Here is a 110,310-nt window from a genome sequence, read left to right on the forward strand (position 1 = left end):
TTTTCGACTTTGTTCTCTAAAAAAAAAAAAGGGTGTCGGGAGGAGGCCTCTTGGTTTTCTCCGTCCCCGTGAGGCAGTGGGCAAAAGAAATTGATTAATTCTGAGAAATCATATTAAGGGTTAATTCTGTTTAAAGGTGCTCAAATACTATTTTAAATTCTCAGTCCTGCAAGTGAAGGAATGACAGCTGGATTTAATTACTTAGAAAGTTTTTGCCAAGCTAAAGGTTAGAAAGGTTAGAGACAGGAATTTCTTTCACCCCTTGTGATTGATGGATTGCTAATGCAAACACATATGTATCCTATTATGAACAAGGTATATTGCAGGCAATTTAAAAGGATTAGGCTGAAATGCTGTTTAGTTAGATTCTAAATAATTCTAGATATAAATGAGTTAGATTTTAGAAGTTCTTAATATGTAGATATGGCTTATAAGGAATACTGATTCTGCTTATTTTAGAATATGTTTTTCTGTGTAGTTAATATGTAGAATACCTTTTTAAATCTAATGTTTGTTCAACTCTTTGCCTTACGTTCTGAGTAGGACCATCTGGTTTGACTTATGTACAGTTCTGGCTGGTTTAATGTATGGAGCTGATAGGTGAAAAGAGGTCAGGACTAGTCAACTCTCTTCTCCTTGATTAATTATAGGTAAATGTAGGAATGGATCTTGAAAGAAATAACAAACTATAGCTGTATGCTATTAAGTAAGACTGGCCCTTGACCCCTTTAATGAATGCCAGAGTTTAGTTAGCAGTTAGTACTAGGAATATGAGAAATTAATCATAATAACATGCAGGAGTTCTGGAGCCCAAATGTCTGGTGTGAGGGGCCCAGGTCATAGGTCAGTTTAGGATGTCTGGAACCTATGTAACTGATATTTTTATAGAGCTGATTGGCTGAGGCAAGGTAACCAATCTATTCTTTACCATCTGGAGAGTAAGGGGGGCTAGGCTAGGAGGGGGATAGCACTGTATTTAAGTGGGAGTAGAAGCAGCTTACGTCAGAAAGAGAGCAGAAGGAACAGACAGAAGAAGAAGGAGCTCAGAAGAGAAGAGAAGAGAGCTGAAGAGGACAGACAGAAGCCATAACATCCAGAGAGCTGACACAGAGAGCTGAGAGAGAGACAAAGAGAGCTGAGAAGAGAAGAAGAGACTTAATGCTGATGTCCTGCTTTGTTTGCTGGCAAATAAAGAAGATTTTTCTCTCATTTTGATGTGTGCTGTCTGACTCCTGAAGTACCACAGATTCTGCTAACAATAGGGGTAATTCATGCATCCATTCCTGCAACAATTCTTGGTGGCAGCGGTGGGATCCTGAATCCTGCATTAATCCCAGCACCCAACTGACTGGAGAACATTCGCCGGGTATGTATTCTGTATTCTGTATTGTAATCCTAGCTAGGAAACTGTAAACCAGCCCCTCAAAAATTGAGGGAAGGGGAGTCTGATCAACTCTCAGCGAAGGCCTTAGTAGCTTTTAGTCTAGTGGAGATTAGAAGCGAAACCGCTTGAGCTTATCTGTATCTGAGAAATTTGAAATTGTTGGGTGGGATTTTCTGTATGGAATGTGCGATGCGTGAATGTTAAATGAGTGCGGACTTCTTATAACTGCGTTTCCAATTAACGCGAGTTCAATTGGCCAGTGACCGAAGGAAGCGATTGTTGTCTGTCTTACCTTGTGTCTCGAGAGTGTGGACCCCTTACTGCACTCTCAAAAAAAAAACTCCCTCCCTTTTGTGTGTTGTAACTGTAAGCATTATGGGAGGGAAATCGTCTAGACAAATTGATACTCCCCTAGATTGTATGCTTAAGAATTTCAAAAAAGGATTTTTAATTAATGATTATGGACAGACTTTAAGCTCAAGTACTCTAAGAACCTTGTGTGAAGTTGAGTGGCCATCTATGGAAGTGGGGTGGCCCTCTAGTGGCAGCTTAGATATTGAAGTAATCCGGAAGGTCTACAGCATAATTGTAGGAGAACCGGAATATTCTGAACAACTCCCCTATATAGATTCCTGGGACAGCCTTGTGACTGACCCTCCCTCTTGGTTGAAAATTTATATGGGTTCCCCAGTAAAATTCATGTTAGGCCGTGCTCAAAGAAAGATTAGAAAATCTAAACTGGAAGAGGGAAAGAGCCCCAGGAAGCCTACCACCCAATCGGTGGCTTCCGCCCCTACCCTGTCTGAGAAACCCATACTCTCTGATGACCCCTCAGATCTTGAGCCACCACCTTATGGCCCATTGTTGGGGTTCCATGCCACCCCTAGAGATCCACGCCGCCCAGCCCAAGCCTCTCCAGCACAGGCTTCTCCGGATAGCTCCTCTTCTGTGCAAACCCCGCCACATCCTAGGTTGGACTTTTCATCCGGCCTCTACCCTTCTGTGCCACATCCTTCCCTGCTAACCTCTGTAGACCCGCTTTGGGCTCCACTCCCTGACTCCTCAACTCCCGACAGCCCAGCCTCTCCTTCTAATACCCCTCCCCACTCATTAGGGGCCCGGCATCCCTTTCAATGGACTGAATCACCTGTGACCACCTCTCAGTCTATGAGTACCCCTCCCCATCCCTCAGGGGTTCAACACACCTCCACTGAATGGGTTAGACCTGCTGCAATCACTTTTGAGCATGATAGGAGGGTAGCTCCTAGCTCTACCTCAGATTCTATTCCCACCTCCTCGAGAGTTCTGCCACTCCGACAGGTAACCATCACTCGACCGGATCCTAATAATGAGGGTCAGGTTATATAGGCACAGGCCTACCAGTATGTACCCTTCACAACCACCGATCTCCTGAATTGGAAGACGCATTACCCCTCTTATACTGAAAAGCCTCAGGCAGTGGTGGACCTAGTGGCTAGCATTATGGCCACCCATAACCCAACCTGGACTGATTGTCAACAACTTCTCCTGACCCTCTTCACAACTGAGGAGAGGCGGAAGATTTTGCAAAATGCTGAGGCCATCACGCGAGCGCGTGCCCCCGAGAGGACACCGGATCTAGAGGACTGGGTTAGAACTCGGTTCCCTCGCGCAGCTCCAGCTTGGGATCCAAATAATGAGCAGCAATATGAACTGTTGTCTGGCTATTGCCGGGACTTGCTGGAAGGTATGAGGAAAGGCATAAAGAGGCCCATTAATTTGGCAAAGGTCTCTGAAATTCTCCAAGGGGCAACTGAATCCCCTGGGGCCTTTTTAGAGCGACTAATTGAAGCCTACAGAACATACACCCCATTTGACCCTGAGGCACTAGAAAACCAGAGAATGGTGAATAGCGCATTGGTGGCCCAGAGTATGCCAGATATCCGGAAGAAGTTGCAGCGTCAGGAGGGATTCGCAGGGATGAATACCACCCAGCTAATTGAGATCGCAACCAAGGTTTTCATTAATAGAGATCAGGAGGTGCGCCGAGAGGCTGACCGGAAGATGCAGAAGAAGGCCGACCTATTAGCGGCAGCCATTACTAACTCCACCCTTAACCGAGGTCGACCTCTAGTTAATGGGAAGCCAAAATGGGACCCCGGACCACCAGCCAGGCCCCGAGATTCCTACAATCAATCCCGGCCAAGGGGGGAGAATCCCAGACCAAGATTGGAGAGGGACCAGTGTGCCTACTGTAAGGAAAGAGGGCACTGGAAAGATGAATGCCCCCAGAGGCGCCAGGGACTGAGAAGGGGACCAGGAGATCGAGGAAGCCGAGGCCGAGTTCGAGAGGGAAGATATGAGTCTGCTGAATCTGACATCATTGGGATAGCCGAGATGGCAGAATGGGACGAATAGGACAGACCGGGTTCCTACAAACTGGGCTCCCAGGAACCTATGGTCAAGTTAACTATAGGGAGCCGCTCAATTCCATTCATGATTGATACAGGAGCTGAACATTCTGTTGTGACGGAGCGATTAGCGCCTGTGTCTGGAAAAACTGTCCGAGTGGTGGGAGCCACGGGGGTGCAGAACCGGAGGCCCTTTCTGACGACCCGTAGATGCCAATTAGGCTCACACACAGTCACTCATGAATTCCTGTATATGCCAGACTGTCCAATCCCTTTGTTAGGTCGAGACCTGCTGTCCAAGCTTAGGGCCCAAATTTCCTTTGACTCTGATGGCCAGACTTCAGTCTCCTTTCGGCCCCCGACATCTAGCCCTAAGGGTATATTGAGTTTCTGCTGCCCCCTTGAAGAAGAATGGCGGCTGCATCAGTCGCAGGGCCAAGTTGACCTACCCCTGGCAGATAGCTTTCAGGTCAGTGGGGTATGGGCAGAAGATAATCCCCCAGGGTTGGCCCGAAATATTCCTCCTGTCCATGTAGACTTACTTCCAAGTGCCCGGCCAATCCATCTTCGCCAATACCCAATTCCCCGAAAGGCTCTGGAAGGGATCCAAGCACACCTGAATCGTTTGTTATCCCATGGAATTATTCGACCTTGCCAGTCTCCATGGAATACGCCACTATTGCCAGTTCAGAAGCCAGGGACTGAGGACTACCGGCCAGTCCAAGACTTACGAGTGGTCAACAAATCCACTATTTCATTACACCCTGTAGTGCCTAATCCATATGTCCTGCTAGGATTGATACCTTCTGGAGCTACCCATTTCATGACACTAGACTTAAAAGATGCCTTCTTTTGTATTCGGGTGGCCCCCGCCAGTCAACTGCTTTTCGCCTTTCAATGGGAAAACCCAGTAACAGGAAGGAAGCTTCAGTATACATGGACCCGCCTGCCACAGGGGTTCAAGAACTCCCCCACCATTTTTGGGACAGCCCTAGGGCAAGACCTTAAGACTTTTAAATCTGAGCCTTCCAGGCGAGTTTTACTCCAGTATGTAGATGACCTCCTGATTGCAGCAGTGACTCAGGAAGAGTGTTTTGAGGCTACCAGAGAATTGCTGGAGCTACTCTTGGATGCAGGCTATAAGGTCTCACGCTCAAAGGCCCAACTTTGTCAGTCAGAAGTGAAGTATCTGGGCTTTTGTATTTCCCAGGGAAGTCGGAGACTGGATGTCAGTAGGAAGCAAGCAGTTGCTGCAATTCCCCAACCCAAGTCCAGAAGGGAAGTTAGAGAATTTCTGGGAACAGCCGGATTCTGTAGAATTTGGATTCCAAATTTTGCATTGATGGCGAAACCCCTTTACCAGGCCACAAAGGGGGGTGAAAAGGAACCATTTGAATGGGGACCTACTGCTCAACAATCCTTCATTGCCATAAAGAAAGCCCTACTCCAAGCCCCTGCGTTAGGCCTTCCTGATGTGGAGAAACCTTTCTCATTGTATGTCCATGAGCGACAGGGGGTTGCTCTGGGTGTGCTGACCCAGATGATGGGATCCTGGCAGAGGCCTGTTGCATACCTGTCTAAACAGCTGGATGGAGTGGCTAAAGGATGGCCAGCCTGCATGAGGGCTATTGCAGCAACAGCCTTACTGGTTCAGGAAGCTGATAAGTTGACCTTGGGGCAAGAACTGGTTGTTAAAGTCCCCCACGCAGTTCTCACCCTCATGGAGTATAAGGGCAACCATTGGTTTACAAATAACCGCATGGTTAAGTACCAAGCTAGTTTGTGTGAGAATCCACGGATACACCTGGAAACAGTGGCTACATTCAATCCCGCCACTCTTTTGCCAGCATCTGAGGGACCACCGGATCATGACTGTATCCAAACCATGGATGAAGTGTACTCCAGTCGACCAGATCTTAAAGATGTTCCTTGGAGGGACCCAGATGTAATTTATTTCACAGATGGAAGCAGTTATGTGGAGAACTCCAAGCGATTGGCAGGCTATGCTGTGGTGACAGAAGACAAGGTGATAGAAGCAAGAGCCCTGCCCCAAGGAACTTCAGCCCAGAAAGCAGAACTTGTGGCCCTCATACGAGCTCTGGAGCTAGCAGCAGGACTGGTGACCAACATTTATACTGATTCCAAGTATGCCTTCACAACTCTACATGCTCATGGAGCTTTGTATATGGAAAAGGGACTCATAAATGCCGCAGGCCAACCTGTTAAGTATGGACCTGAAATACTTCAGCTGCTAGAGGCTGTTTGGGCCCCTAAGAAGGTAGCGGTCATTCACTGCAGGGGACATCAAAGGATAGATATTCCAGTGGCCCGAGGGAATCGCCATGCTGATCGGGTGGCCAAGGAAGCTGCTCGAGGACCCCTAGCAAGTACTGTGACTCCCCTGTTCCAAATTCGACTGCAAGAATGGACGCCTATGTATACCCAAACGGAAGAGAAATGGGCTCAAGAGGAAGGTGCAGTAAGGAGACCTGATGGCTGGTTACATCTCCCTGATACCAGAGTTCTGGTGCCACGCCACCTAGCTTGGCCTGTAGTGTCTCAAGCTCATGACCTATCACATTTAGGGAAAACAGCACTTGCCCGCCTACTCAGTCGAGTAGTGGTGCTGGAAGGATTGGATAGTCTGGTTGCCACTGCTTCTGCCCGATGTACTCTCTGTGCCCAGAATAATGCTCGTCAGGGACCCCGTATTCCACCAGGAGTTCAGTCTAGGGGACTAACACCCTTTGAGTCTCTAGTTATAGACTTCACAGAAATGCCCAGGAGCGGTAGGCTCCGATACCTCTTGGTCATGGTCTGTACCTTTTCTGGGTGGGTGGAAGCATATCCTACAGTCACTGAGAAAGCCACAGAAGTAGCTCGAGCCCTCCTTAGGGATGTCATCCCCAGGTATGGACTGCCCCTTGCCATAGGTTCAGATAATGGTCCCGCCTTTGTTGAAGCTACACTTCAGGCCCTGTCCCGCGCATTGCGCATTACCTGGAAATTGCATTGTGCCTATCGTCCTCAGAGTTCAGGGCAGGTTGAGCGGGCAAACAGAACCTTGAAAAATAGCCTAGCAAAGATTTGTCAGGAAACCCAACTGAAATGGCCACAGGCACTGCCACTAGCCCTCTTCCGCCTCCGATGCACCCCAACTAAAGGAACAGCCCTCTCTCCCTTTGAAATTGTGTATGGGAAGCCCCCAGCCATTTTGCAGGGAATTAAGGGAGACATAGGGATTTTAGGGTCTGCCCAGGTGCAGGAGCAGGTAGCCCTCTTGGGCAAGATAATTTCTGAGCTTCAGTCTTATGTGAGAGAAATAAACCCTGTCCCCTTCCAGGCTCAGGTACATTCCTTCCTGCCAGGGGATAGAGTTTGGGTGAAAGACTGGAGGCTCCAGCCTCTGGGCCCCCAATGGAAAGGACCTTTTACTGTTTTGCTTTCTACCCCTACAGCTGTGAAGGTCGCAGGGATAACTCCATGGGTCCATTGGTCTCGAATTAAGTCTGCTGACCAGACTGAGCCCAGCACGGATCAGACGGAGCCTGAACAGTGGAGAGCAGAAAGAGATCCAGCGGAGCCATTGAAGTTGCGCTTGACCCGAACCAAAGAATCTACTAGCTGAAAAGAAGGGTCAACTGCATACTGCAGGAGTTGCTGAACTTCGGCTTTACACTGAGACTCTTTCTGTCCAGATTCTGGCTTTCTTGGAATTTGAGAGCTTGATCCTTGTCAGTTGAGGGTCTATCCCAACTGGTATAAGAACTCAAAGACTGAGAACATTATATGAGAATAATCTGTGATTAGCACAGACTGTTGAAATATTATTGCTTAATTAGTTTGCTGTATTTGTTTTAGATTAGGAAGAAAGAAAATGTTAGTAGTTTGGATGCTTTTGTTGTTTTCTACTCCTTGCCTCCTTGTTCCTAATACCCCAACTCGCTCCAACCTTTGGTTACACTCAGTCCAGGAACTAATTAGCCAGGCAAAGATTACTTCCCCTTGTATTGTGTGTTCCCGATTTTCTCCTTATACTACAGATGTCCCAGCTGTACCTGTCCCTGTGCAGCTCCCAGCTCTTATACCTCCCTACTTTTCGAGTTCAGGCCCTTGGAGCCAGGATTATACTTGGTGGTCCTTTTATAATGCTACTTCCCCCTCTGATTCTTCTCTAAGGCCAGTCTTTACGTCTCCCTATCCAGCTTCTGGAGTGTTTTGTTTAACAAGAGACATCTCAACTGTTCTTCCCATTCCCTGTAACTATACTAATGTTCTCCCAGAAAAAGGGGAATCTGTGTGGGTAGTTTCTCCAGGTACTCCTATGTGCCCTACTACCATACCTGCAGATTATGACCAGGGTGATTATCTGGCTCCTAACCTTACTACTGAGAAGACTATAGTGTCCCGGCCTATTTTCTACTTTCATAAGTCCCCGGGGTATGAAGGGGTTGCATCATATGAGCGGTCTGTCACAATTGGGGATTGGCACCTATGGTGTACAAAGTCTCCATTTCTTCTTAGTTCCCCCTGGGATAGGGGCTCGCATTATGGGCATCCTAGTGTCCATCCTGTGCCAACATTTATTGGGAACTTTCCTCGCCCTCTCCTTGGTCATTACTGGCTCTGTGATAATGTCCTCCACATGATTCTTCCCCCCACATATGATTTTTGTGTATTGGTAACTTTGAATTATTTTCCTAAAGTTATTCCTCTTCTCAGGCCACCATCCCCGCACCGCTCTAAGCGAGAGGCCTTGTCCTTACCTTCCTCCGTTGCCACAGAGGATGAGGCGATTGAATTAGCCCTCCAGTATATTAACTCTACTTATCCTCTGACTAAAAAGAGACTTGTAGCCCTTTCTGCCACGGCCTGGATTCCAATTGGGGGCCCGGTAGCGGGTATTACTGAACTGGGCATGGCTACCCGGAGACTTCAGTCTCTACTCCATGTTTTAGTTCATGAGCTGAATGTGGTAGTCAATGCATTGCAGGATCAAATTAATGAATTAAGTATAGTTTCTCGGTATAACCGTATGGGTCTTGACTATCTCTTTGCAGCCCAGGGTGGCCTCTGCACAGTGCTAAATTCTTCAAAGTGCTGTACCATTGTCATAAATAGGACGCATGTAGTTAAGCATGCTATGGATAAAGTCCTACAGTTGGCCAGCCTTAATGTGGAGGATTACCGAGGAGGATTAGACCTTACCTCCTGGTGGTGGTCATTGACCTCCTGGATACGTCCTTTGTTTATTTCCCTAATAGTCTTAGTTTTAGCAGGGTTGTTGTTTTGTTTCCTGGCCTCATGTGCTTCGGCAGTATGCCGTCGAACCTTAACAAGTAGGGTAATGGTGGTTCATAAGTCTATTCCTAGTTAGGACCACTATAATCTCCAGAGTTTGAGTTGTGAGACTTATCTCTGCATAAGCTGATTTTAGTCTCAAAGGGGGGAATGAGGCAGTGGGCAAAAGAAATTGATTAATTCTGAGAAATCATATTAAGGGTTAATTCTGTTTAAAGGTGCTCAAATACTATTTTAAATTCTCAGTCCTGCAAGTGAAGGAATGACAGCTGGATTTAATTACTTAGAAAGTTTTTGCCAAGCTAAAGGTTAGAAAGGTTAGAGACAGGAATTTCTTTCACCCCTTGTGATTGATGGATTGCTAATGCAAACACATATGTATCCTATTATGAACAAGGTATATTGCAGGCAATTTAAAAGGATTAGGCTGAAATGCTGTTTAGTTAGATTCTAAATAATTCTAGATATAAATGAGTTAGATTTTAGAAGTTCTTAATATGTAGATATGGCTTATAAGGAATACTGATTCTGCTTATTTTAGAATATGTTTTTCTGTGTAGTTAATATGTAGAATACCTTTTTAAATCTAATGTTTGTTCAACTCTTTGCCTTACGTTCTGAGTAGGACCATCTGGTTTGACTTATGTACAGTTCTGGCTGGTTTAATGTATGGAGCTGATAGGTGAAAAGAGGTCAGGACTAGTCAACTCTCTTCTCCTTGATTAATTATAGGTAAATGTAGGAATGGATCTTGAAAGAAATAACAAACTATAGCTGTATGCTATTAAGTAAGACTGGCCCTTGACCCCTTTAATGAATGCCAGAGTTTAGTTAGCAGTTAGTACTAGGAATATGAGAAATTAATCATAATAACATGCAGGAGTTCTGGAGCCCAAATGTCTGGTGTGAGGGGCCCAGGTCATAGGTCAGTTTAGGATGTCTGGAACCTATGTAACTGATATTTTTATAGAGCTGATTGGCTGAGGCAAGGTAACCAATCTATTCTTTACCATCTGGAGAGTAAGGGGGGCTAGGCTAGGAGGGGGATAGCACTGTATTTAAGTGGGAGTAGAAGCAGCTTACGTCAGAAAGAGAGCAGAAGGAACAGACAGAAGAAGAAGGAGCTCAGAAGAGAAGAGAAGAGAGCTGAAGAGGACAGACAGAAGCCATAACATCCAGAGAGCTGACACAGAGAGCTGAGAGAGAGACAAAGAGAGCTGAGAAGAGAAGAAGAGACTTAATACTGATGTCCTGCTTTGTTTGCTGGCAAATAAAGAAGATTTTTCTCTCATTTTGATGTGTGCTGTCTGACTCCTGAAGTACCACAGATTCTGCTAACAATAGGGGTAATTCATGCATCCATTCCTGCAACACCCGTACTTCGAGTTTTTTGCCCCGGTAAGTTTTCTTTCGTCGTCGGGGTAGGCCCTATTTAGGCCTCGGTCGAAGTTTTTCTTCTCTCTATTTTTGTGGTGCCATTTTCGCCATTTCGAGTTTTGATCTCGCCGGCGCGATTTTTCCGCCCATGACATCGAAGTCTTCCAGCGGCTTCAAGAAGTGCACCCAGTGCGCCCGGGTAATCTCGCTCACTGACAGGCACGCGTCGTGTCTTCAGTGTCTGGGGGCTGGGCACCGCCCTCAGGCCTGTAGTCTGTGTTCCCTTTTACAAAAGCGGACTCAGGTAGCGAGGTTAGCCCAGTGGAACATTTTGTTCTCGGGCTCTTCGTCGGCATCGGCACCGGGAGTATCGACTGCATCGACGTCGTCGGCGCCTGGACCTTCATCCTCGCTCCCGATTGCATCGAGTGCATCGAGGCATCGGCCCTCTGCATCGGGGCGTCATCGGAAGGCTGCGTCGGTGTCGGTGGCATCGAGACCTCCACGTCTGCTGATGACGTCGGACGGTGGTGCTTCGTCTGGAGTGCAGGTGAGGGCTGTCCATTCCCCTGCTGGTGGCGGTGAGCCTTCGGGTGGGTCTCCCCCTACCCTGAGGGCTCCTGCGGTACAGCCCCCCCGAGACCGACCCTCTTCGGCCTCGGCCCCGAGGAAGAGACGGCTGGATTCTACGTCCTCCTCGTCGGTGCCGGGAAGCTCCGGTGACGTGCTTTGCTCCCAAAAATCGAAGAAGCATCGTCACCGGTCCCCTTCCCGTGTCGGCACCGAGAGCTCTGGGTCGCCGAGGGAGTTGGCACCCAGTAAGCATCGGCACCGAGAGGACCGCTCGCCCTCTGTTCAAGAGGTGTCGATGCGCTCCCCTTTGGACAGCCCGGAACAGCCTCCACGCCCGGAACAGGTTCTGACATCGACTCCTGCATCGGCTTCCATGTCTTTTTCTACAGCCGCTCTGCACGAGAGCCTCTGGGCCGTTCTCCCAGAGATCCTGGGGGAGCTGTTGCACCCTTCCCCTCCGGTACCGGGGGTGCTTGCGCCACCGGTACCGTTGAGCGAGGCGCCGGCTGGCCCCTTGCCCGGGGTGAGGTCTCCGACATCGGTGCCGCTTGCGGTACCGACTGCGGTAGCCTCCCAGGAAGGCTCCCCGACTACGTCGGCGGAGGGAGCTTCGCCGGTGCGGGCGAGGGAGTCTACCTCTCGACGCTCCCACCGTGGCCGTGGTTCCACGGAGTCGAGTCGGGCACGGCTGCAGACACAGGTCCGTGAACTTGTGTCTGACACCGATGGTGAGGCCTCGTGGGAAGACGAAGGAGACATCAGATATTTCTCTGACGAGGAGTCTGAGGGTCTTTTTTCCGATCCCACTCCCTCTCCTGAAAGGCAGCTTTCTCCTCCTGAGAGCCTGTCTTTCGCGTCCTTTGTCCGGGAGATGTCTACGGCCATCCCCTTCCCGGTGGTTGTGGAGGACGAGCCCAGGGCTGAAATGTTTGAGCTCCTGGATTATCCTTCTCCGCCTAAGGAAGCGTCCACAGTACCCATGCACCATGTCCTCAAAAAGACATTGCTGGCAAACTGGACCAAGCCTTTAACTAATCCCCACATTCCCAAGAAGATCGAGTCCCAGTACCGGATCCATGGGGACCCAGAGCTGATGCGCACTCAGTTGCCTTACGACTCTGGAGTTGTGGATTTGGCCCTAAAGAAGGCCAAGAGTTCTAGAGAACATGCTTCGGCGCCCCCGGGCAAGGACTCTAGAACCTTGGACTCCTTTGGGAGGAAGGCCTACCATTCTTCTATGCTCGTGGCCAAGATTCAGTCCTACCAGCTCTACACGAGCATACACATGCGGAACAATGTGCGGCAGTTGGCGGGCTTGGTGGACAAGCTCCCCCCTTAGCAAGCCAGGCCTTTTCAGGAGGTGGTCAGGCAGCTGAAGGCGTGAAGAAAATTCCTGGCCAGAGGGGTGTATGACACCTTTGATGTTGCGTCCAGGGCCGCTGCTCAAGGTGTGGTGATGCGCAGACTCTCATGGCTGCGTGCCTCCGACCTGGAGAATAGACTCCAGCAGCGGATTGCGGACTCGCCTTGCCGTGCGGATAATATTTTTGGAGAAAAGGTCGAACAGGTGGTAGAGCAGCTCCACCAGCGGGACACCGCATTCGACAAGTTCTCCCGCCGGCAGCCTTCAGCCTCTACCTCTACAGGTAGAAGATTTTTCGGGGGAAGGAAGACTGTTCCCTACTCTTCTGGCAAGCGTAGGTACAATCCTCCTTCTCGACAGCTTGTGGCCCAGGCTAAGCCCCAGCGTGCTCGCTCTCGTCAGCAGCGTGCGACTCAGCAAGGCCCCGCGGCTCCCCAGCAAAAGCAAGGGGCGGGCTTTTGACTGGCTCCAGCAGAGCTTAGCCGACATCCAAGTGTCAGTGCCGGGCGACCTACCAGTCGGAGGGAGGTTGAAAGCTTTTCACCAAAAGTAGCCTCTCATAACCTCCGATCAGTGGGTTCTCCAAATAGTCCGGCAAGGATACACTCTCAATTTGGCCTCAAAACCTCCAAATTGTCCTCCGGGAGCTCAGTCTTACAGCTTCCAGCACAAGCAGGTACTTGCAGAGGAACTCTCCGCCCTTCTCAGCGCCAATGCGGTCGAGCCCGTGCCATCTGGGCAAGAAGGGCTGGGATTCTATTCCAGGTACTTCCTTGTGGAAAAGAAAACAGGGGGGATGCGTCCCATCCTAGACCTAAGGGCCCTGAACAAATATCTGGTCAAAGAAAAGTTCAGGATGCTTTCCCTGGGCACCCTTCTCCCCATGATTCAGGAAAACGATTGGCTATGCTCTCTGGACTTGAAGGACGCCTACACGCACATCCCGATACTGCCAGCTCACAGACAGTATCTGCGATTTCAGCTGGGCACACGTCACTTCCAGTACTGTGTGCTACCCTTTGGGCTCGCCTCTGCGCCCAGAGTGTTCACCAAGTGCTTGGCTGTAGTAGCAGCGGCACTTCGCAGACTGGGGGTACACGTGTTCCCATATCTCGACGATTGGCTGGTGAAGAACACATCCGAGGCAGGAGCCCTGCAGTCCATGCAGATGACTATTCGCCTCCTGGAGCTACTGGGGTTTGTGATAAATTACCCAAAGTCCCATCTTCTCCCAGCACAGAAACTCGAATTCATAGGAGTTCTGCTGGATTCTCGGACGGCTCGCGCCTATCTCCCAGAGACGAGAGCCAACAACTTGTTGTCCCTCGTCTCGCGGGTGCGAGCGTCCCAGCAGATCACAGCTCGGCAGATGTTGAGGTTGCTGGGCCACATGGCCTCCACAGTTCATGTGACTCCCATGGCCCGCCTTCACATGAGATCTGCTCAATGGACCCTAGCTTCCCAGTGGTTTCAGGCTGCTGGGGGTCTAGAAGACATGATCCACCTGTCCACGAGTTTTCTCAAATCCCTGTATTGGTGGACGATTTGGTCCAATTTGACCCTGGGACGTCCCTTCCAAATTCCTCAGCCACAAAAAGTGCTGACCACGGATGCGTCTCTCCTGGGATGGGGAGCTCATGTCGATGGGCTTCACACCCAAGGAAGCTGGTCCCTCCAGGAACGCGATCTGCAGATCAATCTTCTGGAGTTACGAGCGATCTGGAACGCTCTGAAGGCTTTCAGAGATCGGCTGTCCCACCAAATTATCCAAATTCAGACAGACAACCAGGTTGCCATGTACTACGTCAACAAGCAGGGGGGCACCGGATCTCGCCCCCTGTGTCAGGAAGCCGTCAGCATGTGGCTCTGGGCTCGCCGTCACGGCATGGTGCTTCAAGCCACATATCTGGCAGGCGTAAACAATCTGGCCGACAGGTTGAGCAGGATTATACAACCTCACGAGTGGTCGCTCAATTCCCGGGTAGTGCGGCAGATCTTCCAGGTGTGGGGCACCCCCTTGGTAGATCTCTTCGCATCTCGAGCCAACCACAAAGTCCCTCAGTTCTGTTCCAGGCTTCAGGCCCACGGCAGACTAGCATCGGATGCCTTCCTCCTGGACTGGGGGGAGGGTCTGCTGTATGCTTATCCTCCCATTCCTCTCGAGGGGAAGACTTTGTTGAAACTCAAGCAAGACCGAGGCACCATGATTCTGATTGCTCCTTTTTGGCCGCGTCAGATCTGGTTCCCTCTTCTTCTGGAGTTGTCCTCCGAAGAACCGTGGAGATTGGAGTGTTTTCCGACCCCGTCTGGTGTGACAGCAAGGCCCTAGATCCTCGCTCTTGTCCTACACAGACCCTGCTTGAATACCTTCTGCACTTGTCTGAGTCCAGTCTCAAGACCAACTCTGTAAGGGTTCACCTTAGTGCAATCAGTGCATACCATTACCGTGTGGAAGGTAAGCCGATCTCAGGACAGCCTTTAGTTGTTCGCTTCTTGAGAGGTTTGCTTTTGTCAAAGCCCCCTGTCAAGCCTCCTACAGTGTCATGGGATCTCAATGTCGTTCTCACCCAGCTGATGAAACCTCCTTTTGAGCCACTGGATTCCTGCCATCTGAAGTACTTGACCTGGAAGGTCATTTTCTTGGTGGCAGTTACTTCAGCTCGTAGAGTCAGTGAGCTTCAGGCCCTGGTAGCCCAGGCCCCTTACACCAAATTTCATCATAACAGAGTAGTCCTCCGCACTCACCCTAAGTTCTTGCCAAAGGTTGTGTCGGAGTTCCATCTGAACCAGTCAATTGTCTTGCCAACATTCTTCCCCCGTCCTCATTCCTGCCCTGCTGAACGTCAGCTGCACACATTGGACTGCAAGAGAGCATTGGCCTTCTATCTGGAGCGGACACAGCCCAACAGACAGTCCGCCCAATTGTTTGTTTCTTTTGATCCCAACAGGAGGGGAGTGGCTGTAGGAAAACGCACCATATCCAATTGGCTAGCAGATTGCATTTCCTTCACTTACGCCCAGGCTGGGCTGGCTCTTGAGGGTCATGTCACGGCTCATAATGTTAGAGCCATGGCAGCGTCGGTAGCCCACTTGAAGTCAGCCACTATTGAAGAGATTTGCAAAGCTGCGACGTGGTCATCTGTCCACACATTCACATCTCATTACTGCCTGCAGCAGGATACCCGACATGACAGTCGGTTCGGGCAGTCAGTGCTTCAGAATCTGTTCGGGGTTTAGAATCCAACTCCACCCCTCTAGGCCCATGTTTGTTCTGTTCCAGGCTGCACTCTCAGTTAGTTGGTAAATTTTTTAGGTCAATCTCAGTTATGTCCTCGCCGTTGCGAGGCCCAATTGACCATGGTTGTTGTTTTGAGTGAGCCTGGGGGCTAGGGATACCCCATCAGTGAGAACAAGCAGCCTGCTTGTCCTCGGAGAAAGCGAATGCTACATACCTGTAGAAGGTGTTCTCCGAGGACAGCAGGCTGATTGTTCTCACAAACCCGCCCGCCTCCCCTTTGGAGTTGTGTCTTCCCTTCTCTTTGTCTTGCTACATATGAGACTGGCCGGCACGAGCCGGTTCGGGCGGGAAGACGGCCGCGCATGCGCGGTGCGCATCGGCGCGTGAGGGCTAGCAAAGGCTTTTGCTAGTGAAGATTCCGATTGGAGGGGCTGCCGTGGACGTCACCCATCAGTGAGAACAATCAGCCTGCTGTCCTCGGAGAACACCTTCTACAGGTATGTAGCATTCGCTTTATACATGGCCCTCATGGGCTCTTACTTTTTTTCTTACTTTCTGGCTGCATACTCAAAATCAGAGAAGGTTCACCGTGCTCCTCTTTCAGCTTCCTCTTGCAGACTGTTGCAGGTCCCAATAGAAAGAGAGAGATCTTTTGAGGTTGTACTCAAAAATATATCTACAATATCCCACCCCTCCTTCCCCCTTAAAATCTTTTAATGCTAAAATACAGGGCCAGCTCAACCTGCAGTTTCTGATGGGAGGCAAAGAGCAGCTACAGTCAAAGCTGAAACAATCAGGTCAAAATTCAAAGGTGCTTACACATCCAACACCTGCCACTAACCTCCTAATTCTGCAATCTTTCATGCATATTTTTGTTCTTAGTGTGCAAAATTGCATTCATAGGTTATAGAATACTAGTAGTTACGTGCTTAAATTAATTGTTAAATTAGACATTTAGGACCATGTTTACTAAGCCGCGATATAGGCACTTTAGCATCTTTAATGCGCATTAAACAAGTACACGCGTTAACCGTGTACGCGCCTACAATATCCCTATAGGCGCGTTAAAAATGCTAACATGCTTCAGTAAACAGGGCCCTAAGGGGCCTGTTTACAAACACATGCTAGCATTTGTTAGGACATGCTAAAAATAAACTATGTAGGCACCCACAACCATGTAAAATGAGTTTATCTTGTTGGGCAGACTGCATGGACCGTTCAGGTCTTTATCTTCCGTCACTTACTATGTTACTATGTTACTATACTGTTCAGAAGGAATGGATCCACAGAAGCTTAGTGGAGATTGGGTGGCAACACCAGTAATTGGGAAGCAAAGCTAGTGCTAGGCAGTCTTCTATAATCTGTGCCCTGAAAATGGCAAGGACAAATCAAGGTCAGGTATACATATAAAGTAGCTCATAAAATGAGTTTATCTTGTTGTGCAGACTGGATGGACGGTACAGGTCTTTATCTGTCGTCATCTACTATGTTATTATGTTACTATGTTACTATCAGGCTCATTTTTGAAAGAGAAGGACGTACATCTTTCGACATAAATCGGAAGATGGACGTCATTCTCCCAGAGACATCCAAATCGGTATAATTGAAACCCGATTTTGGACGTCTCCAACTGCAGTCTGTCACAAGGATGTCCAAATATCAAGGGGGCATGCCGGAGGTGTAGCAAAGGCGGGACTTGGGCGTGCCTAACACTTGGATGTCTTTCACCCATAATCGAAAAAAGCAAGGACGTCCCTGATGAACACTTGGATGTTTTCGCCTGGATGTGTTTGTATTACGAATAAGGCACAAAAAGGTGCCCAAAATGACCAGATGACCACCGGAGAGAATCGGGGATGACCTACTACTACTACTACAAATCATTTCTATAGCGCTACCAGTCATACACAGCGCTTCACAATTTAACATGAAGAAAATACAGTCCCTGCTCAAAAGAGCTTACAATCTAAATCAGGACAGACAGACAGGACCAATAAGGGATAAGGATAGGACAGACAGATAGGACACATAGGGAAAGGGACTACTCAGTGCCTAATCTTTTCATCACGACATTCTACTCTGCTCCCAACCACCCTGAACACCCCCGACATTACAATCCCAATATCTGACAATCTAAAAATCCTTGGAGTAACATTAGACAAACACCTAACTTTAGAAACTCATGCAAAAGCCACGACGAAGATGTTCAACATGATGTGGATTCTGAAAAGAGTTAAACCATTCCTCCCATAGAAAACTTTCCGCAATCTAGTACAATCCACAGTACTTACCCATGCCGATTACTGCAACAGCATCTTCATAGGTTGCAAAGCCCAAATCATGAAAAAACTCCAAACCGCCCAAAACACAGCAGCCAGACTCAATTTTGGCAAATCACGATTCGAAAGTGCAACACCACTTCGTGAAAAACTTCACTGGCTCCCTATCAAGGAAAGAATAAACTTCAAAACCCACACAATGATCCACAAGATCCTCAATGGTGAATCTCCAAGCCACATGTCCAATTTGATCGATCTTCCAGCCAGGAACTGGTCCAAATCTTCTCGAACAAATCTCAATCTTCATCTTCCCAACTGCAAAGGCCTCAAATACAAAACTACTACTCATCCAACTTCTCTGTTATAGGCAGCCAACTCTGGAACGCCTTACCTAGACATATCCGAAAAACCAATGAACACCTACCCTTCCGAAAGCTGCTGAAGACTTACCTCTTCAAACAAGCCTACCCAAATGACACAATTTAATCCTCGAACCTAGACCACACCACCAATACTACCCACACTCCAATCCTTTCCCCACATCTTTTACTATTGTCCCACTCTATATAACTATGTTATCGCTGTGATACATTGCAACATACTTTGTATTACCTTTGTGATACATTGTAATATACTTTGTACTGTCTTGGTGATACTTTGTAACATACTTTGTATTGTATCTGTGATACTTTGTACCATACTCTGCTATCGAGCAGGAAAGAGCGGGGTATAAATGCTACAAATAAATAAATAAAAGATAAAGGTTATGAGCAGGTGACAAGTTAGGAGTTAAAAGCAGCATCAAACAGGTAGGCCTTTAGCCCGGATTTGAAGGCGGCTCCCTCAGTGGTCACTAACCCCCTCCTACCCTCAAAAAACATCTTTAAAAATATGTCGTGCCAGCCTCTATGCCAACCTCAGATCTCATACTCAGGTCCATGACAGCGCGTGAAGGTCCCAGGAGCAGTCTTAGTGGGTACTGTGCACTTCAGACAGGCGGATCCAGGCCCATACCCCCCCCCCCCTACCTGTTACGTTTGTGGAGGAAACAGCAAGCTCTCCAAAACCCACCACAAACCCACTGTACCCATATATAGGTGCCCCCTTCACCTGTAAGAGCTATGTTAGTGGTGTACAGTTGGGGGTAATGGGTTTTGGGGGGCTCAGCACACAAGGTAAGGGAGCTATGTTCCTGGGAGCATTTTCTGAAGTCCACTGCAGTGCTCCCTAGGGTGCCCGGTTGGTATCCTGGCATGTCAGGGGGACCAGTGCACTACAAATGCTGGCTCCTCCCACCTCCAAATGGCTTGCATTTGGACGTTATTGACATGGACGTCTTTGGTTTTGAAAATTGCCAAAAGTCAGAAACGTCCATGTCTAGGGATGTCCAAATCTAGGAACGTCCAAATTTAAGGATTTAGACGTCTTTGATGGTATTTTCGAAACGAAAGATGGACATCCATCTTTTTTTGGAAATACGGTTTTCCCAGCCCCTGGATTTGGACGTTTTGCAAGGAAGTCCAAATCGCAACTTGGACGTTTCTTTCGACAATGCCCCTCCATGGGTGCCTACACAGTGCATGCTAACGAATGCTAGTGCACCTTTGTAAACATGACCCTAAGTACCTTATTCTATAAAAGTTGTGCTCCTAAATTTATGCTCCTAAATTATAAGCATAATCTATGCTCAAAAATAGATTACGCTCATAATATAGGAGCATAAATTTAGGAGGTGCGAACAACCAGTAATGGGCCATAATGGGAACTGATCGGTACTCAATTGTAGTAACTGTAGTTAGATGCTATTCTGTAATGCCGGTGCCTAAATAATGTAGCGCATAACTGTGAGAGGGGTGTGAACTTGAGAGGGGCATGGGCGGAGAAGGGGTATGCCAAGCACTTATGCGCTAATTTTGTAAAATACCATCAGTTGTGCATATAACTGCCACATTTAAGTGTGAGCATTTACACCTGTCATTGAACTAGCATTGTTTATAGTATATATATTTTTTATTTTGAGTTGCACACTGTCGGTTTGTGTTCTAATTGATAGTTGGTTATCTTTACTGTTTGACTTTTTTTTACATTTTTGTGGAGATTGATTCTTCTTTCGCCTTTTTATTTTGCAGCTGAAAAGTTTATATGCCCAAGAGGTGGAGTGCAGAAAAGAAAGCGAAACCAAGATAACCCAAGTAAGAGACATCCTAAAAGACTTATCTTTTTTAAAATTATTTAGAGTGTTTCTGGACTAGCAGATCAGTTGTACGCGAAGAGATTGAGGTAGTTATGCAGCTATATTTTATCTTTTTTGGTGTAATTGTTTTCTTTTCTATATATTTTTTAGTGTTCTTTTCTTTTTCAATATGTTTTTAATAACTTTGTAAATCACTTTGATTTTTTTGTTAAAAAGTAATCAATAGAAATAAAACAAAATAAAACATGGAAAAAAAATAAGATGATACCTTTTTTATTGGACATAACTTAATACATTTCTTGATTAGCTTTCGAAGGTTGCCCTTCTTCTTCAGATCAGAAATAAGCAAATGTTGGTAGATGACAGTATATATAAGTGAAACATCAAAGCATTTCAGTGACAGTCTAACAGGATGGGGGTGGATAGGTGAGAGACAGGGAGATATGTATGGGGACAGGAGGGTGACAAACAAAGCAGTACATTTCTCAAATTTAAAGAAGCCTTTATTAAATAAATAGAGATAATACAAAGCAACAAATACAACTTCAATAAACAGACAAGAAGAAACAGCTTAAAATATGATAAACCTCTAAATATCAGTAAATTGTACACTAAATTATAACTTATATTTTTTAGAACAATATTCTTAAAAGGAAACCACAAAACTGATGAACATACTAAAGGGAAGGGAGGAAAGAGAAAAAAAAAGAAAAAAATTAATTAACCCCCCCCCCACACTACCTTAAAAGAATATGCTTAAAAGGAACAATGTGAAACAAAAGGCTCCCAAATCACCTCCCATTTAGAGAAAGTTTTACAACGAATAGCCTTCAATCTTTCCATTTCACAAATATACCACAGCTTATTCAACCACTTAATCAAAGAAGGGACCTGAGGGGGTATTGTACAGAGGGGGATAAAGAGGGAAAGTACTGGAAAGGGGAAAGAGAGGGGAGAGTTAGCAAAAAAACTGGAGAATAATAGGATAAGGAATGGGAGAGCTGGGATGAGGGAGATGGAAAGATGTTGGTGGATGCAGTAAAAAAAAAAAAAAAAGGAAGATTGAAGCCCTGATAGTAAGAATGAAAGAAGTCTAAGCAGATAGAGAGGCAGAAAAATGAATGGAGGAAAGCTGAAAGGAAAAGATGGATATAAGAGACAAAGTAAAAAAACAAACAAAAAAAACAGGAAGGGAGAGAAGTGGCAGATGGATGGAGACCCTGGGAAGAAAGTTAAGACAGAAAAAAGCAGAAACTGGGAGACCGGGACAAACATGATCAGAAAAAAAAGTAAATGATCAGACAACAATACTAGAAAAAAAGGAATGTTATCTTTAATTTAGTGAATGGAAAATGTCAGTTTTATAGTAAAGGAGACCATGGGAGAGAATTGAGGAACAGATCAACACAAGGAAAGTAGACAAAATGACTGGAATCAATCTGATTTGGAAAAAATAAAATGCCCAGAGAACAATGGTAGAAGAGGAAAAAATATTACAGAAATTTTTTGGGACTGAAATATATGTCAAGTTTGGAAAATGTGCATCCTTTTTGTTGTATTTTTCTAGCATTGCACTGTTTAGTGTTCTTGATGTTTCCATCTGAGGGGTTCTTTTACTAAGATGCACTAATGGATTTAGCACATGCTAAATGATAAGACACCTATATTCTTGTGGGCGGTCTTATCATTTAGCACACGCTAAATCTGTTAGCACACCTTAGTAAAAGGATCTCTTAGTTTGTGTCTACACTTTTCCATGTCTAATGTGTGATTCTTTACCTATTTTAGATGAAGGTGTAGCTCTGTTTTGCATGTGTGACCTGTAATGCTAATGTGTAGTTTATTTTTATCTAGGGATCAATTAGAAAAGCAGCTTATTCTAGCTTCCCAGTAGCAGGTGTGTTTGCTAATTAAGGGTGGTGTAACATTTAGAGTGCATTCTTTTCATAGATAGTGTGTTGTTGCAGTTTGAGTCCTGGGAATTAGGGCTGTTGTGGCTTGATTCGTTTGCCATATAGGTTCTGAGTCTCTTTTTCTAGTGTTTTGGGTTATTTCAGAAAGTGTCTGGTAGTGGAAGGAGACTATTTATTTATTTATTCATGACATTTATACCCCAAATTAGCCCGAAATAAACTGAAGTTCAATGGGGCTTACAAACAAACAATAAAGTGAATAAAACACAATAATCTACAGAATATAACAGAAATTACAATAAGTTCAAGCAGCAAATTAATACATGTGCAGTAAATAACCAGGGATTTAGATTATCTCAAGGACAAACAAATAATTAAGGGTGGAAAGGTGAGAGCATAATTAGACAGGATTAGATGGGAAATGAGATTAAGAAAAGGGTGTGGGTAAAATTGAAATATAGTTCTTTGTATTCAGAAAGGACAGACTGAAAAAACGTGTTTTTAGATTTTAAAATTATGTAGCTGTTCCTGAGATTATACCACAATTATAATTTTGTCTGATCAGGTATATAGGGAAAAGTCCTAATTCCACTGCTGGGGACTGTGGAGTATGTTACAAAATGGAAGTTCAAGGTTTATACTGATATTCTCAGAGTTGCCAAGTTGCCCAGTTCCAGCAGGGAGACTGTAGGCCAGTTCTGGCATTCTGACAACCCTATCATGATATATTGTGGGACCTGCAGCATGGATTCCAATAGGTAGAATCAGGGACTATGAATCCCTCACTGCTTTTGGCAGGGCCAGCTCAAGGGACTATGGCACAATGTGGTATTTCTCCTGCCTGTGATCTAGTATCTCTCCCTCCTTTTCAAGTCGTCCCCTCACACCCCCTCCCCACTGGACCAGGTGAAACAGTGGCTCAGGATGCTGGTGATAAAGGGCACCAAAATCCTAGTCCAGCCTTGTACTACTATGGATTTACAGCGTGCTTCACAAACTCAGACTAATCAGTAATTACTGTGGATTCTTTTGGATTCGTATTAGGTAAATGAGACATTTACTAAAGGTTCTAAAATCTATAATGATTAAGATATATACAATGATTAAGATATTTACTATGATTAGCTATATAACTGAAAAGAAACAATACCTATAATAATTCTATCTATAATTAAACAAAACCTATCTATTGTCGAGAATTTAGGGGTCCCGAGCCCCCCCAAGAAGGCTGAAGTGACCTTAATCTGACTCCATCTCTAAATAACACTAGTACTGGGGTAATCCAGGAGTTATGAGGTTCTAAAAGGAATTGCCACAGAGAGAGACGTTAGGTCTAAGGGACCCGCATTAGTCCGCCTCTCAGCACTGGCAAGGAATAGATACCAGCCTTATGACAAACTGGATTTAGGTTACAAGTTATACAATGCCGCGAAAGATAGCCTGATATAGCAAAAGCATTTATACTTACAGCCTTTCATCATTAAGTGAAGCCCACAAATCATCATTTGGAATGAGGAGTTTATTTGCTAAGGTATAAGTCAAATCAGTGATTGACAACAGGCATGTACAATCAATTAATTATAGGAATATAATAAGCTGCAAACAGGTGTTAATTATTTGCTAATGTTTTATAATTTCTTTTACCAATTAGAGGTTTTACAAGGGAAAGCAATTAGGTAATTTGTCAATTCTGCTGGACACATTGGTTTCCCTTGGAGAGAGAGTGCCAACCCTTTTCTCTCTAACTCAAACCAGGAAATACCCGGATTTTTATAGGTGCCCTCAGGATATGGGTAATATGACAGTAGATATACCTGATTGGATCTATGCTAATGTCATGGTTGTCACTGATTGGCTCATGCTAATGAGTAGCTTCTATCTTGCTAACATGGTTTTATCTTTAGCTCGCTTCTTAAGCAAGACCCTGCTCACAGGAAAGTCTCCCTCCTCTCTTGGACAGCTAGTTCCCTATTTTCTATGCACCTGGCATGACTCACTCATTGCTCAACTTGTTTTTCTAACTTACATTAGAGAAAATTCCACTTTGTAACAGATACGGGCTTCCATTTTGTGCTGAAATCCTCCATTTTGTTTCCATATCTATTAACTTAACTTTTAGGCCTCAATCCGGGCTACAAACTAGGCCATACTTTTCCAGTAAGCTCCCAGTTATGTCAGCCATCAGATTTCTGACTCAGCCAAGGTCTGTAATGGCCTGAGCTCTATGACTGGGCCCACCACCATTCCAGTGGGGGGGGTCTCTGGCTGTACCATAATTATACACTATAAACAATCATTACATCACTGGTCCCTACATCTAAGCAATGCTAAGAGTTCCTAGACCAGGAAAAGCAATAAAACAATCATCACTGGTTCTTACATCATCCAGGCTCTTATCATCAGCTGGGGGGCCCAGTTCATAGCGAAAGCCAGGAGTTTCTTTGACCAAGAAACATGGTTCTCTGCACAGTATGTACATTACTCACAGACGAGCTCCCCATTTCACTGAAAGAAATTCCCCTTTTTTATTAGGCTTAGAACTCATGTTCAGAGCTAAGGAAAATTACAGAATGCTTGAGAATAGGTAAACAAGCCATACTGTGGGAATGTGGTCACATGTTTCCAAGTCCAGGTGGCCAGTCTGAACTGGAAACAGGCTCCACCTTTCCCTTCACATAACAAATTAATTAGAGCTGTGCCTTATCTTCTACATTCCAACTTATTTTCACACAAAGTTAAACAATCATTTTTAGACAGAATTACTTCTAATCACAAATACAGACCCCCGAGTGCACTTGTTGGTCAAGGCAGATAGAGTTGAAAAGCAATCACTAAAATCCTTTTTATTACAAGCCTCTATTCTTCTAGAACAGGCTTGTCCAACCTACAGCTAATGGGCCAGAATCTGGCCCACCAAGTGCTTTTTTCTGGCCCTTGGAAGCTTGGTAATTCTTATGATGCCTACAGCGGGATTCCTGCTTCCCCACTGTGACTCAGTTCTCTGTAAGCTTGAGCCATATGATGTCGGAAGTTCAGGTTAGTCTTGCAGTTTCAAATCTCACAAAACCTGAAACCGCAAGACCAACTCAAACTCCCAGTATTACATGGCTCAAGTTTGCAGAGAGCCGTATCGTGGTGGGGAAGCAGGAATCCTGCTGTTTCTTCTGCAGCTGATGCCAGGTGAGGGTAAAGAGACTGGTTGAAGACCTGTGGGGGTAACATGAGACTGGGTGAAGGCTGGGGAGGTACATGATAGAGAGAGAGACTGGGTGAAGGCCAAGAGGGGGACAATGCACTGCTGTAATTTGCCACTATTTGACGAAACATGTGGTAAAATAAAACGGTGCATGTTTTGGCCCCTCCACATATTACAAAATTTAAAATGTGGCCCCCAATAGAAAAAGGTTGGATGAGCCTGGTCTAGAAGTTTGAAGGTAGACTGGACTGGGATTTTGCCATACTTTGTCACTAGTGCCCTGAGCCAGTGCCTCACCTGGTCCCTGGATTGGCCGCTGTCGGAGACAGGATGCTAGGCTTGATGGACCCTTGGTCTTTCCCAGTATGGCAGTGCTTATGTACTTAACTGACCCTGGCTTTGATAAGACAGACTTGGGAGCCCCTCAACCTGGAAAGAGGGATGTCACCCAGTGGATGTTTGAGGATCCTTCAAACTGGAAAGAAGGATATCCCTGAAACTAACCCTGACCATGAAACAATGAGATAAGTACAGAAAAATTCCAAGCTGTGAGATGGAAGTAACAAAAGTGCAAGTGGAAATATTTGGCCAAATTTATTCAGTTAAATAAACCACCTTCAAAGTTTCTGTAATGCGATATTGGCATTGTATTAGCAAAAAGAAAGAAAAGTGAAAGATCAAGAGGCATTGAAGGGACCACAGAGAAAACCCAGCCATACACAACACTGTAGTAAGAAGAAATTTTCTTACCTCGGGCCAAGCGGTAACCAGTATCCCTGAGTAATCTAAAACAGTCCAATTCAAAGTCTCCAGATTCCCATCCGCCAACACTGGTAGAGAATTAAATAACCAGTTCCCATAGCATTATATGAAAGTGTTCATTGTATCAGCACTGACAGGGACTCAGCAATCAGATTCCCTGACTGAATTACCAGGCATTGTGCTGTACCTTATATAGCGTTACAATATTGTGATTTCCATAAGTACAACCCTGGATAATACATACATGGCTTGTTAGTGCATACACATAATACTGATTAGTAACATAACACATGCTAATGTTGTTAATTGTCTTTCATTAATGAGTGATGCCCTTTAGCACTACCTATTTTGAAAGAAGGTGCATAAAATGATATAGGTCAGATGACTAGTTAGCAAAAGTCAGTCAAGAGGTAGCTTGAAGAGGTCAATGTCTGATCTCTCATGTCTTCACACACTTTTGAGGAAAACAAATTCTGCCCCAAATCAGTTTGTACCACTATGATAGGGCTATACTGTGTGCCAGGTGTTTCATGTAACACACATCCTCGTTATTTATATAACTTCTACATTACCATCTCATTTCACTTCTGTGCAGACCTCCTCCTGTATGCCTGCTATGGCCTTCAGTGTGAATCACTGAATACTTGTTACAGCACTCGCCACACTCCTTCACTGACTAACTGTAAAATTCATAAGAGCAGAAATAGGATTATGATTTCCTTCAGGTGTGATTTTAAAACCAGGATTGGCCAAAAAGTCATCTCTCTCCTGGAACAGGGTAACTTGGCATCTCTGGATTATGTCCAGTCTTGTGCGGAATCCAGATTTCACTCCCATATAGATTCTGTGAAATAATGCTATCAGTTACAATGGTAGAGTTCCTGGGTAGATGAAATTAGCTAGGGGGATTCTTTATATATATAGAAGACCCTTGGGACTTGTGGAGGGGCATAATCAAACGCGAACGCCCATCTCCATGAGCATCTATGTCCAAGAACGGGTACAGGGACAGACCATATTTTCGAAAAAAAATGGGCGTCTATCTTTTTTTTCGATAATACGGTTTGTGCCGGGCAAATGCATCGGATTTTTGCGGATTTGAGCTGGGCGGTTTCGTTTTCCAGCGATAATGGAAACCGAAGGCGCCCAGCTCAAAAACGAACAAATCCAAGGCATTGGGTCGTGGGAGGGGCAAGGATTTGTAGTGCACTGGTCCACCTCACATGCCAGGACACCAACCGGGCACCCTAGGGGGCACTTGTAAAAAGTGAAAAAAAAATTAAATACCTCCCAAATCCATAGCTCCCACCCCTTGGGTGCTGAGCCCCTTAAATCCCCTACAAAACCCACTGCCCACAACTCTACACCAATTCCATAGCCCTTATGGCTGAAGGGGGGCACCTACATGTGGGTACAGTGGGTTTTGGGGGCGGTTTGGAGGGCTCCCATTTACCAGCACAAGTGTAATAGGTAGGGGGGGATGGGCTTGGGTCCACCTGCCTGAAGTGCACTGCACCCACTAACAACTGCTCCAGGGACCTGCATACTGCTGTGATGGAGCTGGGTATGGCATTTGAGGGTGGCATACAGGCTGGAAAAAAAAGTTCTTAAAGTTTGTTATTTTATGGTGGGAAGGGGTTAGTGACCACTGGGGGAGTCAGGGGTTATCATCCCCGATTCCCTCCGGTGATCATGTGGTCATGTGGTCATTTAGGGTACTTGTTCATAAAAAAAAGGGTCCAAAAAATGACCCAAATTCGCAGTAAAAACGCCTTTCTTTTTTCAATTATCGGCTGAGGGCGCCCATCTCTCCTCGGCCGATAACCACACCCCAGTCCCGCCTTCACCATGCCTCTGACACGCCCCCGTCAACTTTGCCCGTTTCCGCGACAGATTGCAGTTGAAGACGCCCAAAATCAGCTTTCAATTATACCGATTTGGGTGCCCACAGGAGAAAGGCACCCATCTCCCGATTTGGGTCGAAATCTGGGTGCCCATCACTTTTGAAAATAAGGCGGATAGTCTTTTATAGCTTATAAAATGTGTGTGTGTTGGGGGGGGGGGGGGATGATTATGATGTATGGAAATGTCACTGTGGCTTGCCTCCCTGATATCACCCAAAATATTTCTGTTTAGAGAAACCACTGGAAGCAAACTTCTCAAGTAAGAGAGGAACTCCTGAGTTCTCCCAAAACAGAAGGTAGGTAATAGCCTAAACAGAGAAAGGTAGATTAGAAAATCAGTCCCATAGCAAGGGGAGTAACACTAGTGAGGGGTTCCAAGTGGAATTAGGAAAGGTTCAAAGTAGAGCAACCAAAATGTTAGAGGGGATGGAACTGCTCCCATAAAGGGTAAACAGGTTAGGGCCCTTCAGCTTGGAAAAGACATGGCTGAGGGGGAATATGATTGAGGTCTACAAAATCCTGAGTGTTGTGGAGTGGATGGAGATTAATCAATTTTTCACTCATTCGAAAAGTATAAAGACCAGGTGACACTCAATGAAAATGCATGGAAATACATTTAAAACAAATAGGAGTTCACTCAAAGAATAGTTTGCCGCAGGATGTGGAAACAGCAGTTAGTGAATCTAGGTTTAAAAAAGGTTTGAACAAGTTCTTGGAGGAATAGTTCATAGTCTGTTGTTGAGATGGCCGTAGGGTTACCATTTAACTCCAGAAAAAGGAGGACACATTGATCCAGTCCAGGTTTTGCTTCTATTGAAAGCAATGGAAGTAAAAGCCAGACTGACTCAATCTGCCCTCCTTTTTCTGGAGTCATATGGTAATCTTAGATGGACTGATGCGTGTCTGGGTCTAATTGCAGACCTGCCAAATCTCCCGCATTTTTGGCGGGCCATATCCCGCACTCCCGCCAAAGCAGGAAAGTCTCCCACTGAAACACGCAGCAGCGCTAAGCTCCCTCCATTTCCGGCCACTGCTGCTTCTCTTGTTGAGCAGCAGCAGCCGCAACAAAAAAAAGGAGCTAACAAACAAAAAAAATGTAAAAAAGCAAGTGCGGCACCGCAGGCAGCCTTCAGGCATTGGCAGTCTGCTCTGCAGCCGCTCCTCTCTCCTCTCACGTCACTGCCCCTGGAGCGCTGGAGCAGGAAGTTGAGATCGACTTCCTGCTATGCTGCGCTCCTCCGGGGACAGAGAGAGGAGCGCTGCAGAGCTGACAGCCAATGCCTGAAGGCTGCCTGCGGTGCCGCACTTGCTTTTTTACATTTTTTTTTGTTAGCTCTTTTTTTGGGGGGCACAGCCGCTGCTGCTCAACAGGAGAAGCAGCAGTGGCCAAGAAACAAAGATCTAGTGGAAGGAGGAGCAGGAGGCAGGAGGTAAAATAGAGTGAGGAGAGAAGGAGGGGAGATGGAGCAGGAGGCAGGAGGCAAAATAGAGTGAGGAGAGAAGGAAGGGAGATGGAGCAGGAGGTAAAATAGAGTGTGGAGAGAAGGAGGGGAGAAGGAGCAGGAGGCAGGAGGTAAAATAGAGTGAGGAGAGCAGGAAGGGAGATGGAGCAGGAGGTAAAATAGAGTGTGGAGAGAAGGAGGGGAGATGGAGCGGGAGGAAGGAGGTAAAAGAGAGTGGGGAGAGAAGGAGGGGAGATGGAAAAGGGGTGGAGAAAGAGAGAAGCTGCTGGTGATAAGAATGCGGAGAAAGGGGGAATCCTGGCTGAGATCAGAAAGAGGGAAGACACTGGAAGGAAGGGTAGGGAGAGAAACAGAAGAGACATTGAAGGATGGGGGAAATGATGAATGTAAAAGGTTAGAGAGAGAGACACTGGATGGAAAGAAGGGGATAGAGAGAGAAAGAGAGAGACACTGGATGGAAGGATCGAGAGATGGGGGTAGATGGATGGAAGGATGGGGAGAGAAACAGGGAAGATGGATGGAAGGATGGGGAGAGAAAGACGCTGGATGGAAGGATAGGGAGAGAAAGAGGGGAGATGGATGAAAGGATGCAGAGAGAAAGGGGAGAGACTGGAAGGATGTGGAGAGAGAAGGGACACTGAACAGAAAAGGAAGAGAGATAGAGACAGGGGCGTAGCTACGGGTGGGCCTGGGTGGGCTGGAGGGGTGTAGAGAGCAGATGAGTGCATGTCGGATCCGCTGGTTCCCTGCTCCCTCTGCCCTGGAACAGGTTACTTCCTGTTCCGGGGCAGAAGGAGCAGTGAGCCAGTGGAGCCGAGAGCCGCGCGGCTGCTCCCAGCAGCCAAGAATGTACTGGGGGGGGGGGGGGGAGGTTGATGCACTGGGGGGTGTTATTGCGCCGGGGGTGTGTGCCAATTATCAATAATTGATTATCAGCACCTAATTGACTAATTAGTTTATACGTGCATCTGCCATCCACGCCCAAATTTGGGTGGCCTATAAAGAATCCGGGGCATAATGTAATAATAGAATTAGAAAAGGTACAGAGAAGGGCGAGGAAAATGATAAAAGGGATGGGACGACTTCCCTATGAGAAAAGGCTAGAACTCTTCAGCTTGGAGAAGAGACGGCTGAGAGGAGATATGATAGAGGTCGCATTTTCAGTATGGTAACACTAGAGCCCAGCTAAGGAATAGGTTATTTTAAATTAGTCTTCACTGGACCAAACTTGCATTCCTTTTGCCATCACCATCCAGCTGGATAGGCTGTGCCTTAAAAGTTGGAGGATAAAGGATTTTTTAAAATTGACATTTATGTCCCACATTATCCCAAGCAAACTCAGGTTCAATGTGGCTTACATTTAGAAATGCAGTGAAACAGAATAATAAAATTCAGTAACATTGTGGGAGCAAGTAGAGGATACGTCTGAAACATTTAACAAAGTTGAGATTACCATCAGGCTTATTTTTGAAAGAGAAAGACGTCCATCGTCCGACCCAAATCGGGAGATGGCCGCCCTTCTCTCGCGGGTGCCCAAATCGGTATAATGGAAAGCCGATTTTGGGCGCCCCCAACTGCAGTCCATCGCGGGGACCAACAAAGTTCCTGGGGGTGTGTTGGAAGGGTAGCGAAGGCGGGACAGGGGTGTGCTGGGGCGTGCTTAAGAGATGGGCGCCCTCGGCCGATATGGAAAAAAGAAGGGCGGCCCTAGCGAGAATTTGATCCGCTTTTTTTGGACCCTTTTTTTTAAGCTACAAGTCCCAAAAAAGTACCCAAACTGCCCAGATGACCACCGGAGGGAATCAGGGATGACGTCCCCTGACTCCTCCTGTGGTCACTAACCCCCTCCCACAAAAAAAAAAAAACTTTAAAAACATTTTTTTGCCAGCCTCTATGCCAGCCTGAAATGTCATACCCAGCTCCATGACAGCAGTATGCAGGTCCCTGGAGCAGTTTTTAGTGGGTGCAGTGCACTTCAGGCAGGTGGACCCAGGCCCACCCCCCCCCACCTCTTCCACTTGTGCTGGTAAATGGGAGCCCTCCAACCCCCACCCCCAAAACCAACTGTACCCACATCTAGGTGCCCCCCTTCACCCATAAGTGCTATGGTAATGGTGTAGAGTTGTGGGAAGTGGGTTTTGGGGGGGGGGATTTGGGGGGCTCAGCACCCAAGGTAAGGGAGCTATGCACCTGGGAGGTATTTTAATGTTTTATTTTTTTAATTTTTAAAAGTGCCCCCTAGGTGCCCAGTTGGTGTCCTGGCATGTCATGGGGACCAGTGCACTACGAATCCTGGCCCCTCCCACGACCAAAGGGCTTGGATTTGGTCGTTTTTGAGATGGCCGGCTTCGGTTTCCATTATCGCTGAAAACCAATGCCGACCATCTCAAATGTGCCCAAATCCTAGGCATTTGGCCGGCACCAACCGTATTATCGAAAGAAAAGATGGCCCCCCACCTTTTTTGATAATATGGTCTGTCCCACCACTTCGCGCCCCCGTCCTCGGAGAGGGGCGGCCCCGTTCAATTATCTCCCTCCATATGTACCCAACTGGGCATTTAAAAGTCTGTCCATTAATGATGCCACATGTTCAGAAATCATAGCCATATATATAGACATGCACACACCAGAACAGGTATCCATACACACATTAGAAAAATAAACTAAAACTTAGGTGGTCTTTAACAAAGCAACAGTAAACACAATGCAGGCTTACCACACGCAAAAGCAGAACTACCGCTGGCCCAACAGAGCCGCCGGAGGTAGTTCCGGCTCCAGTGCACGCTATTAAAATTTTTTTTATAGTGTGGCGCTAACCCAGTGGTAATCATTGCCTGGTTACTGTGAGAGGGTAGGTGAAAGGGGATCTGGGAACGCATGCAGAAGGGGGGTGCAGGCAGCCGGGGAACCCCAACGGGGCAGACTTCAGGTGCACAACACCCACATTCAGAAAGCTGCGCTACCGGAGGCAGAGAGGTTGGCCGGGTTAAGTTGAAGAGGAGGATAAAATGGAGGTTACTGAAGGACTAGGGGAGGAACAGATGGAGATTGGAGCGCTAGCTCAAACCCGAAAAGCTGCTGTAAGAGGGTGGCTAGCTGTGCCTTGGAGAGACTGGTGGAAGACCAGAGGAGAGAGACTGAGGCACTGGGGGAGATCTCTACTAAAGAGGATACAGGTGCAGCCCCTGGGAGAGAAAGAGGGCTGGGCACAATTGAAACCCCAGTCTGAACCAGGTGGGACCAAAGCTGTGTAGCTGTGCTGTAAGAAAGACTGTGTAAACTGTTTCATACTGAAAAGCTACCAAGCTATTGTGTTTTCTTTCTGATAATGTACTGTTCCCTAAAAGAAGTAATTTGGGTTAAAGTGAAGTTATATGGACTGTTTAAACCCTGAATGAGACTTTGGCAGCAAACCTTAACAACCTGGGAGTAAGGTGTTTTCCTTTTGTGTCTATGCGGAATGGAAGCAAGAAAATAAAGTTTTTTTTTTTAATAAACGTTTTGCCTTGATTGAGCCTCTGTGGAAGGACAGAGGAGGAAGTCCTGCAAGCTCTCAGGGGGTCTGGCGCTGAGGTCTCAGAACAGGCCAAGGTGGTGTGGAGCGAGGCAACAGTCGGGTGAAAAAGGAAGCTAAGCAGGGTCAAGCCTGGCTGGGTCCTGGAAGGGGGACCCAGTTACAAAGTGGTAGCAGTGGTGGGATCAATTGAAGACCCGCCAAGGAAGGCTTATATTTAACCTGATTCTGGTAAGCAGACTCAGAATTGGGGCAAGGATTGTGAAACAGGCGGGAGTAATCATTTGCTCTCAATTGGGCATATTGTGTGAAGAGCGGCACTTGGGTCTTGTATTCTGTGTTTTCCAGGAACCAGCGGGCGTCGGAGATCATGGATCCAAAGGAACTGATGGCGTTCATGGCACATCAGTTCCAGAAGCAGCAAGAACTAGCACAGAAATTCATGGAGGACTCTCTGGCAGCATCGAGAGCCCAGCAACAACCCTTGTTGGACCTAGTACAAGAGATGGTGCGGTCTGGGAGTGTGTCCAAGAGAGCAGGCCCGAGTGGAGAGGAGTCCGGAGCAACGGGGGTGCGAACCTATGGGGAACCTGGTCATGTGAACTGGCTACCCTGGGGCAAGTTGGCTCCTGGGGACGATATCGAGGACTACCTGGGAACCTTTGAACGAGTGGCCGTGGCTGCTGCGTGGCCCCAGGATCAGCAACAACCCTTGTTGGACCTCTCCGCAACACCTCAGCCAAAGTCATAGCCTCCCATCTCATACGGATTTTCTGTGAGGTGGGATTCCCCAGGGAGGTATTAACAGACCGAGGTACCAATTTTCTGTCCCATACGCTGAAACAGGTATGGGAGGCATTTGGGATCCAGCACCTCCGTACCGCGGCCTACCACCCCCAGACCAATGGGTTGGTGGAGCGCTTCAATAAGACCTTGAAGATGCTGTTAAGAAAGGGACTCGGTATCCATCATGAGCAGTGGGATTTGTTACTTCCCTTTGTGTTGTATGTGTGTCGGGAAAGTGTGCAAGCCTCCCTAAAGGTCTCTCCGTTTGAGATGATGTATGGGAGAGTATCCAGGGGAGTGCTGGATATTTTAAAAGAGCAGTGGGTGCCACCTGAGGAGCAGGATAAGGAAGTTAGTAGGTATTTGGTTGATCTAAAGGAGCGCTTGAGGAGGGTGCAGGAGGGGGCGCAGCAGGAGCTAGACAGAAGCCAGGTCACCCAAAAGACCTATTATGATAGGAGGAGTGCCAATCGGACATTTCAGGTGGGGGAAAAAGTGCTGGTATTGATATCTGACTCCCCACATAAATTCACGAGCCAGTGGAAAGGGCCAGTTACAATAGAGAAACAGTTGGGTCCCACCACCTATGCAGTCATAGGAGCCAACTTTTCAAAATTATTGGGGGTGCTAAGCCCAATGGAAATAACCCCTCCCTGGATACATACAAGGAATTTTCTCAATATTGGGGGTGCTCAAGCATCCACAGCACCCACAGAGTCGGCTCCAATGTATGCAGTGAGGCATGAGCAAGGCCGGATACAAACGTATCATGTGAATGTTCTGAAGCCCTGGCGAGAGAGAAAGGGGTTATGGAGTCAGGGGATACAGGAAGGGGAGGAAGACCTGGGGCCCCAGATTACGGAGTTCTCACAGAAGTGTGAACCCCAGATAGATCCAGGCCTTAGTGAACCCCAGCAGAAGGATCTGCAGGAACTTTTAGAGGAGTTTTGGGATGTGTTGACCGCTCGTCCCGGGGAGACTACTCTCATAACCCATGATATTATGTCTGAACCAGGGAAGGTAGTGAGGCAGCGGCCCTATCGTCTCTCCCCCCCCCCAAGCGGCAGGAGGTGGTCCGGCAGGTTAAGGAGATGGTATCCTTTGGAGTAATAGAGGAGTCCTTCAGTCCCTGGTCAAGCCCAGAGGTGCTTGTACCAAAAGCTGATGGTACCTGGCGGGTCTGCATTGACTTCCGCCAAGTCAATGCCCTGTCCACCCCGGATGCCTACCCCATGCCCCGCATTGAGGAATTACTAGATCGGCTGGGAACCGCCAGGTACCTGTCTACCCTGGACTTGACCAAGGGCTATTGGCAGATACCCCTGACGGAGGGAGCACGGCCGAAAACTGCTTTTGCTACCCTGGTGGGACTTTATCAGTTTAAAAGAATGCCGTTCAGGTTGCACTCCGCGGCGGCATCCTGCCAACGGTTGTTGGATAGGATATTACGTCCGCATCAGGAGTATGCAGCAGCCTACTTGGACAATGTGGTCATCCATAGTGAGGACTGGGCCACCCATGTAGTACGACTCAGGGGGGTACTGGAGACGTTCCGACAGGCAGGTTTAACCTTAAACCCCCAGAAATGTCATTTCGGTCAGCGGCGCATGAAATATTTGGGGTACATGGTGGGGGACGGACAGATCACTCCCTTATGCGACAAAGTGGTGAGCATTAGGGAGTTTCCTCGTCCGGGGAATAAGAAAGGGTTAAGGCGGTTTTTGGGCATAGTGGGTTACTATCGGAGGTTTATTCCCCATTTTGCCTCAATAGCAGCCCCTCTAACAGATAAGTTGAAAAGCAAGAGCCCAAACACGCTTCAGTGGGATGGGGAAAGTCAAGGGGCCTTTGATAAGTTAAGGTCGATATTGTGTTAGGAACCAGTACTAAGGGCAGTGGACTTTGATAAAACCTTCGTACTCCAGGTAGATGCCTCTGGGGTGGGGTTGGGGCAGTGTTATCCCAGCTCCATGAGGGACAAGAACATCCCCTCCTGTACCTGAGTCACAAGTTGTTACCGCATGAGACGAGGTATTCCACCATTGAGAGGGAATGTTTGGCTATCAAGTGGGCCGTACAGGCCTGTCACTTCTATTTGGATGGCCGAGCATTTACGTTGGTGACTGACCACGCTCCTCTCAAATGGTTGGGGCATATGAAGAACAGTAATGCCCGGCTTACCCGGTGGTACCTGGCCCTGCAGCCCTACCGCTTCCGAGTGGAGCACCGGGCAGGTAGGCTTTTAACCAATGCTGATGTCCTGTCACAGATTGCTAGTGAAGAAATAGAAGTCCCTAGCAATCAGTTGAGGATGGGGGTATGTGAGAGGGTAGGTGAAAGGGGATCCGGGAATGCACGCAGAAGGGGGGTGCAGGCAGCCGGGGAACCCCAATGGGGCAGACTTCAGGTGCACAACACCCACATTCAGAAAGCTGCGCTACCGGAGGCAGAGAGGTTGGCCGGGTTAAGTTGAAGAGCAGGATAAAATGGAGGTTACTGAAGGACTAGGGGAGGAACAGATGGAGATTGGAGATCTGGCTCAAACCCGAAAAGCTGCTGTAAGAGGGTGGCTAGCTGTGCCTTGGAGAGACTGGTGGAAGACCAGAGGAGAGAGACTGAGGCGCTGGGGGAGATCTTTACTAAAGAGGATACAGGTGCAGCCCCTGGGAAAGAAAGAGGGCTGGGCACAATTGAAACCCCAGTCTGAACCAGGTGGGACCAAAGCTGTGTAGCTGTGCTGTAAGAAAGACTGTGTAAACTGTTTCATACTGAAAAGGTCTGGGCCTGCAACCTACCAAGCTATTGTGTTTTATTTCTGATAATGTACTGTTCTCTAAAAGAAGTAATTTTGGCTAAAGTGAAGTTATATGGACTGTTTAAACTTTGAATGAGACTTTGGCAGCAAACCTTAACAACCTGGGAGTAAGGTGTTTTTCTTTTGTGTCTATGCGGAATGGAAGCAAGAAAATAAAGTTTTTTTTTTTATAAACATTTTGCCTTGATTGAGCCTCTGTAGAAGGAGAGAGGAGGAAGTCCTGCAAGCTCTCAGGGGGGTCTGGCGCTGAGTTCCCAAAACAGGCCAAGGTGGTGTGGAGTGAGGCAACAGTCGGGTGAAGAAGGAAGCTAAGCAGGGTCAAGCCTGGCTGGGTCCTGGAAGGGGGACCCAGCTACATTACCAACAGGTTACCGTGGGAGCCCTTACATATGGCCATGCAGTAAGAATCTCTCTCATGAATATTCATTGTGGGTATCCTGAAAACCATATTGGCTGGGGTGCCTCCAGGACCAGGTTTGGGAACCACTGCATTACGTAGCAATATGGTAGTGCTCAACACTGCCCATTACTTGAGCCTGAACAGGCAACCAATGAAGTGTATGCAACAAAAGTTGGGTTGATATCCATTTTGGTATTGTAAAAATTAACCAAGCAACCACAATCTGCAGTACACAATGGAAGTTGTGCATGCAAATTTATCTCATGCATATTCATTATGGGTATCCTGGGAACCTGACTGGCTAGGTATATCCCAAAGAAAGGGTAGAGAACCCCTGGTATACACTAGGGTTGCCGTCTCAGAAGAAAACAATTGCTACATGTACCTAAATTCTAATGATTATTTCCCAAATGTTATAACAAAAACAAAGCTCTAGTAACCAAACTCTGCAAAAAACCAATTCCACACCTATATAGAAAATCTGCACTAATGTCCATGACTTAAATAGCAACAGCTCTACCTATAAAAAGCTAACACCTTAGAACAGTGCTTCTCAATCTAGTTTTTAGGGCACACCCAGCCAATTGAGTTTTCAGGATAGTTGGGTGTGCCCTGAGGACTGGGCTGAGAAGCACTACCCTAGAATACCAATATACTTCCTGCTAGAAAAACAGAACAAATCACTACAACAAGGGAAAAAGACAAACAACACTCCAAAAAAGAAATCATCAATTACAAATGTTTTGGAAAAACAGAACAAGTCAGATGGCTACAGATCCCTACACAGAAACTAAGAACTGGTGGAATACCGCACCTTGGTCACACACGCAAAAAAAACAAACAGACCAGAAGGGACCACAGATCAATAAAAGATATGAAGGCAAAAAATTTTGAACTGGAAACCTAAGAACTCATCCTCTGCACGTACAGCAATACTAAAGAAACAGAAACTGCAAGATATCAGAGATGCACATTTGCCAAAGTTGACATATTCCAAATGTAGAATAAAATATTTTTTTCTACTTTTGTTGTCTGAGCATTTTATTTTTCCATTTGCTTTGGTCCCAGTGTCTATTTTCTATTTTTCTTTTTTTCCTTCCCTAATTCTGTTGCCAGAGTCTCTTGTTCATTTAACATTTTTTCTCTCTCCTTGTCCACCATCCATCTTCCCACTGCATCCCTTATCTGTCCTATCTTCTCTATGTCCATGTTTCTGTCCTTCCTCCCCCCCCCCCCCCCCCCACCCATGCACAGCAACTGTCATCTTAGTGTCTCTATCCCTCCTCTTCTGCCCAACATGAACCCTCTCAGGCTCATTTTTGAAAGAGAAGCATGCCCATCTTTCGACACAAATCGGAAGATGGGCGTCCTTCTCACAGGGTCCCCCAAATCGGTATAATCAAAAGCCAATTTTGGATGTCCCCAACTACTTTCCGTCGCAGGGACGACCAAAGTTCACGGGGGCGTGTCAGAGGCATAGCGAAGGCGGGACTTGGGCATGCCTAACACATGGATGTCCTTGACCCCTAATGGAAAAAAAAGGGCGTCCCTGACGAGCACTTGAATGACTTTATCTGGTCCTGTTTTTCTTACGACCAAGGCACAAAAAGGTGGCCGCACTGACCTGATGACCACTGGAGAGAATCGGGGATGACCTCCCCTTACTCCTCCCAGTGGTCACTAGCCCCCTTCCACCCTCAAAAAAATATCTTTTAAAATATTTTGTGCCAGCCTCTATTCCAGCCTCAAATGTCATACTCAGGTCCATCACAGCAGTATGCAGGTCCCTGGAGCAGTTTTAGTGGGTGCAGTGCACTTCAGCCAGGTGGACCCAGGCCCATTCCACCCTACCTGTTACACTTGTGGTGGTAAATGTGAGCCCTCCAAACCCCACCAGAAACCCACTGTACTCACATCTAGGTGCCCCCCCTTCACCCTTAAGGGCTATTGTAGTGGTGTACAGTTGTGGGTAATGGGGTTTGGGGGTCTCAGCACACAAGGTAAGGGAGCTATGTACCTGGGAGCAATGTATGAAGTCCACTGCAGCAGGGCCGTGCCTAGGGTCTCTGGTGCCCCCTGCAGACTATCAGTTGGCGCCCCCCCCCCCCCCCCCCCCGCCTGCTTCAGTTAACTGACGTTATCAGAAAAAAAAGAAAAACAATACACTACAGTATAAGACACATCAACAAAAATCTAACATAATAAACATAAAGAAACAAATTTCTTTTAAAACTACTCTGAGTGTTTTATTTTCTGCAATATGAACTTAAGAACCGGAAGGTTTTTGCAATGGACAGAAAATGGAAGAATTTAAAAAAAACAAAAACTCAAGTGGTAGTTTTCTTAAAATGAACCTCGTAACAAAACTCAGGTTTTTTTTTTTTTTGGTTGCCTCTGTTCTCAAAACTCTGCTTTACTATGACATTCATATAATGCAAAGGTAGAAATACATTTTAAAAGTTAATATATAAAACTGATAGATGGTTTATGCTTGTAGGTGGGTGATTATCCAACTTTTATGAGAAATCAATAGGGAGGAATGAAACAGAAAAGAGACCTGACTCTTTGCCGACGGGTTGTTGGTTGAGCGTTCAGATGTCTATTCTCGGGTGCAAGGCGCTGTCTTTGCTCTAGTTGTGGTCCCAGTGGAAATAGTGAATCATAGAAAGCTCTGCGGGGAACTGCAGGCCCGCTCCATTATTGCTGGTGGTCGGTGCAGGCGCAGGGCTTATCTGCTGAGGATGGCTCATACCGTTATAGGAGTTCACCATGCTAGGCAAGGCCAAGCTTTCGACCCTGGATCCAGTCCTGGTTTTAACCCCGCTGCACAATGGGACTGGTAGTTCAGATTTCCCTGTTGCTTCCCCTAAGGCTACAAAATCCATGCATGGGATGCAGTAAAGCCAAGACTGGGCCGCTAACTCTGCTTGCGTGAGAATCTGGCTCTAGCCTTCCAGCTCCTTCCTGATTGGGCCCTCCAGGCAGGTTCCGCCCTGTGCAATGAGCACTTTGTGCTGATTGGCCAGTTCTCAGGCCAGTGGAACGTTGCCTGGGAATTTAAAGGTGGAGACTGCAGATGAGAAGGAGCCAAAGAGGAGAGGAGAGAATGAATGAGTGATGCTGAACTGCGCGCAGTCGGCTTGGGGCTGGGTGTGCGCCCTCATTCCCATACAGTGCACGTCTGGCAGCAAATCTCAGACTGCAGACCTGCAAGAGGAGGCAGCATCCGGATCGCTTTATTGTCCTTTTTTCTTTTTAATTTACCTCGGTCACAGCGTTCACATCATTTCAAAACCCTGCCCGTCCCTAGCTTTCCCTCTCTTCGTGAGTTCGTTCGGCTTCAGTGTCCCGCCTTCTGACTGCATTTCCTCGAGGGCGGGACTCTGAGGGAACGAACTCACGAAGAGAGGGAAAGCTAGAGACGGGCAGGGTTTTGAAATGATGCGAACGCTGCGACCGAGGTAAATTAAACATTTAAACCCCCAAGCAGTATGGCAGCGCAGCACTGCAGCGGCGCCCTTGAAGGCAGGCGCCCCCCCCTGCGGTGCTTACCCTGCTTACCGTATTGGCACGGCCCTGCACTGCAGTGCCCCCTAGGGTGCCCGGTTGGTGTCCTGGCATGTCAGGGGGACCAGTGCACTATGAATGCTGACTCCTCCCACGACCAAAGGGCTTGCATTTGGTTGTTTCTGAGATGGGCGTCCTTGGTTTTCATTATCGCCAAAAATCAGAAACGACCAAATCTAGGGACGACCATTTCTAAGGACGACCTAAATTTCAAGATTTGGGCGTCCCTGACCGTATTATCAAAACGAAAGATGGACGTCCATCTTGTTTTGATAATACTGGTTTCCCCGCCCTTCCACCGGGACGTTTTGCAAGGACGTCCTCAGGAAAACTTGGGTGTCCCTTTTGATTATGCCCCTCTCTGTGTCCCTGTCCCTATGCCCTTCTTTGCCCAGCATCTTTTCTGTGTCTCTGATCCCCTTGTCCAGCTAATTCTCTCTCTCTTTCCCCTTCTCACTCACCTCCCACCCCAGGGCTTATATCTCTCCCTCTCTCCTCGCTGCCTCCTACAGAATCTGGCATCTCTCTCTTCCTCTCTCCATTGGTCCAATACCCCTTATCCGGAATCTAGCATCTCTCCCTCTCTCTCTGTACTCTCTGATCTGGTATCTCTTTCTCCTTGCCACTCCCCCTTGAGTCCAGCATTGCTTCCCTTTCTTCCCACTCCCCTCCTGGCCCAGTATCTCTCCCTCCTCTGCTCTCTCCTTCTCTCCCCATAGGTCTGGCATCTTTCCCACCTAGAGTTACCATATGGCTCCAGAAAAAGGAGGACGGATTGAGCCAGCCGGGTTTTACTTCCATTGCTTAAAGCAATGGAAGTAAAACCCGGCTGGCTCAATTACTTCCATTGAAAGCAATTGCTTTCCATTGAAAGCAATGGAAGTAAAACCCGGCTGGCTCAATCCGTCCTCCTTTTTCTGGAGTCATATGGTAACCCTATTCCCCCCCCCCCCCCATCCCCATCGGTCTGGCATCTCTCCCTCCCTCCCTGTCAGGCTTGGCATCACTCTCTCTCCCCCTCCACCCTGCAGTCTCCAACAGGTGAGTCACCTGCAGTAGTAGCTTGAAGGCACAGCTGGCCTCAGGGCCTTCCCTCTGCTGGGTCTAATTCATTGGAAGTTGCATCAGAGGAGTTGGTACCTGGCAGAGGAAAGGCTGAGCACTAATATCCAGTGTGAGATAGCCAGTTATCTCCGCTGAATCTTAGCACTTAGTGCATAGCGGCTAACCAGCTATATCACATGATATAACTGGTTAGCTGTGAATATTCAGCGCTTGGCCAGCTAAGTTTGGTGGCCAAATTGGGCCGCCCAAATAGCAGGCCTATCTTTGGCTGCTATAAAATTAACTAGCCAGCGCCATAGGCGCCCCGTATAAGAGGCTTGGGGAGGCTAAGCCTCCCCAGCCAAACCATGACATTCTCCTGCCTCTTCTGTCAGTACCTCCTGCCCTCCTCGAATTCAGGGCAGGCGCAAAAAGAAATTGTATCTTCCTCTCCCTGCCGGTGCCCCCACTTCTTTTCTTACCTGGCTGCCTGCCCGATTCTCTACCTCCCTAAGGCTCCTTCCCCAGCAATTCTGAGCACAGAAAAAAAAAAAACAGAGCTGCCGGTACAGAGCCACGTGCTGCAACACTCACTCACAGACAGCTCTGCCTGGAACCTCCCCCTGTGACTTCCATTGCTTTCAATGGCTGGCTGTAGTTTTGAAACGGAGGTGGCCAAGGGAAGTGGAGGAGCCCAAGCAGGTTATATTGAAAACAGACCTGTGATTTCATGTGCCCTAATGAAAGGTGAGTTTAATTTTACTTCCATTTAATTTCAATATAGTCCATCTTATTTTATAACACCAGGCTTCCTAAGGCACATTACAACAGCTGCTAAGATGAGCCCAGGCCATCAGGAAAAAGGATATCCTCACTGAATTTGGCCATCTCTATTGTATAGAACAGTGTAGAAAAATGAGCACAAAATAGAGAGTGTATAACTGCTGTCTCTTCCAGCTACAATATTTTTAAAGCTGTTTTAGTTGTATTTTCAATTTTTATTTCATAATATTTAAATCTATATATGGAAAGTTTTCAAATAAATGAAAAACTTTAAAATAAGTATATATATAAATATAAATATATATATATATAAATATATATATATATATATATATAGGCCTCCATCTTTTAAGGCACACACTATCCAACTGGAACAGCTTTTGACTTCTTACACATGGACCATGCATAGGCAGTTCCTCATTTCTAATAATACTAGCTGTTGAGCCCGTAAAAACGGGCTAGTAAAGGAAGGGGGGTTTGAAAGCCCCCCCCCCCCCGGCTAGGTCGCCGTCACCGCCCCCCCCCCCCCCCGGAGTCCCCTCCGCCACCCCTCCACCCGGGCACCTGGCTTCACTATTCAAACCGGCGGAACGCAGCACACAGCTATCTGAGCTGCCGTTGGCCTTCCTTCTTCTCTGCGTGTGTTCCACCCTCGTGTGACGTAACGACGGCAAGGGCGGGACACAGGCAGGTAAGGAAGGCCAACGGCAGCTCAGATGAGCTGTGTGCTGCATTCCGCCGGTTTGAATAGTGAAGCCAGGTACCCGGGCCGGGTGGAGGGTGAGTGGGGGGAGCGGTAGCGGCAACCCTGGGGGGGGAGCGGTGGCGACGGCGGTTCCCTCACTCGCAGGTGCGCAGGTTCCCTCTCTGTCATGCCCCCGTCATCACGTATTGACGTGGGGGCGGGACAGATAGGGTCTGTACTGCGCATTTGCGAGTGAGTACGCCTCTTGCCATTTATATGTTTGATTTTGCTATTGTTTTCAATAGCAGTTGCTATTGTTTTGGGTGAGTGAAAATGGTGACAAGCTCTGCCTACTGGCTTCGGTCCATATAATGGACTAGATAGGTTTCCTATGATAGCATTGTGCTTATTTGAATTAGTTTTTCTGTACAATTTGTGCTTGAATTTTAAAACACATCTTGTCTACAAGGGCAGAGATAGGTGGGGGCGGAGCTAGGTGTGTTGTCAGACAATTATGGATGTAAGCCCCACTGCTGGTACCACCCCTAACCAGTGTTGCCAGGTGGGCAGTTTTACCGGCCAATTTGGCGGTTTTCCGTGACCCGCCGCGGGAAATTTTTGCCCGCGGCGGGTTGCGGTTTTTTGGGCTTCTTTTTTGTGTTTTGGGCGGTTTTTTGGCGGTTTTTTCGGCCGCGGGGGCGGGGTTAGTGACGTTTTGGGCGGGGTTAGTGACATTCTGGGCGGGGCCGATGACGGGGGAGGCGGGGCCAATGACGGCGGGGGCGGGGTTGATGACGGCGGGGGTGGGGGGTGTCAGGGGCGGAGTTTGAGTTTGGGCGGGTTTTGGGCTGGATTTAGGCTGGTTTGGGTGGGAAAAAAATTTTCCACCTGGCAACCTTGCCCCTAACCCCGCCCCCCTTTCAGTGTTGCCAGGTGGGCGGTTTTACCGCCCAATTGGGCGGTTTTCCGCGACCCGCCGCGGGAAATTTTTGCCCGCGGCGGGTTGCGGTTTTTTGGGCTCCTTTTTGGCTTCGGGGCGGTTTTTTCGCCGGCTTTTGCGGTTTTTTCGCCGGCTTTTTTCGGCCGCGGTGGGCGGGGTTAATGACGTTTCTGGGCGGGGTTAGTGACGGGGGAGGCGGGGTTAGTGATGGGGGAGGCGGGGTTAGTGATGGGGAGGCGGGGCCGATGACGGGGGAGGCGGGGGCGGGGTTGATGACGGCGGGGGTGATGACGCGGGGGCGGGGGTGTCAGGGGCGGGGTTTGAGTTTGGGCGGGTTTTGGGCTGGATTTTGGGCTCCTTTAGGCTGGAAAAAAATTTTCCACCTGGCAACCCTGCCCCCTTTAGCCTCCCCAAACAGTTGGGCCACCGACTGCCTATGGCCAGCGCTGAATTTTGACTTGGCCGATTAAGTTTAAGCTGGCCAAAAAAAAACACAAAATCTACTACTCAACATTTCTAGAGCGCTACTAGGGTTACGCAGCGCTGTACAATTTAACAAAGAGAGACAGTCCCTGCTCAAAGAGCTTACAATCTAATAGACAAGTGAACGGTCCAGATATTCAGGCCGACATTGATACTTAGCCTGCCTGCCTCCTGTGGGCTGACTGTCCGCCAGTCTGTGTTTTTTGTCAGGTGAATCTTAGCAGTAGGTGCATTATAAATATGAAATAGAGAGATGTGGTAGCCATGTTATCCCACTTTTAAAGGTAATCAATAGAAATAGAATAAAATAAAACATAGAAAAGAAAATAAAATGATACCTTTTTTTATTGGATTAACAATACGTTTTTGGATTAGCTTTGGAAGGGCTGCCTTTGAAAGCTCATCAAAAATGTATTAAGTTAGTCCAATAAAAAAGGTATCATCTTATTTTCATTTCTCTGTTTTATTTTATTCTATTTCTATTGATTACCTAAATATGAAATGAAATTCTAGGCTGGGGAGGGGTGCCAGTATAGGCTCCTAATCATGAACGTCCTCAGAGCTGTCATTGGTGTTCTGAGCCCTAGCAATGTTGTCTGGTTTTGGTGTTAGGAAAGAACAGCATCCATACTGCTATACCCTCAAATATCCGGGGCGGGGTTGACATCTGGGGGGGGGGTGACGTTAGGGGCGGGCCGATGACGTTGGGCTGGTTTAGGGCTGATGATGCCGGCGCTGATTAAGTCTTGCTTAGTTTGCAGTGTAGTAGGTGATTTGTTTCCGTGCTCCGCTTTAACAGAGTTTTCTGCTATTAAAAAAAAAAAAAAAAAAAGGCTGAGTCAAATCAGCTACAGGAAGCGTGTAAGTGTTAACATCGATCTCGGCGGTTCTTGGGTCTGGTAAGTAAATAGGGATGTGTGGTCTTGAGTGCTGTGCAGTTTCTTATTACAGGAAGTTCATCTAGGGGGCTACAGTACGTTATCTTTCTTTAATCTACTGTGTATTATGTTTGGAGATCCAATAGGATTGGCTGTACCGTATATAGGAACTTCAGCCTTCCAAATGCTAAAGCTTAACAGATTTTGTTCCATGTGCCTGATTTTTCTTTTACACGCTCTTAAAAGCAAAGCAAAAGACCCAGTGTGATAATGGATCATTGGCGGTGTAAGGCAAAAGCCTAATGTAAGATTTTTCTCTATTTTTGATTTTTCTTCTTGTAGGAAGTTTCCAGAATTTTAAAGTAAGTGTTTTTTCCCTCTAACATAAACTATTTCAAAATTGTGATACCAGCAAGCGTATAGCCTTTTTTACCACAATTTTGCTGAATCTTTAAATACAACTTTTACAATGCAAACCTATTTTGTTAAAGACTTCTTTGAGAGCTATTCCACTTGCTCACAGGCTTTTCAGTAGGAAAGTCCAGGGGTCTTCTTCTGGTCCTCTAAAGGCTCCTGGAAAAAATTCTGTAATGGGCCCTAAGCTGTAACATTTAAGAGGCCCCCTTGATTAAGTAGGAAGTAAAATTTTAGCTTTAATGATTTTATATGCTAGTGAAGTGTGTGTTGCCCTGCCTATGCACTTCTCTCTTGCAAGCTGAAGACACTTGGCTTTGGTAATGGTGTGGCACTCGTTTTTAAAACAATCAAAAAAACAAAAATTCTATGGTTGGGGGATTTTGAAAATATTTGATCCATGTAAGGAGCTTGTAATATCTTCTGGTGAGAATTTAGAAATAGAGGGTCATTCTAAAATTCTTGCAATCATTCAAGAGTCTTTTGAGAGACAAATCAATGTCATTTACTATGTTAACAAAATGTTTTGCAGCTTTGAGCTATACGATCCTCATTAAATCCACAAAGCATTAGTACTTTAATACAGGCAATTCTTCCACAGGTAGATTACTGCAACTCATTATTGTACTAGACACTCATAGGGAAACAGGATATCTCGCCCCCTTCACACTTCCGGCTGGAGGCTTCATAGAACGTTGGTGTTGCCTTTTATATAGAGAGAGATTGCAATATTTCAATTAAACTTCAGAAAAGGTTACTGTTGTTAGAAAATGCTGCTAGATTAATCTTTACTACTACTACTACTATTTAGCATTTCTATAGCAAGCGCAAGTTTGACAGCGCTGCTTCGCTTTTGACAAATCTTTATTGGATGCCTGTTCACAAACATATTAGTTGGCTTGTTTAGTTTTTAAACCAATTTATGGCCAGAATTCAGGGGGGAATTACTGAATTACTTGCTATTCCTCCTTATAGACATAACTCTTCTTTCCTATGAACTTTACAAATAGAATACTCATCACTTGGAAATGTTCATTTAAAGTCTGTTCATGAGTATTCGTTTCAATGTGCAAAAATCTGGAATTCTGTACCCTGTGAGTTAAGACTAATGCCAAAGGAAAATTAATATGATTATGTACAATTTGTTGTAGATTGTTTCCCTCAGATGTTGAGATTCTCTTGAGTATTAACCGGCACGAATCATAATCGGAATGTGAGCAGTATACAAAATATAGGTAGAATAGAATCAGCTCAGCTAGATTAGGAGTAGATAAGCAAGTCCTGCTATTATATGTGCAGCTGGTGCTAGGCCTTGTGTATGTGATTAGATAATTAAGGGGGTCTTTTAATAAAGCTTATCTTCAGCAGGGCCCATAGGAATAAAATGAGCCCGGCTGCAGTGTTGCTCAGGGCTGCTGAGAGGGAGGGGCAAAATTTTCCAGACCCAGCCTCTAAGGGGGGCCTGGTGCTGGGGTTTCTCTTTCTCTCGTGCTCCTGACGGGCCCCGAGTGATCGCGTCCCGACAGGAGCAGGAGAGAGAACTCCAGTGCCGGGCCTCTCTCCAGCGCTGCTCTTTGCTAACCTCTACCGCCGTGCCGAGCGGCTTCTTTTCCCTCAGGCGCATGCTCGGTTTTCAAACCCAGCATGCTTGGTGAGAAAAAAAAAACGCCACAGGTGCAGGGCAGGCATGGAGTGAAGAACAGTGCTGGATTCTTAGCTCCAAGGTATCTCAGTTGCAGCAGCGACGATGATCCGGGGGGGGGGGGGGGCAGCAGCCCCCAGCCCCCAGCCCCACCCTGGGCCCAGCTCAGTCTCTTGGCTGCCCTGGTCTTGCTTTAAACAAACTCTTTCTAGGAGTACTTTCCAGAATGTGGGGTCTACTCCAAAGAAGGTTGGAAGGTGTCATATGGAGTGATGCCCTTTGGAGAGGGTGTGGTTAGGGATACTCCTTGGGAGGAGTTTAGCAACCTTGGAGGTATGTAGAGGGAAATCTGTTCTTCAGGTACTGGTATAAAAAAAATTATAGGGTGTGCAGCAAGTTAGCCCATGTGTGGGAGTAGATGAAAAAAGTGTGCTAATAATTTACTACTCCTGGTTAGTGACGTCCTAGCAACATAATTGGATATCATTACACAGCAAAAAAACCTCATATGGGAAAACAGTGTATTTGGATATCATTACATAGCAAAAGACTTCATTCTATGTTTAAAGAAATAATAAACACACTTTTGAAAAAAATCTAACTTCAAAGTAAAACAAATAATATAGAATATCAGTTATCAAGTATCACAAATTACGCTGTGGATATTTAAAACGGCCATCTCTCTTTAAACATGTAGAAATCAATTCAGAAAAAAAAGACCCCCTTATTTATTGGAGCAGATAAAAACAGCCAAAGCAAGCTCACTAACTGTATAAAGATTGGTTAGTGGCACATGGAACGTAGATGCCATTTTACAGTTTTAGGGCCCAAAAGAGTTTGTTACTAGACTTTGTTGCTGTTACACCAGGCCTGTTTACTGAAGTAGGGATAGTCAGAGTTGCTGCAAGGTACTTCAGTTTCTTACCTTGCTTCTCCTCCAACTCCTGAGAGATCTCATTTAGACTTTGGGGAGTGAGCAGATGTGGCTATCTCTGCTTCTTCCTCCTTTATCTAATGTAGCTTGGTCTATTTAGAGGAGCCATCATTGAAGGAGCCGTTAAAGGAGGGAGAGCTCCTCCTGAGGAGGGGGATGATCTGAAAGTCCTAAGGTTGTTTCATAAAGAGGTGCTCAGTACTCATATTTCTGAGGCACTGGCAGTGTTTTCCATTGAGGAGCCTTCTGTTTTGGCATCAGAAGTTCCATCTTCGTCAATCATGAGGGGGGGGGGGGGGGGGGTCCTTCTAAGGTTTTACTGATGTGTCCAGACATTGAGGACCTGATTACAGCAGAATGGGGTCTCAACAAATGCAGGGTTCAGAGTGGGAAGAGTCATGTCTTGCCTCTGCTCATTAGTTCTGGAGGAGAAAAATAAATTGCAGCTTCCTAGGGTGGACTGCCAGGTTACAGCGGTGACTAAGTAGACCACCTTGCTGGTGGAAGGGGGCATTGCCCTAAAAGACCTACAGGATAGGAAGCTAGAAGGCTCGCTGAAACAAGCCATTGATGTGGCCTCTTTGGGCCTTCAAGTGACAAGTTTGTAGCTTGTCCATGGCAAGAACATGCCTGAAGAGGCATCAGCAGTAGGCAACACAAGACAGGTGCCATAACACCCAGCTGAAAGCAGGGTTGGCCTATTTGGTGGATGATATTTATAATATGGGTTATGGCCCGCAGTGTGTCTTTGGCTGCATTGGCCCCTTCAGCGACTCTAGTTACATAGTAACATAGTAGATGACGGCAGAAAAAGACCTGCATGGTCCATCCAGTCTGCCCAAGATAAACTCATGTGTATACCTTACCTTGATTTGTACCTGTCTTTCTCAGGGCACAGACCGTATAAGTCTGCCCAGCAGTTTTTCCCGCCTCCCAACCACCTGTCCCGCCTCCCATCACCGGCTCTGGCACAGACCATATAAGTCTGCCCTCCCCTATTCTCGCCTCCGAACCACCAACCCCTCTTCCCCCCACCTGCTCCGCCACCCAATTTTAGCTAAGCTTCTGAGGATCCATTCCTTCTGCACAGGATTCCTTTATGCATATCCCACGCATGTTTGAATTCCGTTACCGTTTTCATCTCCACCACCTCCCGCGGGAGGGCATTCCAAGCATCCACCACCCTCTCCGTGAAAAAATACTTCCTGACATCTTTCCTTAGTCTGCCCCCCTTCAATCTCATTTCATGTCCTCTCGTTCTACCACCTTCCCATCTCCAGAAAAGATTCATTTGCGGATTAATACCTTTCAAATATTTGAACGTCTGTATCATATCACCCCTGTTCCTCCTTTCCTCCAGGGTATACATGTTCAGGTCAGCAAGTCTTTGTTCATACGTCTTGGAGCGCAAATCCCATACCATTCTCGTAGCTTTTCTTTGCACCGCTTCCATTTTTTTGACATCCTTCGCAAGGTACGGTCTCCAAAACTGAACACAATACTCCAGGTGGGGCCTCACCAACGTCTTATACAGGGGCATTAAAGCCTCCTTTCTTCTGCTGCTAGTTGCAGCATTGGACAGCGGATGCAGCATCATCTACTGTATGTCTTTCCTCTTTGGCCCATGGTAGGCCGCGTGTCAAAAAGGATCATGTTGCATCTGGGTTGAATAATTCTCATAGCCTCAGATTGACCACGGTGGCTGTGATACGTGGACCTTATTCGACTGCTGGATGGGGGCTTTCTCTGCCTTCCGCAGGTACAAGGCCTACTGAAGCAAGGTCCAGTGCTCATGGAGGATCCATGCCCCTTTGGTCTTATGGCTTGTTCATTGAAAGGACTCAGTTGAGATGAAAAAGTTATTCTGCTTGAGTAATTGCTACCTTGCTTTAGGCTTGTAAACGCTCTACATCCATAGTGTATGGGAGGGTGTGGAGGATATTCTGAGGGCTAAAGACCCTATCTCCCTTCTTGTCTCACATTGCACACATCCTAGCATTTCTCCAAGTTGGTCTTCAGAAAGGACTGGCATTGGGTTCTCTAACAGTTCATGTTGCGGCTTTGGTCTGTTTCAGGGGCCAACTACAGAAAACGTCTATTGCAGCTCACTCAGATATCGTTAGATTCTTGCGGCGAGTGGGCCACTTGCGGCTTCCCTTTCATATGTCATCTCCAGAGTGGAACCTTAAGTTAGTCCTTTTGGACTCTTAGAAGCCTCCTCTTGAGTCACTCCGGAAGGCCTCCTTAAAAGATCTTATGCTAAAGACAGTGTTCTTGGTGGCTGTTGCATTGGCACTTAGGGTTTTGGAGCTTCGGGCTCACTATTGTCAGGATCCCTATTTTCTTTTTCAGAGGCGGGGTCTCCCTGCGCATGGTTCCTTTCTTCCGAAAGTGGTATCGGCATTTCATCTCAACCAATTTGTGGATCTCCCATCCTTTCGCAGAGAGGATGAAGAGGCTTCTTATTATTCCTGGAAGCTTCTTGATATATACAGAGTCATTAGATATCTGGAAGTCACAAATGAGTTTCGCAAATCGGATAAACACTTTTGTGCTTTTTGATAAACAGAGGGTTGGCTGAAGGAGACTATCACGTTGGCTTATTTGTTTGTGGGGAAGCAGGCTCCTACGGCCTTGTGGGCTCATTCTACATGGTATATAGTGGTGGGCAGATATTTGTAAGGCAGTGACATGGTCGATGCTGCATAATCTTGCCAAGCACTACAGGGTGGATGTTGTGGCATGCTTGAAAACTAGTTGTGGGGCTTCGGTCCTCAGGTTGGTGGCACCAGGATCTCACCCACTCTAGAAATTGATTCTGAACATCCCACAGGTTCTGGAATAGTGGGAAGCTATGTAATGGAAGGAGAAATTAGGTATTAGCTGATAATTTTCTTTCCATTAGTCCTTCCTACTGGTCCTTCCCACTGTTTCAGAGGTCCGTCCAAGGTTTCTGAGCTGTTTAGTGATGCGAAGTAATGAGTCAAATAAGGACTGTCGCCTTGCATGGTGCTTCCTGCATATCTTTTGTTCTCTACAAATTGGCCAGAGATGAGAGGTTCACACGTTTGCTTGTCTGTTTAGTGTTAGGTTGGTGAGTTGTTTAAAGTGGTTGTGTATTGTCTGAGTTTCTCCTCTTTCTTGGCATCCAGTTCAGCTCCTCAGTATTTACATAGATAAGCAGTAAGATATCTTGGCTCAGTTTTAAGTTCTCCACCTGCTGGTTAGTGGGAAGGACCCACAGGTTAGTGGGAAGGACTAATAGGTCTTACCTGACAATTTTAAGTGGCAGAAGATACACGTATAGAGAAGAAGAGTTTTTGGGTAGAGCATGCATCTACTGGAAATTACAAGCCATCACACCAAAGCGCCTACTTTTATACCCTTTGTAATTTAAAAAAAAAGGCTGATTTTATATGCAAAAATGAGCGTATAAAATAATACCATTAAAGTTTAAATTTCACAGGATCTGAGACACCAGGGCATTTTTGTAGATCTTTGTTTGGGAGGAGCCCCAGAAAGGTAGTTCAAATTGTATGTTTGAAACTGGTGAGCAGTAATATCAGTGATGGCTTTAGACGAAGTTACTATACGCAGCTTTCCATATGCTGCTGTGTATCCCATATCTGTCTTGTACTTTCTCTGCCCTCTACCCAACTTTGGAAGAAGATTTAAGGATTCTTGTAAAGTACCAGTCATCGATCTTTCAATTTCATGTCTCACCCACAAAGTAGTGGTGGGCTGTTTGTTAGATTGATGATTCTGGCCTGGTGCCCAGAGTCCTGAGGAACTTCTCTGAAGAGGAATGTTGAAAGGCAGCATTCTGAAACTGCATTGTTGAGAAGCAGAGCATATTTGCTAAAAATGGTAAGTTGTTTTTGTTTTGTGTTTGTTAAAAATTGTAATTCAGCGTATTGAAGAGCCTACATATGAGAGCAGGACACTGCCAGCTAATTCTGCCTTTGCAGGGGAACAGTTGTACTATCTTACAGTTCTTTCTCCCCACCCCCCTTTTTTTTTTTTTTGAAAAAATGGCAAGAGACCTAGAAAGGGAAATGGAGAAAATGACAGCAGATAAGACAGCCTACCGGGCTTCCCGTCTATGGCAGTTACTAAGTTGTGCAATCCTTTCTCCTCCTTTAGAGATCCTCTGTGCTTGTCCCATGAATTCAGATACAGTCCTTGTCTGTACCATCTCCTCTTAGCCACTGAGGAGTGGGGGGGGGGGGGGGGACAAAATTCCATGGGCCTCCGGGGGGGGGGGGGGGGGGGGCGGCGCAGGGGTCTCTCTGTCTTTTTCCAAAAGGAGAGAGAGAGCTCTGGCGCCGGGCCTGCCTTGCAGCTGCTGGGCCCTCAGGCCCAGCCGGTAACTATCGCGACCTTGGGAGGGGGCAGCGATGATGACAATTCTGGCCCGGCGGCGGCCCTGCCCCAGGCAAAGCTCAGTCTCTCAGCAGCCCTGCATCTCCGATGGAAGACCATTCCACATTACCACTATTTCCATCAATAAGTATTTCCTTAGATTACCCTTGAGACTCTTTATTCACCTTTGTCCTGTGTCCCCTTCTTTCCACTGAAAGTCTCGCCTCCTATGTATTTATGCCACTGAGGTATTTTCAATGTCTATCATGTCTTTTTTTTTTCCTCCTGCCTTACTTCCAAAGTACATAAAACAATGAGGCAGACCTTGTAAAAAAAAATAATGTCTTTATTAGTAGATTAAAAGATCCCAGTTATTCAACATAAAATGCCCGACATGGCCATGTTTCGCCAGTATAAAAATGGCTGCATCCGGGGCAGGGAAAAATTGTATAACAGTCTGTAAAGGAGTAAGGGAAGTCATTATATACCTCTAGACTCAATATGTGTAGTAATAAGAGAAATACTACTTACCAATCGAAGTGCCTGACGGGTCCAGACTTTTGCAACAAAGCGTGGACGATATCTTCAGACTGGTCTTTTCCCAAAGGAGTCTCAACAATTTTCTCTGGGCGAATCACTTCAATAGCGGAAGGGATAAAGTCAAGTGGTGTCCCACGAGACAAGCCCCCAGAATCTCCAAAAGAAAACAAACACAATCACAGACATCCCCCCTTTTGTTTTGAAAGAGAGAGATGAAAGGAAAGGTATAAAAGGAGATTAATCACTATATCGCAGAGATGGAAAACCCTCATTACTACTACTACCATTAAAAAGTGGAATCTCATATCATCGTTAATAAATGGAATCCCATAAATTTAAAGCATCGTCTAAGCGGATAAAAGATTCACTTAAATTTAGAAAAAATATAGAGAATAAGAGGTATAAAATACAACCGAAAGGTCAGTCGGCAGGTCACCAACTTGTATATTAGAGGGGCACAAGGCCCCAGACTCCATAATATGTGTTCTCCCTCAGATAAATAACTACAAATATATTATATCTAACAGTGTCCACCACAGTAGAACATAGAATTTCTATTTATATTATAAAGAAGGGGAGACAGACACAGAAGGCTGGTTCTAATTATAAGAGAAAAAGTTTCCTTTATTATCTTACCAATATAGGCAGTACCGCAAATCAAGGCTAGTCAATCAGCACAGGCCTCAGGCTTTTTCTCAGGGAGAGATGACACAGGTCACAACTCGTGAATACGCAGTAATACATCTCTAATTCTAATTGATTTGGTTACATCTTATATACTTTTTCTTGTCCATTGAAGTCTATTACAAACGCGTCAGATCACATCATTAGCTCCACCTTCTCAAAGTTCCCTAAATGTCAGTTTCGGGATAGTTTCAGCTTCTCTCATTACACCATCTGGATTTCTGTTTATTATTGCTGATTTCTTAGTAATACATATTCTTGCTTATAATTATAAATCATCACATTTTCTGTTTTATTCAAGGTCATTTGTCTTTGCACTTTCAACCACAAGTTTCATAGCAATTACTTTGTTCCATATTCCCCTTAATTCCATTTTGGTTATATGGCCTTCTTACCAACAGATATTTTAGTTCTTTAGTAACAATGCTCAGCAGCTAACAGGCATGCTCAGTAGCTGGCAATTATTGCAAAGAAGCAATTAACATCTGTGAGCTGTAGCAGAGGTCATTTGAGCAGTTCTGCTTTCACTGTGAACAAGTGCAGAGCAAGTGTAGATTTGTTCCATACAGCCTTTAACCTTGAGGCCTAGCTACACACAGATATGCAAGATGTTAAAGCTTCATATAGGGTCTCAGGTCATGTCCAGCATCAAACCTGGAGCCCCCATATTAACACTGTAAATGAAAATAAAATCATTTAGTATCTAAAAACAGCATATAAAAGACATGATGATAAATACATAAACTAAAAACACAAAAACATTCAGACGAACCCCAAGCTAAGAAGGCTCTGGGTACCTGGGTCAGAAAACAATGTTAAACTGTGAATAATACATAACCTTTTTAAAAAACATAATTTGAATAAGCTTTAAGAACACCAGAGAAACTCTTAAATAACAGCACCATGTTAAAACACTGAATATCTAGGTGCTAAAAACGATGTGCAATGGTGAAACAGTAAACAAATAGAGAGACTTACCCATCTGATATAAAACTTCCAAATAAACTAGGCTGGTGTGGCTGTTAAAACATAGAAAGCTCTAAAACAGAAAAAAAAGAAAACACCACAGATGATGAAAGTTGCCTAACAGGGCTAAGAAAATAAATCCATAAAAAGTTCTCAGTGTAGAGCAACTTTAATAACCTGTGGTGTTTTTGTTTCTGTTTTAGAGCTTTCTATGTTTTAACAGCCACACCAGCCTAGTTTATTTGGAAGTTTTATATCAGCTGGGTAAGCCTCTCTGATTGTTTTTACTGTTTCACCATTGCATATCGTTTCTAGCATCTAGACATTCAGGGCTCTGCTTACTAAGGCACGTTAGTGTTTTTAACGCGCGTGCTAACCGCAGGTGCCTATAGGGATATTGTAGGCACGTACATGGTTAATCCATGTTAAAAATGCTAACGCGCCTATAATGCGGCTTAGTAAACGGGGCACTCAGTGTTTTAACATGGTGGTGTTATTTAAGAGTTTTTCTCTGGTGGTGTTAAAGCTTACTTATTTAAATTATGCTTTTAAAGATATGTATTATTCACAGTTGCACATTGTTTTGTGACCTAGGTACCCAGAGCCGCCTTAGCTTGGGGTTCCTCTGAATGTTCATGTTCTGTTTTTAGTTTATTTTCATGTCTTTTATATGTTGTTTTTAGATACCGAATGATTTTACAAGAAAACTGGAAGTTACATCAGGAGGCGGGAGGTAGCAGAGGTCCCGGGACCGGCCAGAGCAGGCAGCCTGTCTTAACTGCAAGTAAATCATTCAAATTGTGACCATCACCTCAGGAATACTCCTTCCACCGGTAGAAACTGTTTAAATCAGATGGGCTTTTGTTTGTGTGGTGATTCTATAGGATGTGGAGCCCATTAGGCCTGAGCATTTTTATTTTTAGCGACAAGGACCACCAAAGGCAGCCCTTGCCCCAGAGCCTACTTTCAAATAGAGCCAGTTTATGAAATAACACAAAACCCTGCAAAAAGATACTAAAACCTTTACAGAAAACTTACCTCACCATAGCAGTCCTAATCCACCTGTGAAAAGCTAGTACTATAAATATTACACGGGGCCCTGGAGCACCTGCTACTGGGAAACTGGAACAAGCTGGACTGTTACAGATTCTTACACATACACCACACAATAGCAGAATCCTTCACCTCAGCTGCACATGTAGAATATGGACCGACCCCTCACCTGATACAAAATAGGAGACTACAAGAAACATGCAGACAAAAAACTAAAATGGAGACAGCCACCTCCTCAAGAAATCTAGACCATAAGCAGGGCAATAGTGGTAAAAGAGAAACAGAAATGTATTGTCCCTTGTACTTTGCTAACACAAACCTATGGGAACAACTCTGCTGAATTATAAAAAGTTTCAACCAAAAGACAGCGGGTAATTGATATAAATTGCAAGATAGTGAATTGATAATGGATGGCTGTTGCATATCTCTCTATATAAAAGGCAACACCAACGTTCTATGAAGCCTCCAACCGGAAGTGTGAAGGGGGCGAGATATCCGGTTTCCCTATGAGTGTCTGCCCCGCCCTCTCTGTAACACAGTCAGTGAAGGAAAACAGCAGAGCACGAAATCAAATCGCTGGCTCTGTAACAGTGAAGGACTCAGAGGGGGGAGGGGAGAGAGCCAGAGGGCACGGACACACACACTCCCACATGCACACAGAAGAAAACATTGCTAGCCCCCGTTTCATTTGCATCAGAAACGGGGCTTTTTTACTAGTAGTATATATAAACACTAGAAGCACATGAATGAACACCCAGGGAGGAGGTTGGTAGAGGACCAGTGATTATATGATGGTGATTATAGCTATGTAATTTTATTGATTAAAGTTGTCACTGGTCTGAGGTCCTCTCCCTCTCCATTATCAATTCACTATCTTGCAATTTATATCAATTACCCGCTGTCTTTTGGTTGAAACCCCTTGTACTTTGCAAAATAAAAAATAGAAAAAAATGTACATTTTACAAAGCAGGCACATCTCAATCATTAAAGTATTACATTAAATGTATCTTCTACCTTTGTCTGGGGATTTTATTTTTCTAATTAGGCTCCCTTTCTCTCTCACCCTCTAGTCTCCTTTTCAATTCTCATCTACTTATTGGCTTTTCCTCTCATTCTCTTTCCAACATTCCCATTGCCCACCCCATATCCTCTGTATGCACCCACTAAATCCTCATCTTCCCTCCACTGCCTTCTATCCCTTCACCAGCTCCATCCCTATCTTTCTTTTCTTCCCTTGCCTCCAGACCATTCTTCTGTCTCTTACCCAATACCCCATGTCCTATTGCCTCTTTCTTTCACCATCTTTTATCCCCATTTCAATCCTCACTCAACCATATCAGAGACTCGTACCCCAATCCCTTTTCATTGCCTCTCATCCAGTCTTCCAGGTCATTCATATTATGTCTCAACCCTTCCCCAAACTTCAACCCCTTTTCTTGCTCCTCTTCTCTTATCTCTCATTTCACACTCATTCTCCCAACCCATTAACATATACCTATTCATAACTACCAATTTCCAAGTACTTACTATTCCTTCAAAATCCCCACTCCATCTTTTCTATCTATAATTCCCTGCTCTGTTCCTCAACCCTAATTTGATTGCCAAGTCCCAGTCATCTTCTGCTCTGTTTTCCTTCTCACCCTGCCCCTATTTATCTTCGGTTCCCTTTCTCCCCATTCCCTAGTTCCATTCATCTTCTCTGTTCTGTCCCCTCCACCCTGTCGCATATTCAGCTCTGTTCCCCTTCTCCCCCTTCCCAAGTGCCATCCATCTGCTACTCTGTACGTCGTCCTCCCCCCACCCCCAGTGCCATTCAACTTCTGTTTCTAAATCTCCTCTCCAGTTTACATTTTTTTCTCACTCCATGTCCACCATCATTCCTTTTGTGTCCCTAGCTTTCCTATAAAGCGTCTTCCCTCTGTGCCTCTACCCCCCCCCCCCCCCCCACCGCATTCTTGAATTTCTCATCCTCCCTTTCCTCACAGTCTGGCATCTTTTATTCTTCCTTTTCCCGGGTCTGGTATTTATCATCCTTTCTTCTTCTTCCTCTTTCTTACTAGTCCTCCAGTGTTTCTGTGGCTACTGGCAGCATCAGCAAGTAAAGCAAACTGCCTCTGGCTGGTCCTGCAAGCATTTCCTCTGCTGTGTCCTGCCTCCTCTGACACGACTTTGTGTCAACGTAAGTGGGACACAGCAGAGGGAACGCTTGTGGGGCCAGCCAGAGGCAGTTTGCTTTACTTGCCAATTGCCAATGCTGCCGGTAGGCATAGAAACACTGGAGGTCCGCTAAGGAGGAAAGGCCAAGAGAGATACAGGACTACATGGAACAGGGGAAAAAAGTAAAAATGCTGGATCGCGTGTTGTGTGACTCCCCATGTGACCCCCGTAGTGATGCCTAGCCCAGTGGTTCTCAACTTTTTTTCAGTCAGGACACTCATGATGGATGAGACTTTCATCCATTACACACTGCACACTTAATCCTCATGGACCTTGGTGTGATACAGTACATCAGTTCTTGTATGTTAAATGTAAACATGCTCTGCATCCACAAAAACCTTATCTGCCCCACAACAACAGGAGCAGATCATAACTAGCACATTTTGTTCACTGGAAGTTACCATTCAAAAAAAAAATTACAATTCTCACATCTCAATAATAGTGAAATAATAAATCTCTCCACTACCAGGCACATTGTGAATTAACACAAAACCTGAAAAAAATCCTAACTCGACATATGTGTAGCAAATCTGCTATGGAATGGTAGCACTGCTTTAAACAAGAATCCTACTTAACATGCAGCACTTCAAATATTTTATGGGGTCCTAGAACACCAATACATCTACTACTGGTGAAACAGAATAAGTGGGACTGCTACAGAGTTGTACACAGAAACTTACTTGCCCACAGAATACCACACCTTGGTCACACACCAAATACAGAACAAGGAATCACAAATTAGAAATATAAAGATAAAAATTGAATTGGGAACCCCAAGAATTCAAACTAGGCATGTTCCACAACATAGAAGAAATTAAAACACAAATATATTTCCTCTTGTACTGAAAAAAAAAATTACAAAAAACATCTGTGTTGGCACATTTCCCGAAGCTAACTTATTCCAGCAAATGAATCCAAAATAAAAGTTTTTTTTCTACCTTTGTTTTATTTTTTCAAGCATGTTGGTCCCAGTTTCTTTTTTTGTTTTCCTGTCTGTCTTCTGCTCTCTTTCCATTGGGTGCGGTCCATTTGTCCTTTCTCCACTTTCCTTTTGTCTTCTATTCCCTCACTATATCTGTCTCTGACACATTTCCTCTTTCTCTGTTTTCTCTCCCCCTCAGATTTCATCTTCTCATTCTTCACTCCTCCACCTATATTTCACTTACCAGTATCGTATCAACTTTCCATCTTCTCCTCTCACCCTACCTCTCCTGTCTCACTCCTTCCCTGGCCTAATATTGCCATCCTCCTCTGACTTATCTCTCCTTGAGAGCTGCCATGGTCTCTCCCCACATTGTTCCTCTCCCTTCTTACACACTTGTAGCCCAGCATCTCAGTGTCCTCCCTGTCCCCTCCACCTCTATGGTCCAGCAATTCCCTATCCCCTCTCTTCCCCTTTCCTCCTTATTGCGCTAGGAGACATGGCTACACAAATCCCTAATGCCATCAGCCTTCCGGTTTGTTTAGGCAGCAAACTGCACACCAGAAGTGAAAGCCTGCTAAGTGTGGTTTACTTCGTACACAATCCAGGAAGGAGTAAGCCATTGGGGTTTGTTTAGCTGCATCTGTGGGTCCAGCATTTCTCCCCTTCTCTCTTCCTTCCTCCCTCCTCTCGTCCTGCTTTCCATCTATATAACACCAGGCTTCCCAAGGCAGATTACAACAGTTAACATGAACCCATCAGGAAGCAGGATTTATATCTACATATGGGAAGCTTTCAAATAAATTGAAAAGCTGTAAAATAAAACATAAAAAATAAAAAAATATATATTTTGTCCTCCACCTTTTAAGACACTGCCTATCCAACTAGAACAGCTTTAGACTTTTTACAGATGGACCACTCATAGGCAATCCCTTATTTCTAACAATCTTTTTGCCAGTGTTTACTATTGTTTTGGGTGAAAAGTCTAGATAGCCTGCTTTATCTAACCTTCTTGCCTTCAAACCCCCCCCCCCCTCCCCGAGTCCTCCACCCCCACCTCAGACAAAACATTGCTGGCAGAGTTTTTGCAAATAACTCTTCTTCCTTCCCCCCCCCCCCCCCTTTTTTTTTAATAGAAATATTTGTACCAAAGATGGGCTCCAGACTCTCAGTGGATGATTCAGTATGTGTGGTGATCGTTGGAGGAGGCTTTGGGGGAATTGCAGCCGCCAGTCAGTTGAAAGTTCTGGAAGTTCCTTTTGTGCTGATTGATATGAAAGAAGCCTTCCATCACAATGTCGCCGCTCTGCGGGCCTCTGTAGAGAGTGGTAATGATTCTTTTTAATGTACCTCAGATGTATGTATGTATTCTTTTATTTTTCACATGAAGATGCCACATGGGTTACAGACAGTGGTGTGCTGGTAAATTTTTAACAGGCTCTCTCCCTGGTCCACCTCTGCACCCCCCCCCCCCCCCCCAAAATTGTACAGCTGGCTATACCCAGGGAGAGAGCCGGGGTGGGGGGGCATGCATTACTCTCTCTGGGAATTTTTTTTTTTTAATGCTCCCAGGTTCCAAACTAATTCATGTTTATTGTGGGATAAAATGCCGTAAATAGGTTCTCAACGTTCAGAGTTTCTGATTCCCATAACATGTCTGTTTTAGAAGCCCATTACCAGGAGGAAAACAAATCTCTGCATCAATAACAGGGCGAAATGTCATTAATAAGTACTAAATAGGTAGAAACTCTGAATGTTGAGCACCTGATCCTTATAATATGACATCTGTTTTAATGGCCCTTTACCAGGAGAAAAAAGATCTCTGCACAAATATAATACATGCTAGGGTGTCCCTATAACCAGCCCCTCTAAATGACACACTGATTATGATTTATAACAAATTGCTACTCTATCTATGAAAAGTTATTCCATTACTATACTTCCTCTGACCTCTGTGTACATCTGTATGCTGCAAAAGCTGGCATGCCTGAAAATATAAGTGAGATTGAATTAAAATGCTACCAGCAATAAAGAATGACAACATGGATGCAGCACCTGATTCTTATAACATAATTTCCTTGTCATCATGCAGATGCAGCCATTACAGATGGGTTGTGTCCATCAACCAGCAGAGGGAGATAGAGAGCACACTTTTTTTCAGTGCCTCATACCAGCTTGCTCCACTGCCTCTCCTTCAGTAATCTCTATCTCCCCTAGCAGAGTGGTTGTAGCATCTTCGAGCTCCATCAAAAATCTGCCTGGAGGTGGCTCCTGGCTTGCCAGTTGTTAGCCGGGGTGTTGGAGGCTATAGCAGCTTCACTTTAAAGGCACATAGGTTCGCCCTTTCCCTGCCTTACCCACATTGCTTAGCTTTCCCTGTCCTTCCCCACCAACAGTGGATGCAGGCACATAAGTTCGCCCTTTCCCTGCCTTTCCCACTCACCTGAGCCTCCGGAGTTCCACTCTGGGCTGGGTCGTCAATTTGGCCAAAAGTCACCTGACCCCCTCGCAGTCTCTAGAATATTTGGGGGCCAGGTTCAACACAGCCTCGGGGTATGTGTACCTACCCAAGCAAAGGCGGTGCAAGCTTCAGAATCAGGTCCGTCTGCTCCTGAGGATGCCCCGCCCGCGAGCTTGGGACATTGTCCAGCTGCTGGGATCGATGACAGCCACGATGGAAGTGGTACCCTGGGCGAGAGCGCACCTGAGACCTTTACAGTATGCTCTACTCCAAGGATGGTCTCCAGTATCTCAGGATTATCAATGCAGAATCTCTTGGCTTCCTGCGGCCCGACTCAGCATGGAGTGGTGGCTCTCAGACAGCATGCTGCGGTGAGGAATGCCGCTGGCGCTCCCCGATTGGTGCCTAGTGGTGACAGATGCCAGCCTGAAAGGCTGGGGCGCACATTGCAAGGGGAAGCATGCCCAGGGTCTATGGACACCCGAGGAGTCGGAGTGGTCCATCAACCGCCTAGAGTTGAAAGCGGTGTTTCAGGCGCTTCTGGCCTTTCAAGTGACCCTGGAAGGATTGGCTGGCAGAGTGATGTCGGACAACACGACAGCAGTGGCCTACATAAATCGACAAGGCGGCACTCAGTGCAGAGCTCTAGCCGCGCAGGCCGAACAAATTTGCCGCTGAGCTGCATCTACAGTTTCTGTCGGCAGCTCACATTGCAGGTCAGAGCAACGTGCAAGCTGATTATCTAAGCAGGCATCAGATCGATCCAGCGGAGTGGGAACTTGCAGACGAAGTATTCCTGCAGATATGTGCCAAGTGGGGCAAGCCCGTGATGGATCTAATGGCGACAAGCACCAATGCCAAAGTCCCGTGCTTCTTCAGCAGATGGAGAGATCCTCGCTCAGCAGGGTTGGATGCCTTGGCTCAACCCTGGCCTCCGGGCCTACTGTATGTGTTCCCTCCGTGGCCCTTGATAGGGCGAGTGCTCCTGCGGATTCAGCTGCATCCAGGAGAAGTGGTTCTCGTCGCCTAGGAGGCCTTGGTATGTGGACCTCTGACAGATGCTCGTAGAAGATCCCCTTCAGTTACCTCTGGTTCCCAACCTATTGTCACAGGGTCCGGTGACCATGGAGGACGCAGGCTGATTTGGTCTTATGGCCTGGCGATTGAGAGGGCGCAATTGAGAGACAAAGGCTATTCCAATAAAGTAATTACCACTCTCTCCTATAAGCCCGCAAGCATTCCACTTCCGTGGCTTATGCCAGGATTTGGCGCCAGTTTGAAGTCTGGTGTGCTTCTAAAGAGATCACACCCCTGCGGGCTCCTGTCTCGCCGATTCTGGACTTTTTGCAGGGTGGTGTACAAAAAGGCTTGGCCTATAATTCCCTGGTTCAAGTGGCAGCGTTGGCCTCCCTGCGTGGCAAGGATGAAGGCGTGTCTTTAGCTGCTCATCCAGATGTGGCACGGTTTCTTAGAGGGGTGCTTCGGCTCCGTCCTCCCGTGCGTGCACCTTGTCCAGCGTGGAACCTGGGGCTAGTGCTGAAAGCCCTTCAGGGTGCTCCCTTTGAACCGCTTCGGCGTGCTTTAGAGAAAGATTTGACACTGAAGGCCGTCTTTTTAGTGGCCATTACTTCGGCGAGACGGGTGTCAGAGCTCCAGGCGCTGTCCTGTAGAGACCCTTTTCTGCAGTTTCCAGAGTCCGGGGTCACGGTTCGGACCATGCCTTCCTTCTTGCCTAAGGTGGTTTCAGCGTTTCACCTAAACCAACCTATTTTCTTGCCCTCCTTTGTCAAGGAGGAGTTTCCAGAATCTTTTGGGCAATTGCACCTGTTGGACATGCGCAGGACTCTGCTGCAGTATCTGCGAGTTACTAACTCTTTCAGGACCTCTGATCATCTGTTTGTTTTGCTATCAGGTCCTCGCACAGGGTCTCCAGCGTCTAAAGCCACTATTGCCCGCTGGCTTAAAGAATCTATCTTTTCAGCTTATTTGCTTGCCGGCCGGCCTCCGCCTGATGCCTTTTAAGGCGCATTCCACTAGAGGAATTTCCTCTTCTTGGGCTGAAACTGGAGCACTCTCTCTTCAAGAGATTTGTAGTGCAGCAACATGGGCTTCTAAGCTCTCTTTTGCCCGACATTACAGGCTGGATGTGGCTGCCAGGATGGACGCACATTTTGGAGCGCAAGTGCTGGCGCATGGTGTGGCTTGTTCCCGCCCTATCTAGGGATTGCTTTGATACATCTCATCTGTAATGGCTTTATCTGCTTGATGACAAGGAAGGGAAAATTAGGTTCTTACTGTGATAATTTTCTTTCCTTTAGTCATAGCAGATGCAGCCATGATCCCTCCCTGTCTGATGTATCTGCTGTAAATCTGTTTCAGGTTCTGTTCGTGTTTCCTGGAGATTCCGTCCTTGGGAGAAAGTCGGAAAACAGTCTTCAGGATTCTTGTTCAATGAAAGGAGGATGACTTAATTCCCTCCAGTTTCATGTTTTGGAGGATGAGTTTATTCCCTCCGGGAGGATGTTTCATTCCCTCCATTCTGAGTTAATGCCCTTTGTTGTAGGGCCATCGTTCGCTGTGAAGAAAGCTCATGTTATTCCCATTGCGGTTTGCTATATTGCTTTGGAAGCTTCAATTACTGAAGGAGAGGCAGTGGAGCAAGCTGGTATGAGGCACTGAAAAGAGTGTGCTCTCTCCCTCTGCTGGTTGATGGACACAACCCATCTGTAATGGCTGCATCTGCTATGACTAAAGGAAAGAAAATTATCACGGTAAGAACCTAATTTTCCCATCTGTTTTAGTGGCCCTTCACCAAGAGAAAAAAATCTCTGCACAAATATAACACATGCAAGAGGGTGTCCCTATAACCAGCCCTTCCAAATGATACACAGAGTACAATTTATAAGAAATTACTACTACCTCTATGTACATCCGTATGCTGCACAAGCTGGCATGTTTGAAAATATAAGCGAGATTAAATTAAAATGCTACCAACAATAAAGAACGACAACGTATATGCAGCAGCTCATAAGCTTGCTTGATTTTGTTTTGGTTTTAATGGCGAAGACAGCTACGCGGGATGGGGAAACAGACTAACCTAAATAGCTTTCAACTTTTTTTTTTCATGCTGTCTCCAGCATCGTCTCCCTCTTGCTCCTCTGCGAGTCCTACCTCTCTCAGCTTCCATTCCCTCTCTGGCCATTCTTCAAACCTTACTCTTCCAGCAGCTGTAGTGGTAACACGCTGCCTGGTCGACCCAGAGCCTTGTCTCTGCCGAGTACTGCCCCGCTGATGCAACTTCCTGCTTACGCGTTAGTGGGATCTGGCAGAGAAAAGGCTCCGGGTTGGTCAAGCAGTTGGTCAAGAGGGGAGGATGATGAACCTAAGGGAAGATATGAATAGGTAGGAAGCTGAGGTATGCTGGGGGCTCACGGGCTGGGGGAGGGGGGAGAGAGGAGGAGACCCCCCCCCCCAAGGTTTGTGTGCTCGCTGCCTGACTCCATCAACAACCGGCTTGCAAAAATCAGTAAAATTTAACAACTGGCTCATGCGAGCCGGCTCCATCACACCACTGGTTGTGCTAAAATGAGCAGCAGTTCAATTTTCCCTTACATAGGCCCATTTAGGAGAGGATAGAGAGATGGAAGGCTCTTCTATTTTATATTCTGAGTCAGGCTGGTCTTCTGATATGAAACTGTTACTTGTGCTGATAGGTTTTGGTGATGTGAATGGTTGGCACACCTTTTGCCTTGCCTTCTGTATCTTTCTCTTCATTGTTTCTTATGGTATGCAGTGTCATCTTCCTTTTCTGCTTTGTCCCATGGCTCTATCCACAGCCCCTTTCCTTTTGCATTAGCCTCAGTCTTTTTTGCTTTGTACGGACCCATAGCCGTCCTCCCTTCCTTCTCAGCCCTTGTTACCTCTTTTCCTGCACCTTGGGCTCAGCATGGACCCATCCCCTTGGTACTTTCCTTTTCTCAGTTAACTTTCATCTGTAACTTGAAGGCAAGTTACATGAGGTTTGGAGGACAAATCCATTAATGGTTATTAAATAGGCAGACTTGGGGTTTGCCACCTGTTGCCTCTGAGAATGGGGAATCCAGTCTAATCCTCAAGCGATGTGGTTTGGCCACTGTCTGAGAGCTTTGGTCTGACCTAGCATGGCGCATCTTATGTAGCACCAAATATGTTATTGTTGAGATTGTTTGTTTAGATAATGTTACTATATTTGATGGAAGCCTATTGATGACAAAGACCAAGGGGGTAGCTTTGTCATGTAGAATGGAGGGGGGGGGGGGGGGCTCCACTGGTTATTTGAGTAAGGGCTGATCACCAGGTTCCAGGTAATTCAGCAGTACCTTTTTGTTTGCGAACCAGGATTTGCACGGAAGACCTTCATCCCCTATGCAGCAAGCTTTCAGGACCGCTTCAAGCAAGGCAAAGTCATCAGCATAGATCTGGAGAAGCAGTATGTCCTCCTTGAGGACGGGGAGGTAAGTGCATCAACATTCAGGCGTATGAGAGTTCTTAATCCATGTACTAGAACAGCTCTGGTTTACGTAAACGTATTAGCTAAATTTGATCTTTAACTTGGTGGTTCCCAGCCTGTGGTCCACAGATCCCAAGAGTCCGTGAGACCATTTACAAGGGGGCGCGCAGGACACAGAGAAAAGTGAATTTTTCATGCTGCTATCGGTGAGGCTGCTCTACAGGCAGGATCAACAGCGGAGGTGGGACTGAAAGTGGCTGGACAAGCTGGGAGCACAAACAGTCACATGGTGGAGCTGATAATGGGGGTTTGATCAGAGAACTCTGGAGGCCAGAAGCGGTAGTGTGGGGAACAGCAGTGCAGTTTCATTAGGTGAGGAGAGAGGGAGAGAGCATGGTGGGGGGAAGGGAGATAATGGGATAGTGGAGTCAGCTTTGGCACAGAGGAAAGGGGGACTGGGAAGAGGGGGAGAGAGGATAGTGGGGGAAGGGAAATAAAGGGATAGTGGAGTCAGCTTTGGCACAGAGGAAAGAGGGACTGGGAAGCGAAGTGGAGATGATGTGGGGGAGGGTCCCTAAATTTTGAAGGTTTGTAAAGGATCCACACAGCCAGAAAAGGTTGGAAACCACTGCTCTCACATATATAAGTTCTTTAAGTCTGCAACATTGGACAATACTGGTGTTAAAAGGGTAATGAAAAATATTGGTTTTGAGTTTGAACCTTCAAAAAAAGTCTTTTTTTGGAGGATAAACCAATGAGGGTGTCACTCTTTTTACTTTTATCATTTCCTTGTTGTATGTTAGTGTTGCGTGATAAGTAATGGTTTTACATAAACAAAATTAGTACTTTTTTTTTTTTTTAGTGTGAAACAGGAATAATATCTAGAATATTATCCTTAGTGGGTAAATATCTTTTTTTAAAAAATAAAATACCGACTAACAGAAGTTCTGTTAGGAGACTCCTCGGGGTCAAATAGGGGATAATATGAATTTGACATCCTTTCTTGAGTCATCTCTGGAAGTTATTACTTGGAGAACTACTTTGGTGGTTTCTTTTGCTTTGGAACCGGCTAGGGAGGGTCTTTCAGGTGACCGGTATGTAATTGATGATTTCTTTTTCTTAAGGTTATTATATTTTCCTGTCTATTGGATCTACTTGCTTTTTCTGATGGTCGAAGATTGTAATGATTATAGGTTTTTGTTTTTAATGTAATTTCCTTATTTCTTGTTTATCTCGCTGTATTGAGATATATTATTATAAAATAAAAGGCCGACTAGTGAAAAAGTATGTGCTGGGCTTTGATGTGTATTGTTGCCAGTGGAATTTGGGCAGAGCACACATGTACGTGCATAAATTTTAGAATACTATAATTTACATGTATTCATGCATCCGTCTATGTGTGGGCATTTATACCAGCTATAGGGCTGGTGTAAGTGTTTTTTATCATGCGCTAGGGCCCTTTTTATCGCAGTGGGTAAAAAACCCTAAAAAAAAAAAAATAGCTATGTGGTAAGATTTCTTACCATGTGGCCATGTGGGGAAGAGCACTTTAAGGGTTCCCACACTATAAAATAAAAAATCTTTTACGGCGCACACTCTAGGCAAATCTGCTGCCGGCAGCCATGTTGAGCCGGCAGTAGTTTCGGGTTAGCGTGCGGTAAGCTCGCATTGGGCTTACTGACACTTTTATAAAAGGGCCCCTTACTTTTCTTTGTAAAATATCACCATAACCAGCACCTATAGCAGATACCCCTGATATAGAATTACTCCCAGCATGTCTTAATCAGAATATTCACTGATTGGGCTGCTGCTGTTCACTCTTTGCACGCTGGCAATAAATATTTACATTTTTACTGCCTTAGGGCCCTGTTTACTAAGCTGCGCTAACTTTTTAGCGTGCACGCTAATGATGGAAACACCCATTATATTCCTGTGGGTGTCTCTTGCGTTGGCGCACGCTAATTTTTAGCACGTGCTAAAATGTTTACAGGGCCCTTAGTTTCGATGTAATACTACTGCTTTATTTGCTGTGTTTTAAAAAAAAAGCATTTTCTCGTGCTAAAAAAAAAAGTTTGGACACATCTTATTGTTACCGTGCCGATCTATCATTTTTTCAGAAACTCAATTTTTCTCACCTTTATTCTTGCAATGGGGAGCGATGGGCCCTTCCCAGGTAAATTTAATCAGCTAGTGAGCACGGAAGGAGCCGTACAGGCATATGAAGATCTAACGGTGTATCATTGTTTTTCAGAAACTCCACTTTTCTCACCTTATTCTTGCAACGGGGAGTGATGGGCCCTTCCCAGGTAAATTTAATCAGCTGGTGAGCACGGAAGGAGCCATACAGGCATATGAAGATCTAGTACAGGAGGTAAGATTAGAAACAACCTGTGTAATATTATGGGTTGCTGCTTTCCAGAGGCTTGACCTAGTTTGTATCTGTGGTAAAACTGTTTTGAAAATAGGTCATGGCTTGTTTAACAGAGAAGTTTTTCCTAAAAAGAAAGAGAAGATGGTTCCATCCTTTTATACAGAATGGTGTTACTCTTTAAAGTACCTGAATGATATTAAAGCATAAGAGAAAAGTATTGTAAAAGAAAAGAAGAATAACTAGAAGAAGGATCATGGTAGGAAACTGACGGGGTAGCTTCTGAAATTTTTTTCAGAGAAGGAGTGGGGGATGCAGTGATAGAGGTTAAAATGATAACAGACTTTGAGAAGGAAATATTTCTGAGGTAGATGAAGTGGGAGAATAGAAAAAGAAAGGACAAATGGACAGCACCCACTGGAAAGAGAGTAGAAGACAGGAATGCAGAAAAGAGAAATTAGAACCAACGTGCTTGGAAAAATAAAATGCCCAGACAACAAAGGTAGAAAGTGTTTTATTTTGACTTTATTAGGTGGAATATTTTAGCTTTAGGAAATGTACAACACAGATGTCTTTTTGCATTTTGTTTAGTAGAAGAGGAAATGCATTTCTGTTTTATTTCTCCTGTGTTTTGGCACATGCCTAGTTTGACTTCTTGGGGTTCCCAGTTCAGTTTTTGTCTTATATTTCTAATTTATGATCTCTTGTTCTGTACTTGGCTATGAGTGTGACCAAGGTGTGGTGTTTATATGTAGTATGTAGCAGTCCCACTTGTTCTGTTTTACCAACAGTAGGTGTATTTGGTGGTCTAAAGGCCCCATGTAATAATTGTATTTCTGCCTGTTCTTTGGTAGGGTTCATGTTTAACTCAGAAAAAGTGCTACTGTTATATGGTAGATTTTGCTACATGTATTTTGGATTCCACAATATACCTGGTGGAGATGTTTATGTTCCTATTACACTTAGATGACATGAGAATCAGAATATTTATTTTTTGCATACTAACTTCCATGGAGAAATGTTAGTTCTGATCTTCATGTGGTGTGTGTGAGGGGGGTAGAGGGAGAGTTTTTATGGATACAGAGCATGTTTACACTTTATTCATAAGAACTTCTATACTGCATTGAACCAAAGGTTCAAGAGGGTCATGTATGCAATGTCACACACATGCGAGCATCATCTGTCAAGTGTGTCCCGATTGAAAAAAGGTTGAGAACCACTGATTTATGGTGGTGATGAGCGAGTTGAAGTGATTTTCTGATACCTAGAGCACAGAAGTGATTTTCTGATACCTAGAGCACAGAATCTAAACTACTTGTATTTTGAGGTTGTGATTATAAAATAAAACAAAACACTAATTGATTACCCAACCTTTGGAATGAAAACACATTTAAAGAATATTAGAAACAAGCTATATTTATATGGGTTCTCTCCACTAACAGGTTATGACAACAATAATAATTTGAAATATCTAGAACAGTGGGATATTCTGACCCTTTTTTCTACTGTCTAAAGGTGCAAAAGGCTAAGCACATTGTGGTGGTGGGAGGTGGCTCTGCTGGAGTTGAGATGGCAGCAGAGATTAAAACAGACTATCCTGATAAAGAGGTATGAAAGATTCATTTTATAGTTATTATAGTTTCTTATTCCTATCTTTTATCTATATCTTAACAATGCTACATGCTCACTAGAACCATTCCTGCTGGATGAATTTGTGACGAGAAGCAATCATGTGCTTCTCAGAACCCAAGGAGGTTAAAAACATTTTCTGCCAATGTGCATGAGAGAAATTAGAAATATGAATGTCCTGAGTCTCCGATATATACAGACATCTTCTGTATTTATTCATTGTGTGTATGCTGAAACATCAGTTGACTGTGTGGTTGACAGGACAGTGTTTTGGAATTATTGCTCTAGACTGATTTCTGCTGGGATTGAGTATCCCTAAAACTGCAGTCCGTTTGTGGATATTTTTTTTCCTATTTTTTCTAGCTATACATTCAGGGATGACAGAATGTTTATATAGGTCCACTTCAAGAGCTAGCATATCATGTTTGCATTTGTAAAATCTAGCCTAAGATACCACTCTTTAGGGACAAAAAACGAGAATGCTTGCTTGAAATTTTTGAAAAGTGTCACAGCAAAGTCTGAAAGGTATTTTTTTTCTAGACTACATTATGATCCAGTTTCAACAAAAAAAAATCATCTGGGTGATTTTGTGGAGGACGTTGATATTGTACAGATTTGAAGTAGTCATAAGTTGATGAAATAAAGATTGTCCTTCAAAAATATTTCCTGCTTGTTGAAGGGGTTTGTTGTTGTGGTCGTCCTTTAGCTGGGAAGTTCCATGTGTGACGTAAACTATTTTTATTCAGATAAAAATGAAATCCGTCTCCAGTAACTGGTGTACACATGTTTTTTCTGGTAGACTACCCAGTCATACAAACCCTCTCTCTTTCTCTGTGGCGTTCTTCTGTCCCCTCCCCCAGTCAAATTAATTCTGTGGCATTGAAGGGGGCAAAGCAATGCATGAATAGTGATCCATGTAAATAACTGGTGTACTAGGAGCACAATTCTTTAACTGGGGCACTCCATTAGGAACCCTATTCTATGAAAGAACCGAGGTGCCTAGTGTAACCCAGTATCAAGGTGTCTAACATCCAGGCACTTGCACTTAAGTCAGCCATAGAGTTGTTGTAAGGATGAGCACCTGAGTTTGGCAGAGACATGCATAACTTATAGAATACTGTAACTTAATATGTGCAAGTGGGAGCCTCCACATGTCACGCCCATGCTCTGCTGCTATGTGCGCCCTGCCCCCACCTGCAAATATTTGCTATGTAAGTTGAGCAGGTATTTGCGGAATAGCACTTTAAGTGCCATGCTAGCATTTACAATAAATGTGAGCCATCTAGGTTAAAGAATTGCTCCATATGAGTAGTGTCAGAGAAGACCTCGTCCTTATCGCCCAGCTTGACCAGTCCAAACCAGTTAGACCCTGACTAGTGATGGAGGTAGAGAACCAAGACAGTTTCCAGTGACATAACCAGATTAAGAGGGGGTGCATTCTGCAATTAACCATTATTTCTTTACCTCCAGCAGATGGTATAGCTTTTTTTTTTGTCATGGTCCCAAGCCTCTGCCTTGATACCTCAGGTTGAGTCCAAGGGTTGCTTATTCTCCGAGGGTTAGGTCCAAGGACGTTTTTCCAAATTTGGAGGGGTGTTTGTGTGTGTTTGCCCTCTAGAACCTGTGGAGAACTTGAGCCAAAATAAAAAAAAATAATAAACAAAACATCCAGCTAGGCTTTCTGTCTTAAAGTTGGGAAGTAGGGGGGTGGGCAAGAAAGAACAAATAAATGAAAGCAGGAATTCTGGAGCAGAACAGCTGAGACTGCCAGCCTGGTTCAGCTGTGGGGCAGGGTTTCCGAGCTGGGTAGCAATTGTAAGTAGGGAGAGAGTAGCATTCCTGCCTGTTGGCTGTCCCACGGCTGCCAGTTCGGCGTGCTTGGATTGCGAGATGGGGCCATCGGGGGGTGCTTTAGATTGTTACAGGAAGGTTCCAGAGCTAACAGCAGGGTACAGGCTTGCTCTGAAGTAGACCTGTTGCTTGGACCTGCCACTTGTGGATATGTGGGTTTTGGAGGGAATGATGACCACTGTGGGAGGGCTGCTTGCAGTGGGGCCCGATTTGGGAAAGGGGAGGAGGATTCAGGGAATGCCCACTTATCCTCCCCTCTGAATTTTGGTTCCCATCTTGTCACAGCCATCTCAAAAGGAACATCTAGGGCCCTAGCAGCATGGACCCAGACCTTGTGGCCTGGAAAAGGGACAGTGGTTGTTCAATCAACAATGTGGGACCAATTTATTTCACTTTGGTTCACTAATTGTTTGAGAGTGCGTAGTGCAGGAAGGGCCATTCTTTTGCCTTCTCCGTCTCTCTGAAGGGACTCCAGGTCACAAGATGAGGTCTAAAGCTGCTGTCTCTGGGCCACTCCAATTCCCTAGAGCCCAAGGAGGTCCCCAGTGGTGCATCTGTTTAGGCATGAAGAATTTCTGCTTTGATTGACCAGGTGGTAGGGGCCCTCACTTTCAGTGGACCTGCGTGCGGTGCCCAGGGGTGGGGATAACATATTTGAGAGCTATTGTAAGCCCTCAAAGGCCTTCCCTCTCCACTCAGCATTCTCTCTGAGATGGTCTTTGAAGAGTAGGTAGCCCTGGAGATTATACTGATGGTCTAAGCTTATGAGGAATCTGTACTTTGCTGTCTAGGGATAGATTTTCCAGTCCCTAGGATCAACTTGCTGGTCACAGTAATGACCCAAGAAAATGACAATCCATGTGCAGGGCAGCTCTACCCTCAGGGACCGCCCTCCCCCCCCCCCCCAAGGCAGAAAAGCAGAGATGCTTCTGAACTATAGCTCTTTGGATTAGCAGCCCTAGAGATGCAGGCATCCATATGTTGGGCGTTATGTGGCCAGGATAGTCCTCTGCTCGGTGCAACAGCTGACTGTTTTATAATTCGATCTATATATGCTTGAGCTCAGAGGTATCCTGTGTGGTAAGTTGCTGTTGGATCTGGCTACCTCACTGGTCGGTAGACTTGGCCTCCAAGACTGACCTTACTTAGCAAGCTGCCTTTCAAGAGCTGCCTGCTAGTGACTGAAGAAGAACCCAAGAGATGCACGGTTCCAGCATTTACCCGAGGACAAAGCACAAGGATCAGCTTTGTTGGCCAGGAGTAAAGATCAAGTCTGTGACTGACTGATTGGAGGTGGTTTAGCTTGGGGGCTGTGGCCCCAAGATCCAGAATGGCCAGCCCTTTCAGTGAGTGAAGTGGGCCCACAACAGAGAAGGGGTGCCTGGCCCCCCTGTACTCCAAAGGGCCCCCAACGAAGATCAGTGGGTCCTGGAGGTTGTTTGTGACTGCTACACCTTGGAGTTTGTGGAACACATTTCAGATTACCTTTATGGTGTCCCTCTCTGGCTCACCCATGAAGGGCTAGCTAGTGGAGACGACCCTAGCCCATTTAGCTGCTGGTGGTGGATGTGGTCCCCACCAGAGGAGCAGTTCTTGGGGCCATTCTATCTATTTTGTTATAACAAAGAGCTTTTTCTGGCCTGTTTCTGAACTTGAAAGGGGGTTAATTTCTTCTTGTGAGTACTGTGCTTCTGCATGGAAAATCTCTTTTCAGTGATAGCTTCAGTGTGCCCAGGAGAGTTCATCTTCCTGGATCTTGCTGAGGCTTTCATATACTTATCACAGGCACGCGAGCAATACCTGTGTTTCTGTGTCCTGGGCAAGGACTACTAGTTCAGGGCCCTTCCATTTGGGCTGGCCACTGTGCCCCAGCTCTTCTACAAGCTTATGGTCATGGTTGCAGATTTCACAGTGAGGGGTGAGGATGCACCCTTATTTGGACAACTGGTTAATCCGGGCCAACTTGGAGGAAGACTCACAGGCTGCCAAGAGGAGGGTCAGCCAGATGTTGAAGAGCTCAGACTGGGTGATCAATTATGCAAAGAACCATCTCGAGTTTCAAGATTATTTAGAACTTTCTATCCTGTTCATCAAGCAAATGTCAGCGTACAATCTAAATAAAAGGGGAGGAGTGAAGAGGAAAAGAATCATCAAAGTTAGGGGATAGGAGGAATTACAATTTCAAAAGCAAAAGGGGGGAGGGAAAAACTTAGGGACAACTGTGTATTGCAGAGTCACACCAATCAGATCCTAGTGGCATCTGTATGCATTAGTGAAAAAATGTTTATTTTTAATTCAGTCTTAAATTTCTGTAAAAGATGCTTGAAGTCTGAGCAGGTTCCAAAGCTCTGGGCCCTCAACCCAGAAAATAGATTGTCTAGTGGTATTATGAATGATATCTCTGAAAGAGGGGAACATTAAGTCAGTTTTGTTGTGATGACCTAAGAGGTCTTCATGGGCAATATGGAGTTAAATATTTTGCAAGACATAGGGGTGCCCCAGAAATCCTGATCTTGCATACCAGAAGAAGGATTTTTATAAGTGATACGATGCTTAATCGGTAGCCAGTGAGCTTCCTTCAGTAGTGGCATGACATGCTGTGTTCTGTAGCAATTGAAGACGCTTAAGTTCCCGAGCCTTCATTCCTCTGTAAAGAGCATTACAGTAGTCAAATTGACCACTAAATAGTGAATAAGAATGTTTAAAGCTGAAGGTGGTATTAATGATCTGACAGAACATGAACTCATAGAATGAATACTGTATTACTGCAGAGATTTGTAAGGAGAATGTTAAGGAGCTGTCAATGATTATGCCCTCCCGCGGGAGGTGATGGAGATGAAAACTGTAATGGAATTCAAACGTGAGGGATAAACACAAAGGAATCCTGTTTTGAAGGAATGGTTCCACGGAATCTTAGTGATGATTGGGTGGCGACGCCGGTAATTGGGAAACAAAACAGGAGCTGGGTAGATGTTACTATGATTACCCCTAGAGTCTTGGCATCAACTAATGGAACTGGGACTGAGCAAAGAAGAATGGGTGTGACTAATACTATTTATTTTTATAGCGCTACTAGATGTCTACAGCGCTGTACACTTGAACATGTAAGAGACAGACAGTCCCTGCTCGAGAGAGCATACAATCTGATTGGGACAAACAGGACAGATAAGGAATAAGGGAATTACTAAAGGTGGAAATAATGCAGCAGACGTGGGTACTGAACAAGTGAATAAGGGTTAGGAGTTAAAAGCAGCTTCAAAAAGTTGGGCCTTTAGCCTAGATTTGAAGACGGCCAGAGAAGGGTCTTGGTAGAATGCCTAGAAAAAATGATGGCCTTAGATTTATTAGGATTAAGGGCAAGTCTTTTGTCAGGAAGTGATATGAGATAGTTTACTATTTATATGGTGATCTGCAGAGGATCAGACGGATTGATGGTGCACATCTCCTCCCTATGCAGGAACTGGAGTATCTGGGAATCTGTTTCCTCACCAGTCAGGGGCACATGTACCTGATCACAAAAGAGGACGTCCAAGCACCAGGCCCAGAAAAGAGTATTCTGCAGTTAAGTGGCTCTCGGAAAGCCTTGCTATTGAAACAGAGCCACATGTTCCAGGATTTCAAGTTCGACTGCTCCTGCTGGCATTTCTCACATTACTGTACAGCGGTGATAACCAGTGTGAGCTTGAGAGACTAGGGAGCCTACTGCCAGCACAGTTTCCTTCGGGGGACATGGTCAGTGGAGAAAGCATCCTGGCCATCAATCAAGCTGAAAGCGAGAGCCATTTGGCAGCGCTACAAGGGTTCCTTTCCTACTCCAGGAGAAGTCAGTATGAGTGTTTTTGGATAATGTGATTTCAGTAGTGTATGTCAGCAAGCAGGGAGACATGAGTGGCCTAGGATATCAGTTAGTTTTTGCAGTTGGGAGAAATGCCATCTGTCAGTGCTCTCTGATCCACATTGCAGGAGTGGAAAATATGCAAGCCGACTATCTCAGCCACTGGGAAAGTGGGCCCTCATCAATGCTCTATTTCAGCTTATCGTGGACTACTGAGGGGATCCTCCATCTTATGGTGGCCCCAGAGAATAAAAAGTATTAGCTCTTCTGTATCCATAGAGCAACAGCTGATTCAGTGGGGATAGACATGTTGATTCAGAGATGGCACTTACAAGACCTAATCTACAGTTTACTCTCTGGCTTCTGAATGACCAACTGCTGCACCTGTTCAGGATTGCATCTGACCCATTCCTGGTCAACCTTATGGCCCTGGACTGGCCCAGTTGCCCGTGGTATGCGGACTTACATTGCTTGTTAGTGGGCGGGTCTACTATGTTAGGGTCCAGTTGTCTCAAGACCTGGAACCCTTTGACATACAGCATTGCCCTTGAGAGGTGGTACTTGAGAAGCAAGGGGTATCTGCCTGTGGTGGTGGAAGCATTGCTGAAGACTCTTAAGTCCTCTACTTCCCTGGCTTATGTCAGAAGGCCTTTGTGGCCTGGTGTGCCAGGGAGTCTGCTTCACTCTGGAAGGCTGAACTGTTCACTATTTTCTCTTTTCTTCTAGAAGGTTTTGTTCAGGTCCTACCCCTGAAGGTTCAGATAGTGGTTGCTCACATGTTTCCATGAACTGGTTAGTGGGAAGATCCCTGGTGACCCTGCTGGACGTGGTTCAGTTCTTGCTGGGTGGTGGGGGGTCAGTGGTGGGTAAAACATATTTAGCATTCGCTGTGGGTGATCTGCTTCAGTGAGACCTCTTCTTTGTTCTTAGTGCCTTGGGGTAAGGCATCCCTTTGAGCACCTTGATCATTCCTCCCTAAAGTATATGTCTGTGAAGATGGCCTTATAGCAATTGTTCAACTCTTAGGATAAGAAAATAACATAAGAATGGCCATACTGGGTCATACTGGAAGGGTCCATCTAGCCCAGTATCCTGCTCCCAACAGTGGCTAATCTATGTCACAAATACGTTGAATCCCAGAGTAATCGTACAAGGGAGAAATGTGAAACGTGGCAGACCCTAATACATTAAAAAAAAATGTGAAGAGCCATCCACTGAAATAAATCACTTTCTTTAAAACACAACAATATCAGATGTTAACAAGAAAAAAAGCTATAAGATCTTTTTTTATAGCGCACAGCTATTTCAGATCAAAGCTTATAATATAGCATCAATAATTTGCCAGTGTCCAGTCTTCATTAATCTAAATTTGTTTTCAAAATTTATTTTCAAAATCGAATATATTAAAAGAGAGAAGAAAGTGACCATTTATCTTTTAATTGTGCCCTTCACACTCTGTGCTAGCATCTAACAAAAAGGTCACCTGATGCCTACATTGAAGAAACTGTGAAGAGAGTGGCTTTTTGCCGAGATGTTACTTGTCAGTATTTATAGTTGTTTATGCAACGACTCTTGCTAACCCTGTACGCAGATCTCTGGCTGAAACACCATTATTTCTTCAGTGTGGGCACCGGGTGACCTTTTTGTTAGATGCTAGCACAGAGTGCAAAGGGCACAATTAAAGATAAGTGGTCACTTTCTTCTTTCCCTTTTTAATGTTTGATTTTGAAAATAAATTTAGATTAATGAAGGTTGGACACTTTTTTGGGGGGGGGGGGAGGGGGGGGGGAAAATGATTGATGCTATATTATAAGCTTTGATCTGAAATAGCCGTACATCATCTACTATGTTATGTGTACATCATCTACTATGTTATGTTACTATCCAGCTCATTTTCGAAAGCGATCACCGGCCATCTTCCGACATAAATCGGAAAATGGCCGGCAATCTCCTGAAACTGGCCAAATCGGTATAATCGAAAGCCGATTTTGGCCGGCTTCAACTGCTTTCCATCGCGGAGCCGGCGTAATTTCAAGGGGGTGTGTCGGTAGGGTAGTGAAGGCGGGACGGGGGCATGCTCACAAGATGGCCGGCTTCGCCTGATAATGGGAAAAAAAAGTCAGGCTTGACAAGCATTTCGCCGGCTTTACTTGGTCCCTTTTTTTTTTTTCACGACCAAACTTCAAAAAAGAGCCCCAACTGACCATCCGAGGGAATCGGGGATGACCTCCCCTTACTCCCCCAGTGGTCACCAGTTCCCCTCCCACCCAGGGACGTCCTAAATCAAAACTGTTTTTGTTTGTTTTTTTCAGTAGTACCAGTGGGATTTGAACCGGTACTCTAACCACTTGGCCACAGCTCCACTTACTTGGATGTCCCTCCCTTTTGATTATGCCCCTTCAGGTCTCTCTCAGCTACTCACAGCGCATTTAGAGACCTTATAGCTTTTTCTTAACATCTGATGCCTTTGTGTTTTTAAAAAAAAGTGAGTGATTTCAGTGGATGTTTGTTCACATTTTTTTGTTATTAAGGCCTACCACATTTCACATTTCTCCCTTGTTGTTTGATTGATTGTTTTTCCATTTGGGAGGGTGTATAGTTTAGTTAGTTTTGGGGGTTTATTCCCGGCCCCCCTTTTTCATTGATTCAAGATTCCATGATACTGATCCTAGGGATAAGCAGTGGCTTTCCCCATATCTACCTTTAATAGCAGTTTATGGACTTTTCCTCCAGGAACTTGCCCCAACTTTTTTTTTTTTAACCCAGATGAAGTAACTGCTTTTACCATATCCTCTGGTAATGGTTCCAGAGCTTAACTATTCGTTGAGTACAAATTTTATTTTATTTTTTTTATATATGTTAGTGCAACCATGTAGCTTCATGAAGTGTCTCCTAGTATTGGTACTTTTTGAAAAAGTAAACAATAGATTCACTTTTACCCATTGTTATCCATTCAGGAGTTTTGAAGACTTCTATTGCATTCCCTCTCAGCCGTCTCTTCTTCAAGCTGAAGAGCCCTAACCTCTTAAGCCTTTCCTCATATGAGAGGACTTCCATCCCCTTTAATCATTTTGATTGACCGTCTTTGTACTTTTTGTAATTCCACTATATCTTTTTTTGAAATTCAGCAACCAGGATTGCACACACTATTTAAGGGTGAGGTTGTACTATGAAGTGATGCAGAGGCAGCTATAGTCTTTATTTTTACTTTCTACTCCTTTCCTAGCTCCAAGTTATCTTGTAAGGGTTCTTATTGGTCCTTCTTGGGTGACGATATTCCCTGGATGATAAGGAAGGTAAATTTTATTCTTACCTGTTTAGTTTCCTTGAGTCCCGCTAAACCAGTCCCAACATCCAGCCCTGGAAGAATGGGGTGTTGGGAATCTGCTGTGAGCCTGCACTTGATCTACAGATCATGTGCTCCTAGCATTATGTTTAATTTGAAAATTTTGTGAGTTGTTTTCCTTGGGGTTTTAGTTGTGTTTCATGGTTTCACTGTGTGCTCTGTCAGATACCAGCTAGCTCCATGCTGCACTCTTAATCTGGTGGTATCGCTGGAAACCATCTTGTTTTTCTACCTTCATCTGCTGGTCGGGAGCTATAGCCCACTGGTTTGCACTGGTCTAGCAGGACTTGAGGAAAGGAAATTAACAGGTAAGAATACATTTCAACATATAACTAAGCAATTTTGCTGTAATTATCACCATTTTTATAGTACTTTGAATGGGTTTCACTGTTGTATGTCTCAGCATGCCATGTTCTAGTCTCCCTATCAATATGTTTTGCAGGTGGTGTGAGAAACCTTTCTATTTTCACAGGTCACCCTGATCCACTCAAGAATAGCTCTTGCCAATGTGGAACTGCAGCCTAGTGTCCGGCAGTCAGTGAAGGAAATCCTCCTGAAGAAGGGTGTACAATTGATATTGGGTATATTTTCTGGTCTTTAATTTGTTGTCTGGGGCTAGCCGTTGGGATTGTGGCATAACGAGTAATATCTAAGGAATCATGCTAAAGAACCCAGAAGGAAAAACTGAACTCAATATAGAAATGCACAACTAAACAGTGTTCTACAGCAAGGTATTCAGTCTGTTTGACTGTAAGACCTACATTAGTGCCATGTAGTATCAGCACTTGGACATGTACCAGGATTATGGCATGGGATCTGTGAATACTCAACATTTCAGATAAGACAGAAGCAGCAGACGCCTAGGGAAAAAACACCAAAATATTATATTTTAGAAATGGCTAGAAGGAAGGGATGCTGGGGACTTAGAATTTATTAAAAAAAAAAAAAAGGCACTGCTTTGATATGCCCTTCAGAAGCTAATATGTCAAATGTGGTCTGGCCAAATGAAGCAATAACATTTTTGGAAAGGAAAGCTTTTAAAAATAATGGAAAATGGGAGATGGACCTTACAAAATTGCAAGTTGTGTTGCAAAGAGAATAAGAGTATGTCTGCGTTTCCAGTTAATTAACACTAAGATATAATGCTAGAAGAAAAAAACAACCTCTTATATTACTATTTTGTTATGAGTCTGATGGTTTGGAATGGGGGAAAGCTGGCAGCTGAAACCCTTTTTAGTTTCAATGCTTTTTGGCAGGAAAGCTGCTTAAGAGAATGTCATACGCATAGGCATAAGATTGTACAGTCTGAAGCAAACAGGCCCTAAGTTAGGATTGTGTATTACTTCAATCCCCTCCCAGGCCAAAAAGTCATTAACCTGGAATCACTGGTGATGAACTGTGTCCAAGAGAACATGGAGATCAAGTTGGATAAAGGCACAGAGATCATTGCTGACATGGTGATCTGTTGCACGGGAATCAAGGTCAACTCATTTTGCTATCGTAATGCATTTGGTGAGTGTCATGACTTGACTAGGGCATAACCCTTTTGCTCTGTTTTATTTGCTAGTGTTTTTTGAGAAGTTTAATTAAAGGGAACAAATTGGGTTTTGGAACACTACTCTTAGCGCTAGGGTGCAGCATGTACTGCAGGGTATTTATTTCATAAAGTGCAGTAGACCTGCAGGATACAAACTTGAAGACTTTTGGGGTAAAAGGCCTGTGAATTGTTGGTTGAAAATTTTGGAGATATTTAGGTTTCCTCCTGGCCCTTGCCGTGCTTTCATTCTGACTGTTCACTGTTTCTGAGCACTTTCTAAATACAAGTTCAGATTAGATGTCTGTCTTCAATGTCTTCAAATTAATTTCCAAGCTAAGTCATGTCTCCTGCTCAAAGTACATTGATCTTGGGATTATAGAATAACTTTGCAGGTTCTCTATCTGTTGTAGGAAACTTGACTTGATATCATGCCTTACTGAAACGCTTGAAGTGTGTTTATAATAAAAGTCAAGAACAATTTGATAGTTAAAGTAAACTCTATTTATTAATGTGTTTATTCAAAACCTTTCTTGAACCATACTTCTTTCTTATTTCAAAAATAGGGTATCAAGATATCACTCCTACAACTGGAGTTCCAACAAGAACCATTTTGTGCTAGTCTCATCCAATAATAATTTTTAAAAAATCTTATAAAGCCAGTTAGAACTTAAGCATTGCCATACTGGCACAGATGGAAGATCCATCAAGCCCAGTATCCTGTTTCCAACAATGGCCAATCCAGGCACATGAACCTAGCAAGATTCCAGAACAGTAAAACAGATTTTATGCTGCTTATCCTAGAAATAAGCAGTGGATTTTCTCAAGTCCATCTTAACAGCTTATGAACTTTTCTTTTAAGAAATTATCCAAACCTTTTTGAAACCCTGTTAAGCTAACTACAGGTTGATTAACAATGGTCCCAACACAATTTAGGGGACAAAGGAATTCAGAGATGGTACAAAGAGGCCATGACGAAGGCTTTTCTTGCCAATCTCAGGCCTCACTATTAACACAGTGAGTGAGAACTGAGATAGATTTGACTGATAGTCCTGTGAAAAGGACACCAAAAAACCTTTCAAAATAAAGTTTCAAGATTATAATAGAAAACAAGGCAGATACGAACAGCTGTAAACAAATTTCTACACAGACAGAGGAAGTATGAGTAACATTTATTTCTCTGATCATTCTGAGGTATCGGAGATATTGGAATGAAGTGACTCTACTATGAAATAGATGTGTGTGGTTAAATAAGAGAGCTGCCCAATGACTTGCAATAACACTGTGTGCCATGCTTGACTAATAAGGTACCAGTACCTTAGAGCTGAAAACCTTGTTCTTTTCCTGCTAGACTAGTCCGATGCCTGGGTTTATGCCACCCTTCCAGCAAATGGAGATGGGAGGACCACAATGTTTAGATTATCTCATCACTGTCGTCATAGGAATGGTTAAACTTAAGCACTTGCCAGTATACTGTGTCTCCAGGAGAGTTGACTCCCGGGGCCAGTCTCTGGGCTGTTCCCCCCTATGAGAATTGGGTCCTGGACAGTGTCTCAGGGCAATGATCTTTGGGCTGCTTCCCCTACTTGAGCAGAATCCATTGCTCTTGGACTGCTGCCCCAGTTGAGCAGGCTCTTGGGGGTTGGCCTAGAGGTCTCCTGGTAGGCATTGGAAGGTGTGCTTCCAGAAACTCCTGTCATTTATGTCCTGGTTGAACTAGGGGTAGTGGAGTAGACCGGGTCAGAAGAGGGCCTCCTAGTGTGGGAGCAAAACAAGCACTATGAAGCACTGTGTTCTGGATTATAATACATGGCACTATCTAGCATTAATAACCTGACTTCAAAAATGCAGACTCAAGCTTATTCTGCTTTCAATGCAAAGTCTATTATTTTCTGAAGCTTGTGATCTTGCATAGAGACGAAGACTGCTGATAAGGGTCCTGTTGTACTAGAATAACAAGGTTATCAGCATCGATGCCGTGGCCAGAACAGCCAAAGACTATTGGAATTACCCTTGCAGCTGGAGAGATGATGTGGCTGGCAAATTGCACATTGTTTATGAAACCCTTGGCTTCTTGTCAAGGTGACTTCTTCAATGTGGTGCCATTGAGGACAATTGGTTGTCCCTTGAAGTCACAATATTTGGGGTTAAACAAAGTTATGTGTGCGTTACCCCCATGGCCCAAAAGCTCGTCATTAGCACAGCTGCAGCCCAAGATTTCTGTATTAAAAAAGGCTCTTATCTGAGGTAAGGGGCTCTGCTTTGTTGGCATTCATCCAAGGAGTAGACTACGCTGAAACTAATTGAAACATATGAGGACACGCTGCCAACTGCTAGAAATCTGCATCAGGTTGTATGTATTCCATGCATTTTTGTATAAGTGCTCTGGGCTCAGTGTGACTCTTACTTAGGAGTCTAGTTGGGAATTTATGTGCATTTACTCTGAGCTGTTTCTAGGATTAAGGCTTCCTGTGTCCTTTATTCTTGCCTTCTTTGCACATTCTTTCCTACTGTTGTAAATAAATGCGCACACTATTTTTATAATACTTGGGTTGTGGAGTTAGTTCTTTGTATTATTTAGGGCATAGTGAGATTGGATTTAAGGATAAGAGGTAACACGTTTGCTTCTGACACATCACTCAATAGGCTGGTATTACCAGGGACCTATGCATGTTAGAATTTATGCTAAATCAGGTACCCAAAAGGGTTGTATCTGTATTTGCTTGCAACTAGGTAGGTTATTTAGCATGGGGTCTTGGATGCTTCTCCTCCCACTATCTCCCTTCCCACCAATTATTTCCCTCCCTCACACCTTGCTTCTCGTTCTCTTGGCCTAAGAGGCAATGTGGTAGGGAACCGCAGCTAGATAAAGCCTGAAAAAAGAGAATCTTTGGCAAACAGCAGTGGACAAAAAGTAGGTAAAAACTCACTTGCCTGACTGCCCAGATGGGTGGATCCCACAGCTGGCACTGGGAGTCTGAAGGCACATGATAAAACTATTGCACCAGATTCTATTGACACTGGTGTTAATAGCAGTATAAGTTGCACTGTATGAAAAACTGTATTCCCAATTAAACAGCTCTGCTGCTGTTTGCATTTAATACAACTTGAGTGATCTAGCATCCTTATAAACATTTAGATTTTCTGTGCTATGTCTTAAATTTGTATATGTATATATAGCTGCTGCAGTAAAGAGGATTTTGTTGTTGTTGTTGTTGTTGTTGTACAGGTGTCAAGCTGGCAGATGATGGTGCACTACAAGTCAACAAAGAGCTTCAGGTGGAAGGGTACAGCAACGTCTATGCAATTGGTGACTGCGCTAATGTAAATGAACCCAAGATGGCATATCATGCTGGTCTTCATGCCAAGATTGCAGTGACTAACATCATCAATAGTCTGACCAACAAACCTCTAAAGAGCTACAAGCCAGGTACAGAAAAACTTCAAGGCTACCTAGCTTATGTGTAGTGTTCCTCTCTGATAAGTACTAGCAGTTAATTGGGCAAGCTGGGTCTGATTTTAATCAAATGAAGCACATCATGCACCAAACACAAGGAATCAAATTCGAAATACAATTAGGACAATTTTATTAAACAAAGACATATGCCCAGTCCTACTTTTCCTATTCAGGTCCCAGCATTTTTGTGCTTTTTGTGTGTTGGAAGAGTAAAGTAGGATGACCGTTCCCAGTGTACCTTGAATTAGGAGCTGAAAAGATACAAAGTTTAACAAAAATAATTTTATTTGCAATTTTTAAACAAATGAATACATATCCATTTAGGAAAGAGAGAAAATCAAGAGCACAACACAGGAGAAAGACGAAGACAAGAAATTAACCTTGATTAAAAAAAAAAAAAAAAACAAAAAGTGGGAAATTTCTATTTGTACTCTACATAAGGCTTTTTACAATAGACACTTAGATTATTTCTCCAAATTTCTACTTGGCGTCCTATCTAATAGGAATCAATGTTCCAGCTGATGTGATTCAAAGGACAAATAATTTTTTCAAAGTGTATGAAATTGCATAGGTATTTCCAAAATTGAAGGAGTCAATACCATTCCCACAAAGAAGAGAGGGTCATTCTGTTCTCCATATTGCCCACTGCAATAAGGAATACAGACTTTAAGTTTGCTGACTTAACACCATGAATGAACAACTTTTCAGAATGCCCATGCGAGCTGCAAAGGAACCTGTCCCCAGCCTCTGACAGACTGGCAGCACACAGCAGGTCCTTAGAAACTACGTACATAGCGCCTGAAGAAGTATGGTGCATCTTTCAAAACAAAGGCCCATTGTACACGTCCCTTCCTTCCCTGCCCTTTTTACCGGCTGTAGAGGGAATTTCAGAAGCCCCTTTTCATCCATATTATTAAAGATATGCTAATTTAGTACACATTTACATTTTTTTAACATACCTTTTGTGAGACACAATTTTACACACAATTGAATAAAGTTTGTCGCACAAAGAGGTGTTCCTAAACACGAGTATAAAGATGTGCTTAGTTTAGTACACCTTATTACATAGGCCTTTTTAGTGACCACTGTCAAGGAAAACTGCAGTGTTTGCTTGCTGGTGCTTTGTCTAAAAATATTGAAGAGCTGAGACTATTTTAAGACCATTTGATGGTAATTTTATAAGGGGATTCCTAGTTTAAGAGGGCAACTAGGCACCTATGTGTCTTTGTAAAATACTGGTATACGAAGCAGAAATTTCACCTACATTACAGGTGTGGACATTATACCTGCGCGAGAGCAGGTGTAAATAAGAGACTGACCAAATTTCGGTTGCAGCAATGAAACTGGCCTTGTTTTGGTTTCGGCTGAAAATGCCTGTCCATTTTTGGCCGGACCCAAAAACCATGTGGGTAGTGGGCGCAGCAGCGATTGCCAGTTCTCCTGTGTATGGCTGCTCCTCCTATCAAAAATGACTTCAAGGAACTTTCAATCTCAAAATGGCTGCCAAGACTGCCGCTGGAACTGGCACAGGCAGGTGATGCCTGCCTCACGCTGGTTCCAGGCTCAAAACGTGTGAACAGCTTCCTGCAGCAGTCTCGCAAGCCATTTGAAGGATGAGCCGGTTGCACGCAGGAGCAAGTGGAAATTGCTTCTGCACCAACTACTCACCAGGTGATGCAGTAGGCCCAGGAAGGGGTTGCCACCAGCGGTGGGTCCAAGGAGGGGGGCACTCTTTGTCGGGTGGAGGGGTGTGTGGTCATTTTTCTTTTAGTCACTAAGTGGCCGATTTCGTTTGCAGAGTTGGTTTCAGCAGAACTCGAAGATCTGGTTTTGATCGTGCTCCGGTGTAAATGTTCACATCAGGATTATTTAAGCACCTGCCCAAACTCCAGCTATGCTTTACTAAAATGCAATATGTGCTGCATTTTTAGGTTCCATTAATCTCAAATGGGGCCTGTTAGCAATACACGTTACTGTATTTTAGTAAATATGGCCCTGTTTTACTTAATCTAAATAGCCTAATTATGATGATAAGATTTAGCTAAATATTCAACTGCACTTTAGCAGAGTAACATGACTGACTATCTGGTTAAAGGTAATTGGGGAAATTAACCCAGTCATTTTGCCCACTAAGCAGGTTTTTAAAAATCTACCCCTCTGTACACACCTGCGTGTCACTCTGATAAGATCCTGACACTTTGAAGGTAACTTTATGCAAAGTCTGCCACTGTACATGTTGGCGGGTGCATATCAGATCATGTTTTATATACCGCTGGTATCTGTAGAGTTCAGTGTGGTTTACACTAATTAGCTACATGAAGATAGACAGCGTGGATGAAGTGACTGCTTAGATGATAAGTAGGTTAACATTGGAAGGTAGGACTTTGGAAATTACAGGCCAGTAAGTCTGACCTCCGTGGTAAGTAAATTAATGAAAATGCCTATAGGAATATAAGAGTAGCCATACTGGGTCAGACCATTTGTCCATCTTGCCCAGTATCCTGTCTTCCAAACAGTGGCCAAGCCAGGTAACAGGTACCTGGCAGAAACCCAAATTGCGGCAACACTCTGTACTACAAATCCCAGGGCAAGCAGTTGCTTTCCCATGTCTGCCTCAATAGCAGACTATGGGCTTTCTTCCAGGAATTTATTCAAATTTTTATTAAATCCTGATATGCTAACCGCTGTTACCACATCCTCCATCAAAGAGTTCCAAAGCTTAACTATTCATTGAGGCCCAGATGCATCAAACAAACGTAAAAAAATCTAAATCGTTAAAGTCCTTAACGATTTTGAAAACCGAAGCATGCACCAAAAAAACAGGTCAACATGTTCGTGCGGTATCGAGAAGTACAATGTATCAATGAATCGTAATCCCCGTCTGTAATGGGGCCCCTAAATCATGCACAGAGCAGCCAAGCGTTATGCTGGCTGCTCTGCGCATGCCACAAACGTCCAAAAAAAACCACAACACAAACACGTGGCTCCCCACTTCCCCCTGCACTAACCAAAACAAAAAAAAAATCCAAATAGATCGGGAGGGGGGCAAAGGCGCTCGTCAGGAGCGTCCTGTATGGGCGCCCTTGCCCCCCCGAGATCGCCACTGTTCCCCGCTTCAGCCGGTTTAATAAAACAATCTCCACATTTTCTCATCCCCGGTCCCCCTCCCTTCCTGTGTTTCCTGTCCCTTGCTCCAGGGCTCCATCTCCCGCCATCTCCGACCTCCGTGCCCCGCCCCCCTGGGATCGTCGCCGCCGCTCCCACCCTCCACCGGACCCCCCCCTCCGCATTATCGTCCCACGCAGCGCCTGTCACCTGTATGTGGAGGCGCTGCACTGGATAAAATATCTGATCGCCAATTGCTTCTCCCTCCTCCGATGTCAGTCTGTTGTTCCTGGGCCCGCCCTCCATTGATGTAAGTTACCTACGTAGATAACTAACGTAAGTAACTTACGTCACTGGAGGGCGGGCAGAGAACAGGGAGAGGCCCTTTAAATAGAGGAATTTCCTAACTGCTATGTTTTGTTTCATTTAAGTTTTTGTGCTACAAAAGCTGAAACTCCTCCCATCGAAATGCATGGAGCTTTTTTTTTTTTTTGGGGTGGGGTGGGGGAGTTATTTCTGTGGAAACCCCAGTCTCGTTTGGCCCATTTTAATCAATTCTTCCCCCCCCCCCCCCCCCCCCCCCCCCCCCCAAAAAAAAAAAAAAAACATGCCAAATTTTATCCTTCCATTACATTTTTGGACAGTTATTTGGCCCTCAGAGTGACACATTCTCAACCCCTATTGTTTAATTTCCAACTTCTATTGGGTTGGAAAGAGGAATAATACAGAGTATAAGATTGTCATTAGCAGTAATAAGAATTAGTGTTATCTCTTACCCTTTATATCCAGTAGAGGCAGAACTGTGAAACACTTTCAGGCTCATTTTCAAAAGAGGACGTCCATCTTTCGACACAAATCGGAAGATGGGCGTCCCTAAAGGGTCACCCAAATTGGCATAATTGAAAGCCGATTTTGGGCGTCCCCAACTGCTTTCTGTCGCGGGGACAACCAAAGTTCATGGGGGCGTTTTGGAGGCATAGTGAAGGCGGGACTTGGGCATGCCTAACACATGGGCATCCTCGACCTATAATGGAAAAAAAAGGTCGTCTCTGATGAGCACTTGGATGACTTTACCTGGTCCTGTTTTTTTTTTTTTTGCATTTGTACCCCGCACTTTCCCACTCATGGCAGGCTCAATGCCGCTTACATGGGGCAATGGAGGGTTAAGTGACTTGCCCAGAGTCACAAGGAGCTGCCTGTGCCTGAAGTGGGAATCGAACTCAGTTCCTCAGTTCCCCAGGACCAAAGTCCACCACCCGAACCACTAGGCCACTCCTCCAGCCTAGTGGTTATGACCAAGTCACAAAAAGGTGCCCAAACTGACCAGATGACAACTGGAGAGAATCGGGGATCACTTCCCCCCCCCCCCCCCCACCTGTTACACTGGTGGTAAATGTGAGCCCTCCAAAACCCACTGTACCCACATCTAGGTGCCCCCCCTTCACCCGTAAGGGCTATGGTAGTGGTGTACAGTAGTGGGTGTTGGGGGGCTCAGCACACAAAGTAAGGGAGCTATGTACCTGGGAGCAATTTATGAAGTCCACTGCAGTGCCCCCTAGGGTGCCCAGTTGGTGTCCTGGCATGTCAGGGGGACCAGTGCACTACGAATGCTGGCTCCTCCCATGACCAAAGGGCTTGCATTTGGTCGTTTCTGAGATGGGCGTCCTTGGTTTCCATTATCGCCGAAAATCAGAAACAACCAAGTCTAGGGACGACCATCTCTAAGGACGACCTAAATTTCAAGATTTGGGCATCCCCGACTGTATTATCAAAACGAAAGATAGACGTCCATCTTGTTTCGATAATACGGGTTTCCACGTCCCTCCACTGGGACGTTTTGCGAGGACGTCCTCAGCAAAACTTGGGCGTCCCTTTCGATTATGCCCCTCTTTGTGTTAAATTTGGATTTCTATGTCTGATGCTGGTTCCCAAGGGTCTAATGAGAAAACTGAAGTTGACAGGGTGTTTCCTGTTAGTTTTTCTTCCATGGTGTGTAGGAGATAACGGCCCGCTTCATTTTAATTGTGCATCCCTTTATTAATTCTCATCAGTTTTGATGATGAGCATCTGAGTTTTTTATTCTGCTTAGTAGCTTTTGTTAAAGTGCATGCACCCTGAGGTATTGCCATTAGGTGTCACCATTAAGCAAGCAATTGTCTTTTTCTCTTGTAAGAGTTTTGGTTCTTTAAATGTGGTCTATAACTTTGCTTGTCAGTGAATTTAAGAGGGTTTCATTATTTTACAGGAAAAAGGGATTTTGGTATGGCATATAGGAAATTGATTCTTTTAAAGTGTTAACTGCTTTACAAGCAGTTACAGTGGGTTTTACTATACTCAAAATTACGTCCTACGAGAAAAGGATGGAAAGATTCTCTTTGTCTTGTGTAATTTTCTCTGGAAAGGTTCAAAAAGAAAGGTGGTGGTGATGTACAGCTGGAGAAGAGATGTGTGCAGTCCTAGAGATTTATACATTATAAATTCTCTTGGGGTTGATAGGTAGTGGCGCTTGACGTTTTGCTGGCCACCGCCTGCTTTATGCCTGTAATTTAAATGCCAGGCCAGGTCTGGCGCTCTGGCATTGAATTTCCAGGTTTACAAAGCTGCCTAAACTATAACCACTTAACTGACAAAGGCAACCACATAAAAGACAGGCCTATGTTTAGGCACTGTGCCATAGCTGATTAAGTGCTGGCTATCGGCACTTAACTGACTAAATGCTGACTCTGCCTCTGGAACTCCCCTCCCCCCACCCCCCCCAATAGCCAGTTTTGAGGCACTAAATTGACATTTTCAGTGGCACTGACCGGTTAAGTGCCTCTGAAAATAAGCATTTAGCCTCAAACAAGTGCTTTAACTGGCCAGGAGCTGTTTCTGATTAGTTCACTCACTTTGAATATTGACCCTGTTCTTTTTCTTTTAGCTGGTCCTAAGTGGTAACAGTTGTTTTTTTCCAGGACTACTAGAACTGCAGCACAGTGAGAGGCATCAGTTTTTTGTTTTTTTTTTTTTGGCAGCATAATGCTGTGCTTCTGCTTTTTCCCATCTTTTTCCTTTGCTCTATTTCTTTATTTTTTTGGTCCTATCTTTTGCCCTTTCTTCTCTTTATCCCTTGTGCTATGCCAACATTCTTGCTTCTTTTCCTTTAGTTCTCCCTTTTCAATGCTTTTGTCTTTCTTCCTCTTCTCCAATAGAGCTCTCCTTCTCTGATGCACTCTTTCCCCTCTCACTCATTTTCTGTGTGTGTCTCTCTCAGGCTCGGTGACCATGCTGATATCGATGGGAAGGAATGATGGTGCGGGCCAGCTTGGTGGATGTCCTTTGGGAGGCTTTGTGGTGAAACAGTTGAAGAGCAAGGACATCTTTGTTGGAAGAAAATGGAAAGAGATGGGGCAACACATGCCATCTTAAACAGAGGATGCAAAATTGAGTAATATAATTGCTGCTGTAACTTGGATGAACCATCTATCATGAAACTATAATGTATCTTCAGAAAAAGGATGATGAAGAAAAGCTGAACAGTTTATCTGTGCTTTGCAACCACCGAAGTTGCACAGTGTTATAGATTTATGAAATAGTCTGTGCAATAGACCCTATTGACTTTGTTTCCTGAATACCACCAGGTTTTTCTAAAGCATTTTGCACTTCTTTAGCTGTAAGAGCTTCTCAGGTTGGCATTATCGTTACTTAATCTGTGCCTGTTGTAAATAGGATGGAAATAAATCTTCTACTGGAGCCAGTGAGGGTTCTTCCCTGGGAAAGGAGTCCAAATGGAAAAGGGTTTCTGGAGAACATTGGTCCCATGGTGGAAAAAGTTGTCTGGAGAAGGCAACTGCAGTGGCTTTTTGTAGCTGCAGCTTGAGGCTGTTGGAGGCCAGAACAGTAGATAGGAAGGAGATGCTAGGGCTGTGGCTGCACCAGCTGCTGGTTTATTGCAAACTCAGAAGTAAAGGTCAGAATGCTGCAAGGGTTAGGGGCTGCGCTGCAGAGGAGAAATGGTGGACATGGACAAGGTTACAAAGTCCAAAGCAGCAGAAAAAAAGAGCACCCAAGAGCCTTCAAAATGGGGGACACAGATCTTTTTAATAGTGCAGTTTAAGCACCAATCTTGTATCATGAGCTGACACGGGCTGTGTTTCGGCGCACTGCGCTTGTGTGAGGGGTCTACAGTGAATATGAACAATAATACAACTGACAATTCTAAATCAATATACTCTGTGTTTTACTGTTATGGTATGTAGTTGGAGGAAAAAGCCTCAAATACGGATAGATACTCCTTTGTTGGAATACAACCTAAGGGAGTTCCATCTAATCATCACAGGCTAAAAAAACCTCCCAAATTTTAATGGCGTGATACCTAAATCTCAAGCTAGTAAATGTGTAGCGATCACTTATCTTGCAGCTGTTCAGTCGATATATCTATCATCCACGGCCCGACTCCGGCCAAGTTTCGACTCCTGCTTCAGGGTACCGTGGTGTCTTGAGATCAATATCTGTGGAGAACAGCAAAAATATTACCATACAGTAATGTAGCGACCCATTTCTCAGTGGTGGTTCTCTCCTCACATTTAGTTCTGGGTATTTCTGCCTGCAGAGATTAGCAATATGGCGGTGACCTTATATCTTGACGTCAGACACTATCTGATTGGGCCCCTCCTTTTTTTAAGGCAGTCTACGTTCTACAGTTTGAAGTGAGATTCTAAAGCTCAGTTAGAAAAATTGGTTCAATTCAATCCTGGAGTTTAAACCCCCTGGATGTAGTGATCTCATGCGATAAATCCATTGCTGCTGCTGTTGTAATAGCGTTAACTTCCTGTCACCTCCTTGAATCCTCCATTTCAGTTGCTGTAACATAACACATCTCAAGTATGTGAATGAATGGTTGGTCTCGATACAATGTGCTGCTAAAGGTGCTGTTGTCTTGTTTGTATGGATGTTGCTTTTATGTTCGGTCAGCCTAGTGACTAGTTTCCTCTATGTTTGTCCAACGTATATTTTGTTGCACGGACATATCACTCCATATACTACCCAATCTGACAAGCACGTGGTGGTGTGATTCAAAATATATTCCTTGCCTGATTGACTGAATTTTTTAGTGTGTAGCATAATAGCACACATCCCACAATTCCCACAGCTTTTGTGTCCTGCTGTGTGGGCATCATCCGGTGCTGGTTCTCTTAGCGCCGCCGGGCATAAAATCTTTCAAGTTCCTACCTCTACTAAAGGCCATTCTTAATCTCATCTCTTGAAATCCTGCTAGGGTTTTTATGATGTGCCAGTTGTTCCTTAGTAATTCTGATAAACGTGGGGCTGAATTAGAATATTGCAGAATGCATGTGATAATTTTTTCCTCTCCATCGTTGTCTTTCTGCCTTGGTGATAACAAGTAATCACGATTGTTGAATTTTGCTCTTTGATAAGCTTTGTGCACAATCCCTTAATCCCTTTGGGATAACCCCTATTGGTTAGTCTTCTTTCTAGCTCTCTAGCTTTGGATTTGAATTCATCATCGTCTAAGCAAATGCGCCTGTAGAGTATGAACTGAGAGAATGGTAAACTATCTTTGAGTTTCCTAGGATGACAGCTCTTATAGTCTAGGAAGGTGTTCCTGTCAGTGTCCTTGCGGTATACTGTTGTGTGTAAACCATTTCTCGTTTTGGTAATTAGAACATCAAAAAATGCTAAACTTTCATTATCACATTGCATGGTGAACTTTAGGGTGTGGTGACAGTTGTTGAGGTAGCTCAAAACATCTTGTAGATCATTTCTTGACCCTGTCCAAATGCAGAAGATATCATTGATGAACCTGACCCATATTTTCATTTTATTAAACCAAGGTGCAACAAAGACAAATGCTTCCTCAAACCAGGCCATAAACAGGTTGGCTACCACCGGGGCTATAGTTAACCCCATAGCCACTCCTGGCTTTTGCTTATACAATTTACCTTTGAATTGAAACAAATTCCAACAAAGGAGTATCTATCCGTATTTGAGGCTTTTTCCTCCAACTACATACCATAACAATAAAACACATAGAGTGAATTGATTTAGAATTGGTTTGGAATACTCTATTAGCTCTTATTTATATATATACAATAATACAACTGAGCCATATCAACAATAAAAATTATACATATCAAAAATATCAACAATAAAAAAAAAATAAAAATCATAAAAAAATAAAAAATGATAATATGAAAGGAACCTAGAAACATAGATGTTGATGATGTAAGCATGCATATATATTTTTTAAAGAACCATGCTTATTTATGGTACATTAAAAATGTGGATATGCTTCTTGATAGCTTAATGTGCCTATTTGAAAGTTAAAGATGCAAAATTCCAGCTGCTGATTGTGAACTGGAAAAAGTCTACATGTTCTTAAGAATAGCATGTCATTGTGCTAATCAAAGTTCACATAATCAAAGTGATTATGTGAACAAAAAAACTATTAAATGTGATTACCAAGCTATCTTGAAAAATATAGTAAAAAAACACATTTTTAATGTACTATAAATCATGGTTCTTCAATCATATTTACATCAACATGTATGTTTTAGGGTTCCATTCATATTCATTATTACTATTTTTTATGTTTATTTTTTATTGATATTTTTGATATGTATCAGAGCGCCGAAACACGGCCTGTGTCAAGTCATTGATACAAGATTGGGTGTTTAAGCTACATTATTAAAAAGAAGATCTGTGTCCCCATTTTTTCTGCTGCTTTGGACACGGACAAGGGCCACTGCATTATCATCAATCACTTTTTTATACTGGATAAATACAATACATTCAAACTGGCTTATAGAAAATAAAACAAAGCAAGAAACTATGAATTTTTCTAGCTAGTTTTACCCTTAACTATGGCCCTATTCATTCAATATGGGGACCCTGATTCACATCTACCTCATCTGACCACAATACAACCTTGTATTTCTTATCAACCGAACTGGCAAACGCCTTTATGGTACTATGTAAGCCACATTGAGCCTGCAAATAGGTGGGAAAATGTGGGGTACAAATGTAAGCAGAGAAAAAAAAGAGCAACACTGGGCCTTCAAGACTAGGACAACAGGAGTACTTTATAAAGACCCAGTGTTGCTCTTTTTTTTTTGTCTGTATACTTTGGTTGTATGCTGTTTTACCCTCTCTATTTGTAGGGTACAAATGTAACAAATAAATAAAATATCTCCTTAAAAACATGACTTTACCCTGTAACATGAGGCATCAATCAACTTAAGTATTAGAACAGTGTTTGTTCCTGGAGTACCCCTGTACCTGTCAGGTTTTCAGGATATCCACAGTGAACATGCATGGGCTTGAATACACTGCCTCCATTATATGCAAATCTCATTCATGCATATTTGTTGTGGATATCCTGAAAATTAACTGGCAAGGGGGTACTCCAGGACCAACTTTGGAAACACTGTATGAGAGAATAAATAACATTTTCAGGCCCTTTCTGAAAGATAGGAATGTTTTATATTTCCTCCTGCTCTTCAGATAATTTATTCCCTGTACTGCTGAGATTTTATTTCTCTCTTATTCTCACAGCATTCCTTAGCTGGAATTTCTAACAACCTTCAGGATCTAAAAGTAGGAGAGAGTTGTTAATGATGGTTTCCTCCTAATAAATTAATCGGCTTTGAGTATAAAATAGTTTAAACATTAAGACTATCACTTTAAATAGACAGTATTCCTTGATTGGTAACCAAAATGATCAAAGAATAGATGTGCATGCTCCTATTTACTTCCTACTGGGAAGAATCTAGGTGTTGCATTTTGGATTATTTGTGATTATCTAAAAGGTTTTTGCATTAATCCCAAATGTAGCACATAACAATAATTTGGCAAACTCATCAGTATCTTCTCATTCCCAGTCTCAACACAACTCCAACCTCGGCCAAAGAGAGAATACCCATAGCCAAACATGATGGCTCTGAAACATTCAATTTCAATCTACTTTCCTCTAAAATACAATTGCGGGGAAAATTGTATTGTTTGTGTGTGGCCGAGGTTGGAGTTGTGTTGAGACTGGGAATGAGAAGATACTGATGAGTTTGCCAAATTATTGTTATGTGCTACATTTGGGATTAATGCAAAAACCTTTTAGATAATCACAAATAATCCAAAATGCAACACCTAGATTCTTCCCAGTAGGAAGTAAATAGGAGCATGCACATCTATTCTTTGATCATTTTGGTTACCAATCAAGGAATACTGTCCATTTAAAGTGTATGTATATATATGTATGTATGTTCTTGCATCTGTTGTCCCAGTTTAGGAGATATTGATTGGAATTTGTTTGTACTGTCCAGTCATTGCCAGATCAATTTGGCTTCTTGTGGTGTAAGTTTTGGGTTCTTGTTTCTGGACTAGGTTTTTTCCCTGCCATTGTGTGTGTGTGTGTGTGTGTGTGTGTGTGTGTGTGTGTATATATATATATATATATATATATATATATATATATATATATATATATATATACACACACACACACACACACACACACACACACAATGGCAGGGAAAAAAACCTAGTCCAGAAACAAGAACCCAAAACGTACACCATAAGAAGCCAAATTGATCTGGCATTATGCTGGCAATGACTGGACAGTACAAACAAATTCCAATCAATATCTCCTAAACTGGGACAACAGATGCAAGAACATACTTGACACGATAGCACCATTGCAAACAAGAACATCTCAAAGACATAGCTCATTACCTTGGTTTACTGATGAATTGAAAAAACTAAAACTCAAGTAAGACGACTTGAATGAGCATGGCATAAAATGAAAGATGACAGAACATTCAATGTATGGAAACAAATGCTAAGAAAATACAAATGTACAATCAGACAAACTATTACAAATCCAAAATCGGCCCAGACTCCAAAGACATAAGCTATTCCAATTCGTACATAATCTTGACATTTCACCGGTCACCACTACTAATACAGATACCCCATCAGCAAATGTACTAGCCACTTTCTTCAATGAGAAAATTATTAAACTATGATCCACCTTACCATTTAACTCCACCGCCTATGAAAAATTCATTACCTGCCTAGATCCTGCCATTGATGAATATCTAGCAGACCGAATCTGGAGAAATTTCGATTTACTAATGGAAGAAACAGTCACCCATGTGATCAACAAATTCACCAAGTCCCATTGCAAATTAGACACATGCCCCAGTTACTTAATAAAATCTGCCCCTCAACGTTTCATCACAGATCTCACCTCCTACTTAAATTATATGCTTCAAAATGGATCCTTTCCTATGGATAAATGCAATATACTACTTACACCAATCCCCAAAAACCTAAAGAAAAAATTAAATGATATAACTAGTTACTGCCCATTTGCATCCATCCCACTTGTAGTTAAATTAATGGAAAGTCGAATTACAAAACAACTTACCGATTATTTGAATTATTTCTCAGTATTACATGCTTCACAATCTGGATTCTGAGCCAATCATAGTACCAAAACAGTACTTATAACACTACTAACTAAATTCAAACAATTAATTGCAGCTAGTAACAATGTTCTCCTCTTACAGTTCGACATGTCCAGCGCATTTGACATGGTAAGCCATGGTATTCTACTGAACATTCAGAAATCACAAATAAAATCAATCACAGCTTCCAAACTCGTGGGCGGATACATTCCAACTAAAGCTTAATACAGAAAAAGACAGTGCATTATCCTTTCATCGCAATATAATAAAACCAACTATACCAACATAAATATACCAAACCATATTCTTCCGGTTGCGGACACCTTGAAACTCCTGGGAGTCACTATCGACCGAAATCTCACTCTAGATAGTCATGTGAAAAATGTAACAAAAAAGATGATCTGTGCAATCTGGAAGCTTAAACGATTGAAACCTTTCTTCCCAAGGAAGGTATTCTGAAATTTGGTACAATCACTAGTATTAAGCAACTACTTAACTCTGCAACTCCATCTATGCCGGATGTAAAGCACAAATTATTAAGAAACTCCAGACAGCCCAGAATACTGCAGCCAGACTCATATTTGGAAGAGCGAAATATGAAAGTGCCAAACCCCTCAGAGAAAAAATACATTGGCTCCCACTAAAAGACCAAATTACATTCAAAATCTGTACCCTAGTTCATAAAGTCATTCATGGAGAGGCCCCAATATATATGTCAGACCTTATAGACTTACCAGCAAGAAATACAAAACATTTATCTTGTACTTTCTTAAACCTTCACTACCCCAACTGTAGAGGACTTAAATACAAATCAATTTATGCGTCTAGCTTCTCCTACATCTGCACACAACTATGGAATACATTACCGAAAGCTGTAAAAACAATACACGATCTGACTACCTTCCGGAGATTTCTGAAGACTAACCTGTTCAAAGAAACTTATAAAAAGAATCCTCCATAAATGCCTTATCAAAATGTAACAGAACAAGCTATCATTGAACTCTTTAATTTGGTTACTTTCTCACTTTATCATTGAATTTCATACCTGTTTTTGATCTCATATTCTGATATGAATTATTTATTTACCTCTTATTTACTTGAAATTTATGTACCTTAATTGAGACATTACTCTGTACTTCCCATTCAATTAATGGTGATCGCCATTGTGGCATAATGTAAGCCACATTGAGCCTGCAAATAGGTGTGAAAATGTGGGATACAAATGCAGCAAATAAATAAACTGAAACATCAAGGGACCTAATTATCACAGTTGTAAATAGAAGTGGAGACAATAGGGAACCTTGAGGACCTCCCCACCATTTATAAATATACCAGTCAGAATATTGTCCACTATAGCTTATATGAAAGCTTTGTCTCTCCAGAATAGAGGGCAGGCATTTCCAAACCTTTTCACTCAGCCATAGCAAAACATGTATCAAGCAATATTTTAGGATCTAGTGTAGGAAATGCAGCTGATAACATGCCTGTTGTTTTAATATTTAAATTGATTTCTTAAGTAAACGTAAATTTGATCCATCATTGCCACCAAAGTTTCAATTCTACTACCCTTTCAAAATACTGTTTCAGCCATATCCAACCATTGTCTTTTTTGAAATCATCTTAATTGAGTTTGAGCGTTTCCCTTAGTTTGGCCAAGATGGGTCTAAAATTCTCACAAATATTAGTATCCATTCCTTTTTCAAAATTGGATTAATTATGGCTTCTTTCAGCAAAAAGGCATGAAGCCTTGTTCCAATGATACATTAAGTCCTTAGAAGGCATTGATCTAACAACAATTTTGCCTTTTAAGGTCTTACCTAAAGCGGGTATACTTTCTAGTTGAAATTGATTTTATTGATATAACAAAAGAAAGAACATGTAACATTATCCAAAGCACATATATTGGTCAAACCTTAAAACACATGTTTTCCTTCCTTTTTAAAGAGCATATGACCAATCGCCTTAACCTAACTATTAACTTAGGTGGGAGGCTTTGTTCCTTATAGCCTCCCACCCCTAAAGCCAGTTACCCCAGCTTAACAGACCCCCTTCCAATGTCTATTCTTTTCAAAGGAACCCTCTGAAAATTATCCAGATAGAGTCCCATTAATTTGTTTTTATAGTTAACCTCATCTATATATCTTTTTTTAAACCAAGGATTCTATACACTCTCTTATTTTGTCCACTTGATCTAGGAACAACCTTGCCAGTTTATTCACATCCTCCTTTTTTTTTTTTTTAACCTCTACATACTCTCTATCCACCCTTAAAAGACTCGTCCATTCTGTGGTGAAAGAGGAAATGTTGGAGCTACTGACAGCTGAGTTTGTTGCACACCAGGGTAGAAGTAGGCCACGGTGCTCCTGGCCACTTAGAGTAAAAGGGGAGCTACTGTAGTAGCTGACAGTGTGCAGGTGTTCACAGCTGTTGGCTCTCGGGCTAGAAAGCATGGAACGGAAGATGTACTGCTACCAGGATCCTTAGGGAAACTCCCCCTGTGGGAAAAGGCAAGTTATAGGCCTGTGCAAGGCAGTGGGAACCCTGGAGCAGCTCCTGCTACAGAAGTAAGAAAAATGAGTCCAGGTTTTGTGAAATGACAAACCCAAAGCTCATTGAGCCTCGAGAGGCTGCAAAGGAAAGCAGTGTGAGCCCTAGGGAAGTTCAGCTGCACTGGCTGCACAGTTCAGGGCAAGAATGATGCTATAATGGTGCCAAAGGGGCAATAGAACTCTGTGAGGATGAGACATTTGATAATAGGGCTCCCAAGGAAACAGAGTCCCTATAGCAGAATTTAGCTGTGAGGAAAAAGGGAAAACAACTGAATTGCTGGATATTTGAAGGCTGGCTTGAGCTGGGGCCTCAACTGTTGAAATAGATATTTGGTCATAAAGGTATTTAATTGAGAGCCCAATTTTCCAAAGCACTGACAGCTTGTTATAAAGTCTGTCAGAAATACTAAAATTTAGGGAAAAACAAGTGTTTGACTGAGGGTATGTGCAGGACCATTTAAACTGAACTAGTTTAAGCACAGAAAACTGAATGAAATAGCTAACAACTGTGGTAGCAGCAGCGCTCCGCAGGCTTGGAGTGCACGTGTTCCCTTATCGCGACGATTGGCTGGTGAAGAACACATCCAAGGCAGGAGCTCTTCAGTCCATGCAGATGACTATTCGACTCCTGGAGCTACTGGGGTTTGTGATAAATTATCCAAAGTCCCATCTTCTCCCAGTACAGAGACTCGAATTCATAGGAGCTCTGCTGGATTCTCGGATGGCTCGTGCCTATCTTCCGGAGACAAGGGCCAACAATCTGTTGTCCCTCGTCTCCCGAGTGCGAGCGTCCCAGCAGATCACAGCTCGGCAGATGTTGAGATTGCTTGGCCACATGGCCTCCACAGTTCATGTGACTCCCATGGCTCGTCTTCGCATGTGATCTGCTCAATGGACCCTAGCTTCCCAGTGGTTTCAGACTGCTGGGGATCTAGAGGACGTGATCCACCTGTCCACGAGTTTTCTCGAATCCCTGCACTGGTGGACGATTTGGTCCAATTTGACTCTGGGACGCCCTTTCCAAATTCCTCAGCCGCAAAAAGTGCTGACTACGGATTTGTCTCTCCTGGGGTGGGGAGCTCATGTCGATGGGCTTCACACCCAGGGAAGCTGGTCCCTCCAGGAACAAGGTCTACAGATCAATCTCCTGGAGTTACTAGCGGTCTGGAACGCTCTGAAGGCTTTCCGAGATCGGCTGTCCCACCAAATTATCCAGATTCAGACAGACAACCAGGTTGCCATGTATTACATCAACAAGCAGGGGGGCACCGGATCTCACCCCCTGTGTCAGGAAGCCGTCAGCATGTGGCTGTGGGCTCGCCATTATGGCATGTTTCTCCAAGCCACATATCTGGCAGGCATAAACAACAGTCTGGCCGACAGGTTGAGCAGGATCATGCAACCTCACGAGTGGTCGCTCAACTCCAGAGTAGTGCGCCGGATCTTCCAAGTGTGGGGCACCCCCTTGGTAGATCTCTTCGCATCTCGAGCCAACCACAAGGTCCCTCAGTTCTGTTCCAGACTTCAGGCCCATGGCCGACTGGCATCGGATGCCTTCTTCCTGGATTGGGGGGAAGGCCTGCTGTATGCTTATCCTCCCATACCTCTGGTGGGGAAGACTTTGTTGAAACTCAAGCAAGACCGAGGCACCATGATTCTGATTGCTCCTTTTTGGCCACGTCAGATCTGGTTCCCTCTTCTTCTGGAGTTGTCCTCCGAAGAACCGTGGAGATTGGAGTGTTTTCCGACCCTCATCACCCAGAACGAAGGGGCGCTTCTGCATCCCAACCTCCAGTCTCTGGCTCTCACGGCCTGGATGTTGAGAGCGTAGACTTTGCCTCTTTGGGTCTGTTGGAGGGTGTCTCCCGTGTCTTGCTTGCGTACAGGAAAGATTCCACTAAGAGGAGTTACTTCTTTTTATGGAGGAGGTTTGCCATCTGGTGTGACAGCAAGGCCTTAGATCCTCGCTCTTGTCCTACGCAGACCCTGCTTGACTACCTTCTGCACTTGTCTGAGTCTGGTCTCAAGACCAACTCTGTAAGGGTTTACCTTAGTGCAATCAGTGCATACCATTACCGTGTGGAAGGTAAGCCGATCTCGGGACAGCCTTTAGTTGTTCGATTTGAGAGGTTTGCTTTTGTCAAAGCCCCCCATCAAACCTCCTACAGTGTCATGGGATCTCAATGTCGTTCTCACCCAGCTGATGAAACCTCCTTTTGAGCCACTGTACTCCTGCCATCTGAAGTACTTGACCTGGAAGGTCATTTTCTTGGTGGCAGTAACTTCAGCTCGTAGAGTCAGTGAGCTTCAGGCCCTGGTAGCCCATGCTCCTTACACCAAATTTCATCATAATAGAGTAGTCCTCCGCACTCACCCTAAGTTCTTGCCGAAGGTGGTGTCGGAGTTCCATCTGAACCAGTCAATTGTCTTGCCAACATTCTTTCCCCGTCCGCATTCCTGCCCTGCTGAACGTCAGCTGCACACATTGGACTGCAAAAGAGCATTGGCCTTCTATCTGGAGCGGACACAGCCCAACAGACAGTCCGCCCAAATGTTTGTTTCTTTTGATCCCAACAGGAAGGTAGTGGCTGTGGGGAAACACACCTTATCAAATTGGCTAGCAGACTGCATTTCCTTCACTTACGCCCAGGCTGGGCTGGCTCTTGAGGGTCATGTCACGGCTCACAATGTTAGAGCCATGGCAGCGTCAGTGGCCCACTTGAAGTCAGCCACTATTGAAGAGATCTGCAAGGCTGCGACGTGGTCATCTGTCCACACATTCACATCTCATTACTGCCTGCAGCAGGATACCCGACGCGACAGTCGGTTCGGGCAGTCGGTGCTTCGGAATCTGTTTGGGGTTTAGAATCCAACTCCACCCCCCTAGGCCCATTTTTTATTCTGTTCCAGGCTACACTCTCAGTTAATTGGATAAGTTGTTAAGTCAATCTCAGTTATGTCCTCGCCGTTACGAGGCCCAATTGACCATGTTTGTTGTTTTGAGTGAGCCTGGGGGCTAGGGATACCCCATCAATGAGAACAAGCAGCCTGCTTGTCCTCAGAGAAAGCGAATGCTACATACCTGTAGAAGGAATTCTCCGAGGACAGCAGGCTGATTGTTCTCTCGAACCCGCCCGCCTCCCCTTTGGAGTTGTGTCTTCCCTTCTCTTTGTCTTGCTACATACGGGACTAACGAACACGAGCCGGTTCGGGTGGGAAGACGGTCGCGCATGCGCGCGCGAGGGCTAGCAAACGTCTTTGCTAGTGAAGATTCCGATTGGAGGGGGTGCCATGGACGTCACCCCATCAGTGAGAACAATCAACCTGATGTCCTCGGAGAATACCTTCTACAGGTATGTAGCATTCGCTTTATTTCTGATGTGGTGTGAGTATACTTGAAATTGATTGAGAAAGAGGGGGAAAAGGAGATCTCGGAGAAGGCTGTCAAGGAATAAGGGTGTTGACAAAAATGGATAACATCAAAGAAATACAATAAACGGTAATTTACCAACCTATTTTACTGAGATCTGGATTGGAGACCAGTAAAAGGAAAATAATTACCTGAGAAAGTTGATTAATGAATCACTTGGGTTTGCCAAAAAGAACACCTGTTAGTAAGCCAAACTGACACTTTTCCAAAGGACAGAATGTAGGCCAAGAAACTTGACAGCATTTAGAAGAAATTCTGGCTGACTTCAAGTGGAACAGGAACTTGGATATCTTACTGCTATCTGGTGGAAGGGTGGAGCTAATAAATATTTTCACACATTGATACTGTCTGTTACAATAACAGTATTAAAGTGCATTAGTCACTTTCTAGCGGATTCTATATAAAGTGCCCAAAGTTGAGTGTGGATAATAGATTTGTGCTCAAAGTAATCAGTTAATTAGGTATTAACAATCACTTGGCAAAAATGAGGAGATGCACACAGATCTGATCCACATAATTCCAAACCTGCGCCAATAAATTTCATAGTGTGTAAGTCAAAAGGGGTGTGGCCATAGGAGGGGTAGGTGTGTTCTCAGAATTTAGACGGTGTGTTATAGGATAAGAAGTAATTTACACACCCAAGTGCCATTAGTTGCATGTATGTATTTACACCAGGTTTCAGCAGACATAAATGCCACACCCAAGGTTAGGCATGAGGTCCATGTTAAGCTAGTGTTCTTCAAAGGGTACTATGCACAGTGTGACTTCAACAGAATACTAGTTTAGTGCGGATCTCATGCCTAGAGTTGGGCACCATTCACTGTATTCTGCCCTTAACGTGTAGTTTAGCATGTGGTAACAGTTCTGAATTATTTTGTTACCACATGCTAAACTGTGTTAAGGGCATTTGGTGTTAGGGGGTGAAAACTAGATTGGCCATGAGTGGAGATTGGTTGTGGAAGGGCATTTTGCAGGTAGTGCGTAGCACATACTGCATGCTAATTGTCGTGTTTGCATTTAGTGGAGTGTAGGAGTGACTTAGTGATTGGAGCATCAGTCTTGATAGCCAGAGGTGCCTGGTTCAAATCCCACTGCTGCTTCTTGTGATTTTGGGCAAGTCACTTAACCCTCCATTGCCTCAGGTACAAAATTAGATTGTCAGCTTTCCAAGGACAGGGAAATACCCAGTGTACTTGAATGTAACTCACCTTGAGCTACTACTGAAAATGGTGTGAGCAAGATCCAAATAAATTTACCACAGGTCCACTTAGTACCTCCTAAATAGGAGGCATTGATTGCTTCCAAACCAACTTTGACCTGTGTACTGCATGCTCATAGACGTTTTAATGCAGGATTTGTGTAAGGCAGGGCACACCCCCAGTAGTTGCTGTGTTAAATTTACAGCTACCATGCATTAATTTTCTGCATTAAGCAACAGTAACTACAGAAACTAATGCACTTTAGTAAACTGTCCCCATAGGGCTCTAAGGGGATAATCAAATGGAAGGTGAGTGATTGATTGTATTTTTAAAGGGTTGATTAGGGATATGTGTGTTTTGTTTTAAATGTTATAGCCTGCTCATTTTCACAGTAAGTAGCCAGAGAGCAAGGTGAAAGAGAGGCATGATGAAGTAGTTTAGTGTTTCCTGATGTTTTCTTTCCTTCAGTTAAGTTAGTAGGTAAACAGAGATAATAAATCAGAAGACGAGGCCAGAATGAAGGAATGGAAGAAAAGAAAAGGGGTAATTCTGTAAGGAGCTCCCTAGTTTTACGTGACAATAATGTACATAAATGCCAGTATTCTGGTCATTTTATGCAGGCTTAAATGTGCAGCTTCCAAGTAAATGGTATTCTGTAAGTACAATCCTAGATGCAATGGCACATTGCATTATGTAGCTTCCCACTATTCCAGAACCTGCGGGATATTTGTGTCCATCAATGGGCAGCTAGAGATTAGCTGAGATGTATTTCTCTTGGCATCCATTCCAGCTTCTCAGTATTTTCTATCTCCAGCAGAAGGATGGACACACTTTTCAGCCTCTGTTTCTGAGTGCTTTGTTCCTTATCCAGTTAATCAACTGGTACCCAGTTGAGCTCTGGAAGTGGCTTGAGTCTCAGAGTTATAGCTGAAGGTCTTTAGATCCCTGTCACTGGTGCCCCATGAATTCTTCCTTCCCTTCACCTCTCCCCTATGAACAAAGGGGATAGAATGCTTCTCATATAAAGAAAGGCTATAGAAGAAAGGGCTCTTCAGCTTGGGAAAGAGTTAGCAGAGGGGGGCTATGATTGAGTCTACAAAATCCTGAGTAGTGTAGAACAGGGGCCACTCAATGAAATTACATGGAAATACTTTAAAAATAAATAGGAAATATTTTTTCATTCAAAGAATAGATAAGCTCTGGAACTCGTTGCTGGAGGATGTGGTAACAATGGTTAGCGTACCTGGGTTTAAAAAAGGTTTGGAAGAGCTCCTGGAGAAAAGGTCCATAGTCTGTTACTGAGATGGGCATGGGGGAAGCCACTGTTTGTCCTGGGATTGGTAGCATGGAATGTTGTTACTATTTGGAATTCTACCAGGTACTTGTGACCCGGATTGGCCATTGTTGGAAGTAGGATACTGGGCTAGATGGACCATTGGTCTGACCCAGTATGACTACTCATATTTCTGTGGAGCTCTCCTTTTCCAGCACTACAGCCTTAAAAAAAATAAAATAAGAGGTTTGCTGGAGAGCATGGGACAGAGTATCAGTCCTGAGCCTTTCTCATCTGTGGTAAGGCTTGTGGAGACTATGAACGGGGGGACTAGCCGGCAATGGTAAGTTTGACTCGGAACTGCTTGGAGGGCTGCAAGTCCTACTTCGTGCAGGGGAGGGATACTGACTCACGGCTTGGTACACGTGGAGGGGCATAATTGAACGGGGCACCTAGGTTTCATGAGGGTGTCCTCACAGGATGTCCCCGTGAAGGGGCGGGGAAACCCGTATTATCGAAACAAGATGGGCGTCCATATTTCATTTCGATAATACGGTCGGGGACCCCCAAATCTCAACATTTAGGTCGACCTTAGAGTTGGTTGACTTAAATGTTGAGATGGTTGACCTTAGAGATGGTTGTCCCCAGTTTTCGGCCATAATGGAAACCGAGGACGCCCATCTCAAAAATGTCCAAATCCAAGCCCTTTGATTGTGGGAGGAGCCAGAATTCGTAGTGAACTGGTCCCCCTGACATGCCAGGACACCAACCAGGCACCCTAGGGGGCAATGCAGTGGACTTCACATCAAAGGTTCCAGGTACATATCTCAATGTTACCCCTTATATTATATGTTGATCCCTCAAAACATACAAAAAACCTATTGTACCCAACTGTACAGCATTACAATAGCCCTTATGTCTGCAGGTGTCACTTATACGTGGGTACAGTAGGTTTTTGGTGGGTGTTGGATGGCTCACACTTTTCACCACAAGTTTAACAGTGGGGTGTGGGCCTGAGTCTCCATATCTACAGTGCACTGCACCGACTACTAGGTTACTCCAGAGACCTGCTTGCTGCTCTAATAGGACTGGCCATAACATCTGAAACTGTCATAAAGTCTGGTAAGTACTGGGGTTTTTTCACATCATTAAGGGATCGGAGAGGGGGTCATGTCTTAATCCCTCCAGTGGTCATCTGGTCATTCAGGGCACCTTTTTATGACTTAGTCGTTATTTATTTATTTATTTATTTATGCATTCTTGAATCCCATTGTTATCCAAAAACAAATTTTGGTTCAAAGTGGCTTACATTTTGGTGACGTTATAATAGTGTTGTAAAATGTAGAGAGTTATTGAAACAGGTCCACACCAAAACATCCAACTTTTATTCTTGGGCATTTTTGCTTTGTTCCATTATGGCAGAAAAACATCCAAGTTGTGGGACCGCCCAAATCCCCCCCCCCCCCCCCCCCCAACACGCTGGCGAACTGCATAGAAAAGCATCTTAACAATGTGCTTCAAAAATATCAATTTAGACATTTTTGCAGGAAAAACATCCCTTTGCTTCTTTGTGCCATTTTTTGGATGCTTTTCTGTTTCAGAAATGAGCCCCTTGATTATGTAACTGCTTTATTGGCCTATCGTCACTGTTTACGCTTCAGGTCCAATTTAAAATCCTAATTCTGGGCTTCTGGTTCCGCTCATGGACAATACGGTTGCTTAAGCTTAGAGCTCACTCTTTTCTATCTAGATCACATTTGTAGAAAATTAGTGTGTCATGCCTGTTTGTGTCCTATTTTACTGCTAACATTCTTCTACTGTTACTTTATATAATGAAGAGTGTGAAATCTGGCACAATGCAATCTGGCCTCTGGTCTCAAGACCTGACAAACAAAGATTCCCTACAGAAGTGCTGTCCAATGATGTAGGGAAAGGATGTAAGGCAATCCAATCAATAAGGACTTCAGAGATAAATCAATAAAAGTCTTTGGGGTCCTTTTACTAAGCCACGTAAGCATCTATGTTCACCCAACGCGTGCCAAAATTGAGTTACCGCGTGGCTCTTGTGGTAATTTCAGTTTTGGTGCGTATCCAATACGCGCATCTGAAAAATATTTTTTCTTTTTGGATGCATGTAACAGACGCAAGCCAAGTGACATTTGACGCTCGTAGGTCATTACTGCCCGTATTCCTTACCACTAGGTCAATGGTCAGTGCGCCTTTGTAAAAGGACCCCTTTATTAGTGAACAACAGATATAATGACCTCGACACGGTCTCATCTTTTGGCAAAGAAATACCTGCTTCAGGAGTCTTGAGTATTGTTTTACTTCCCAATGTATCTCACCAAGAAAGTATAGCACAAAACCACTGTTGCTTACGGCTTCACAGTGCAGGGACAGGGGAAAGCTGCAGTGGCATTCCTAGGGGGGCTGACACCCGGGGCGGATCGCCGATGCGCCCCTCCCCCCGGGTGCAGCACCCCCCGGATGCAGCATGACCCCCCCCCCCCCCCGCGAAAGAACCCCCCGCCTGGGTACACGCCGCTGGGGAGGGTGCTGGGCGCGCCTGTCCGTCGTTCGGAACACCTGTTCCGGGGCAGAGGGAGCATGGAATGAATGACGGACAGGCGCGCAAGGCACACCCCCCCCCCAGCGGCATGCACCCGGGGTGGACCGCCCCCCCCCCCCCCACTAGGAACGCCACTGGAAAGCTGCAAGTCGGTCTGCACAGAAGCTGTGGGGTAGGGGAAAGAGGGAGTACATTCAAGTCTGGTCTCAAGAAACACAAATCTGACTTGCTACCTCTGGATCAGTGCTGCAGGTCCCATAATGCACCAGGATGAGGTTAACAGAAATCCAGCACTGACCAAAAATGTCTGCCTCCTGGAATGGGTAACTTTGCAACTCTGGGCATGTGTGGAGATTCATGAGCTGTGGGTAAAGACTTTCAATGCTGCTTTTCAAAAGGACAAAATTTTGTGATGTGCTGCAGTAATCTTATTATCGTCTCATTAAAATCATCCAGACGTGTCTGAAAATGGATCTTTTGAAAACGTTTTCGCCTGACGTTGCAGAACCGCTGGCGGTGCAATTCTTCTGACTAACCAGATAGTTTCTTGGCCGTAGGATAAGGCCTCAGAAAGCAGAGATGGGGCCATCCCCCGGAAAAGGTGACTAAAGTCACCAGAAACAAAAAATGAGACTTTAATGAATTCTGTTAGAGCAAACAATTTGTAATACAAGAGTCCAAATCCCGTCCCAAAGCAGTGTAGTATTTGTAGTCCATGATTCTATCCATTGACGATCAGTGCTGCAGGTTCCATAATGCACCTGAATGAGGTTGGCAGAAATTCAGGGCTGGCCAAAAAATTCTTTTTATTGGAATGGGTAACTTGGCAACGCTGATACTGAAAATCAACCATTCTCAACATTTTGCATTCTCCAGAGATGATCACATATACGCTTACTCTACGACTACTACTACTCTGCTGTAGTAGACTCCCTCCGGATCCTTTTCTCCCTGGGCTAATTGTTTAGAGTTCAAATAGGGTTGTCACTTGACTCCATGTCATAAGAAACATGCATCTTTGGGCTTGCAAGTACAGCATAGAAAGAGATACTGGGGACAATGGAAAAATAGAGGGGAGAAGATAGGAATGAACACATAAGATGTTGAAAAGAGTCAAAGCAGGGGAGGACTGCCAAAAAAAAAAAGATAGTTTATCTACCTGAAAAATACAGGATCACATTTCCATCTATAATCTTATATTATCACAGCTGGGATTGTATAAACCAGAGGAAAATGATAATATTATATACTCAACTTCAGTCCTCAAGGTCCACAGGTAGGCCAGGTTTTCAGTATATCTACAATGAATATGCATGAGAGAGATTTGCATACCAAGGATGCAGTGCATGCAAATCTCATGCATATTCACTGTGGATATCCTAAAATCTGGCCTGCCTGAGATTACCCCAGTGCATGCTGGGACTTTTAGTCCTGCTTTTCTTAGGGCAATGCAATGGGGAATGCAGAACTACAAGTCCCTGCATGCAAAAGGGTAAACCCAGGACTGGATCCACCCTGTCCTGTGAATCTGGATCTAGTTGGCTGCCTTACTATAGGGCAGTGATTTTCAACACAGTCCTCGGGGACTACCTGCCCAGTCAGGTTTTCAGGATATTTGCATGCAATGGAGGAAGTGTATGCTAATATGTCTCATGCATATTCATTGTGGGTATCCTGAAAATCCAACTGGCCAGATGGTCCCTGAGGACTGGGTTGTAAACCACTGATATGCAGTGATCCCAGCAAGGATAAAGGAAATAAATCCTAATAAATTCAAACACAGAGATAAAGGATTATGGTATTTTCTATACTGCCTTTAATGGTATATATTATCAAGGCAGTTTACATATTAAAATCTGATAGTAAAGCAATGAGTAAAAGCAGGTAGTTAGACATACAAAAATCCTCCATGATGATGACAGTTGGGTCGCCTAAAGTAGAAAAGGCATGCATAGTTTTCCTCAACCCATTAATATATCTCACTGAGAGAGTAAATAGTTAATAAAATAATATACAGCATTTAGAACCAACAATAAGCAGAGCTGTAAAGTTATCCTGTTCTAGGAGATAGAGTTTAGGCCAGTCTTGAGTTATTAACCACCCCGTCTGGAGGCATTAAGAGATCTACAGCACTGACCCGAATGGGTTGAATTGGGGACTGCAAATGTCACAGTGCATTGGGGTGTAAGTTAGAGACCAGAACTGGCTAAAAAGTCTCACTCTTGGAACTCAGTAGCTTGCCAGCCCTGAACAAGGTTTTTCCCATTTTGTACCTATGGAGAAAACTCAATATATCCCATTTTCTAATGTTTGTTAAAGTTGTCCTCAAAAAGATGATTCTGTAAGATGTACAACTGGGTTACTATTTTCTAGCTAACTCCTGTTACTTAAGGCTGCCAACTGGATCCAAATTTATAGGACACAGAAGAGCTAGTCCTGGGTTTACCCCAGTGTATGCTGGGACTTGTAGTTTGCTTTTCTTAGGGAGTGCAATGGGAAAATCAGAACTACAAGTCCCTGCATGCAACAGGGTAAACCTAGGTGTGGATCAACCCTGTCCTGCAAATCTAGATCCAGTTGGCAGCCTTACCGTCACTTTCTTTTATCTATGTGTTCCACCTCTTCTTACCCCCTACTATGCTGTCTATTAAGATGTTTCAATGTGTATTGTGTTGACATAGGCAATAGACAATTTTTTGCTGAAATTGTCTATTGCCTATGTCCAGACTGTTCTTGCTGTACACCACCTTGGGTGAATTTCTTCAAAAAGACAGTAAATCATTCC

At 44.7% G+C, this 110,310-nt stretch overlaps 1 protein-coding gene across 3 annotated transcripts; it reads left to right on the top strand.

Annotated features, from left to right (window-relative positions):
* Positions 1 to 20,037: 20,037 nt before the first annotated feature.
* On the top strand, positions 20,038 to 91,221 carry AIFM2 (apoptosis inducing factor mitochondria associated 2). 3 transcript variants are annotated; one of them, XM_030203422.1, is made up of 10 exons: positions 45,081 to 45,253; positions 55,458 to 55,558; positions 60,103 to 60,294; positions 65,805 to 65,920; positions 68,168 to 68,287; positions 69,800 to 69,892; positions 79,418 to 79,526; positions 80,305 to 80,457; positions 83,709 to 83,909; positions 90,295 to 91,221. In XM_030203422.1, exons 2-10 carry the CDS (start codon positions 55,465 to 55,467, stop codon positions 90,447 to 90,449), a joined length of 1,233 nt encoding a protein of 410 aa, XP_030059282.1. In that variant the 5' UTR covers positions 45,081 to 45,253; positions 55,458 to 55,464; the 3' UTR covers positions 90,450 to 91,221. The 3 variants fall into 3 exon arrangements, with proteins under 3 accessions (XP_030059284.1, XP_030059282.1, XP_030059283.1); XM_030203424.1 differs by lacking the exons at positions 45,081 to 45,253; positions 55,458 to 55,558 and adding an exon at positions 20,038 to 20,097; XM_030203423.1 differs by lacking the exon at positions 55,458 to 55,558 and having other exon boundaries at positions 90,295 to 91,220.
* Positions 91,222 to 110,310: the final 19,089 nt, after the last annotated feature.

Source organism: Microcaecilia unicolor, chromosome 5 (genome assembly GCF_901765095.1).
Source record: "Microcaecilia unicolor chromosome 5, aMicUni1.1, whole genome shotgun sequence".
Taxonomy (NCBI): Eukaryota; Metazoa; Chordata; class Amphibia; order Gymnophiona; family Siphonopidae; genus Microcaecilia; species Microcaecilia unicolor.

Coding starts and splice junctions, on each gene's coding strand:
- AIFM2 (XM_030203422.1), top strand. CDS start 55,465: ATGATTTTACAAGAAAACTGGAAGTTACATCAGGAGGCGGGAGGTAGC. Junction 55,559..60,102: donor GCAGCCTGTCTTAACTGCAA/GTAAATCATTCA, acceptor TTTTTTTAATAG/AAATATTTGTACCAAAGATG. Junction 68,288..69,799: donor ATGAAGATCTAGTACAGGAG/GTAAGATTAGAA, acceptor TACTGTCTAAAG/GTGCAAAAGGCTAAGCACAT.